Source organism: Rhinoderma darwinii, chromosome 4 (assembly GCF_050947455.1).
Source record: "Rhinoderma darwinii isolate aRhiDar2 chromosome 4, aRhiDar2.hap1, whole genome shotgun sequence".
In the NCBI taxonomy this organism is placed as follows: Eukaryota; Metazoa; Chordata; class Amphibia; order Anura; family Rhinodermatidae; genus Rhinoderma; species Rhinoderma darwinii.
This window is the reverse complement of record NC_134690.1, coordinates 362,543,959-362,688,137: the sequence shown is the minus strand read 5'-3', so window position 1 is coordinate 362,688,137 and position 144,179 is coordinate 362,543,959. Positions and strand designations below refer to the sequence as shown.

The 144,179-nt window shown below is 41.2% G+C and overlaps 1 protein-coding gene across 1 annotated transcript in view; it reads right to left on the bottom strand.

Annotated features, from left to right (window-relative positions):
- Positions 1-4,138, bottom strand: part of BMP2 (bone morphogenetic protein 2) — a 13,301-nt gene extending 9,163 nt beyond the window's left edge. Inside the window, exon 1 of the mRNA XM_075864529.1 lies at positions 3,787-4,138. Coding sequence (XP_075720644.1) covers positions 3,787-4,138 — 352 coding nt within the window. The remainder of the gene's footprint in view (positions 1-3,786) is intronic.
- Positions 4,139-144,179: the final 140,041 nt, after the last annotated feature.

Below are 144,179 nucleotides of genomic sequence, written 5' to 3'. Positions count from 1 at the left end.
GGTGCGCTTTTCTTTAAAAAACGTAGTCAGATAAAATTCACAAGTGGAAACGCAGGATAAATTTACATGCTGCGGATTTTAAAATACGCACCGCAGGTCGATTTACGCAGAGAAAAATCTGCACCGTGTAGTTGAGTTGTCTTGAACTCTCATTTACTTGGCTGATACGTTATTACGCTGCGGATTTGGTGCATAAAAAAAACATGCTGCGTTTCCGCACTTAGCATGCAACATGTGCATTCAGCCTTAGGCTACATGCGTATTTTGCAGCGGAAAATACGCAGCAAAATCGCAGGAAACCAGAAGAAATTCGTAGGAAGAAAATGCACCTGAGGGTGCGTTTTTTGATAAGTTAATCGCTGCGGTTTTTAAGTTTTGAGGTGTAAATCGCGGCTTTTCATGCTGCGTGTTTTTATGCGATTTTCCGCTGCACTAGGCAGACAGAATTTGCAAGTAGAAATGCAAGATAAATGGACATGCTGCAGATAATTTAAAATCTGCACCGCAGGTCAATTTAGGTGCGGGAAAATACTGCAGCGTGTACATGAATCCCTGGAATCTCATGGTCTATGCTGGTACTGTATTACACTGCGGTTTTGCCGTACGTAATACGCATCGTGTGCATTGACCCAAAGGCTGGGTTCACACAACCTATTTTCAGGCGTAAATGAGGCGTATTATGCCTCGATTTACGCCTGAAAATAGGGCTCCAATACGTCAACAAACATCTGCCCATTCATTTGAATGGGTTTGCCGACGTACTGTGCCGACAAACTCATTTTACGCGTCGCTGTCAAAAGACGACGCATAAAATGACTGCCTCGTCAAAGAAGCGCAGGACACTTCTTTGGACGTAATTTGAGCCGTTTTTCATTGAATAACAGCTCCAAATTACGGCCGTAAGCAATTACGTTTTCTCCTGAAAACAGCTCCGTAATTTCAGACGTAATGGTCGTTATCGTGTGCACATACCCTTAGGGTGCAGTCACACGCGGAAGATTTTGTTGCAGTAGTTTCTGTGGCTGAAAATCAGTATCATTCCTCTTAATGGGGTTGTATCTGCGGCAGGCGTATGGATTTCTGCAAGATCTATTCAGACGAATGGAACACTAAAACAGGCGCAAAAATCTGATGCATGTGACTGCACACTAGAGCTTCATTCACACAGGACAGATTTGCTGCAGATTTTGCATGGATTTTTTAAGCTAAAAAATAGAATAGGATTTAGGAGAGCAGACAGATCAGGCCTTCCTTTATAATTTTCTGTTCGGTTCCGTTCCTGGCTTGAAAAATACATGCAAAATCCGCGCAGTGTGAGCAAGGACTTGGTGCAAATGGGATTGTTTCTGCAGCATTCACATTGATATCAACAAGCCCCATTCAGTTCAATGGAACGGATTTTCAGTCGCAGACATTTCTGCAAGATCTGCTGCATGTGAATCCACCCTTACAACCTCCATGCACACCACTCTGTCATACACATGGCTGGGTTAACACAAAGCAACAGTCGTGCATTATTTATTTATTTTAACTGTTCATTTGTGTAGCATGTTTCCTCATTAATTTTATTGGAGTTTTTGGGGAGCGAGTACACAACTTTTTGGGGGCATTTGTTTCTGCCTTTTTTGTAAAGAAAATGTTTGTTCATTTTACAGAAAAAAAAAAAAAAAAGGAAAAAAACCCCCCAAAAAAATAGGTGTTCAAAATAAAAGTAAAAAACGCAACATGTGGACACAACCTTACATGCTGAAAAGATTTAGGCCATGTTTTTCTTGCGTCATACTGATGCAGTTCACAGCCTCACCACTATCAGCAGTGCAGGTACCCAGGCTCATATAGAAATGGCTGTGTATGCAATGTCCCGATATATAAAGTAACATTTAAGTGTGAGGAGCTACAAATACAGATTTTTATATAGTAATGAAATTAGTTAAGAATGAGTACAAGACTCTAGAGACAGAAATGAAAGCTCCCATCCAGTACATTGCATACACTATGTGTAGTATAAACAACTGATCTACAGCCAGCAGCTCACGGAGGATCATGACTTAAGCCAATGATTGCCATACTCTGTACAAGACCTTTAAGCAGGAAAATAAATATACAATTTTGGAGCTCTGTCAAGATTTACACAGTATATCCGTTGATATTGTTGCATCTGCTGATTACAGACCCTGCATACGTTCATCAATAACCCTCTGTTCACACAGGGCCTTCAAAAGGTAGTTCATAAAGTTGAGATGTTTAACTTTAAGGAAGTGCGCTTTTAAATATTAGACAAAAACGTAAAACAAAAAGTTCTGAAACTTTGTAAATCACAGAAAACATAGAAGTAATATTTGTCACTCATGGGTTGCAAGATTACAGAGAAGATTTACACCTAATAAAACGAAAGATTCTTGTGCATCTCTATACAATAATCATTTCATCTGTTTTCAGGGATGCACGAGAGCCAAGTAACCAGCTGTTGCAAGTCTATTATCAGCCTGTTTGGGGAGATTTGTCTTATATCCACAGTGAGACCATCCAAGACTTACCAGAAGACAAAAAGTCATTGTAAAAACAACACAATTACAACTTCTCCAGATATCTCACGAGGATTAGATAAGGATTAAAAATTTTACAAACAACCTCAGATCAACTGTAAATTAGAGGATTTGGGTTGTATTTAGCATTTAAAATGAAATCTATCTGTGGGAATTTTTCATTTGGACTCAATCTGAGGAACTCACAAGGGGAGATGGAGGGGATAAACTTCACGACACATAAATCAGCCATGAATCTGAGGTTACACTAATCAGTCTTGAGAGATGCGCAGGCTCAACACATGTAAAAATTTGTTTCGAAACAATTACGGATCACTCTTATAAGAGGCCTACACCGAAAAGCCTCCCCATAGCTCTGTCAGGGCACTTAGAATAAATATAGAAAGGCCTTGGTGCACGTCGTCTAAATGGCCGAGCTGTCAAGAGGGCATGAATTCCACACGTTACGTCATGGTGTTAGTTCCTACACATAGTAACAAAACTTAAATGCTCTGTTAACTTTACCATTAAGGACGTAAATAAATGGTCATGCAAGACTAGGGCTACGCAGACTTTTTGTAGGGATAAGTCTTGATATTTTTGAGATACAGCTGCAGTCCAAATGAGTGCATGGAGTTGCAAGCAATCTTGTGGCCTGCAGCTGTCACTCAATAGTTAAAATCAGTCAGTAGTACTATAAAAAGTCACAGCGTAGCCCTAACCCGAATGGTACACACACTAAAAACATACAGGTTAATGCCATGGTCTTAATCAGATCTCAAACCGCCGCAGGAATTCGTCATAATGTTAGTAATACCCAGGGAATCAGAATCTGAAGTACGGAAACTCACATAATTGGGCTTCACTCTGAAGAGTCAATGGTGTAAATTGTTTTTTGCTGCTAAGTTATGTCTTTGGTCACATTTACATTGGTTTATAGTTTTTTTCTATATTTTAGATCTTATGAATTTCTTCATAGGAGGGCGTGTGGTTAATCATATTGCACCCTATACTTTATGTATGAACTAAAATGTGTGTCTGCACCTACATACTATAATTAAACAGCCGCACATGTGCGCTAGGACTTAATATAGAACTAAGCATGGGCTAACTTACATAAGTCGTACACAGATACATGTGCCTTGTTGTGTCACGATAATGCCAATAGTTCTTAGTAATTTGGTATGCCCAGCCACAAAAATGGCTCCCTTCATTCAGAGGAGGGTTAAAGTACATTTTAATAAGTGAGCTAGTTTTTTACCTTCATGGTGGAAGCTCCTGACTGTATTTGCTCGGCTGGCTGCACGCTCTTTCTGATAATCCATGGGGGGCTTGTCTTGGTTGTCAGCCAGCTGGGCCGAGTGCAGATGGTACAATTCCAGCATGTAGTGAGGGATTACCACATTTTTGCCAGGGGTTGGACGCCTCTTCAAACCGAACATATTAAGTAAGCGAAGCTCAAACTGGTTGAGGATGCCCTGTGACTCCTCAGGAGATGCTCGGCCAGACTCTGTGTACTTCCTCCTGCCAACCTCTGGGATAAGGCCGGTGCAGCCACTCAACAGCACCTGATAAAGCAGCAGAAGGAGCAGAGAACGAATCCCAGCTACCATGGTCAACCTGAATGAGGCGAGAGATAGAGAGACAGACATAAGTAACCTATGGGAGCAGTTACAGGTAGTGTATATGGAGACCGTTTTACCTAAACAACATTCCTGTATTGGCTCCATACACTGAAAATTATCGTGATATTAAATGATGTGAATACATTTATCTCAGTAAAGATGTGAGAAAATAAATGCACCCTTTTAAATTAAATAGATCATATTATATTGATCTGTGCTGGTGCTTGGAGGGATTGAAAAAAACCAAAACAGTCTCCATAGTCCCAAGATGCCTAACAAGCATAGCTACTAAAATGCCCCACATTTCACTTTTCTAATTTGTTGTACAGCACGTACGGTAGATACATTAGGGCTGGGTCCACATTGAGCATTTTTGTTAAATTCTTAACATACTTTTTTGTTTGGTACATAAACTCCCATGTCTCTCAATAGAAGTCCGGAAATAAAAAAAATAAATAAATGCACAATGTGAACCCTGCCTAAAAGAATTACTAAAAGGCACAGCGAAATCCTTGATTAACCAAGCTTAACACCTAACTGCCCAGACATTCCAATCAAATATACTAAACGTTAAGCCCGCCAGTTAACTAAAGCAAACCAGGGCGTGATATTCAGAGTCAGCAGTGAGAAGGTTAATACAATGCACTAGTGTTAAGTTATAATAATACAGTGACCGCACTATGCTCCGGCTCCTATGAGGTGTTAACCATTTGTACTATGTTCCAGATCAGAGTTCTAAAGTTGGGTTCCCAAAACCAGGAACCTAAACAGAAGCAATATATAAAGAAAGGACTTAAAGGTCTCCTCTCCTGGATCCAATTCTGGTTTTGGCTAAAAAAAAACACAAAACAAACTCATGCAAAATCTTCTGTAAATCTGCACTGTGGGAACCCAGCCTTAGGGTGATGTGGGAGCGATCTTCACCTGTGTTCACAATCTTATTACCTGCTACTGAAAGGTGTTGTGTCTGCAAAGCCAAGCATTAGATCACAAGGACAGACAATGTTGCACTGCACAGGTGTTAGAATCCCAGTACAACAGAAGGTTCCTTAACTGGGCAAAGGAGAAAAAAAAAAAAATCAAAGAGAAGGAGGAAAAAGAAATATCAAACAACTTCAGCAGGAATGAAAGAAGTTTTTGATTTTTTTTTCCTGTCTGTGAGATGAGAAACAAAGAGTAGGAAGACCCTTTCTATTGACTATTTGTAAAGTTTTGCAAACAACATACAAACAAAGACAAAACAATAAAGAACATTAGATACATACAGTATATACAATGCAAGGGACAAGCAAGATCAGACTGGGCATAGACAGAGGATATGAAGGCATGGCATGCAGTGTACCTGTGTGCAGCAGACTTTAGATCTGGATGACAGTTTCCACATCACTTGCTGTTACACTGTGTCCTTCCTAGGGCTGCTGGGCAGAAATCTAGGGTTATCCTGAGCACAGGTCTCCTCTTTTTGAACATACTTTACATATGTAACTAATTTCGATCTTTAGGAATTGTGACAAGGCAAGTCCCAAGAATTCTTGTGCTTCTTCTGAAAAGCTGTTTCCTTGCAGGCTACAATGTGAACAGGGATCTCATGCAGCTGTGGATGTGAAGACTGCAATGAAGATGTAAAGTCATCTCAGCATATCCAGGGGTTGGTGTCTGATGACCTCCAATGTCTCCTTCTCTATCCCATGTGCAGCAGAAGCCACTCTCCATGGATCCCTCACCGGTGAGCTTGTTTCTTTCTCAACTTGCATTTGTTTTTTTTGGTCTTTTCCTGATGTCACAGGATTTCTGCCAATCACCAGTGAGGTGAAATCATTGCAGAGAGCCGCACACTCCACTCCATAGACCCCCCTCCCTGTTCTTAAAGTTTTCACTGGGTTTATGTCTTTATAGATGATATGCGCCACCTACTGGACTAATGCATGAACTGACCCTCCCTTAATATTATATTAGATACTGCATACATAGCAATTCCATAAACAACATTATTATTGGAAAAACTTTACAGAGTGGTTTGAGGATATTTAAGCTCCTATATTTGGGACTGTCTGCTTTTCATTAATATACTTCCATTATCAGAATAGCCCCTGCTGTAACTAGGAGTATAAGATATTACAGCCTTCGGAGTATTATAAAACATCCTTTATTTTTATTTGGTTTGCCTGCCTTAGTTTCTGGTAGCTCCTGCTTGCAGCAGAAGTGATTCCATAAGAAAACTGCATATATATCAATTCCCTAATATATTAGCATGTACCTAAGGGCTCATTCACATGGTAGAACCTCTGTGTGCTGCTGCCATACAGACTCCAGAATGTACTGTACATCCAGAGGTATTCTCCCCTAGGAGCAATACTTCTGGGGGAGAATACCTCCGTACATATGGAGTCCGATGGAGAATGGCACAAATTATTTTTTTGTCAGGATTGTTATGCAAATCGACAAGAAAATACCTCCGTATGAAATCGGACGCATACAGAGGTACACTAAGGGTATGTTCACACGACTAACAAAATACGTCTGAAAATACGGAGCTGTTTTCAAGGGAAAACAGTTCCTGATTTTCAGACGTTTTTTAAGCCACTCGCGATTTTTGCAGCGTTTTTCGCAGCGTTTATTACGGCCGTTTTTGGAGCTTTTTTCACTAGAGTCTATGGAAAACGGCTCAAAAAACGTCCCAAGAAGTGTCCTGCACTTCTTTTTCGTGGCCGTTTTTTTTACGCGTAAAAAAAACGCAGTGAAAAACTCTCCGTCGGAACAGAACGCCGTTTTCCCATTGAAATCAATGGGCAGATGTTTGGAGGCGTTTTGCTTCCGATTTTTCGGCCGTTTTTCCGGCGTTTATGGCCCGAAAATCGGACAAAAATAGGTCATGTGAACATACCCTAAGGCTGTGTTTACACAACCTATTTTCAGACGTAAACGAGGCGTATTATGCCTCGATTTACGCCTGAAAATACGGCTCCAATACGGGCAAACATCTGCCCATTCATTTGAATGGGTTTGCCGACGTACTGTGCCGACGACCTGTAATTTACGCGTCCTCGTTTGACAGCTGTCAAATGACGACGCGTAAAATGGGACTCCTAGCATCGTACATAACTATGATGCTAGGAGCCCGGCTCCCTGCACTGAGTTCGGTCCATTACGGACGTTAATGTGCTCGTGTGAACCCAGCCGAAGTGCAGGACACTTCTTTGGACGTTTTTGGAGCCGTTTTCTCATAGACTCCAATGAAAACAGCTCCAAAAACGGACGTAAAAAACGCAGCGAAAATGCCGCGAAAAATGCGAGTTGCTCAAAAAGTTCCCTTGAAAACAGCTCTGTATTTTCAGACGTTTTTTGTCACTACGTGTGCACATACCCTAAGGGTATGTTCACACACACTAATTACGGACGTAATTCGGGCGTTTTTGCCCCGAATTACGTCCGAAAAATGCGCCTCAATAGCGTTGACAAACATCTGCCCATTGAAAGAAATGGGCTGACGTTTGTCTGTTCACACGAGGCGTATATTTACGTGCCGCTGTCAAATGACGGCGCGTAAATAGACGCCCGCGTCAAAGAAGTGACCTGTCACTTCTTGGGGCGTAATTGGAGCCGTTATTCATTGACTCCAATGAAAAGCAGCGCCAGTTACGTCCGTAATGGACGCAGCGTTCAAGCGCCTGCACATGCGGTTACGGCTGAAATTACGGGGATGTTTTCTCCTGAAAAACATCCCCGTAATTTCAGCCGTTACGGACGCTGTCGTGTGAACATACCCTAAGGGTATGTGCACACGGTAGCAGGCTTTTACGTCTGAAAAGACAGACTGTTTTCAGGAGAAAACAGCTGCCTCGTTTCAGCCGTAATTGCTCCTCCTCGCATTTTGCGAGGCTTCTCTGACAGCCGTAAATTTTGAGCTGTGCTTCATTGAGTTCAATGAAGAACGGCTCAAATTACGTCTGAAAGAAGTGTCCTGCACTTCTTTTGACGAGGCTGTATTTTTACGCGTCGTCGTTTGACAGCTGTCAAACGACGACGCGTAAATGACAGGTTGTCTGCACAGTACGTCGGCAAACCCATTCAAATGAATGGGCAGATGTTTGCCGACGTATTGGAGCCCTATTTTCAGACGTAAAACGAGGCATAATAAGCCTCGTTTACGTCTGAAAATAGGTCGTGTGAACCCAGCCTTAGGGTATGTTCACACGACAGCGTCCGTAACGGCTGAAATTACGGGGATGTTTTCTGGAGAAAACATCCCCGTAATTTCAGCCGTAACAGCATGTGCAGGCGCTTGAACGCCGCGTCAATTACGGACGTAATTGGCGCTGCTTTTCATTGGAGTCAATGAATAACGGCTCCAATTACGCCCCAAGAAGTGACAGGTCACTTCTTTGACGCGGGCGTCTATTTACGCGCCGTCATTTGACAGCGGCGCGTAAATATACGCCTCGTGTGAACAGACAAACGTCAGCCCATTGCTTTCAATGGGCAGATGTTTGTCAACGCTTTCAAGCCGCATTTTTCGGACGTAATTCGGGACAAAAACGCCCGAATTACGTCCGTAATTATTGTGTGTGAACATACCCTAAGAGTCCATACAAATGTTGTTTGGGTGCCATATGCATGCGTTCTAAGGCTGGGTTCACACAAGATCTGTTTGTGTTTAAAACTGCATAAAAAAACTATGTATTTTTGAATATGTCAAAAATGTATTGAAGTATATGAAAAAAATGCCTGACTGCAAAAAAAAATAATAAAAAAAATAAATAAAACATGTGTGTAGAGATATGTCCATATAGACTAGGTAAACATCTGGCCCATTGGTGGATATACCCACGTAGCAGTCGTAAAGGCTGGTACGTGTCTCGCGCTCTTGGGGGGGGGGGGTGGCCCAGGCTGCCTGGCCTGGTACACAACGAACACATGTACATTTAGGTCTTGACGGTTGCGGTAACAGGCAATTTGACCGGGACCTGAGGGGAAAGGGGCCCTGCCTGCTTACTATGGTGGAGCAGAGAGCCTTTGGCACCCTGCCCCTCCGCTTACACTATTAAGCCACATGCTGTTTTAGGCTTGTGGTTTGCTAGAGGCTGGGAGAACACTGAGGATGTCCGCCTGATGTCCCGGCGTAGGCGGCGCAATGGTATCACTGCACCGTTCTGCTTGTACCAGGCAGCACACAGAAGATCTAGCAGCTCGTCGTGGGAAGAGAGTTATGTGAGTTCATCTTTTTTCTGTCCGTGCTAAGAGGAACTATTAATAGTGTGGGGTTAGTCTAATTATTGAATAGGGGGCCTAGCTACTATGTCTGTGTTAAATTCTGCAGAGACGTGGTCGGGAGAAGTCGTCATTGCGGTCTGAGTCGGATGAAGCAGAAAAACAACAGTAAATCCGAGAAAACATTGCTGGATGTAACTGTACTGTGTTCACTTATATGGTCTTCATAGCGGCTGTGTAAAACTGGTATCTACCACTATATGGTCACTGTATGATGGTTATATTGATCAATGTATGGTGGTGTTATATAGTAACTATATGGTGGTAATGTGGGGCCAAGATGTGGTGGTATTATTCAGTAACAGTATTGTGGTATTATTCAGTCACTATGTGATGGTAATATGTGATAATGGTGTTGCAGTATTATTTGTTACTTGTATAGTTGTATTATTGGTAATAGGGAAAAATAGAGATGATAACGTCCGGCACTCGATTCAGTATAAAAACAAAAATGTTTATTTCATCTGGTTATAATAAGTTGAAATAAAAAAAAATCTCCTAGGAAGAGTGCTTATGCGTTTCACACTAGACGTTCTTAGTCATAGCTGATTTCCATGCTCTACTCTTTTGATTGTTTTGACCAGATGAAATAAACATTTTTGTTCTTATACTGAATCGAGTGGCAGATATTATAGTATTTTTTCCTATTGATTTGCCTGTTACCGACGCTGACTCTTTGTCCAGAGCACCGAACTGGATTTCAAGCATAGGGTTTATGAAACAATAGGTGCATGGTGAGCGGATCAATATTTTTTCTATTTTATTATTGGTAATATTGGCCTCGGTATACTGAATTTTGTACAGTAACAGTATGGTGACGTATTCCTTGTATAGTTGTGGTATTATTTAGTTAATTTATGGCTGAGTTCACACGGGTCGGATACGCTGTGTAAAGCACGCAGCATATCCGCCCTGTGCACTGCAAGGAGTTCCGGGCGAAAATTCGCACCAAACTGTGGTGCAGTTTTTCTGCCGGAACGTCTGCTGTGGAATGACGCTTCATCCCTGGAAAACTAGAATGACATTTTATCCCAGAAGACCGCTGCCGTCTGTGATTGGCTAAGGTGGCGGTCACATGGGATGAAGTGTCATCCCAGGAGTCCAGCCCTCTGACGTCATCCAAGCTGGCCTCCTGGGATGATGTTTCATCCCATGTGACCGCCGCTACAGCCTGTGTAAAACGTCATCCCAGGAGATTGGCCTGCAGGAAGAAACACAGACTCCTGGGTAGATATAAGATTTTTTTCCTCAGAGATGCGTTTTTTGCGGCGGAATTGCTGCAAACCCGTCGCAAAAACGCAACAACTGCTATTTGTTGCGAGTTTGACCTCCCATTGTATTCAATGAGGAAAAGCCACAACAAATAAGCAGTGTTTACGAAAATACAATTGAGGTCCTGCGGCATAAAATTTCTCACCGCGGGTCAATTTATGGGCGTTTTTCCAGCTCAGTATTTACGCAGCGTGTGGATGAGATTTGTTTTATTTCATCCACTTTGCTGCTACTGTATTTGCTGCAGATATTCTGCAAAACAAATTCCATTGTGGAAAAACCGCAGTATTTGCACAACGTGTGAACTGACCCATAGACTGCATAATTTAGAGGTATATTATCATATATAGAAAATCATCTAATGGCAATGTTCTCTTTGAGACTAGCAATGCCACGGAGGCTTGCACATCCCAGCAGCAAACACAGGGAGGGAGGGGCAGGTGCAAAATTAGCCATGGGGTCCATAAGACTCCAGTTATGTCCCTGATATGGCTACTGTGTTTATAGCTTTGAAAAACACCCGATAAAAATGCACCTAAATGCTGTGTATAAATCCATCCTAAGAGAGGCAGGAAATCTCAAATTACACCACATATGCCCTGCAGAGCCATCAGTAGCACACATGCTACAATTCACAGAAGTATTTAGCAGTATTGAGGGTGTAGTGGAGCCAGGGAACTTTTTTTTGCGCTAGGGCATGGCAGGGCATTCTAAAAAGAGGCCCCCCTGTGCCCACAATGTGGTTTTAAGCTTTAACAAGTGCGTTCTCGGCACCTTTGGCCCTTCTCTACAGGCGTCAATCTATGCCTTGCTTTAGTTATAAATAACATGGGGCATAGCAATAGGGCTACACAAGAGGGCCATGGGCACGGACAAGCTAGTTTGTATCTATTTTGGGGTGTGAAATAATTTAGGGGTCTGGTCTGTGGTCCAAATTAATTAAGGGGCCTGGATAAAAGAAGCAGCAGTTTTGAGCAGTGAAACCAATGATTTTATTGGTTTTGATGGGCAGCACTGACACTTTTTATTAGAATAGTTTCCATGCATGAGGTTGTGCATTTTTCCAGGATCACCCAATTGCTGAGGCACGCTGCTAAAACATGACTCTGCATTGTGTGTACTAATCACTGTAAGCTCTGTTTACACTTTGAGTTTAACTACTTGCCGACACAAGACGAGAATATTCGTCCTGAGCGGCGGGTACTTCGCGCATTAGGACGAGGATTCTTGTCCTGAGTGACAGCCGTGTCCGCGTGTGATCAGGAGCGTGTCAATGGCTGTAATACACTGTCGCAGCCCCGCTCTAAAGGCGGAGAGAAGAGAGGAGGGGGGACTGCTCTTTGATCGAGTCACAGAAAATCCCTGTGACTTGATCAAAGCCTATAACTTGTATGGCCAGACAAAAAATGTCTCAGTCCCGAAGGGGTTAATGTCCCCTTTTATTTTTGAGTTGTACTTAAACATGACGAGTTGTGGTCAGGAGAAATCATTATGGTGGTCTTGACCGGATAGAGATGAGAAGAAAAGTACCAACTCCAATGCAAGAAGACGTCCCCTGTAAATCACTGGATGTAACTGCACTGTAGTCACTTATATATGATCTACAGAGCGCCTGTGTATAACTGGTATCTACCACTTTCTGGTCACTGTATGGTGGTAATATTGGTCTTTGTATAGTGGTTTTAATTCAGACACTGTCTAAATGTTTTTTGTTTTTTTTACGAATGCGCCGCATATAAATCATGAAATACCTTACCACAGTCTCTATTTGCATAACCACACCCTTTATTTCCATGAACACGCGCAAAAGTATGATGCTAACTGGTTAGCCCATGCCTCCGCTGCTAGCCCTGCCTCAGTTGCTAGCTCCGCCTACGCTGCCTCAAAAACTGGAGTCCTGGCTCTTTATTTTTAGGCCTTATGCACAGAGATGTCATCTAAAAAAAAAAAAGTGTCTGGACTATAATGTCCGAAGATGTAGTAAACATCAGAGTTGTCTAAATTGCACAATATTTGTGGGTGTACTCATGAAAATAAAGAGCGTAGTTATCCAAATAGGAACTGTGGTAAGTTAATGCATCATTTCTAGGTTGTACGTTCATGTAAAAAAGAAGTTTCAGAATTTGAGGTTCTGGTTACAAACAGGTTCTTATCAAATGAAACTATATTGCCATAAAAACATATTTAATGTTCCATCTATTCACCCCAGGACTGAGCAGGTACTCTGATTCAATAATTAGCAAATATTAATTGTGTGTTACTGGGGCGTTGATAGCGTCTTAAAAGATCAGGGGAACAAGCCCCAAGGCATAAGTCGTCACCCCCCCCCCCCCCCCAAAAAAAAAAGAAACAAAGATCCACCTCCAAATAATGTTCCTTGTTGTAAAAGCTTATCTATGTATAATAGTACACCTCTAAATAATAAAGTCGTACAGTTTTATATCTGTGATTACAGTATTTAGTATCTGTTGATACAGTATTTTGGATCTGTGTCACTGTCCACTTTTCCTCACACATTCATATGTGGCGTGGAGGCTTCATAAATATGGCCTTTGGCCCTAACACCATATTTTTATAACAGGAAGCTGATGGAAATACATGTAAATATATTTTTAAATCTACCTCACTTTGTTGTTGGTACAGGTAGCAGCAAAATAAACAGAGAAAAGGGGCATAATCAATGCAATCCATGCAAAATTCAGAGCAGCACAGGTCTGGATTACGCCTCATGCACACGACCGTGTGCGCCGTCCGAGTCCTGTCAGTGATCCGAGGAAATATAAGACGTTCTATCTTTCCTCGGATCAGAGACTTGGACCATTTTTCACGGACCCGATTCACCCGCTAAAGTGAATTCGTCCCTAAAGACTATCAGGCTCCACTCGGATGCTATCAAAAACGGCCCGAGTGGCACAACGGTCGTGTGCAAGAGGCATTAGACTACAGTGTTGGTGATGTGGGAACTTACTATGACTTCCTCCTTGGTTGGAATTTATTTTTGGGCATCCCTTGGACATGCACAAATAGGCACTATTACCATTCATTACTTTGCAGTTCCCATCTAAGGATTTGGTCTCTTGGGCACCCATTGAGTCAGGCGCAATGCTGGTGACGTCATTACTAACGTTCTATACAAGGGTTTTGCACTAATTAACAATTTTCCTGTGCACAACCTCCTCACAGTGAGCATCATCATCACTGCATCCCAACATCTCTGAATATGCCTCCTCGTCCCTAAAACCTGAATTCTAGGTTCCATCTAGCATTTTATCATCATCAATGTCTCCACCAACCTTTAGCTAACGTATACAATTTAGGGCATAACTCTATTCCATCCTTTGATCTTAAATGCTTTGCACCAACACCACTGATTATTCAGTTACCACCTTTACTTTCAACAACAACCTCTTCTGTAGTAGCTGCACTGACACATCCTCCTCCTCATCTCTTCCAAATTGTTGCTGGAAACCTATTTTATAGTCCTTTTCAACTGCTGAGTAAATGCTGGAAATGAGGGAAGTATTTGACCACTTCTCAAGGTTTCCGGTTTTGCAGTAAACGGCAAACTACATTAACCAATCAGAACTCTTATTTCAGGGCTACTTACCTGCAAACGCTGATGCTGCTGCAGAATCAACTGTAGCCTCTGGTGCCGATGTGGCCGTCACGATGCAGGACCTGTGAGTGACTTCACAGATCTGCACTGTCAGAAGCTGGGCGTTCTGAAGAGAAGAGGATGTTACTTCTCTTCAGAGCGCCCAGCTAGTAAAAGTAGTAAACACGCCCCGATGTACGCACATAATACACGCCCACTTGGACTTTTACTTTTAAACACACCCACTTGGACTTTTGTAAGCCTCATTTGCATAACTACAAAAATGGTCATAACTTGGCCAAAAATGCTTGTTTTTTAAAAATAAAAACGTTACTGTAATCTACATTGCAGCGCCTATCTGCTGCAATAGCAGATAGGGGTTGCAAAATCTGGTGACAGAGCCTCTTTAAGCTTGATAGATTAGGTCTTTACTTTACTATGTTACTAATATGCTACCACTCCAGGTGGCATGTACAGATGTAGCCGTCTTTATCTTGACTTTTAACACAGTGGAAAGATTCTTTATCTTGACCTTTTCAATGACTTTTCAATGGCTTTTGTTGTATGATATCACGCTGCAGCAAGTTATCAGAGTCAAGATAAAGATGGCTACATCCATACCTGGCAAGAAAAGTAGAAATCCTAAAATGTGGTGGTACAGAGCAGGGACACCTCTGTTTGTCAAGTAGTGGTGACTGAATTTGTTCTTAACCGGCTGAGTCTGATCCATTAATTTGCGGACGGCCTCGGTTTCCACTAGCTGAGATAAAAGGGACTGGGCCACCAAGAGCCTAGCCAGTTGAGCGTACTGCTGTTTGTGGGACATGAATTTTGGCCTAGATGCTTGGCGTGATCCTGGGCAAGCCGGAGGAGGAAGAGCAGTGGACCTCTACCTTGCACCAGCACAAATACTGGAATGCAAGGATGAAAAGAACGAAGGGCTTCCCCAAAAAATTTAGGAACCAAAGGTGACCTGATGTTGTTGTATTGGAGAAAAGACAGATGCCCGAATTCACGAATTCATTTGAGCATAGGCAAAACAAAGTTTCACTTCTCTCTAAACGTAACAATGATCGTTATATTTTATTTCTTTCCGAGGAATTATTAGTCTAAATAGATACCAATAGATGAATGATGAACAATAACAAATGTTGTTTTATTATATTTTTATTATTGGTAAATGTTGTTCATGTGTATATGGATCTTAGAAGTCATCTGGCCTATTGGGATTTTGTTTGTATCCCCTTCCTCTAGGCAAGAGGCAATGACAAATTTTACTACAAGTGATGGCTTTGCAGAGGAAAGACTTACTCTCATATGTGAAGATGGGATAAGAAGGGATGAGGAGCTGCTTGGCTATGAATGCTGGGTACAAGTGACACTCAGGTGAGTCAGTATTTGAAAACCTTTCTATTTGTGAGTGTTCCAGAACGGCAACTCATTCCATGAGTATTGTAGCCATTGACAAGTATAGCCCACTGTGGCCAACTCTGCTACTGCTTTAATTTCTTTTTGTAACAATATTTTTGAGTGGGCTAATGATTGGTAGAGAAGATTTGTCTTGTCAACCAGATCTAATATCTTTTGCAATGCTATGACTATTTCCCAGTTATAAAAATAAGGTTGATAGTTATCTGTAATTTTGGTTTTCCGGGAAGACTCATGACTATGCTTGAGATAGATGGACAAGTCATGGAAAAGGAAATTTGTTACTATGTTTTTAAATTACCGATAAGTACTAATTTTTATTTGCCCAGTTCACTTTGTCATGTCTGAGAGCTATCAAAGATAAACCCAATGGAGGGACGACAGTAGAACTTATCTGAAGGGTATTGATGATCTGTGGGTATCCTGGAAACTAGCTGGTCTCTCTGAAGTTTTGTAGCAGACTAGTTACATTTTAACAAAATCTTGTTCATTCCAGCTGCTAAGTTTCATTGAGAGGTCTTCTGTTATGACCTTCCACTGCTGAGTAAATAAAAAAGATAAGTGAACATTTTTGATAGTTTTTAATCTTAAAGAGGCTCTGTCACCAGATTTTGCAACCCCTATCTGCTATTGCAGCAGATAGGCGCTGCAATGTAGATTACAGTAACATTTTTATTTTTAAAAAACGAGCATTTTTGGCCAAGTTATGACCATTTTTGTAGTTATGCAAATGAGGCTTGCAAAAGTCCAAGTGGGTGTGTTTAAAAGTAAAAGTCCAAGTGGGCGTGTATTGTGTGCGTACATCGGGGCGTTTTTAATACTTTTACTACCGTAGCTGGGCGCTCTGAAGAGAAGTAACATCCTCTTCTCTTCAGAACGCCCAGCTTCTGACAGTGCAGACCTGTGACGTCACTCACAGGTCCTGCATCGTGACGGCCACATCGGCACCAGAGGCTACAGTTGATTCTGCAGCAGCATCAGCGTTTGCAGGTAAGATCGACTTACCTGCAAACGCTGATGCTGCTGCAGAATCAACTGTAGCCTCTGGTGCCGATGTGGCCGTCACGATGCAGGACCTGTGAGTGACGTCACAGATCTGCACTGTCAGAAGCTGGGCGTTCTGAAGAGAAGAGGATGTTACTTCTCTTCAGAGCGTCCAGCTAGTAAAAGTATTAAAAACGCCCCGATGTACGCACATAATACACGCCCACTTGGACTTTTACTTTTAAACACACCCACTTGGACTTTTGCAAGCCTCATTTGCATAACTACAAAAATGGTCATAACTTGGCCAAAAATGCTCGTTTTTTAAAAATAAAAACGTTACTGTAATCTACATTGCAGCGCCTATCTGCTGCAATAGCAGATAGGGGTTGCAAAATCTGGTGACAGAGCCTCTTTAAGAATTCATTTTCACTGGGTGTAAAAGACTATGGCTGAGTTAAAAATAAATCCATTTATAATCAGATCATTCTGACCATAATTTTTTTGTCATATTTTAGAGAAATAATCCTTAAACAATCTCTGTGGACCATACTAAGATCAAAACTTTCCAGAATCTGATTCTTAAACAGATTCTTTCCCAGGAAAACTCAGCTGACAAATAACATAACTGGAACAGCAAGTCTGCTTGCTTACAGTAATAAAAAGGGTCCTCACACAGTTTCCTTTCTGCTCTTCTAAAACATGAAAGAAATAGATTTGTTCGCAATGAAATCCTTAACTGCTATTCAGAATTAATTCTGAAGGAAGCTCCAATTGACAGATGAAGTGGACTACTAGCTAAAAAAGACTATTCGTTATTAGGGTCTTAACCAGCAATGTGCCCTTATGTCTAGTGGAATACTAAACGTGTAGGGACTACATTCAACTCATTGAAGGTTATTATGGGAGCTAGCAGAAACCTGATGTTTGGGTTCTTCTCCCTAGCAGAGCTTGTTTTGTCTCCCTTTTCTGTTACTGTAACATACAGGGCTAAGAGGACTTGCTACTTTTCCATAGATGAGGATTATTAAACCATAGTAGCATGTGACCTGGATCTGTAGGTATACACTGTTCAGCTATCACTTTAAAACATTGATTATCTCATTACAATGGCATCTGTCAAGGGCTGGGCTTTATTAGACAGCAAGTCAACAGTCCGTTCTTGAAGTTGATGTGTTGGAAGCAGAAAAAATGGGAAAGCATAAAGATTTGAACGACTTTGACAAGGGACAAATTGTGATGGCTTGATGACTGGGTCAAAGCATCTCCAAAACGGCAGTTTTTGTGAGGTGTTCCCAGTATGCAGCGGTTAGGACCTACCAAAAGTGGTCCAAGGAATGGCAACCAGTGAACCGGCAGCAGAATTATTGATGCGCATGTGGAGCGAAGCCTAGCCCATCTAGTCTGATATTACAGAAAACCAATACCACAGAAGAGCTACTGTAGGACAAATTGCTGGAAAAAGTTACTGCTGGATATGAAAGAAAGGTGTCAGAACACATAATGCATCACAGCTTGCTGATTTCGGGACTGCATAACTGCAGCTGACCCATGTCTACCGTTGAAGCTCCTACAATGTGTACGTGGGCATCATAACTGAACCATGAAGCAATAGCATAAAATGGCCTGGCCTGATGAATCACCTGTTCTTTTACATCATGTGGATGGCTGGGTGCGTGTGCATTGCTTACCTGGGGAAGAGATGGCCCCAAAATGCAATATGGGAAACAGACAAGCCTGCGGAAGTAATGTGATCCTCTGAGCTGACATGTACCGCCTACCTAAACATTGTTGCAGACCAAGTACACCACTTCATGGTAACGGTATTTCATAATGGCAGTGCCATCTTTTAGCAGAATAATGCGAGCTGCCACACTGCAAAAATTGTTCAAGAATGGTTTAAGGATTCAACGTCCTGTTTCTTTCTAATTTACTACTTAAAATGTCAGTGCATCTATGTTTTGTTACAAACAGTATGTTTGTCTTTTCCAAAACCTAATAAAAAGACAATTAAAAAGAATTAAATGGTTTGAGGAACATGACAAAGAGTTCAAGGTGGGATGTGCTGGAAAAACAAGTTCAATCCATGGGGCCCCACCTTGCAATTTATGGGACTTAAAGGAACTGATGCGAACGTCTTGGGGCCAGATATCACAGAACACCTTCAGAGGTCTTGTGGAGTCCATGCCTTGATGGGTCAGGGCATTTTTGTGACATGACGGGCAAATATAAAATATTAGGTAGGTGGTATAAATGTTATGGTTCCACGGTGTATATTCAAGGCCTGAATACAGTAACCGTTAGAACTGAATGCCACAGGCCTAAAAGTGTTGTGCAGATGGAATATTATTGATAAAAAAAATGTTATTATATGATGTAGGACATCCTTTAATCAGATAAGAAATAGAAGGTATACAACTTTAAGGGAAACTCTGGGAAAATCTTAATTATTAGTAAAATGGACCTAGTTGTAGGGTCCGTTAACATACCAGGGCCATTGATTCTATCATTCTGGTCCCTTAAATGCAAGTATCCAAGTTACTTTGTACATTATAGAGACTTAACACCACAGGCCATAACAAAATGGCTGCATGTTATAAAACGATGCAACCTCTCTGACATTACTCAGTGCTCTGCAGCTATTGGCTAAATATTCACCACACCGATGTTCAGGTCTGCAGCGAATGGCTGCATTTACTCTGCACATAACACTGATAATTCTGAGAGATCTTTTTTCTTTTCAGATATTTGTCTCTACTTTGCAGCTTTAACCAATAGATGCAGAGCAGGAAGTGATGTCAGAGAAGGAGGTGTCATTTTTGCAATTTCTCCTTTACAACCCAATAAAACTGTAACATCCATGGCCGAGGACCGTCGTGACTACTCACCCCCCGACTGCCTCAGCCATGGACTTGTGAGCGCTGGTCCGCATCTCCTCCCCAGGAGACACCAGCGCTCACTTCTGCTCCACTCTGCTGTGTGCCGAAGGGTGCGCCCACACGCTCGCGCCCGGCCTGAAAAGGGCAAGTGCGTGCACATGTTTTACATCGCTAATTAGCCCATGATCACCCTGGACTTAAGTAGGGCCCTGCCCTTTTGCTCATTGCCTGAGCATTGTTCGTATTCCTCTGTTAGTCTTGCAAATGGTACCTTAGTGTTATCCTTTTCCCGTTGTTCCCGTGCCCTGCTACCTTTATCCTGTACCCCGTGTTGTAATTGTTCCTGTGCCCGCTATAGTGTTGGAGTAGAGCTCTGCCATCTGCCACGTCTGTTGTGTTACACCATGTCTGGTGTCATCTGTCTCATCAAGATCCCATCTGTGCATAGCCGTTGCTACTGTCTGGACTATCACAGGTACCCTTGTGCTTGGACTATATATATTAACTTGGTACGCTGTATTGTTTGGCCAGCTGCCATTCCGCTACTGCGGTGCGGCCCAGTGGGTCCACACACCCACAGATCGTGTCAAAAATAACCATTTTGTTATTTCTTGTGGTGTACAAGGCAGTTTGAAAACCTGAATTTAAGAGACCAGAGTGAAAGGAATTAACAGTCCTGTTATGTTAAATGACCTTAGTAGTTAGACCTTCCGCAGGAGCCCCTATGTAAAAACCTGCTGGAAAGCAAGTCGTTTTTTCCTGAACTCCACTATATTTAATCTTTAAAAATTCATTCTACTGCATATATACTATATGGACAAAGTATTCGGACATCTACACATTACACCTATAGGAGCTTTAATGATATCCCATTCTAAGTCCATAGGCATTAATACAGCGTTGCCCCCCCCCCCCCCCCATTGCAGCTAAAACAGTTTCCAATCTTCTGAAAAGGCTTGCTACAAGATTTTGGAGTGTGTCTGTGGGAGTTTTTGCCTATTCATCCTGAAGAGCATTTGGGAGGTCCGACAGAGGGCCTGACTAACCATCTCCATTCTAGTTCATTCGAAAGCTGTTAGATGGAGTTGAGGTCAGAGCTCTGTGAAGGCCAGTCAAGTTCTTCCACGCCAAACACACTCAACAATGTCTTTATGGTCTTTGATTTGTGCACTGGGGCACAGTCATTCCGGAAAAAGAAAAAGTTCCCACAAAGTTGGAAGTATGCAATTACCCAAAATGTCTTGGTATGCTGAAGTTTTAAGAATTTCCTCCACTGGAACTAAGGGGTCTAGGCCAACCCTTTAAATTCAACCCCAAAACATTAATCTTTCTCCACCAAGCTTTACAGTTTTGCCAGGTAACAGTCAGGCAGATAACATTCTCCTAGCATTCGCCAAACTCGGACTCCTCCAACAGAATCCAGTGTCCAGTGGTGATGTGCTTTACACCATTCCACGCTTGGCATTGTGCTTGGTGATGTAAGACTTGCATGCAGCTGCTCGGCCATGGAAGCCCATGCCGTGAAGCTCCCGGCACAGAGTTTTTGTGCAGATGTTAATACCAGAGGAGGTTTGGAACTCTGCAGTTATTGAGTCAGCAGAGCTTTGGCGACTTTTATGCACTATGTGCTTGAGCACTCGGCGACCCCACTCTATAACTTTACGTGGTCTGCCACTTAATAGCTGAGTTGCTGTGGTACCTTAACGATTCCTTTTTGCAATAATACCACTCACAGTTGAACGTGGAATATCTAAGCGGGAAGACATTTTACGAACTGACTCGTTGCAATAGTGGCATTTTTTATTTTTTACAGTACCACAAATACAGTGAGATGTTTAGAACCATCGATGCTTTCACAAATGTTTGTAAAGGCAGACTGCATAGCTAAGTTTTTGATTTTGTACACATATGGCATTGGGGCAGAATGAAACACCTGAATTTAATGATTAAGAGGTGTGTCCTACTACCTTTGTCCATATAGTGTATTATGAAGTTACATAGCGCTGAATTTTACACCTGTTTAGATTAAATAATATTGATGGCCTGTTCTAAGGATCAATGTTACATTGAGAGAATCATTTTAAAGCATATCTGTCATACATGTTTTAGCAATTTTCCCATCTGTAAGCTCTATCTGTAGGCGCTTCTTAGATAGTGGGTGGAGCCTAACTGCTTTAAAGTCTCCAATACATTTCACATATAGGGAAAAGAACATGCTGCTTCGCAATCTCAGCAAAGCACACCTTTAGAACCAAAAGCAGCATGGAGGACATTGATCAGCAGAACGTAGCAGTATTGCTGTGAATCCAGCACTGGGATGAAATACTTACTAGAAGCTGCAGCACGTCTGTGTGTCTCTCTGCCTTTCTCTCACTCTGCTCCTGCTCTCTCCTCCCTCTTCCCTCTTTGTAGACTTCTGTGGGCAGCATGTAACCTGATTCCTCAGTGAGCTCTTAAGGAGACGGATTTAGCAGTAAATTCAGAGTGAGTGAACAGTTTGGAAAGAGGGGAGAAAGGAATTTTCCTCTAATAGGATACGTTACAAAGTATCTTATATTCAGTTATACTATTGATTTATGCAAAGTTTGTTGAAACAACAGAGCCTTTTTTAATTTTCTGCACCACAAATTTAGACAAAGTAAGGACAATGTGTCCAATGTGTTTCCACAAATGTAGGGCAATGAAAATGTTTTCCGGATTTTGGCCTGTGACCATGTTGACCAGTTACGTAGGTTGAGGAGAAAACCAGTTGTGTAGTAATGGTATAGGTGAGACTGGAAGAACCTTGTGCCAAATGTGTGCCTACTTGGCCCTTGCTTATCTGCCATTTGTAAAATTTGCAGATAAGCAAAGCCGTTTCATCCAGTGAAATAAAAACACAGTGGGGGGAATTTATTAATCTTTCTATGCATTTGGCCTTTTTACCACGCCCTTGCCACTTTTGTGAAAGGAGGCGCGACTTCCCAAAAGGGGGCGAAGCCACAGAGGCGCAACAAATGTATTATAATTTACACCAGATTGAGGACGTAAATTAAAAAAAATACATTGAAAACTCTTTTGATATCACGAGTCAAAATTGCATTGAAAATGGTATAGAGGGGTAAATCTAGCAAAGAGGAGGCAAATATACATAGAGTATGGTAGAGAAAATCTGGTCTACATAAATCTTCGGTGTTCTGAAAGAGGTGGTCTTTTAGAGAGATTTCACTATGTCCTATGCTTTTCTCTCCTATCTATGTCTCTCATTTTTTTTATCAATTAAAATGCAAAGTGAATGAACGAAAATCTAAATAAATCAATATTTCTTGTGACCACCCTTTGCTTTCAAAACGGCACCGATTCTTCTAGGTACACTTGCACACAGTTTTTGAAGGAACTTGTCAGGGAAGTTGTTCCAAACATTTCTGAGAACTAACCACAGATCTTCTGTGGATGTAGGCTTCCTCAAATCCTTCTGTCTCTTCATGTAATCCCAGACAGTCTCGATGATGTTGAGAACATGGCTCTGTGGGGGCCATAGCATTACTTCCATAGATCCTTGTTCTTCTTAACGCTGAAGATAGTTCTTAATGACATTAGCTGTATGTTTGGGATTGTTGTCCTGCTGCAGAATAAATTTGCAGCCAATCAAACGCCGCCCTGATGGTATTGCATGATGGATAATTATCTGCCTGTATTACTCAGCATTGAGGACACCATTAAGCCTGACCAAATCCCCAACTTCATTTGCTGAAATGCAGTCCCAAACTTTCAAGTATGCTCAACAATGCTTCACTGTTGCCTGTAGACACTCATTATTGTACCGCTCTCCAGTCCTTCGGCGAACAAACTGCCTTCTGATACAGCCAAATATTTCACATTTTAAATCATCAGTCCAGAGCACTTGCTGACATTTTTCAGCACCCCAGTTCCCATGTTTTCGAGCATTGTTGAGTCGCTTCGTCTTGTTTCTATGTTGAAGGTATTGCTTTTTGGCTGTAAGGGTATTTTCACACAGAAAATGAAAAACGACTGTAAAATACCAAGCTGTTTTCTTGCGGCCACGCAAAGAAAAACGCCCCGTCAGAACGAAACGCCATTTTTTCCATTGAAATCAAAGAGCAGATGTTTGGAGGCATTCAGCGTCCGTTTTTTCAGCCATTTTTCGGGGCGTTTATGGCCCGAAAAACATCTGAAAATAAGCTGTGTGAACATACCCTAATACTTTCATGAAGACCACTTCTGGCCAGATTACTCAGAACAGTAGATGGGTGTACCTGGACCCCACTGGTTTCTGCCAGTTCTGAGCTGATGGCACTGCTGGACATCTTCCAATTTCGAAGGAAAATAAGCATGATGGGTCTTTGATCTGCTGCACTAAGTGTCCTTGGCCGACCACTGCATCTACGGTCCTCAATGTTGCCCATTTCTTTGTGCTTCTTCAAAAGAACTTGAACAGCACATCTTGAAACCTCAGTTTGCTTTAAAATCTTTGCCTGGGAGATACCTTTCCTGATGCAGTATAACTACCGTGTGTCTTGTTGGTGTGCTCAGTCTTGCCATGGTGGACATGTGACATGAAACTGTCTTCCACAACCTCACTGTAATGATGGGGGTAGGGAAACAGACAAGTGAGCCCTAATCTACCCGCCACTCAGTCCCTGCCTATTTGCAACGACCCGCCCTAGGCGACGGGGTACAACTGGCCGACGGTCCCTACGCTCAGTAAGTGCACGACAGACAAACAGACAAGGGTACACAGAAGCAAAGGGAAATGGGGCAGTTGCCCACGGCAACACCGTGAACAACAAGAGTGGTGAACGAGCCGAGTCAAACCAGGAGTGTACGAGGTACAAAACGCAGAGCAGGAGAGTAGTGAACAATCCGAGTCAAACCAGGAGTGTACGAGGTACCAAACGCAGAGCGGGAGAGTAGTCAGTAAGCCAGGGTCATATGAAGCAGGGTCAAATAGTACAGAAGCTGCAGCAGGGCTAGGAAACCAAACAGAAGAATCACAAGCAAGGAGGAACAGGAAAGGCAGGTATAAATAGACAGAGGGCGGGAGCTAGCTCCGTCTGGCCAGGCTGCGATAGGCTCTCCCACTCCTAAGCCTGCCATCCTGAGTGGTGCAAGATGGAGTCAGTCTCACAGACATAGAAGCAGGTGCAGACTGATTACCTATGGGTGTATACACAGAAGCTGTGCCTGGTAGATCCTTAACACTCACCTTGTTTTAAGCCTTCTACACAGCTGTTTCTGTTACACTTCTGATGAGTTTCAACCTACATATGAAAATGATGATCATTATCACCTGTTTAGTATAATTGGTTAATCATACACCTGACTATAACCCTCCAAAATCCATAACTTTGTGCAAGTGAAGCTAGAAGAATTGATGTTGTTTTGGAGGCAAAGGGTGATCACACCAAATATTGATTTGATTTGTCTTCTGTTCATTCACGTTGTATTTTGTTAATTGATAAAAAAAACTATTAACACTTATCACAGTACTGTGTGTGTGTGTGTGTGTGTGTGTGTGTGTGTGTGTGTGTATATATATATATATATATATATATATATATATATATATACATACATATTTTGTAACAGTCAAAAATGTGGACACACTTATTTATTCCATGGCTTTTTTTTTTTTTACATTGTAGAATCACATTGAAAACTTAATAACTATGAAGGAACACATGTGGAGTTAAGTAGTAAACAAAAAAAAGTGTTAAACCAGAATATGTTATATATTTTAGATTCTTGAAAGTAACCCCCTTTTGCTTTGATGACCGCTTTGCACACCTGGAATTGTTTGCCCACTGTCTTGAAGGAGTTCCCAGAGATGCTGAGCACTTGTTGGCTTCTTTTTCTTCACTCTGCGGTCCAACTCATCCCAAACCATCTCAATTGGGTTTAGGTCAGGTGGTTGTGGAGGCCATGTCATCTGATGCAGCACTCCATCACTCTCCTTGGTCAAATAGTCCTTACATAGCCTGGAGGTGTGTTTGGGGTCATTGTTCTGTTGAAAAACAAATGATAGTTCCACTAAGCACAAACCAGATGGGATGGCATGTGTTTGCAGAATGCTATGGTAGCCAAGCTGGTTAAGTGTTCCTTTAATTTTGAATAAATCACCAACAGTGTCAACAGCAAAGCACCATCACACCTCCTCCTCCATGCTTCACGGTGGGAGCCATGCATGTAGAAACCATCCGCTCACCTTTTCTGCATCTCACAAAAACACTGCGTTTAGAAACCAAAAATCTCACATTTTAACTCCTCAGACCAAAGTACAGATTTCCACTGGTCTAATGTCCATTCCTTGTGTTTCTTGGCTCAAGCAATACTCTACTTCAGTCTTTTTGTTCCTTAGTAGTGGCTTCTTTGCGTCAATTTGACCATAAAGTCCTGATTCTTGCAGTCTCCTCTGGTACTTGATCTCTGTGAAGCATTTATGTGGGTTTTTATCTGATGTGCTGCTAGTTAGCGATTTCTAAGGCTGGTAACTCTAATAAACGTATCCCCTGCAGCAGAGGTAACGCTTGGTCTTCCTTTCCTGGGACAGCCCTCACAAGTGCCAGTTTCATCATAGCATTTGATGGTGTTCATGACTGCACTTGATACCTTCAAAGTTCATGAAGTTTTCTCGATTGACTGACCTTCATGTCTTAAGGTAATGAGGGACTGTCGTTTCTCTTTACTTAGTTAAGTGGTTCTTGCCATAATGGGGATTAGAACAGTAGTTTAATAGTACTAAATACTGTATGGAAGTGTGTACCAATCCTACCTCAGCACAACCCGACTGATGGTCTCAAACACATTATGAAGGCAAGAAATTTAACACATTAACTCTTGACAGAGCATACCTGTTAATTGAAATCCACTCCAGGTGACTGCTTCATAAAGCTGATTGAGAGAATGCCAAGATCGTGCAAAACTGTCATCAAAGCAAAATGGGGCTACTTTGAAGAATCTAAAATAAAAACCAAATTCTGGTTTGATTAACACTGTTTTCCATTTAGTCCCATATGTGTTCCTTCCAAGCTTTCATGTCTTCAATATGAATCTATAATGTAGAAAAAAAAAAGGAATGAAAAGATGTGTCCAAACTTTTGACTGGTACTGTATATACAGCCATTTTAAATTGTCTGTGGTTGCAACTGCAGCTGTTGCATTGCATCTTGGGACAGTAATTCTGTAAATATGGCATAAGTCCAATGACAGCCATAGTGGTAGTATAATTATAAAAATACATTATTGCCCACATAAAATTATCTGTTAAGGTGTCCAAATATAAATACCAGACATATTCATGCCCATAGAGCCAGTCAATGTGCCTGTGCCAATATAGTTCTACTAGAAATAGGGTATGCAATATATAATATTGCAGCCATAGAAAAAATAATAGTATCAGTCTCATGTAATAGTGATTGGAGCCAGCCACAGTGTTTATATTATAGCACCAGACATAGTCCATCATGCACATATTAAGTATTTCAGACCAGACATGGGGGCAATCTGTTAAACACGTTGTAGAAAAGTTTAAATTTGCACAAAAAATCTTTGTGACTTTTAACGCCAACTCAACCACTTAAAAAAAGTGGCCAGGAATTATAGGAAGGATGCGTTGCCACGTTGGCCTGGTAAATGAACTATAATTGGCATCATTTATAGTGCTAATCTAACTATAGCGCAGATTTGACTTTCTGGTGCATGGGTGGCCATTGGTGCGCCTAATTTATTATGTGGCATGCGCCTCTTACTCCAATGTTTTTTAGATTAAATCTGGCGTATGAAACCCCAGTCTTAATATATTCCACACATTGACTATAAATAATAGCACCAGTCGTATTGCCACACATTGGTTGATACATGTGTGAATACGTTTTCTGAGAATTTGATTTGAGCAGAATGCTTGCTGATGCATTTTTTTTAACCTCTTCTTGCCTCGGACAGTTTTTTCCCCCACCTTCCAAGAGCCATAACTTTTATTTTATATATTTTTTTGTCGACATAGCCGTATCTGGGCTTGTTTTTAGCGGGATCATTTTTAATTATTATTAGCAACATTTTATGTAGCATATAATGCACTGAAAAACTGTTAAAAGTTGTTTTGTGGGTTGGAATGATAAAAAAAACAGCAATTCCTCCATAGCTTTTTGGTGTTGATATCAAGGCGTTCACCACACGGTATAAATGACATGTCAACTTTATTCTGCAGGTCAGTGCGACAATGGCAATATCAAAGTTATATCATTTTTTTATGTTTTTACTACTTTTACAAAATAAAAAAACTTTGTTAAAAAGTTGACCTGTGTCAGTAGAGTGGCTTACATGTATAATTATGGTCCTATGACAATATTGCTTTCTTCTCACTGCATGTACTGTAATAGGGATGATTATATTTTATTGCAATATTCTAACATCATTTATATTTGTCACCAGGGCCAGCGTCCACACATCCCGGCCCATAGCTGCTCTCTGCACTGCATCCCGTATTGTTTTTCTTAGCCCCTGTTCACATCTGCGCCGGATACACCATGAAAGAACCCATTAAAGTCAATGGGTTTTTCCAGGTGACGCTGGTTTCCATTTTTCCGTTGTTCCGCTTCTATGATGAGCAGAATAATGGAAAACCCTGATGCAGATGTAAACAGAGCCTTACTCAAGAAAATAGGATAAACTACACAGGATGCTGCAATGTCCTTTTACCTCCCATATAGATTCTCCTCCGACAATGGACTTGGGGTAGGGGCCCATACGTCCGTTACAACCAGTACAATACAGTGAACACATTATTAAAGGTGTTGATTAAATTTCTTAAATAAAAATGGTGCAAATGCTTTTTTAATGCTCTAAACTGTAATAAAAGCTAATATTAATGAAATGTTTCCTTTTGTATATGGCAAAAAGGTGCCTAATAAAAGTACAGCTCGTCTTGCAGACCTCATACAGTTATGTTGATGTAAAAATAAAAACGTAATATCTGTTATGGCTATGAATGTGGGAAAAAGAAAACAAAATCATTCTCCTGACTATCTGAACAAGTTTAACAGCCATATTTCCATCAGTACTGTAAGGATTAAATTACAAACTTTGCGGCATACAGCTGCCTTTCTCCTTGTCAGGGTATGTTTACACGTGGTAGATTCTATGTTTTTCTTTGGTAAAAATGTCAGCAATATATATTTGTCATTTTTATAAGAATATACACACCCAAAAAGGATGCAAAAACTGTGATCAAAATGTCACTGGCGACATTATTGGCGTAAAGTATACTGGGTGGATGACATAAGTTGAGCACCTATTAAAATGGTATTTCAGCCACCTGTAGAGTCTTTCACTTTCCAAGTATACCTCAACATATAACAAAAAATATATACCAGGAGCAGCCGCACATGTATTTTATTACTAGTCATTACTTCCAGTACATTTGTTTCTGCAAGTAATTAAGAAGAATCATTTGTTTGCAATTTATGTCTAGAGGAGAATTATATTATATTCAACTTCTCAAATTAAATCAAAACATTGTCACTTATACTTGAACGCCAAATAAAAACTGTCCTACATTTTTCTCATCTGTAAAGCCTGTGAAACCTTCTACAAAATGTGCTAGCAGTGCCGAAATGAAGAATTCACCTGTGGGCATTTCCATATTCACTAAACACTCATGTCTTTTCCACAAGATTTTTCAAATAGGACTTTATCCTGCTGGTAGATGTGATCTGACAAGGCTAGGATTCACATTTGGCATGACAACTGGAAAAATTCTACCTTCATTCTCCTGAAAGCAGCTATTTTCCCATATTTCATTATATATATGTAATTAAACTTTCCAATCATTAAAGTTCTCTTTTTATTAGATTGAGGCATATGCATCTGGCTACTGTCTGCAGCTTAATTCTATAGATGTTTTGAAAGTTTTAAACTAAACTACTTATGTTTTCTATCACATTTTTTTCATAACAAAATGCAAGTTTTAATTCTTCGACTTAGATTTTTTAGTTCTTAGTTCAGATGTACCATTTCAGAAATCGATAGAGAATAATAACCATACATGTTCCCAACAATTGATGTATTGTACTGCATGCAGTGATACACCTATACATATACACAAATGATAATAATGACATTTATTTAATTTGTTTGATTTTCAATAAACCTCTTATTTGGTTTTTAAGGTTAAATATTACGGTAAGTGTCTAATTTTTAAGACTATTTCACAATTAATATATATCTGAAAAAGGGAATAAAATATTAAAAAAGAAGTAACATTGTGGTGATTGTTATGTGACGGAGGTTCAGACAGCACTAGGTATTTTTTCGCATAGGTAGGGGCCCAACCCGCTGTAGACTGTGAAAAAGTACTACGCACACCAGTAAAAGTAGTTTCAAAGAAAATAATTTTATTTTCATGCCAGTGTGGCACACTGGCATTAAAATTAAAAATATTCTCTTTGAAACTACTCCTACTGGTGTGCGTAGTACTTTTTCACATTGTCGTAATTGTTGCCACACATTACCTCCATTTTAATAATAAATTTTTATTGACAGATTTAAAATGAACATTTTCTCAAATACTTTTTTACTTGACTAAGGTTTAAAAAGTTTATACTTAATGATAGAAAACATTTCTGTCATATAGTGCCAAAAGTTAAAAACTAAACAAAAAATGTCATTTTTTTATTTTATAAACTAGCAATTTTTTTATTTGATAACTTATTCAAACAAGGTGTGTTTAAACTAGATTGCCCTAGAAATTATTTTCCTGAATTTAATTTTGTGCTCTTAAAATTCAGCTAGCTATCTTACCCATTTTCTTTTGAAATATTTCTTATAATCTTCAATGAAATTTAACGTTTCTAGTGATTAAACATGCAAATATCTATTTACCTTCTAAACCGATGTGACAGATGAGATGTTCCACCTCAGACTCTCCTGGTATTAGGCTTCTTTATTTGTCCTTTTATTCCTTTCTCTTTTTCCATATATACCTTATTTGAAATGGATGACTTCACAAGAAGTCAAGCTACAAGTTTGTGTCAAGTAATTTTTATCGAAATATCAAACAACTTAAGAATCCATCACAGAAACAGTGATTCATAGCAGGTGTTATAATGTCACTTCTGCCCAAAGGATTCTGACCTACTCTAAAAGTATACAGCAGGTCAACTGAAATATATTGGAAAGTATTAATAGTTCAAAAAAATTCTTATAAAAAGTAGTGTGTTTTACACAATTTACCCATTTACTGCCATGAATGTAATTATTATATTAAAATTTAAATTATTATTAATATGATTTAACATATACAATTCAGTTTGTTTTTTTTTAATGCAGATTTTGGTGCAGTTTTTACCTAAAGCCAAGAGTTGAAATTAAATTGCCAATAATTGCTTCTTAAACAAAGCATTCATGCTTCCAATGGTCTTAAAATGGCAAGTTTTCTAAATAATCCATAAGTAATTAAAAAAATTCACAAAATGAGATTCCTCTATAGATATTTATGTAATTGGCTGTATGAACAACTAATTTATTACATGTCATTGAAGCATCATAGATTTAAAATTCTGGACTCGCAATTTGTAGCTCATAATAACTCATCCAGTTAGTTGTTCTTAATTACTTGAAGTCACTAATGCTGTTAGAACGGTGCTTCTTTTTTAAAAAAAAATGTATTTTTTTATTGTTTGGTTTAGAAAACTCATGAAACTTCAAATACCATATTAAGAAATTCTGAGTTTATCTAGGGGATCCCGCATTCACGACTATCAGACAGAACAGAGAATGGCTGCAAAGATCATCTCTCCTTTTGAAGGCCTCAGTATGTCCAAGCATTACACAGACAGTCCATGGGGACTGTGTAATGCTTTAATTCCCCTGAAATGGTGCTATAGGAAAATTTGACACTTGCTGCCAGTTTACGCACATATTCAAGTTGATCGATGGGGAACCCTGCAGCGGGACATCCTGTGATCAGTTTATTGTCAGGGAACCCTTCTAACAAAAATATATTGTCCAAAGCAGATAATTCTTTTGAAATCACAAAACATCAAAAAAATTTCCCGCTGTAAAAGATGAAGAAGAATAATCCCAATAAGAATTAAACATGTCTGTCGATAATTCAAAGATCTCATGCACACGGCATCCCTAGGGTTCTGTACTAAAGAGCAATAGATACTATATATGTCGCTGTGTGGCACCGTATTATGAAGGTATTCTCCCTCAATGCAATGCTTGTAGGAGATAAAATCTCCATTATACGCCATCTAATGGACCATAACATGGTATTCTTCATATAGATCTGAATGAAAAAAACCTCCATATGCACGCATAAAAAACACAAAGGCATATGGAGGTTCAGTATTAGCCCCTAGACTTCTATTGGTGCTTGGAACATGTACAGAGCCATAATACAGTTTCCGTGCATTAGGCCTCATTCACACGGCAGGGTTTCCCGGCCGGGTGCCGGCCGTTCATAAATCGGCCGGCACCCGGCTGCATTAGGAATAATAGACCCCTAATGGGGCTATTCACACGACCGATTTTTTGACGGCCGGGAAAACCGTCCGTCAAAAAATAGGACATGCTCTATCTTCGCCCGGGTAGCCGGCCGCCCGGCTCCCATAGAAGTCTATGGGGCCGGGTATTACACGGCCATCACCGGAATGTGTTTCCGAGTGATGGCCGGGTTTTCCGGCGCTTGCGCTCTATCTCCTCCTCCTCACAGCGCAGAGTGCATGTGAGGAGGAGGAGTTGATGCCATTCTGACGAATAGCATCGCTGTACACTGTGTGGCAGGGCCGGGGTGTAGAGCAGGTGGAAGGGAGCGCTGCGCTGGCTCCCTTCCCCTGCTTGAAAAGCACCCTGGCCCGGCGACACCTTCGATGGCGCCGCTAGCAGCTGCAGCTGCTGCGGCTGCGGCTGCTGCGGCTGCTACTACTGTAGCGACGCCACTATAGCAGAGCGGGGAGGCATCTCCCCGCTCTGCTATGTGCTAGCCGCACATTAGCTCCTTGAAGGAGCGTAATCCCCGTGTTTTCGGGGATTCCGCTCCTGGACAGAGCGCTTGATGTCTCTGTCCATATCTGGGCAGTGACATCAGGGGAAACTCCTGAAGCGGAATCCCCGAACACATGGGGATTCCCCTTCAGGAGTTGCCGCTGATGTCACTGTCCGGATCTGCCCGGCCCGGCACGGATGCAAAACTTAATGCAAACCGGCCGGGCAAAATGGCCCGGTCGTGTGAATCCCGCCTAAGGCCTAAAAAAATTGAAGTCCAACTGTACCATTTCACCACATTCCATCTCTAACTGGTCTCTTTATACCACATGTGATAAAGCGATTTGCTTGTTTAACTATGGACTTCAGATCTTCTTGTAAAGAAGCTGTGAACACTTCTTGTGCTCACCCTGTTAATAGAAAGTTATTCGTGTAGGATTCTTTAAAGGGAACCTTTCATGTAAAAAATCAGTCCAATCAGCTTGTTATAGAATAGGGAAAGCTGAACAGATTGATATATAATTTTGTAGCAAAAGATTCAGTATAACTTGTGATTTATTCAATTAAATCTCTGCTCATTCTGGGATTAGGAGTCCAGTGGGCGTTCCTACTCAATGATTGACAGCCTTTCCTGTATGAGTGTGAATACAAAGTCAGCATGCCACATGTAAGCTGTCAATCAGTGATTAGGACCGCATACCGGACTCCTAAATTTAGAATTAGCAGAAATGTAAATGAATAAATAAAGAGTTATACTAAATATTTTCTCACAAAACTATATATCAATCTTCTCAGTTCCCACTTCTCAGTAACATGCTGCCCGAAGATTGGACTGCATTTTCAACGTGACAGGTTCCCTTTAATGATCAAGTTACCAGAATTTCTATAGTAGGAATAGTTTCTTGTTAAATAAATCTTTTTCGTTTACTATAATCCTTAATGACCTAAAACCGCATTCTACATTATGAAATGTTTCTTGAATTTTAAAAGCAATATCAAACAAAATAACAAAATGTAAGGTTCGGGTTTATGGGAACCCTGCATAAATTTTCAGGTATGGAACTAAGTTATGAAAGAATATTCAGGGTCGTATGATCAATGCAGTTATGCCCAAAAATAGTCTTAATTTTCCTTCCTAATTTCCAAAAATATTTGCTTTCAAAAGATGTGGAATAATAGGAGGACACGAGGTAAATGCTTTATTGACAGGTTTTCAGAAGAACCTTGTCTTTCATTTATTCATTTCTCTTCTTAGAAATCTTAAAATTGTAGGATTTAAGATTTAGAAGGGTGACTAATTCATATTCGTCCTGGAAAATAATATATAAACCTTTCCAGGAGACATCAGAGAGGAAACCCTGGCAATAATCAAAATCTGTAATATATACAGGGTGGGCCATTTATATGGATACACCTAAATAAAATGGGAATGGTTAGTGATATTAACTTCCTGTTTGTGGCACATTAGTATATGGGGGGGGGGAAACTTTTCAAGCTGGGTGTTGACCATGGCGGCCATTTTGTATCCAACTTTAGTGTTTTCAATGGGAAGAGGGTCATGTGACACATCAAACTTATCGAGAATTTCACAAGAAAAACAATGGTGTGCTTGGTTTTAACGTTACTTTATTCTTTCATGAGTTATTTACAAGTTTCTGACCACTTATAAAATGTGTTCAAAGTGCTGCCCATTGTGTTGGATTGTCAATGCAACCCTCTTCTCCCACTCTTCACACACTAATAGCAACACCGCAGAAGAAATTCTAGCACAGGCTTCCAGTATACGTAGTTTCAGTTGCTGCACATCTTGTATCTTCACAGAATAGACAATTGCCTTCAGATGACCCCAAAGATAAAAGTCTAAGGGGGTCAGATCGGGAGGAATTTCTTCTGCGGTGTTGCTATCAGTGTGTGAAGAGTGGGAGAAGAGGGTTGCATTGACAATCCAACACAATGGGCAGCACTTTGAACACATTTTATAAGTGGTCAGAAACTTGTAAATAACTCATGAAAGAATAAAGTAACGTTAAAACCAAGCACACCATTGTTTTTCTTGTGAAATTCTCGATAAGTTTGAAGCGTCACATGACCCTCTTCCCATTGAAAAAACTAAAGTTGGATACAAAATGGCCGACTTCAAAATGGCCGCCATGGTCAACACCCAGCTTGAAAAGTTTCCCCCCTCCTATATACTAACGTGCCACAAACAGGAAGTTAATATCACCAACCATTCCCATTTTATTTAGGTGTAGCCATATAAATGGCCCACCCTGTATATATTTTTTTAATGAATGCCGGGTTCACATATTTTAGCATCTATATTACGGACAGAACAGCCAGACTCCCCGCAGTTAGAAGCCCAACGTAAGTTAAGTTATGGCCAATCAAACCGCAAAGTGTCCAAGTGTTATTTATAATATAGAGGCTTAAATGTGGCTGTTGCGACCATGTTAGAGCGGCCTAATTCTGTGTGTAAATTTTTACACCAAGGCACTAGTATTATATTAAGACATTCTTTTATAGAACAAACAGGTATTTTATTGTTTTTCATCTGTTTTTGTGTTCCTTGATAAAAAAAAAAAAAAAAAGAAGTAATTATTATATCAATGGGCAGATTTACTACTGTGTCTGTTTCAAAAAATGGCCCAAATTTTGTCGCAATTTGGCGCATTTCATCTTAGGCTAAATTAGGAACACTTTTAAAAAGTGTCCAGAAAAGAGGGCTTGGCTTAATGGGGAAGGGGAGTGACTTAAAATGTGCCAAAGTGCACCAAAAAAAACCTAAGCCAACCAAGGGTTGGTATAAGAAAAAGTATCTAGCATGTCTATCAAGATGCGCCAAATTTATCATACAGCATCCAACACTGTAATAAATGTTGTATATCTTCAACCTGGTCTAAGTTTTTGCTTTCTAAATCTTAGCTTTGTTAATCTGCACCAATGTGTGCAAAGACATGGGCATGGTACCGTACCATATAGGCTTCGTTCACACCGGGGTCCTAACTTCTACTTTTACAGGAGCCATGACCGATACAATGGATTCATATTGATCCCATAGTTTTTATATTATTATCCAATTTACTGTAAACTGAAATCCTTCTATGCAAATTGAACTTTGCTATTTACCCGAGTGCAGAATAGAGAACATCTACAGCCACCACCACCATAGCTACTACCACAGAAATACCTGTTTTTTGTTATTAATCCCTCAGGATTTGGGTTTATTTTCATCTATTTGGCTTAAGAGATAAACTCTGATATGTTTCTTCCTTAGAGTTGTAACAGAGCCATACCCAACGAGACATATTTTGAAGACACATCAAAATAGACACGAAAACTACTCCAACAACTCATCTTAAAGTGGGATACGTCATCTCCCATTATGTAGTGTTAATCCTCAGCTCCGCTGGAATGTCATGATTTGTAAACCTCAGACTTTTTCATCCTCGCTTAAGTACTCTATGTATTTACTGTATTTGGAAAATTATTAAAGGAAAATATATTTGCATTAGAAGAGCATATGGTTCATCTGTATTTGTTTGAAATGGGTAACTATAACATTATGGTAGCTATTAATATTATATGCGTATTATTTACACAGCTGTGAAGACACTTTGGATTGCCCTAAAACATCGCTTCTTTCAATACTATAGATGGTTTTACTGATCCTTCTGAATAAACATGGATTCTGAAATTTAAAATAAAATTTCAATCCTAATCATTTCATTAGAATGTGCCTGTCGGAGGTACGATTTTATTAAATTCATGGAATGTTAAAGAGGCTCTGTCACCAGATTTTGCAACCCCTATCTGCTATTGCAGCAGATAGGCGCTGCAATGTAGATTACAGTAACGTTTTTATTTTAAAAAAACGAGCATTTTTGGCCAAGTTATGACCATTTTTGTAGTTATGCAAATGAGGCTTGCAAAAGTCCAAGTGGGTGTGTTTAAAAGTACAAGTCCAAGTGGGTGTGTATTATGTGCGTACATCGGGGCGTTTTTAATACTTTCACTAGCTGGGCGCTCTGATGAGAAGTAACATCCTCTTCTCTTCAGAACGCCCAGCTTGTGACAGTGCAGATCTGTGACGTCACTCACAGGTCCTGCATCGTGACGGCCACATCGGCACCAGAGGCTACAGTTGATTCTGCAGCAGCATCAATCAACTGTAGCCTCTGCTGCCGATGTGGCCGTCACGATGCAGGACCTGTGAGTGACGTCACAGATCTGCACTGTCACAAGCTGGGCGTTCTGAAGAGAAGAGGATGTTACTTCTCATCAGAGCGCCCAGCTAGTGAAAGTATTAAAAACGCCCCGATGTACGCACATAATACACACCCACTTGGACTTGTACTTTTAAACACACCCACTTGGACTTTTGCAAGCCTCATTTGCATAATTACAAAAATGGTCATAACTTGGCCAAAAATGCTCGTTTTTTAAAAATAAAAACGTTACTGTAATCTACATTGCAGCGCCTATCTGCTGCAATAGCAGATAGGGGTTGCAAAATCTGGTGACAGAGCCTCTTTAAGTCACTTTACCTTTTCAGTTGAAATATTTTAATAGCCCCAATCATCTTCCCACTCTCTACATCTCAAGTGGAGGAGTTGCCCATGCCAACCGATTAGGTTGCTGCTGTTATTTAATAAAGGGCTAATAACAAGAGCTGGGATTGGTTATTATAGGCCACTGATATCCTTTAGTTTTGCACCAGTTTTGATATATCACCATTGTGTTATGCTTGTTTGAAATAATAACAATTGAAATACATCAAAAAGTAGTCTGTTTGTATGCTATATTAACCCCTTGCCGCTGCAGCTATTTTTCATTTTTTCATCTTCGATTTTCCTCCCCACCTTCCAAAAGCCGTAACCGTTTTTATATTTTTCATCAACATAGCCGTATGAAGGCTTTTTTTTCTTCTGCTGGACGAATTGTAGTTTTTAATGGCACTATTTATTGTATCATATAATGTACTGGAAAACGTTGAAAAATTATTTTGTGGGGATGAACAGCAATTCTTCCATTATTTTTTGGGGGGTTTCATTTTGTACGACGTTCACCAAGCAGTAAAAATTACATGCTGACTTTATTCTGCGGGTCAATACGAATACAGTGATACCAAACATATATTTTTTCTATCCTTTACTACATTTTCAAAATAACAACAATTTCTAAAAAAAACAACTTGTTTTGTGTCGCCATATTGTGAGACCCATGTTTTTTGCAGGGCGAGGTGTCGTTTTAAAACCAAATTGGGGTACATGCAGCCAACTATATCTTGACTCTTAACGCATTAAATATACAGTGACAAGAAACTTGACTTTTTCAATGACTTTTCAATGGCTTTTGTTGTGTGCTATCACACTGCAGCAAGTTATCAGAGTCAAGATAAACTTGGCTACATCTGCTCAACTTTTTGATTACTTTTTATTAAACTTTTTTGGGAGGTAAAGTGACCAAAAAACAACAATTCTGGTGGTTTTAATATTTTACGGTGTTCATCTTGCGGGTTAAATAATGTTATATTATAATTCCTCCAAAAGAGGACTCAAAAACCACCAATAAATGATCCCACCTGAATAGCAAATCAAATACTCTTATTACAAAATACAGGCAGGATAACAAGTTTAATGCAAAATATAACATCTTTATTAGATACAAGATAAAATACAGAATATAAAATGGAACGACAAACCCATGATACAAGGATCCCCACACGTAAATACTAAAAACCTCCTATAGAAAAAAAATACATCAATAAATACAGCAAAGTGCAAGTGCCTGAACAATAAATGCAGCAGCCCTATACTGACAAGTGTCAAGTTAGGGAAAACAAACTAGACAAGCACAAAAAGAAGGAGAGAATACAGACCAAAAGAGGGGGACCCTGATCCCCCACACGTGTTTCGCCACCTGCTTCGTCCGAGGGTCTTACGGATGCGGCAAGTTATATGGCGGGGATCGGCTCTGTATGGTACCGTGTTATGGAGATACTCTCTCCTAGAAGCATAGCTGAGTACATCTTCAATATGTTATGTGATGTAACATGGCACACTCTTTTTCTGTCTGATTTATACGGAATCCAACAGAAAAGACCTGTGTATACTTGCATATGAAATCTGAGGCATATGGAGATACAGTAGCTCCTGTAATGACGGGGTAGGGAGAAGACAGGTGATCCCTAATCCACCCGCCACTTAGTCCCTGCCTACTTGCACGACCCATCCTAGGCGACGGCGTATAACTGGGCGACGGTCCCTACGCTTAATACGTGCACGACAGACAAACAGACAAGGGTACACAGAAGCTAAGGGAAATGGGGCAGTTGCCCACGGCAACACCGTGAGCAACAAGAGTAGTGAACGAGCCGAGTCAAACCAGGAGTGTACGAGGTACCAAACGCAGAGCAGGAGAATAGTCAGTAAAGCCAGCGTCAAAATGAAGCAGAGGTCAATAGTAAAAGCTGGAACAGCAGAGCCAGGAAACAAGATAGAATCACAGGCAAAGACAAGAAGCAAATGAAGGTATACATAGACCGAGGGCGGGAGCTAGAACCAGTGGCGGATTATCATATGGGCGTTTCGGGCGGCCGCCCGGGGCCCGAGGCTTCCAGGGGGCCCATGGCAGCCCGAAACACACATTATCTCGTAAATCTATTCAGCGCGCTAGCGCTGCTAACGGCCGAAGATGGGGAGGAGCAGGGAATTCGCCGGGATCCAGGGGTAGGACACGCCTCCCTGACAGTGCGGGCCGCCGCCATTGAGTAACAGAACAGCGACGGACGGCTGTTCTGTTACTCCAAAGCAGCAAGAGAAGAGCCGGCGGGCGGTCACCGGCGCTGAGGTCAGTACAGGATTATCCTCCTGCCCAACTGGTTCCCGACCGCTGGCTGTATTTTTACGGCCAGCGGTCAGGGACGGGTGCTTAAAACCCGAGCCATAGACTTTCTACGGCTCGGGTTTTAACTTGCTGCCCGCGCGATCGGGCAGCTGAATGTCGGGTCTCCGGCTGTCAGTGACTGCCGGGGACCCTGAGGAGAAGACAGAAGCAGCTTTCGCTGCTTCTGTCTTCTCCGATGTCTTCTTACACAGCGTTCAATGAACGCTGTGTACAGGAATAGAGACAGCAGCAGCGGCGCTGTCTCTATTCCTCCCGGTGATCATGTGACAGGTCACATGATCGCCGGGTGCCGTTAGTGGCAGACTGTTGCTGGGTCTTACTAGACCCAGCACAGCCCTATTAGTGACAATCGTCACTGTGAGAGGGCTGATTTCCCCTGTAACTGGGGCTGCTGTGCAGCTCCAGTTACAGTGGAAAAACATGGTGTAAAACAAAGAGAAAGTAGATATAAGGTTCCCCAAAGGTCTTTTTTGACCTTTGAGGATCAGAACATAGTAATAAAAAATAGTAAAGTGCAAAAAAAAAAAATAATAATAAATACACATAAAATACCCACCCCAAAAAAAACGTTCCCCCCCCGCCAATCATTGTTGTAACGCTAGCGCTGACCCAATTACCCTAATATAGACATGTAATATATTAAAATTTACGGTAGACAATGACGATCACAGATAAAAGGTCTATTTTAGGGTAAAACAATGTTATTACCAAAAAAAAATAGCTGAAACGTAAAAAAGCTTCTTTTTTTACTATTATTTTCAAACTTTATGAATAAAAATTCTAAAATGGCAAAAAATGTGTGCATAAAAACGATAAAAAAACGAAACCTGCATTGTCTACGGAAAAAACGTCGCAAAAATAACGTCGGTTTTATTTTTTTTTAATAAAAATGTGTGTTTGGTGCAACTTTGTAATTACGTTTTATTAAAAAATATTTTCACTTTTTGAGATACAGCTGCTTTGTATCCTGTATCCGTCAGGTCAGCAGGACTGACGGGATCAGTGAAACGGGCCCTGCGCTAAATTATAATCTTAGATGTGATAGATTTGAGGTGGATCCTGCGTGTCACTGATCCCGTCAGTCCTGCTGACCTGACGGATACAGGATACAAAGCAGCCGTATCTCAAAAAGTAAAAATATTTTTTAATAAAATCAATCAATCACACTGATACACAGACATACTATATATATATATATAATTATAATATAAAGTTTTTAAATGTGTACATAACCTTGTGGCACTATATACAAGGGGGAGCGCTGTGTGGCACTATATACAAGGGGGAGCTCTGTGTGGCACTATATACAAGGGGGAGCGCTGTGTGACACTATATACAAGGGGGAGCGCTGTGAGGCACTATATACAAGGGGGAGCGCTGTGAGGCACTATATACAAGGGTGAGCGCTGTGAGGCACTATATACAAGGGGGAGCGCTGTGAGGCACTATATACAAGGGGGAGCGCTGTGAGGCACTATATACAAGGGGGAGCGCTGTGAGGCACTATATACAAGGGGGAGCGCTGTGAGGCACTATATACAAGGGGGAGCGCTGTGAGGCACTATATACAAGGGGGAGCGCTGTGAGGCAAGGGGGGGCTGTGTAGTGCTATCCACCGTGGTATGTGTGTGGCGCTCTTTATAGGGGGGGCTTTTTGGTGCTATTTACAAGAGGGGGAGGGCTGTGTGGCGCTCTCTACAGGGGGCTGTATGGCACTATCTATAGGGGGCTGTGTGTAACGCTCTCTACGAGGGGGATGTGTGATATATAGAGGGGGCTGTGTATGGCGATATCTATGGGGGTGTGTAATATCTACAGGGGCTGTGTGTGGCACTATGTACAGGGGGCTGTGTGTATGGTGTTTTACAGTGTGTGGTATTATATTCAGGCGCGCAGTGTTTGGTGCTATTATATTTAGGGGTACACTATGTGGCACCATGATAACTTTATTTTCGTTTATAGGTGTGGAAATGTTGGAAAAGTGAGGAGACGTCTAAGTGGCAAATTCTGCAGAAATGAGTCATGGCCGGGAGAAGTCGTCATGAGCGCTGGACCGGATGGAGAAGAAAAGAGGAAAAAAACTACTAGAATCTGAGACGTCGTCACCTGTGAGTCACTAGATTTATAGAGAATCTGTCACCTCTCCTGACATGTTTATTATAGGAAATCCTTGTATTTCACAAAAAGTCTTTCTGCGGTCCAGGACTGATAGACAATTCCCCTTGTCAGAAGGTTGTGTCCCTGCACAGTGTGATCCTGTCAGTATGTAGGGACACCGCGCTGTGACAAGGGGAATCGTAACACTGTTAATGCTTGCCCAAAAAGGTAGTGTTAAAAATAGTTACGGTGAGGAAGGGGGGCCCAAGTTTGGGTAACAGCCCAGGGCCCATGGTCTACTTAATCCGCCACTGGCTAGAACTGTCTGGCCAGGCTGTGATAGGGTCTCCCACTCCTCAGCCTACCAGGCTGAGTGGTAGCAGATCGAGTCACTCTATCAGACCTAGGAGCAGATGCAGACTGATTAACCACGGGCATCGACACAGAAGCTGTCTGGCAGATCCTTTACAGCTCCACATAGATTTGTATTGACATTCAAATTGTTTGTTAGTAATTCCTTTTGTTGTATAATATCCTTTGGCAGTTCCAATGAGATTTCTATAATTGGATAAGTTCTAGTTAGGCTTTGTTAACACCACATTTCTGGCCTACATCAGATATATACGTCTGTATATCAGAAAATGCATAGATAAATATACAGTTATGTAGCTTTTATTGTGCAGATACTGTAAATGCAAAAGTGTATCCTTTTTTTTTTTTATCATTGAACACCTTTTCTAGGGTACTTAATAACAAAAAATGTCTACGTTAAAACATGTTTTTTATTTGTTTATTTTTTTACATTTGGAAGTCAATAGATCTATCTATCTATCTATCTATCTATCTATCTATCTATCTATCTATCTATCTATCTATCTATCTATCTATCTATGAGGTTATTAATGGTTGTCTGAGGAATGTTGTGCCACGCTGAATGCACTTGGGCACGCAAATCCTCAATATTGGCTCCTGGCAGCTCCCTTTGCATTTGCCGACCAATGATGTCCCTGATGTGCTCGATGGGAGACAAGTCCGGAGACGCTGCAGGCTATGGTAGCACGTTTAGGCCATGCAGGCTGCTCACGGTAGCACAAGCAACATGCAGCTTGGCGTTGTCCTGTTAAAAAACTGCTTCTGGGACACTTTGAAGAAATGTCCGTACCACTTTAACCACGACCAAATCAATGTAACGCCAAGCTGTTAGTGTACCTGAAATGAAGACTAGAGGGTTCCGGCTACCGTACATTATACCACCCCACACCATAATGCCAGGAGTAGGACCGGTGTAACGTTCCCTTGTAAAGACCCCTTCATGGTGTTGCCCACGTGGTCTCCAGACCAATCTCCGGCTATCATTGCATCTGAGACAAAAGCAGGACTCATCACTGAAGAGGATAGAGCTCCATTGCAGCCTCCATTGCCATCTTGATGTGCATCATAATAGCCTTTGAGAGCGGTGGCGTGTGGTCAATGGAACACCTGTAACTGAACGTCTGGCTTGTAGCCCAACGTCGTGCAAACGCCTTCTGATGGTTTGTGTCGACACTGGTTGCCGCTCTAGGCTTGGAATGTGAGGTCCAATTTCACTTGCAGTACAGAATGGATCACTACGCGGCATTCTTCCAATCAGATGATCCGTCCGTGCAGAGGTTCGCCTCTGCGCACATCTTGCTGTCATTGCCTTGAACAGTGCTGACATCTCAGCCTAGGTGCGTAGGTATCTGCCGAAGTGATTCTGCCATGAATAAGAACACTGTCCGTGTTCAGAACGCGTAGGCTCGGGCACCCGCCCGCATAAAACCACCTTGACACTGCGTATCCTTGCAGTTTTTAATCATTTTGTATGTCAATAAAAGTGGGAATATTGTATCCCTTTTAATTATCAAAACGCACTGGATCAATCTCTTTTCTTTCACTGATAAACTAAGGTCTCTTAGTTTAAGGATTCTGTCCACCTCGGTTTGCGACAATTGGCGATAACTGACACGTCGATAAACAGGAGGCATCGCACAATCATCCCACACCACTTGATCTTTTAAGGTTTTATGTGGCTAAAAGACTTTGCTTTCGATCTGGCGTTTTATGCCCCCTTCCACATGCCACAGATTGGTGCTAGGCGTTTGAAAATTTGATCATTTGCAGTTCTTGGCGACACCTGCTACTTCCCCGATTTGAATAACCTTACGGCTTGCCCTTCTTGGTGTTGCAATTACAATGTTGAGGAGTGTATATTGATCTGTTAGAACAAATAAAACTATACAAAAAAATTATCCCTCAAACCAATGTTGACTGTATCTAGCTGTATTCATAGCCCCTGGAAGAAGCAACATACGAAACGTGTTGGGGATTCTCTCGCAACATTGGATTGTTTGGTCTGTATACCCTGGCCTACTATGGTTTGGACCTCCTCATGTGTGCATAGTGTTGATACTATGTCTATATGTATATAACTAACAGTAAGGTAGCTATTCTTTGCACTGCTAGCACTTTATTACTATATACTATATAGCTATGGTGGGATTGTTCAGTATAGGATCCTGAACATACAGGACGCAGATACAATTACATGCATAAGCAATGAATGAACGTTCCGTGCCCCGCCATTCAGCTCCTTCGAATGACGTAAGTGGCGCGCCGCTTGCGTCGTTGAATCGAAGGGCACGACACACTGGACCGGATGGAGAAGAAAGGAGAAAAAGAACAACTCTAATCTGATGTCACCTGTGAGTCACTTATTGTAAATGTTTATTCTACCTCTAATCAGCACTGTAGCCACTGTATGTTTTGCAACGATATGATGTGTGGTATGATTTTTTTTTTCGGCGGAGCAGCAACTCCCAGTATATCGTTACCATTGTTCAGGCCATGCTGGGAGCTGTAGTTTTACGGCGTACAAACCTATACTGCAGGTGTTTTGCTAAATTGAGCTGTATTTGTGCTAGTGCTTTATATATGTACTGAGCTTGGTTGTGGTGCTGTAAATATGTACTGAGCTTTGTTCTGGTGATGTATATATCTGCTGAGCTTGGTTCTGGTGATATATTTATGTACTGAGCTTGGTTCTGGTGCTATATTTATGTACTGAGCTTGTTTCTGGTACTGTATATATGAACTGAGCTTGGTTCTGGAGCTATAATTATATAGGATATATTTATAACAACAAAATTGCAGGGCAGATGGAATTGTTTTAAATTCATTGTCCATTTAATATGAACCTGTCAGGTAGTTTTAACCCCTTGAACTGCCACCATGCGGTAATACATGACCTGATGATATTTCCAAACATTCCCTTGTATGTTTTTTTCAGATGCAGCAAAATCAAATGCATTTATAAAACCAACTTTTAAACGGTGCTTACTATATGCTAATTACTCATTAAAGGGTCATGGGACGGTGCCGTCATCCTGAAGAGTTACACAGTCCTGCCTCCAAACCCACTTTTCCATGCTTGATTGACATCTCCCTGGCTGTTATACATCACTACCATTCTCCTACAACTTTCTCGGATGCACCATTGCCTTGTACTCCATAGGCACGCACCGTGCAACGAGGTGTACTCTGCCCGGCTTCATCGCTGGGCCGTGCATGCCAGTAGAGTACAAGACAACGGCGCATCCGCAAGAGTTGGAGGAGGCTGGTAGTGATGTAGACCAGCCAGGGGGATGTCAGTCAAAATCTGGGGGGCGCCATTTCAATTTTCGCCTCAGGCAGCAGAAAAGCTGGATTCGGCTCTGACTCATTGGTAATGTATGCACGATGATATTTTATTTTTACTAATAGTTGTTTTAGCATATGCGTTTATGGACATTATTAAAATATATATTTATTGATTACATTTCTGAACATTAGTTTTTTTTGTTTCGTACATCCAGCTGTATAGCAATGTATATTTTTTGTAGGCATATGTTACCGGAAAAGTCTAGAACTAAAGTATTATATAGAATGAGAACACATTGCTGGTAACACATACAATTTATAAAATGTGGTGTGTACATAGGGTTAACTATGGCAAGCGGTTTCTTTATTGATAGCATTTTAGAGTTAAAAAAGTAGTAGCGTTATTCCACTAACAAAAGTTTGCATGCCATATGCATTTTAATTAATTTCTTCTTGAGTGCTATGTACCTGTTCTATGAACCTTTCTGATTATTGGCAGGAATCTGCACAATCCTCATTACAAGAAAAAAAAGCTATTCGGGCAGAGCCATAAATCTCCTAAACGGCTGTGGAGGAGGTCAGTGACATATTTACCAGGATAGGAAGTCTGGATGGTGGAATTGTTAATATTCAATTGTGGAAAGACTAAATTCGTTTTAGTTTGAGAGACTGACATTTCCAAGAAGATTGAGCTATTAGTCGAAATTATGAATTTCTAAGATTTGCTGCTAAACAAATTCACAATTGTGAATATTAACTTTGATTCTAGAGTGCTCTGATAAATGTAAGGTCCGAGCTCCTGTGGGTATATATTTGTTTATAAAAGCTTTTTTTGGCATTTTCTTCTATTAGGCCTCATGCCACTAAATGGTTTTAATGAAGAATACAAGCATAATACAGTATCCGATAGAAGATCCCACAATTTCTTTTTTTCACAGATTCATACTGAGGAATTTATGAAAACTTTGGTGACATGTGACCTTGGTATGTCTCTGTTTGAAATCACAGACAAACAGAATTACAGTAAAGGCACATAGATTTCTATAGTATGTGTGCTGTGTTACAGATCTGTATGTACGACACAGATCTGTAATATAGCTGTGTGCATGAGGTCTAAGGGCTATTCACATGAATTACACAGTTTTGAAAATCTGAATCAATCACATTTTCTAGAAATGTTCTTGGAAGTTGCTAGAAGGCAGATTGTCATTTGACATCAGCATAATAAATTTCTTTTATATAGTGTGTGAGCTCAAAGATGGAGCCTGGTGTTAAACCACTTCATGACACGTGGTTAAATAGAGCTATATACAGTCAACATTGGCTTGATGGATTCATTTATTTGTGAAGTGGTATTTGTTCAAATGGATCAATATAAATACTTTGCAAATGGTTGCAAATATGTTCGAAAAAAACAATTGACTTCCATTATAAAAAAAACAACATATTTCAACATAGACATTTTTTGTCATTAAAGGAAACCTCCAGTGGAAACACAACTTTCCATGTCTACATTCCCCACCTGACTGTATGCCACACTCTACACTCATTTTATGTATGTTGTACTTACTTATTGAGCTGCTGCCTTGTCTGTGCTTTAAAAAAGCCTCCATCTTGATTCTTAGATTTCCCCAGCTTTCTCTTCCTCTCTGCTTTGCTATCAATCCCATGATGCTTCAGCACAGCATCACATGACCGTGCCTGATTCACTGTTGCTAAGCAGCCATCCCAGTCTGATATATGGTGATAGAAACAGCAAGAAAAATAACAGGTGAGAGACTGACACATGGTATACCATAATGGTACACATGGGAAAGTTTAGTTTTGGCCAGTGTCCCTTTAAGTAACTGCAAGTAAGGGGAAACGAAGAAAAAGTTCATGCAGTCTCTCGGTAACAGCGCCAGGCTAGTAAGTACAATTGAAATGTGTATAATGAAATTCTTTCTTTATTCGTGCACACTACGCATTTCTGGACCATTTATGGCACTGTGTTTGCGGGTAAACAGTGGTCATGCATGTGCGATCACCCGTGGGGGCATCTGTGATTGCCAGGCGCCACCCAGAAGCAATGGCCAGTATCAGAGAGAACTCAAATCCCAGCCGTTTAACCCTTGTACTGCTGTGATTAATAGTGATCCCAGCATCACCATTGGAGTCACCAATGGACTCTGGCGTAGTGGAAATATGTACTGTATAGTGATCAAATATGCTTCATCATCTGGTAAACTAACACATCTGAATTTGTTGGATTCAAGGAGAATACTTTCTGCCGAAATATGTAGTGTCAAAAATAAATTTTGTGTGAAATTTGGTCCTAATATTTTTATTAGTCTGCTAGTTCTTGTACAAAAAAAAATCTTAATGCCCAATTACATTCTAAAAACTTTGTGGCCACAGTTTGGAGAAGACCCATAACGATTTTGGAGAAGGCCCATAATGATTTCTCTTGGATGAAGTGAAAAGGCACAGTGCAGTATAGATGTATTACCATCAAATTTGAAGTAGATACAGTGTGCAATTATTTTACTATGGTATAGCATCCATATTTTACACAATGCATTAGGGCATGGGAAGGTATCCTGCAAACTGGAGAATTACTGTTGTAATTTAGGAGGGTCTTGAGATCTACTTGGAAACGAGTTGTGATGAAACTCTAAAGGGAATGGAATGTAAATGATCAGGGGCGTTGTTAGGGCCTTAGTAGACACTGTCCCTGGATAGATAGTACTTTTTAAAATAAAATTTAGCGCAATAAAATATACAGGAGAATACACCACTGACCAGATGCAGACACGGGCAAAATTCACATCAATTACATCTAGCCACAAAATAATTGCTGCAGAGTTTGCTGCCCAGACATCTTTGCGCAGTCCCGCCAAATCCATTACTGCAGGGATACTGACATAACTGTAGCTACCCCAAAAATATTATTGCCAGATAGTGCCCCAAAAATAATAGTGGCAGTCACATAGTTCCCCCTAAAATATTTTTGAACAGACAGTGCCACTGACTGTTATTACTGCCACAAATAGCGCCCCAGAAAATGATTGAGTATAGATAGTGCCCTTAGTGCCATGCACAGTGCCCCCAGAAATGGTGCCAAGCAGATAGTGCCCGACAGTTAGGGTATGTGCACACGGTAGCAGGCTTTTACGTCTGAAAAGACAGACTGTTTTCAGGAGAAAACAGCTGCCTCGTTTCAGCTGTAATTGCTCCTCCTCGCATTTTGCGAGGCTTCTCTGACAGCCGTAAATTTTGAGCTGTGCTTCATTGAGTTCAATGAAGAACGGCTCAAATTACGTCTGAAAGAAGTGTCCTGCACTTTTTACGCGTCGTCGTTTGACAGCTGTCAAACGACGACGCGTAAATGACAGCTTGTCTGCACAGTACGTAGGCAAACCCATTCAAATGAATGGGCAGATGTTTGCCGACGTATTGTAGCCTTATTTTCAGACGTAAAACGAGGCATAATACGCCTCGTTTACGTCTGAAAATAGGTCGTGTGAACCCAGTCTAATGGTAACTACAATAATTGTAGTCCGTAACCGTATCCACAAGATAATTGTATAAATCAGAGTGCCTAGAAGGATGCCCCCAACAATAACAGGGTATTCCGGTCACAAGAAATGATTTATTATCCACTGAATAGAGGTACATAGGAGCCCCGTTATGGCAATCGGTGGGGGTCCCAGTGTTTCGAACCCCACCGATCTAAGAGTTATTAACTCCTATCCAGTGTATAGGAGATAACTCCCTGTCTCCTCTGGCCTGTAGCCTGAGCGGTCTGCAGGACGACGCATGCAGGTGTGTTGTCATCATCGTGCCTGCCTACGTTGGAGACCTGCTGACTTGTAGGCCACAGGCCTAAAGGGGTCTAGCTCCCGAGTTCTGCCTCTATATTCAACTTCAATTATTAATGTGCCATGACTAAGGACAGGCGATCTGTCTGAAACGTGTAGGTTTATTGCTGAGGCAACCACCCCCATACGTATTGGATTTTATTATTATCTGAAATAAAGTTGAAATACTATTTCCTTTTAAACATATCAGCGCTGGATTGCATCCTTTCTACTTGTTCCGATTATACCGTGTGCCACCACGTGGATCTGTACGCAGTCTGAACCTGGACATACAAACCTTGTGAGCTGGAGAATTCCTCTATCATTTAATTACATATGTAGTTCGCTCTGCAAAAAAAAAAGTTTTACACAGCTCCAGCGATGGACAGATTAAAAAGTTGTGGGTTTCAGAATAACTTTTTATTTTGTAAAATTGGTAAAACTCAAAAAAATATATATAAATTTGGTATTACCCTAATAATATTTACCTACAGAATCAAGTAGACATGTCATTTTTACCACATGGTGAATTCTGTAAAAATGAAACCCAAAAAACAATGGAGGAATTGCTGTTTATTTTTTTTCCATTCCACCTCATAAAAGTATTTTGAAGGCTCTAAGTAGATTATATGGCACATTAGATGTCGTAATTAAAAATTTGTTTTGTAAACCAGACAAGTCCTTTAACCCTTTACAGCACATCAAATATATATATATATATATATATATATATATATATATATAGTAATTTTCCAAATGTTTTTTCACGTTCACACAGCTTATTTTCAGGCGTATTTCCGATCGTAATACGATTGTATTACACTCTGAAATACACGTAAAATATGCCTGTAAACCACTTCCCATTGATTTTAATGGGAAGTACTTTGTGCAGTTCATATGAGGCGTTTATATATGCTGCTAAAGAGCGCCTCGTAAAAATATACGCTTTGTAAAAAAGAAGTGACTGATCATTAGCAAAAATCGAAAACGCTTTAAAAATCAGCTCCAAAAACGTCTGGATTCAGAGGCTGTGATCTCTTGGAATCAGCCTCCTATGCTGTGTGAACATGGCTTTAGAGTCACATAGGTGTTCAGTATTAATGAATACAATTACTTCCCAGTTTGTCTTTCTACTTTTGGAAAAAAAAAAGTTGTCAAATTGTAGATCCTTCAGACAGTTGACATCTGTTTGTGACAATTGCCTGGTAATAATGGAGGTATTCTAGAAGATATATTACTAACCCTGTAACCGTGTCTGGGATTTCATAGTACAGGGTGCATAATTAGGAACCAAAATACCACCTGGTGTTTACGTTTTATGTGGTTTCAAATTCTTAATGAATCAAAAGACTACAATTCCCAGAAAACCAATGTGAGGCTGTAAAGAAGGTTAATAGGTTAAATAAGGATTCATTTAGTTAGAAGTATTTTGTTCAGGCCAGCAAGAAGGCAAAAGAGGGGAAATTCACACAGGATAGTAGACGTTGAGGCTTTTACAAGTCTGTTGCTGCTCGGATGCGGTGAATAACGACGTATGGTCGTGGGTTAGTGGTGCAGTACTTAGCACTGCTGTTTGCCCTTACAAGTACATTGCAATTTGGTGTGTTTTATTTTCTGTCATGCACAATTGACTGCAGTGAATAAACAGACTTTTTCTCATTACCCTAGACTGAGCAAAGAGCTTTAAAAGTCACTGGACGGACAAAGAGGCACTTTCATACGTGATCCATTCTCAAGCTACTAATACAAATATTTGACAAATGACCTCTAGGCAAGAGATTCTCATAGAGTAGGTCTCCAGAATATAGTTACAGGCCAGACATCATATTTGTATACATTATATGTAACCCCTTTAGAGACACAGACCATTTTCTTTTTTTGTTTTTTTGTTTTTCTATCGGTTTATTCCAAGAGCCATTAACTTTTTGTTTTACCGTTGACATAGCCATATGAGGGCTTGTTTTTTTGCGGGACGGGTTGTAATTTAATGGCACCATTTATTATACCATATAATGTACTAGGAAACTGAAAAACAATTCTTTGTCGGGTGGAAATAGCAAGGAAACAGCAATTCCTCCATTTTTTTATTTTGGTTTCAACGGCTTACGCTAGGCGCTAAAAACAACATGATACCTTTATTCATTGCTGCGATACCAAATGATTATAGTTCTTTTTTTGTTTTACTACGTTTACAAAGAAAAAACTATTTGTTAAAAAAAAATTGTGTTGCCATGTTCTGAGAGCTGGAACGTTTTTATTTTGACATTTGATTAAGTGATATGAGGGCTTGTTTTTTGCAGTTCGAGATGTAGTTTTTATAGGTACCATTTTGGGGTGCATGCAAATTTTAGATCACTTTTTATTCTCTTTTATTTGGGCAGCGGGTTAAATAACATGATGATATTGCAGCAATACCAATTGTGTATACTTTTTTTTACTTTTTTGTATTGCTTACATATTTTTTTACTGCAAATGTTTATTGTTACTTTTTAGTTATTTTTACATTTTAAAACTGTATGAAGCATTTTTTGAATTTTAGATTTAGTTCCTCTAGGAGTGGAGACAACAGAAAGAGAATGCATCTGTGTTTTCTTCATACCTTTACTTCCTTTTAGATCCACTTCTGGCTTTGGCCTAAAAAGCTGAGAAAAACGTGTGTGTGTGTGTGTGTGTGTGTGCATGCGTGCGTGCGTGCGTTTGTTTTCCTGGCATTCCAGAGGTTGTGAAACAGCCATTTTATCTACAGTAGTTGCACAGGTGTATGGAGAGAGGACTGTATCTCTACATAAATAGGCAGATTGGACATTCTAAGCTCTGGAAACACTCCCAGTGGGAGCCATATTAATAGTCACTCTGCATTCATTGCCACAAATAATACAAAAAAATCGGAAAATTGAGGTTTACTGGTGGAAAATAATAATTCTACAAATGGGACCGTTGAAGCTTGTGATTGGCTGCAGCAGTCACATGGGATGACAAGTCATACTAGAAGGCTGGCCTGGAAGAAGAACAGAAGAAAGAGTTGTTACGAGAATGCCCGGGTGGTAAGTATAAGCTTTTTGTTTTCTGAGTTGCAATTTTTGCGGTGGAACCACAGCGATTCCGCTGCAAAAGTCGCAAACACTTGGCTATTTGTTGCAGGTTTTATATCCCCATTGAATGAAATGGGGAAAACCTGCAACAGAAAAGCAAGGAAAACGTGGCATTAAATTGTCATGCTGCGGATTTTAAATTTGCCCTGCAGATCAATTTATGAATATTTTAGTTGTGTCGGCATGAGATTTTCTAAATCTCATTCACTTTGCTGCTACTGTAAATTTCTGCACAGAATTCCCTTGCGGAAATTCCACAGCATTTACGCTACTAGGGAACCAAGCTTAGGGGTGTATTCACATGGTTTTGCTGCATCTATTTGTGGCGCAAAACGCAGCATGTGAATACACCCTAACTGTTTCTACTATAATGTGCAGAAAGCTGCGTGTAAAGTATTTCTTGTGGTTTTCATTGCGGTTGCGTTTTTTCCTATACAATCCTGAGATCTTGGTGTCTAGTAATAGGCAAAGTCTGAATCAATAATTATTATTATTGTTACTGTGTTCTTGTTTTAAACATACATTTTTTAATATAATGATAATATTTTAATAAAGGCAATAATAATAATACCAATAATTGCAATACATAAATATTTATTCTAAATGTTGAGTTTCCTCACAAAGGGGCTATACAATTCTATGTGTTAGATAAGAGCTGAAAAAATCCCTGAAAGCTTGTCATTTTTAAATAGCTTATTATAAATATATTAATTTACCCTTATAAAAAAAAAAGGCTCTATGAATTCCTTACATTTGAGTTTGTCTTCACTAGAGATGCTTGAGACGTAACCATTGGACCCCACAGCAAAACTTGGAATAGGGCCCAATCTACTATAATTGCCTTCAGCAGGAAGTGGGTTCATGGTATGTAAATCTTATTAATTTTGTGGTCTACTATGTCTCCTGTGTCTCTTCCTCCTTTCCTTGTCTCCCAGCAATCTGCATAAAATATTTCACTATTCATTTATTTCCTTTCCATTATGCACAGTGATCACAAACTGCACTTTAATTCTATGTGGAGTTGGACCTTTTGGCTGCTGGACCCCATAGTAGCTGCAATGCCTACAACACTGGTGGTTATGCCCATGTCTGAGACAAGATTTAAAGTGTAGCTAAACGTTCGACAAACTTCTGACATGTCATAGTGACATGTCAGAAGTTTGCATTGGTGGGGGTCCGAGCACGGAGACCCCCACCAATCTCTAGAACAAAGCAACTGAAGTGCTCATGTGAGTGCTCAGCTGCTTCGTGTCTGTTCGGCTATTTCCGGAAATAAATGTATCAGTGTACAGACTCAATAGAAATTCTATGAACCCGTACTCCGATATATCGGCTTTCCGTAAAAAAGACGAACAGAAACTAAGCAGCTGAGCGCTAACACTAGCACTTCAGCTGCTTCGTTCTAGCGATTTGTGGGGGTCTCCATGCTCGGACCCCCACCAATCCAAACTTCTGACATGTCTCTATGACATGTCAGAAGTTTGTCGAACGACGTTTAGCTACACTTTAAGATTAAGGCCTCTCAATATAAAAGGAGTAGGATTGCTTATACGCTATGCTACTACAATGCCCCACATTTGCTTATGCAGCATGTCAAGGGTGTCCATACCATAAAGGCAGACCACGCAGCCTCTACGGGGTCTTTGTATAGAGGAGGCCCAGCAATTGTTGGTCTTTTCCGCTTTGCTACTGTGTGGTGGGAACCTATACAGGACTCCCCTCTCCAGATGAACTGCATTGTTAGCAGATAAAGGGGTGGGAAAATAGCCCAAGTGACATGGAAAGGGTTTTCAGGGTGAAACAAACACCAATCCCTTTTGCCCTGGATGGCAAAACCTAGCCCTAAGATGGGGGGCTCATTTTTATGTTTGCAATGTGACCCACTCTCTTCTCTGTACGCCACTGTAACTTAGCTAGTATTTTCCTGCAGTAAGCAATACATTGTTGTATTAGTTTACATTAGCTGTAGCATCACCTGTCATCGAAAACACAATAAAGGTTGAGATTTATTTAACTACACTTTAATGCTACTATATAAAGTTGTCCTCTCCATTTATATTAAATTCAAAATGGCAATATAGGAAATTACTTTCCTTTGAAAAATATTTGACTTCACAAACTTTTTTATGAGCTGTCTGCTTTGAGGTCTCCAACAGGGATATTGGCAATATTAACCATTTACTGTATAGTTGAGTCACTGTGTGTGTGACATTTAGCTACTTTTATATTTTCATATTGGAAACTAGAGTCATTGGGGAGGAAGAATTTGCCTGTGTGAGTCACATTGTCTGACATTTCGACATAAGTTGTCCAAGAATTGGTGAAGTTTTTGAACAAATAAATGTATTATTTGTTTTATTACTGGAGATGAAATATTTGCACATGACAGTTTTGATTCCAGATTCTATAGATATGCTACCTGTTGTCTCTTTTAAAAGAATATGTGGATTATCATACATTTAGAATAAAAACATTTGTATTTACATTTCTTTTCTAAGCAACTTGATTTAATGAAGACCATTCACTGAACAAATAAAAAGTGAGAGAGAAAAACTTGAATTGGTAAATTTGAGTAATGAGTGAGAACACAAAGTGCTAAACCTTAACAGGGTTGTCCAGTTTCAGCACATTATTGTTATTTGTATATAAATAAAAGTTCTACAATTTTCCATTATACTTTCTGTATTAATTCCTCATGGTTTTTAAGATTTCTGCTTAATGTTATTCAGTAGGAACATTCATTGTTTACTTCCAGTGGATACAATTCTGTCCATGGTCAGGTGATGGACACAGGTGCTGGGATGGTTACATGGTCATGTGATGGACAGACAGGTGCTGGGATCATTAGATGACACAGCTCTGATACACATACTGTAACGAGCTGTGCACCTGTGTGTCCATCACATGACCATGTAACAATCCCAGCACCTGTGTGTCCATCACATGACCATGGACAGAATTTTATCCCCTGGAAGTAAACAATGAATGTTCTTACTGAATAACAACAAGTAGAGATCTTGAAAACTGTAAGGAATTAATACAGAAATTATATTGGAAAATTGTTTAACTTTTAATTATACAAAAAGTAAGATTCAATTGCTGAAACTGGCCCATTTTTTAAGAATTTAAGAGGAGCCTAAATTTTCTGCATCTTTGCTCACAGTTCTTTTTGTAAAACGTTAATGCATAATACGTCCAAAATCTTTTAAACCAAACTTTCCAGGGATACAAACACTTGTGAGTGCTAATATGAGTTGCAAATAAACAACAGCCAATGTGTCATGTTCCATTCATGTGACTCATCAGGGGTGGACTGTAATACAAAATATACAAGTTGTTAAAGAGCTAGTCTCATCTTATAATGTTATGGCCTATCAACAGCATATGCCATCACATTATAATTGGTGGGAGTCCTACCCCTAGGACCCCAAACAATCCTAAGAATGAAGGGACGGAAGTCACATAGTTAAATAGTTTGAGTACATTTAGTAGAATTCAGTTAAGAAATATGTCCATCAAGTTCACCCAGGGAAGGGCGCCAACTTCTTTTTTCAAGACAATTTATTCGAAAATCACAGATCGCATAAAGTCATAACATTTTTTTATGGACAAATTAGAAAACCATAATGAATCCTAACAATTATTAGTAAGATATATCCATAGCTTTGATACTGCAGGCAGACTGCTTTCAATTATTACTGTACTGTCACAAGGCCCTCTGTATAATAAACTATTAAAACTCTATAGAAGTAACTGAGATCTTAAATACACTCACCCCAAACACTTGAATCCCAAGAAAACACGAGACATGTGAAATTGGGGTGATGTTAAGTCGGCAACCGCATTTATTTGAAAGCTTATTTATAAAAAAGTTGGAATATTCTTGTACACCACATTGCCCCATTAAGATGATATTAAAACTTTTAAAGGGATCCTTACCGCTATGCCAAGTTACCTGTTAAGGGTGAGCATGTCCCACCGGACAAGAATACCCCGAACGAGAGGTTTGTAGATGTACACAATAATCCGGCCCCCAGCTAACAAAGACAGGGCCCTTTCAATCCTATCCCATCAGGCTGCGATTCATTGGCTTCCTTGGCATTGGCAAAGCAATATTAACACTACGCCTGCCCTCCCTCTGGTGGCCATTAGCAGTGGTGCGGCCGTGACTTGTACACCTTTTGCAGTGCCTGCCATAGGTTGGATGTGGCCTGTGCAAGACTCAAAAAAAAAAAAAAACGTTTATTATTTACAAAGTTATAATCATTTTTAGATTTATGCACATTTTTTCAAAATGACCAACTGTGCGTTTTTTTGTTTTTTTTTGTTTCACCATGTGGGTGTTGTATAGAAAAGTGTATGACGCTGACCAATCAGCATCATACACTTCTCTGCAGCTCAGCCCAGCTTGATTCACAACCCAGTGTGATCTCAGCTAGAATCGCGAGATTACGCTGTGACGTCACTTACACGTCACTTACACCAAACACGAGAAACAAGGGAATTTATTCACCCCACAATGCAATGCAATGTTTCAGTGAAACTGGACCTTTCTCAAGCTGCTGCTCATGAAGATAATCGTCCTGGCACCGCTGGGGGCGATGTCTGTCCGTCTTCGGACGCTCCGGTGAAGGACCTGCGGGAGTAAGTGACATCACAGCATAATCTCGCGATTCTAGCGGAGATCACGCTGGGCTGTGAATCAAGCTGGGCTGGAATGAAGAGCAGTGTGTAACGCTGATTGGTCAGCGCCATACACTTTCCATACAACGCTGGTTCGTCATTTAGAAAAAATTTGCATAAATCTAAATATGATCATAACTTTGTAAATTATAAAAGTTTAAAAGAAAAAACACAACACAGTAGTTATCTACATCAAAGCACCTATTAGATTAGGTAGGAGATAGGGCAATTATATTGCTTGAGAAAGGCCCCATGGAGTAGGGCTGAAACGTCGCAAGTGGTGATTAAAGTGATCCTATTTTTTCACTGAATTTGGAGTGCTGTCTTGTATTCTTGGAGTTTGCTGGCTATTTGGGACATTGGTCGTGTGTCCAAACAGGAACTTTGCACCCTGTACTTACTGAACGGTGCTGTTTTTTTTCAATTTTTATATATATATATAGATACATAGATATCTACACTGCAGATATATATATACGGTGTGTATATGTGTGTGTATGTATACATATATATATATATATATATATATATATATATATATATATATATATATATATATAGAGAGAGAGAGAGAGAGAACGCCTTGTTGTGGCAGGTGGGCTCACACAATTTGATCAAAATGTGTACTAAGAACCTTACTATTTGTAAGTAGATTCAATAGCAATGCATATTTATTTATCTGTAGTGCTTAGGTAGCATTAGTGTTTGAAGAGTGCTGTCGTTTTTTTTGTGTGCTTTTTAAATTTGCAGTCACAGGCGTTCTTGCACCTGTATACATGTTTTGTTTCATTTTGTTGGAATGTGCTGTTCAAACTTTTGTGTTTTTTTCATGTGATTCATATATGTGGGGTTAGTGACTGCCTCCATTTTTTGATCTTGCACTTCTCCCATTCTGCCATGGGTGATTTTAATTAGTTTAATGCTGGTTCCTACCATCCCCAGATATATGTAGGCTTAGTCCCAGTTCTGTGTGTATGTGCAGCGTAGGTTCCCACCTTATAGAGGACACCTTGTTGTGGCAGATGGGCTCACACAATTTGATCAAAATGTGCGCTAAGAACCCCACATTTGTAAGTGGATTCAGCAGTAATGCATATTTATTTATCTGTAGTGCTTAGGTGGCATTAGTGTTCGCAGAGTGCTGTCGCCATTTTCTTGTATGCTATATATACAGTGTGTGTGTGTGTGTGTGTGTGTGTGTGTGTGTATATGTGTGTATATATATATATATATATATATATATATACATTACACACAGATACACACACACACACACACACACACACACACACATACATATATATATATATATATTAGTCCTTCTCAATAAATTTGAAGATCATCAAAAAGTTAATTTATTTCAGTAATTCAATTCAAAAAGTGAAACTCTTATAATATATAGATTTGTTACACACAGAATAATCTATGTCCCACATTTTTTTTTGTTTTAATGTTGATGATTATGGCTAACCGTTAATGAAAACCCAAAATTTAGTCTCTCCGAAAATTTGAATATTGGGTAAAAATTCAAGATTGTAGACTCATGGTGTCACACTCTAATCAGTTAATCAACACAAAACACCTGCAAAGGTTTCCTAAGCCTTTAAATGGTCCAAGAGTCTGGTTTAGTAGACTACGCAATCATGGGGAAGACTGCAGACTTGACAGTTGTCCAGAAAAGACAGTCATTGACACCCCCCTCCACAAGGAGGGTAAGCCACAGAAGGACATGGCTAAAGAAGCTGCCTGTTCACAGAGTGCTGTATCCAAGCATAATAATGGAAAGTTGAGAGAAAGGAAAAAGTGTGGTAGAAAAAAGTGCACAAGCAACAGGGATAACCGCAGCCTTGAAAGGATTGTCAAGAAAACACCATTCAAGAATCTGGAGGAAATTCACAAGGAGTGGGCTGCGGCTGGAGTCAGTGCTTTAAGAGCCACCACACACAGACTTATTCAGGACATGGGCTACAACTGTCACATTCCTTGAGACAACGTCAGGAGCGTCTTACCTGGGCTAAGGAGAAAAAGGACTGGTCTGTTGCTCAGTGGTCCAAAGTCCTGATTTCAGATGAAAGTAAATATTGCATTTCATTTGGAAATCAAGGTCCCAGAGTCTGTAGGAAGAGTGGAGAGGCATCAATCCAAGTAGCTCGTGGTCCAGTGTGAAGTTCCCACAGTCAGTGATGGTTTGGGGAGCCATGTCATCTGCTGGTGTTGGTCCACTGTGTGATATCAAGTCCAGAGTCAATGCAGCCCCGTCTACCAGGAAATTTTAGAGCACTCCATGCTTCCCTCTGCTGACAAGCTTTATGGAGATGCTCATTTCATTTTCCAGCAGGACTTGGCACCTGCCCACACTGCCAAAAGTACCAATACCTGGTTTATTAACCACAGTATCACTGTGCTCAATTTGGGCACAGTCTGTGCACCCACTTACGCAAATCTTTTTTTAGGGTGGTGGGAAGACACTATCGTTTTTTCAGATAATTTTCCTCATTTCACTTCACATATTTCCTTTTGGGGAAGATACATCGATGACATTCTCATCCTCTGGGATGGGGATGTCAACACTTTTCGTGACTTCATGTCTATGCTCAATGCCAATTCCATTGGCATGAAATTTACTTTTGAAATTCATGACCACACTATCAATTTTCTTGATCTCAAGATCTCTCTGGATCCTGGTGGTGGTGTCCAAACGGACATTTATCGTAAGGCAACCGCTACCAATAGCCTTTTACATTGGGACAGTCACCATCCCCCTGCCCTTAAGAAAGGGATACCCATAGGCCAGTACTTGAGGGCTAAACGCAATTGCTCTAACGAATCATCCTTTCAAGCCGAGTGCGATGGCCTTTTCAATAAGTTCAGAGCACGTGGCTATCCAAAAAAATGGTTACATCGAGCCTATGCTAGGGCAAGGGCCTCTGAGAGAAGTGATTTACTTTCAAACAGGGGAAATAAATCCATTAAAACAGGATCATCGAGTGCCATTCGATGCATAGGCACATATGATGCCTGCTCCCCTCAGGTCACCCAAATCTTACAAAAGCATTGGGCTATTCTCACTGCTGACCCCGATCTGAAGGATGCCGTTACAACTAACCCAAGTATTACGTATCGTAGGGGAAGGAACTTACGGGATTTTTTAGTTCATAGTCATTACTCGAGACAATCAAATACACCACCCACCTGGCTTAGATCACCAGTTAAGGGATTCCATCCATGTGGCAGATGTTCTTTCTGCCCTTTGATGCCGACTGTTAGGAACTTTGTCAACCCTACCGATGGCAAACGGTACCCAATTGAACAATTTCTGAATTGCCAGAGCAGTGGGGTCATCTACATCGCCAAATGTCCCTGCCCTAAACTTTATGTGGGTAAAACCATTCAGGAGTTGAGGAGACGTGTGTCGAGACATTTGAGTACTGTAAACTGTAATGAAGATACTACTCTCTCAAGACATATCCTTAAATGTCATGGGGGTAACCCCAAGCTGCTCCAGTTTTGGGGTATCACTCAAATTAAAATGGGTCCGAGAGCGGGAAATCTAGACCGCAAACTCTTGCAAGAAGAGGCGCGGTGGATTCACCGACTCAATACTATGTCCCCCATAGGCCTGAATGAGGGATTTACCTTCAGTGCCTTTCTCTAAACCTATAGAAATTACTTACAACCTTCCGCACTGTTTGGAAGATGTGCATTTGAAAGCATTACCATGTATTCTCATACCTGTATGTACCGATCAATTTATGTATACGTTATGATTCCAAGAAATAATGACCACGTATAAATACAATATGGTCCAGACACCTGTTCCGAATGTAGCATATGACTGAGACCACATAGTGGTAGCGGTCCACTGTCACAGACTTTACACATATGTTTGTCTGTCAGACGTTTTACTGGTTTTATCTGGATGTGTGGCATCTGGTGTTGCGATGCTGTATGCATTGGGTTGTCCACATAATTGGATAACTTGCAATCCAATACTTACCTTATTTAGATACAGGAAGCGGCTTCCTTTATATTTATATTTATTTATATTTTTATTATTTCCATTTTATTTTAATTGACTTGGTGTTTAGTGTACCCTCCCCTAGGCCATCTTTCTACCATCCAGTGTTGTTACTTATGTTCTGAAAGTTCAGACCTGGCCTGATATGGTCAATATTGCCCTTAGTGCCGTAATGGTATTCGTGCACCCATTATCTTGAACAGGAATGGGCATATTGGGTTTTTCCCTAATGAATCTTTCCTTCACTATATGTCACTATCTTGTATATCCTCACTATCTAATGTTATAGCACTGTCACCTGTTCATTTGTCCTGGCTATATACTTTATTAATAGATTTCTGTCTCTATGTCCCGGCGACATGTGTGTGCTCGGCACCTGTTGGATCGGTACTGTAGGACACTGTACTCTCAATTTATTAGTCTAATTCCTGATCTGTGGAGTGTATTCACTGGTACCGAGTGGGAATCGTCCTTTGCGCACGTGCCGATGAGCTCACCGGGTATATCACGGCCTGGGAAGCGGTCTCTGCACCAAGTTCTCTGTTTATTATTATACGCATGCGCCGCTCTCTGTCTCTCATTGATGCACCTTATCTTCACTATCATTCGCCGGCTCCTTACAGCTGGCGCGCCGATGCGTCTCCAGTGCTACTATTGGTTGTGTGCTCTCACACACCTCCGGAAACGTCATGTGACATGTCCATATCAGGATCTCTTTCCTGCCGCGCCGCCATTAGCCCCGTGTACCCCTGAGGACGCTACGTTGTAGCGAAACATGTCGGGGGGGCTGTTAGGATTTTAATACCTACCGTAGACCGGACCCACTATTCCTGACTAGCTAATTTAACAATATAACTGGCTAGGGAACTGGCTAGGGAACTACACTTATTCCTAGGTCAATCACTATTTCTGCCTGTTAATATACAGGTAACTGATAATTTAGTCCGGTGTTTCAGGTAGTGACAATTTTAACTCTATATCTATGTGGTCTGTCTGGCTATACGTAGCCTAATAAAGGTTATATTTATTATTTTTCATTCTTACTGTCAATTGGTAGTTGGGAAATTGGGCTTGGCTGCTTGCAGGCAACCTTCCTTTTTGCAATTGTTAATGTGCCCGCCAACTACCAGGGGTCCAATCCATTCCCTGTATTCCAATTGGACAGCAAACTCGCCTGACCTAAACCCCATAGATAATCTATGGGGTATTGTCAAGAGTAGAGATGAGCGAACTTATGAAAAGTTTGGTTCGGCTAGTTCGCCGAATTTCACGAAAAAGTTCGATTCGGACCGAACCTGTAATTTCCGTGCGCCGAGCATGGTACTGTCCAGGGTGCTGATAGAGTTAATGGGCTGCACTAACTCTTTCAGCAACCTTGACAGTACATGCTCGGCGCGCGGAAAATAAAATTTTAATGTAATAAAAAAAATAAAAAAAATACGTTCATACTAACATTCCTCCTGTCCGGGCTCCAGCGATGACGTTTCATCCATGGTTTTGTTCAGATAGCACCAGTATCCTAGGGTGCTCGAGGTAGGGTCCCAACCCGGATGTAGGTTAAGAATTGTAGTCGGCACACCTTGCTTGTATTTAAAAAATTATATTTATTTAGATTCTCAGAATAGATGTCAGAGGCTATGTGTGTGACGTCGACGTTTTGGTCGTAGGACGAAGGTCACAGGCTGTAGTGGCGGTCACGCTCGTCAGGATGACGTCAGAAGGCCGGACTCCAGGGATGACGCTTCATCCCACGTGACCGCCTCTGCAGCCTATCACAGGCTGCAGCGGCCTCTGCAGCCAATCACACGCTCCTCTCCTGAAATACTCTGTGCTGCCATAAACTCTGTGGACAGGTCAGGATCCTGCTTCTTTTAAATGCTGCTGGGGAACCCGCTCGATCCACTATATAAGGCTGCGCTACAGTGCAGCATTTAAAAGAAATAGGATCCTGACCTGTCCACAGAGTTTAAGGCAGCACAGAGTATTTCAGGAGATGAGCGTGCGGATCTTGTGCGGGGTGGTGACTTGCCAATCATGAAGGTGTTATTGAGGACAGTAGTGGAGGAGAGGTAACAGACTGAGAGCTACGTAATGGTAAGAGCAGAGTTCACAGCAGCACTGAATCTGCACGCTCCTCTCCTGAAATACTCTGTGCTGCTGTGAACTCTGCTCTTACCATTACGTAGCTCAGTCTGTTACCTCTCCTCCACTCCTATTCTCAATAACACCTTCAAATGATTGGCAAGTCACCACCCCGCACAAGATCCGCACGCTCATCTCCTGAAATACTCTGTGCTGCTGTGAACTCTGCTCTTACCATTACGTGGTGACTTGCCAATCATGAAGGTGTTATTGAGGACAGTAGTGGAGGAGAGGTAACAGACTGAGAGCTACGTAATGGTAAGAGCAGAGTTGACAGCAGCACTGAATCTGCACGCTCATCTCCTGAAATACTCTGTGCTGCCTTAAACTCTGTGGACAGGTCAGAATCTTGTTTCTTTTAAATGCTGCACTGTAGCGCAGCCTTATATAGTGGATCGAGCGGGTTCCCTAGCAGCATTTAAAAGAAACAGGATCCTGACCTGTCCACAGAGTTTAAGGCAGCACAGAGTATTTCAGGAGATGAGCACGGCCGGCCACGGGCAGCCGGTCGTTTTTCCGAGCCGTACTCCCATTATAAAGTATAGGAGCACGGCCCGTAAAATAAAAAAATAGAACATGTTCTATCTTTTTAACGGCACGGGCACCTTCCCATGAGAAAACGTGAAGGTACCCGTGGCTAATTGAAGTCTATGGGCCCGCTATTTCGGGTTGTAATTACGACCCGTAATAACGGGTGTTTCTACGGTCGTGTGCATGAGGCCCCGTAATGAAGGGTGGCTACATGTGTGCACCCGTCATTACGGCAGCGTTGCTAGGCGATGTCAGTAAATAGTCACTGTCCAGGGTGCTGAAAGAGTTAACTGATCGGCAGTAACTGTTTCAGCACCCTGGACAGTGAATTCCGATCACAATATAGAGTAACCTGTAAAAAAAAAAGACATTCATACTTACCGAGAACTTTCTGCTTCCTACAGTCCGGTCTCCTGGCCGTTGCCTTGGTGACGCGTCCCTCTCGACATCCGGCCCGACATTCCTGGATGGCGATACAGCCCATGTGACCGCTGCAGCCAATCACAGGCTGCAGAGGCCTCTGCAGCCAATCACAGGCTGCAGAGGCCTCTGCAGCCAATCACAAGCTGCCGCGTCAGAAAAGAAGGTCGGACTGGAGGAAGAAGAGGGACTCGTCACCAAGACAATGACCGGGTACGTATGAAATGCTTTTTATTTTATTTTTAATCAGCAGCCTCTTTTCTCTATCAGTGATTGATAGAGACAAGTGGCTGCCGATTTGTATAATATTTTTGACCAGGTTCGGTCAAAACGGGTTCGGCCGAACCCGGTGAAGTTCGGATTCGCTGCGAACCGAACTTTTCCGAAAGTTCAGACCGAAACCGGGTTCGGTTGTCCCGGTTCGCTCATCTCTAGTCAAGAGGAAGATGAGAGACACCAGACCCAACAATGCAGATGAGCTGAAGGCCGCTATCAAACCAACCTGGTCTTCCATAACACCTCAGCAGTGCCACAGGCTGATCCCCTCCATGCCTCGCCGCATTGATGCAGTAATTCATGCAAAAGGAGCCCCGACCAAGTATTGAGTGCATATACTGTACATACTTTTCAGTAGGCCAACATTTCGGTATTAAAAATCATTTTTGAAATTGGGCTTATATAATACTCTAATTTTCGGAGAGACTAAATTTGGGGTTTTTATTAACTGTTAGCCGTAATCATGAACATTAAAAGAAAAAAATTTTGGAAACTGATCAGTCTCTGTGTAATGAATCTAAATAATATAAGGTTCACTTTTTGAATTAAATTACTGAAATAAATTAACTTTTTGATGATATTCCAATTCATTGAGAAGGACTAGTATATGAATATATACATATATATATATATATATATATATACACACTTTATGGACAAAAGTATTGGTACACAGCCCCTTCCCGCCACAGACATTTTTCGGATTTCATAAAAAAAAAAAATCCTCCCGCCTTACAAAAGCCAAACCTATTTCATTTTTCTGTCGTTTTTCATGGCACCGTTTATTGTACCATATAATGTCCTAGGAGACGGGAAAAATAATTCTTTGTGGGGTGGAAAATGAAAAAAAAAAACAGCTATTCCGGCATTGTACTTTGGGCTTTGTTTTTATGGTGTTCACCGTGCAATTAAAACGACATGTTAAGTTTATTCCGCGGATCAATATAATTACGGCGATTCCAAATTTCTATTGTTTTTTTCTTTATTTTACTACTTTTACATGGAAAAAACTAATTGTAAAAAATTTAATTGATATTGTGACGCCAAATTATGAGAGCGAATCTATTGATTGAGCGGTATGAGGGCTTATTTTTTGTTGGACGAGCTGTAGTTTTTATTTGTACCATTTTGGGGTACATGCAAGTTTTTGATCACTTTTTATTCCATTTTTTTGTGGAAGATAAGGTGACCAAAAAACAGAAATTCTGGCGTTTCACTTTTTTTTTTACAGCGTTCTCAAGCGTTCTCATTGCGTGTCAAATAATCTTATATTGTAACCGTTCAGACTTCTACGGATGCGGCGTTACCAATTATGTTTATCTTATTTTTTTTTACAATGCTTTAGAGGGAAAATGAGAACAAGGTAAATTTTTTTTTACTTTTAATATTTTTTTGTACATAAAAAAACCCTTAATTTAACTGATATTTATAAGTTTTTTTTTACTAGTCCCTAGGGTATTTAAACCAGGGATCGATGGATCACCTGCCCTGTATATTGCAATACTAATGTATTGCACGATATTGTGTTACTCCCGGAGGCAGGGCTTATTAGGATTACAAGGATTGCAGACCTGGGGGCCTTCATTAGCCCCCTGACTGCCATGCCAACCATCGGTACCCTGCGATCATTGTCAGAAGGCGGTGCATTGGCAATTCGATTCCATCCCATTGCCGCAAGTGTATAAAGTCAAGCACCTAGTCATGCAGTCTGCCTAAAAATGGGTGATTCTAAAGAGCTCACTGAATTCCAGTGTGGTACTGTAATAGGATGCCACCATTGCAACAAGTCAGATCATGAAATTTCTTCCCTCCTAGATATTCACGATGGACTGTGAGTGGTATTATTTCACAGGCCAAGCATTTAGGAACCACAGCAACTCAGTGACGAAGTGGAAGACCACGCAAAGTTACAGAGCGGGTTCGCAGAGTGCTGAGGCGCATTTTGCATAAAAGTTGCCAATGCTCTGCTGACCCAATAACTGCAGAGTGCCTATGGCTTTAACATCAGCGCAAAAACTGTGCGCTGTGAGCTTCATGGCATGGGTTTCCATGGCCAAACACTTGCATGCAAGTATTACATCACCAAGTCCATTGGCAAGTGTCGGATCTAGTGGTGTAAAGCACGCCACCACTGGAATCTGGAGCAGTGGAAACATGTTCTGTAGAGTGATGAATCTGACAGTCTGATGGACGAGTCTGGGTGACAAATGCCAGGAGAACGTTGCCTGCCTGACTGCATTGTGCCAACTGTAATATTTGGTGGAGGAGGTGTTTTTCAGGGGTTGCCTAGGCCAAGTTCCAGGAGAAGGAAATCTTAATGCTTCAGCATACCAAGACATTTTGGACAATTGTTTGCTTCCAACTTTGTGGGAACAGTTTGGGGTTCAGTCCTTTTCTGTTCCAGCATGACTGTGCTCCAGTGCGCAAAGCAAGGTTCATAAAGGCATGGTTGGGTGAGTTTGTTGTGGCGGATCTTGACAGAACTAGAACAGAAATTGCGAGCCAGGCCCTCTCATCTAACATCACTGTCTGACCCCATAAATGCTTTTCTGGATAAATTGGCAAAAATTCCCACAGACACACTCCAAAATCTTGTAGAAAGGCCAACTCCATATTAAAGGGGATTTCCCATGAGACATTTATTACATATCCTTCTCTGAAAAAGTGGAGGATTCACTCTGGAGTTTTACTTGTCAACTTGCAGGGAGCAAGAAGGGAAGAGATTTAAAGCATAGCATTGACAGCATCGGACCCGCACCTCTGTCTAGAATGGGGCCCCCTAAGCCCCGTTCTAGCTTTTTGTGCTCACGCTGCCTCCCAGCCACTTCTTGATTACATGGTCGGGAGTTACGGTAACAGCATAACTCGCTGAGCTACGCTGTTTCCGTAACGCCCATAGAACTGAATAGTAGTTACGGAAACAGCGTAGCTCGTAAGCTAAGTTGCTTCCATAACTGCCATTGACTACTATGGGAGTTACAGAAACAGCGTAACTCAGCGATACATATAAATACTAAAGTAAGTACAAAGTATAATAAATAGAGCAAGTACCATTTTGTGTACTCTGTGCTATGTATATTATGTTTGATAAGTGCACAAGCATAAACTAAGCTGAAGAAAAGTAATTTTCAGACTGAACAATTGTAAGCTTCATAGATTAAAAAAAAAAAGCCATGAAAGCCAGAGTAAGCCTTTACCGTATCTAAGATTTAAGCTTCAAAGCTCTTGGAATATACTGAACATGAAGAGATACATGAAACAAGGGGAGTGGTTTTCCCAAGCTGCTATTTTTTCCACTTACTTTGTGAGCCAGTGTCAATCCGAGTAATACTATGTCACCTACTGCGTACACATATCAGAGACTTGCTGTAGCACTTAATCGAGTAATGGGATTTAGAGCGTCATTTAAAAAAATCCCCCAAAAAATGGTTAACCTTAGGAAAATTTTTGGACATTTCTGTAAGGCAGCCATCGCTTTTCCAGCACAAATATTTTAGGGTAAAAGCAGAATTATCTCTTAGATGTGAATTCTTTATATGATTTTAATTAAACTGCAGGTATTCCATATCTAGACTCTACATGGAGTTTGCATGTTACTTGTTTGTATAGTTTCCTTACAAGTATTTCAGTTTCACATCATGTTTAACAATTTAAAGGGCTAGTCCCATAACCGTATACAGCTGTGGCAATGTGAAGAGAAAAATTCAGAGGGTACCATCCAGGTGCTGTGCAGGTGCTGCAACTGAATGGAGCTTAGATGCAGTTCTCTTCACATTGCCTTGACGGGATTGGCGCTGGGCAGAGAAAATTCCTTAAAGGGCCTAAGCCTCTTAATTCTAGCAATATTGTGGGTCTTAGAGGCCAGACTCCACCGATCAGCAAGAAAATGTATATCCTTGCTATAGGTTGTGGTTTGCTATTACAAGGAAACTTTAATTAACAGGTTAGCTTAACATACTATAAATATTCTGTATGTATGTGTGTTTTCCTGTATTAGGGAAAATAGAATAGGCTTGGCATACCCGGCAACTACAGGTAAAAGACTACTGTGTTATGACCACAATGGGTTCCTATGGCAAAATAATTTCTCACTACAAGTGACACGTTCAAATTTTTAGTAACTGTTGCAAGGCCGTTTGTAGCCAGAGCCTGATGTATTTCCCCTAACATAGTTACACACTCACATGTGGGCATGAATGTCTACAGTACTATGTTGCTGTTCTATAATTAAACTTGTCTGACTGCAGATATAAGAATATATAGTGAAATATATATTTTTATTACAGAAACCTCCTTTAAAGTTAAAGCTAGTCTTTCAGCTCCTTTTTCGGCTACTGAATCAATAACAGTGCCAGGTGCTGTTATTGGTTTAGTAGCCAAAAAAGAGCTGACAGACTTCCTTTAAAACAACATCACTATTGGTGTTTGAAAATTCTCGACAAATTTCTTTTATAGATTATATGCATTCAAAATTTACAAATTGCAAATTTGTGTAAGCGCTTTATATGCATTATTTAAAAAATTAGAAAAAGGAAGAGTGGAGAAGAGGAGATAAAATAACATCTCCCTTGGTGTCTAAAAGCAACGCATCCCTGCTGGCTTCCTGAGATTACGTTGTTTTGTCCCATGTGACTAGTGCTGCGACTTGTCCCTGGCGGCCTTCTGAGATTATGTAGTTTTGCTCCATCTAACCACAGTAGCCATTCACAGACTGCAGAAGTCACATGGGACAAAACTATGTAATCTCAGGAGGCCGCCAGGTACACGACACACAAGCGGTTACATGGGACAAAATGACGTCATCTCGTTAGGTAAGCAGGGACGCGTCGCTACTGTAGACCCGGGGACATGAGTATGGTATTTTTATTTTAGGGGTAGAACAGCAAATGCTATACTTGGAAACAGTCATAGAAGACTTCAGATAGTCAGACAAGGGCAATCGGCTACTTGCGATTCACGTCACATTTATTAGGACCAATTGAATTGGACAGCTGATCTAATAGGATCGGCCCTGAAACGAATTTTGGGAAGTTCGCGCATCTCTACTCCACAACATTATGTTACGCAGGCACAGTTTTCTATATGCATAAAAAATATATATTTCAGAGATAGAGTGGACTTGGTGAAATTATCACATCAATCATTTCACCTGGTACATGATAGGGATACATTATTTTTGGGGATTCTCATTTGCTCTACTTCTCTACCATGGAGATATCTCTGTCTGCTTGCCATCCATTTGCCTCTAATGTTCTATACTTTGTAGCCTCCAACTTCCCATCATTGAGGTTCCAAATTATACACTGGTCGGGCAACACGAACCCCCCCCCCCCCCCCAGAATGTTGTTTTTGCCATTATCTTGGCCCTTTGACCACTCAGACACCACCATAAACCAACCTCTGCATTGCTCCTCCACCTTACTGTACTTTTTTATTTTCATGAATCTGCAGTATGTTTACTGCTTTATGCTACAGTACCTTCCGGATATCTGCAATGTGTTATATTTGCTAATTATGCAGCAAAAAGTCAATAAAAGTAGAATGGAAAGAATCCAGCAGGATAGCACTGGGAAATAACACATAGATTAAAGCAGGGTGTACTTTCTTGTTATACAAGTTTTTAATTCACAGGATCTACAAGATTTCTGTATAGAGGCAACATAGACATAAAGTCTATTAGATAAGCATATAGCCCCTTTTTTTTTTTTTTTTTTTTTAATAATGTCATAGTATCTGCCATTACTACCTCTTAGGGTAGGGCATTCCATGGTTTGACTACTCTAAGTGTAAAGAACCCTTTCCTATAATGATGTCTGAAACGCCTTTCCTCCACATGCAATGAATATGCCCTGGTACTTTGTAGAGTCCTTAGAAAGAAGAGATTCTATGCTAGTTCTCTGTATTGACAACACATATATTTATACATGTAAATGAGATAACCTCTAAAGCATCTTTTTTCAAAGCTGAACAAACCCACCTTTGAACTTCCATATTTTTTTTAAAATGTGGAGCCCAAAACTGAATTCCATATTCAAGATGTGGTTTTACAAGGGATTTAAAAAGGGGTAATATTACATTGGCATCACAGGTTTTTGTATCTCTTTTTACACACCTTATAATTTGATTTGCTTTTGCAGCTGCTGCTTGACATTGAGTACTACTGCTTAGCTTACTTGTAACCAGAATACCCATGTCTGTTCCCAGGTAGGGTCCATGGCAGGGTAGATAGGGTACAGGTACAGAGTAGTTGGGCTAAATGAACCCAGAGTTTAGAGTCATGATTATGAAAGAAGTCGAGGACACGAGCATGAGTCGACGCCATATAATAAAGACGACAGTCCGGCAGACCAACACCACCCGCGTCACTGGAGCGAGTAAGAATTGTCCTACTCTTGGTCTGTTATCCCCAGTTTTATTCCATTTAGGCCGGATTCACACGAGCGTGTGCGTTTTGAGCACGCAAAAAATGCGGCGTTTTGTGTGCACAAAAGGCACTTTGCAACTCCGTGTGTAATCACCATATGATGCGCGGCTGCGTGATTTTCGCGCAGCCGCCATCATTATGACACTCCGTTTGGATGTTTGTAAACAGAAAAGTACGTGGTGCTTTTCTGTTTTCATTCATCCTTTTCACTGCTGTTTTGCGAATCACGCGCGTCCCACGGAAGTGCTTCTGTGTGGTGCGCGTGATTTTCACGCACCCTTTGACTTCAATGGGTGCGTGATGCGCGAAATACGCAGAAAGAACAGACATGTCGTGAGTTTTTCGCAGCGGACTCACGCTGTGTAAAAATCACGCACCTGTCTGCACGGCCCCATAGACTAATATAGGTCCGTGCGACGCGCGGGAAAATCACACTCATTGCACTGACGTATATCCCGTTCATCTGAATAAGCCCTCAATGTATATGCAGTAATACTTTTACTGTAACCTAGGTGCATTACCTTACATTTGACGACATATGAGCATATGAGCAAAACAAACCCCCTTTAATCCACTGACCCTTCTCAAGACATGTTTGAGAACAGTGACTGGCTACAAATAGGGTAGCATGCATCTATAATTTACACTGCATTCTTTTTAAGATTTGATAAGGTTACAGAGACCAACTACCAATTAGGGTATGTTCACACGATGAGAGGCATTTACGTGTGAAAAGACAGACTGTTTACAGCTGCCTCGTTTCACACGTAAATGCTCCTCCTCGTAATTTACGAGGCATCTGAGACGCTCGTAAATCTTGAGCTGTGCTTCATTGAGTTCAATGAAGAACAGCTCAAATTACGTGGCAAAGAAGTGCCCTGCACTTCTTTGCCGAGGCAGTCCAATTACGCGTCGTTCTTTGACAGCTGTCAAACGACGACGCGTAAATTACAGGTTGTCTGCACAGTACGTCGGCAAACCCATTCAAATGAATGGGCAGATGTTTGCCGACGTATTGCAGCCCTATTTGCAGACGTAAAACGAGGCATAATACGCCTCGTTTACGTCTGAAAATAGGTTGTGTGAACCCAGCCTAAAGGATAAACACAACTTGTGAAATAGAGTGCCAAGATAAAAAAAAAATGCAAGGTATCACAATGTCAACAACTAGTTATCACCAGTACTAGGATGAAGCTGTGAAATAGAGTGCCAAGATAATAAAAAAAATGCAAGGTATCACAATGTCAACAACTAGTTATCACCAGTACTAGGACGAATATAACTAGATTTATGTGTTTCAAACTCCAGTACCTGGAAATATATTTAATTAGATTAATGACATATTAAATACCTGGCATGGAGGGAAGAGGCCTGTCCTGTGTGACCGCAGCTAATTGTTCCTAAGCGTGGAAAACTGTGTTCTCATATGTAGACTGACCAGACATGCACCAGTCTGAAATCATGCGCTTTCGCAAAAGGAAAAACTGGGCAGACTTAATCATGAAAGGCATGAATCTAGTAATAATAAAATGTTTGAATAAGCCATAAATGACCACCCCACAGAGCATGAGAGGGACGAGTCTTTTATTTTCAATTAAATTTTTTTTATTGGTTTCTATACAAACAAGTACAAAAAAATTTGGAGAAGGTGTGTCCCCATAATAAAAAAGAACATGACAAATAAGGGCACAGCCCAAACAGGAGGATGAGCATCACAACCTATGAAGAGCCCATAGTACGACAGCCATCTGAGCAACCATAATGGGAAGGAGAATTATGTAAAAGAAAAGGGAAAGAAACATACAATAATTCAGCTTCCTATACATCCTAAAATGCAATGGCAATAATAAGTGAGTGCAATCACAGGAAGCAAATGACCCCTCAAAATAGACACAAGAAAGGAAGGGAGAGATAGAATAAGAAACAAACAAGGGCAATGGAAAGACAGGGGAAGTTCACGGCGAACCTGGACTCCAGTTCCGGATAATCATGGGTAAAGAAGAAAAAGCAGCTATGCACCTGATAAAAACCTGGGTTGAGCAAGCAAACCCCTACACAGCCGTATACAGTCCCCTCACAGATGGAGTCTCACGGGTAAGGATGGGTACTGAGTCTCAAGCCACTACAGTACGGTAGGTGGGAGAAGAGAGAAACAGAAGCCATTGAGACCAAGTGTCCATGTATCGTGTAAAGGCAGCCGGGGAATGAGCCAGGAGGTGTTCCATACGCTGCATCAAGGCAACCTCCGGAAACCATTCATCCAACAGAGGAGGAACTTCCGTTTTCCACTTGTGGGGTATAACCGATTTGGCAGCCTGAAGAAGATGCCTAATTAGGGAGCGTTTGTAAATGGGTAGTGGCATAGGGAACATAAATAAAAGGGCCGCCTCAGGAGAATTAGGAACCGAGACCCCAGTAACTGCCAATATAAATTTAAGAACCGCCTCCCAAAAACTCCGCAAGGAGGAGCAGCTCCACCAAATATGAGACATGATCCCGCCATCGCCCGGCAGCATCAACACGTGTCAGGTACAGACGGGTATCATTTATGGAGGGCAGTAGGGACCCAATACCACCTAGAGATCATTTTGTAGCTAGTTTCCTGGGCTTGTATGGCTATTGAGGCTTTCTGGGAAAGGAAGAAACATCATCTCCATTGTGCGTCAGTGAATGTCATGTTCAATTCTGTCTCCCAAGCCTTGCAGAAGGATGGGAGATGAGGGGATCGCTGGAAGAGGAGTAATTTATAGAGTGTGGAGATGGCATGTGTAGGGGACAGGGTGGAAACACATAAGCGTTCGAAGTCAGTAAGCGGCCGGTGAAGGTGAGCCTGTCCCTTAGTAACACTATAGAAATGTTTTAACTGGGAATATTCAAATATGTGACGTGGCGAAGGCATTGCAGCTGGGCAGATAGTGGCTAATGGGAGCAGAGAGGAATCGGATAGGACCTGAGTGAAGTACATGAGGCTGATGGAAGACCTTCCCCCCAGGAAGGAGAGACGCGCCAGGACCAGGGACCATAGTGAGGAAAAGAAGGAGTAAAGTACAATACACTGGGGCATCATCAGACCATAATATGTTGCCAATGGACGTGGAAACAGCCCAGGGGAGGGCATGATGTTGGAGGAGGATGTAGTCCAAGCGACTGTGGGTGCCATGCGGATTAGAGTAAAAGTTATAGTCTTTATCAGAAGGGTGTTGAAGGCGCCAAACATCACATAGTTGAAGCTGTGAAAGTGCACGACGCACCCGTTTGATAGCCCCATAGGCAACACTGGAGCGACCAGTAGAATTATCTAGAGTCGGGTCTAAAGTAAGATTAAAGTCTCCGCATAACATCACAGTACCCCGCACCACCGGAAGGGCAGTGTCTATGAGATGAAGAAGGAAAGGGACCTGACCAGTATTAGGGGCATAGGCATTGATCACAGTGAACTCACGCCCACCAATGTTCAAGACTAGGATTACATATCTAGCCTCCGTGTCAGAGACAACATTGACGACCCGATGAGTGAGGGATTTATGAAGAGCTATAGTAACTCCACAGGATCTGGAGGGGGAATTGTTACTAAAATGCCAGTGTGTGAAAAATTTGTGTCTAATAGCAGGGGCGTGACCCTCCTTAAAGTGTGTTTCCTGGAAACATGCAATATGTACCTTGCTCTTATGAAGGTGGTGCAGGACTTGCGCTCTCTTTTCAGGCATATTCAAGCCCTTCACATTGAAGGAGGCTACAGTGAGGTCAGCCATGGACATAGGCAGATGTCAACCAAAAACATCAACAAAAAAGGCAGCAACACAGAGACTGCCACAGAAGCTAAGCACAAAAATATGAATGACCAAGAAGTGCCAACTGCGCTCTGGATTGGTCCTGTACCTACAGGGGAAGGTGACAGCTAGGCATGAGAGCAACCCGCTCTCCCCAGCATATAATAACATAAATATAAATATAAACCGCTATTATGATAGACATATTGAAAATAGAGGGGAAGGCATGTGATAGCAGCAGTGAATACAATATTTAAGGCAGAAAACAAACTAGACATCTCACAGTAAGCAAAAACAAAAGAGGACTTCCAAGAACTTAAAGAGTTACGTAAGGCAAATTAAGTCCTTGTGTAGACAAACAGGGCTCCAAGCAGCGCAAGTCCTCAAGCTGAACGGGCAGGTTCCCGTTCACGCCCGCATCCAGACCGTCTTCTGGGACCTCTCGGGAGCCGATCTCCAATAAAATCCGGGTGTAAAGAAGGAGGGCGTGCTATTTGGGATCCTCTGCCAGCAGAAGACAACAACGAGGGCCACTCTTGTAGTGAAATCAGGCAAGTCATTGGGAGATCTCAGAGTATAGGTGTGACCATCGCATCTGACCATTAAGGCAGAGGGGAAGCCCCATCTATAGATGATGTCTCGATTCCGAAGTACCTCCAGAAGGGGTTTGAGAGCTGATCTTTGTGCCAGGGTGTGCCTAGACAGATCGGGTAGTATACGTATCTGCGTCCCTTGATGAAAAATGGTGGGCTGTTGTGTTTTTTTGCAGAATAGCGTCTTTTATGGTGTAAAAATTTATCTGGCAAATGACATCTCTAGGCCACTGGTCATCAAGGCTCAGTGGACGTAGGGCTCTATGAGCGCGATCAAGTTCAAAAATGGGTATTTGGTGGACGACCCAATAAATTATTGAAGATGGTGGACAATGTGGAGAAAAGATTGGATGCAGCAATAGATTCAGGCAGGCCCAGAATACGTATGTTGTTCCTACGATTACGATTCTCAATGTTGTCAAGATGTTGTTGCAGAGTGAATAATTGAGCAGAATGTCGTTGCAGGGTGGATTGCATAGTGGCAAGTGTTGCATTGTCAGTGACACGGTCATGAGCAAGGGTATCCACCCTCGTAGAAAGTGAGGACAGTTCAGCTCGAAACTGGGAAAACGCCAATTTACATTCTTCCACAATCTGTTTGGCAAAGGAAGTCATATCAACCCTAGTGGGTAGCATTTGGAACATCTGACGAATGTCCAAAAGAGTTGCCGGTCTATATTCACAAACCGGTACAGATGAGGAGTCTGTATGACTTAATCTGAAAACAACCGGAATATCATCCGGGTTGCGAGCAGAGTCCAGAATATGGTGGCTGGAATTGAGGATGGCGGAACCCTGGCTGTGGGCATGGGAGAGAAGTAAGGGCTGATGATGCGAGGGAGACCCCTAGTGCATCGAGGATGGAGAAGTCGGCTGGACATGAGGGGAGCTACCCCAAGAGGAGCCAGAGGACCATGCGGGGGAAACCCCCAGTTGTCTAGGGTCTTGGTGAGGTTGGAGAAGCACGTGGGCCTGAGCAGCGGATATGGGAACATCAGGTTCGTGACCCCGTACTCACAGTTTAGACCCATCAGTGGAGAGGATGCATATTGCGGAAGAATGGCCTGAGGGCAAGGCAGATCCAGAGGCTCAGAGACAGCGGGCCATGTATCCTCCAGGTGTTCTTGGGCCATGTGTAGCCATCCTGCACATATCAGGGGCTGGAAGAGGGACCACAGGCCTGAGAGGCGATGTCGGGAGGGATGCTGCCTTGACTGATGATCGAGCACTCACTTCCAGTCTCCGCATCTCTGGTGGTAAGTGCCGGCGGCCATTTTGGAGGACCACGTGTGTGGCATGGAGAAGAGCGTCGGCCTCGGCGGTAACCCCGGAGGCATCAGCGGAGTGCAGAGGGATCCCTGAAGATAAGACCTCCCCAGCAGGGGAGGCCAGCCGGGACAAAGTAGCGGCACGTGCAAGGCCAGGATCTGCCATGAAAAGGTCGCAGCGGCCATCTTGGAAGGCATCTGCTCGTGGAATCCAGCTCACTCAGCGCCCCCAGCACGGAGCGAGGAGTCAAGGGTCCCCTGCAGAGGTACCCGAGAAGGTAGGGAGACGTCTGTGGGTAGTTGGACAGTGTCCCCGGAGCACTGGGGCAGCCCAGGTGTCAGGGCCAGGCAGCCATCTTGTCCTTAGGCTGGAGCGGGTCCCACAGCTGCATGGGGTCTGCTTCCCGAAATATGAACCAATATCACTCTGATGAGATGATGGACGTGTAGATGATGCAGTCTTGCCTTTTTTATTTGCCTTCCCCATATTAAAAGCTGGATGACAGCTGATGTTGGTGAAGCTGGTGGAGGAGATCAGGGAAGCACATCCTCACTCTCCCATAGCTGGCCACGCCCCAAGGACGGGTCTTTTGATGACATTGGAAATAGCGAAAGAGAATTGGAGATACACATCAATAAAGGGGTTTTCCAGTCCACAAAAATTGATGGCTATCCTCAGGATAGGCCATCAATAGCTGATCGGTTGGGGTCTAGCTTCCAGGACCCCCGCCAATCAGCTGTTTTTAAGGGAGAGCAGCGCTCACACAAGCGCTGCTTCCCCTTCATTTAACATGTAGCGGCGATTCACAGTATTGCAGCCTTTTCCCATTAATGTACGAGCGCTGCACCCCCTTCAAAACAGCTGATCGGCAGGGCTCCCAGGAGTCGGACCCCGACCGATAAGCTATTGACGGCCTATCCTGAGGAAAGGCCATCAATTTTTAGGCACTGGAAAACCCCTCTAAATCCAGCACCAAGAACAAGCTTGTAAAATTAAAATTTGACTTTTATTCATTGATATTTCAAATCCACGGCTAAATAGCAGAAGATAAGCTTTAAAAGGAAGATAGGGTTTAAAAGGAATAGACAGATGCAGTTTTCCTGCAGGGTCCAGGGCGTATACGCTGTGTACTTTTACGCAGCAAATCCGCCCTTTGTGAACATAGCCATATTCTCCAAAAGTTTTATTTTTCCTTCTTTTTATAGGCATAATACAGGCATACTGATGATAATTGTTTGCTTTATTAGGGATCGTATTGCTAATGTGCCAACATCGACATGTAAGCTGTCAATGTCTATTTTATCATATATGCAATTTTTCAAATTGTGTTTTTGCTTTTTCTTCTAAGGCTGGGTTCACACCTGTGTTGGTGTTCCGTTGTTCTGCACCGTCAGAGGAGCAGAACAAGGGAATGACAGAACCAACGGTTCCGTTGCACATTGACTTTAATAGGTTCCGTCGGCTTCCCCTTGGGGTGTACGTGATTTCACCGGACACAATAGCGCAGCATGCTGCGCCATTGTCTCCGGTAAACTCCGGCAAGACCTGCCGGATCTGTGACGGAGGCCCCTGAGGGAGCCTCTGACGCAGATGTGAACATAGCCTAATAAATGTAAACAACTAAAATGCCTTTGTGAAAACGGAAAAGAAAAAAAAACACATAACACATAATAAGTATAACATTTCTTTTGGTTAAGAACTTGCTGCGCACAAGTTGCTCATAAATGTAGTCCATGTCGGAAAAATACGTTCTTTTATGTCGCCATATTTAAATTATATGCATTTATACTTATACTTTTCTTATACTTAGTACATATACTTTTCTGTTGGAAACATTTAGAGAATATTACATTATTACTCATTCTTGGCACATCTTGTCAAACTATGAATCCCTGTCCTTTGTCTTTATTTGCTAACTTTCTAATTTTATTAGTTAATATCCAAATCTGCGTAATAGAAATGTTTTCCCTTATACTTACAGGCACATTTTTTGGGGATTAATATAAAGTGGTGTGAAATTCAAAATGTAATTTTATGATTAGCAGTTTATTTCTAAGTTGGTATAAAAGCAAGACAAAAATCAACAAGTTATCACTTTTGACACTTTTATTTGTAAGGAAAACAGACAAATGTTATATATTTACGTTAATTTGCAAAGAAAAAATTGTGTATTAAGTAATAATATTATATATGTTAATTTAAAAAAACAAAACAAAAGGCCATACTTACTAAATGGGTTGGTAGACATCAGTTCCCAACAGGACGCAGAGAAGTAAAAAAATGCTACGCAGGGAGAGCTCAGGTACATGAAATAATTTAATAATTGAATTATTTAATGCACCTGAGCTCTCTCCCTGTGTAGCATTTTTGACTTGTCTGTGTCCTGTTGGGTACTGGTATCTACCAACCCATTTACTAAGTATGGCCTTTTTTAATGTTTTTTGAGTATATCTATGTGACCCTTTTTTCTGTGCATTGCCTAGATATTTTAATAGTTGTACCTATCCCACCATAACCTTAAGTAGACATTGGGGGGGGGGGGGTTCTTTTTGAGGAAATTGTGCAAGGATATTTATATAGTTAGTAAATGATAAAATATTGTTTTAACCCCTTTAGGACACAGCCTGTTTTGGCCTTGTGGACACAGATGATTTTTTTCAAATCTGACGTGTCACTTTATGTGGTAATAACTTTGGAATGTTTTAACCTATCCAAGCGATTCTGAGATTGTTTTCTCGTGACATATTGTACTTTCAATATTTGTGTGTGAAAAACTTCACATTTAAAGAGGCTCTGTCACCAGAATAAAAATGCTCTATCTCCTACATCAGTTTATCGGCGCTGGAATGTAGTTACTAGCAATGTGTTTTTATTTTAAAAACGATGTTTTTTAACAAAGTTATGGCGTTTAGAACATTTATGCAAATGAGGTCCTTAATGCCCAACTGGGCGTTTTTTAATTTTCAACCAAGTGGGCGTATGACAAAGAGGTGTATGACGCTGGCCAATCCGCATCATACACCTCTCTGTCTTATACCCAAGCTAGATTCACTGAGCAGCGTGATCTCGCGAGACCGCGCTGTGACGTCACTTCCGCCCACAGGTCCTTCATCCCTGTGTCTGAAGACAACATCTTTCACCTCCCTCCAGGCCGATGAGAAGTCCCAGTCGTCGGATCGGTAGTAGCAGCAGCAGCCTGGAGGGAGACGAAAGATGTTGTCTTCAGACGCAGGGATGAAGGACCTGTGGGCGGAAGTGACGTCACAGCGCGGTCTCGCGAGATCACGCTGCTCAGTGAATCTAGCTTGGGTGTAAGACAGAGAGGTGTATGATGCGGATTGGCCAGCGTCATACACCTCTTTGTCATACGCCCACTTGGTTGAAACTTAAAAAACGCCCAGTTGGGCATTAAGGACCTCGTTTGCATAAATGTTCTAAACGCCATAACTTTGTTAAAAAACATTGTTTTTAAAATAAAAACACATTGCTAGTAACTACATTCCAGCGCCGATAAAGTGATGTAGAAGATAGAGCATTTTTATTCTGGTGACAGAGCCTCTTTAAGAGAAAATTAGCAAAAATTTGTATTTTTCTAAATTTAAATGTATCTACTTGTAAAACAAATAGTAATACCACACAAAATAGTTACTACAGTAGTTAACATTTCCCATATGTTTACCTTATGTTTGCATTGTTCTTTTGAACGTCCTTTTATTTTTCTAGGACGTTACAAGGCCTAGAACTTTAGCAGCAAATTCTCACATTTTCAAAAAAAATTCAAAATGCTATTTTTTCAGGGACCAATTCAGTTGTCAAGTGACTTTTAGGGCCTTATATATTAGAAAGTCCCCATAAATCACCCCATTTTGAAAACTGCACCCCAAAGTATTCAAAAGAGCATTCAGAAAGCATTTTAACCCTTTAGGTGTTTCACAGGAATTAAAGCAAAGTAGAGGTCAAGTTACATTTTTTTTGCCGAAATTCATTTGTAATACTTTTTTTTCGTAACACTGAAGGTTTTACCAGAGAAATGCAACTCAATATTTATTGGCCAGATTCTGAAGTTTTTAGAAATATCCCACATGTGGCCCTAATGTGGTAATAGACTGAAGCACCGACCTCAGAAGCAAAGGAGCACCCAGTGGATTTTGGGGCCTCCTTTATTAGGAATATATTTTAGGCACCGTGTCAGGTTTGAAGAGGTCTTGTGGTGCCTAAACAGTCGAAACCCCCCAAAAGTGTCCCCATTTTGGAAACTACACCCCTGAAGGCATTTTTCTAGTGGTATAGTTAGCATTTTGACCCCACAGTTTTTTTGCAGAATTTAGTGGAATTCGTCTGTGAAGATGAAAATCTACTTTTTTTTCTGCTAAAACATAGATTTTTTTCGTTTTTACAAGGAATAAAGGAGAAAAAGCACCCCAACATTTGTAAAGCAAAACCCCATATGTGGTCATAAACTGATTTTTGGACCCACGGCAGTGCTCAGAAGGGAAGGAGCGCCTTTTGGATTTTGGAGCGCAGATTTTGCTGGAATGGTTTTCGGTGCCATGTCTTTTTTGCAACGCCCTGGAGGGACCAAAACAGTGGACCCAATTTTGGAAACTCCACCCCTCAAGGAATTTTTCTAGGGGTATAGTCAGCATTTTGACCCCACAGGTTTTTTTGTATAATTTAGTGGAATTAGGCTGTAAAAATTAATATCAACATTTTTGTCCATTAAAATTTTTAATTCTTTAATTTTCACAAGGGATAAAAGAGAAAAAGCACCCCAGCATTTGTAAAGCAATTTCTCCCGAGTACATAAATGTTTTTTTATTAAAAATTAATTAACCCTTTCAGGACTGATCCTTTTTTGCTTTTTTGTTTTTCACTCCCCGTCTTCAAAGGGACGTTTTTATTTTTCCGTCAATAGAGCGGTGTGAGGGCTTATTTTTTGTGGGAGGAATTGTAGTTTCTATTGACACATTTAAAGTACCATATAATGTACTGGGAAACTCAAACTAATTCTATGCGGGCTGAAATTGGAAAAAACTGTTATTCCTCCATTGTTTTTTGGGTTTTGTTTTTACGTCTTTCATCGTGCGGTAAAAACGACAACTTAACTTTATTCTGTGTCTCAATAAAATTACGGTGATACCAAATTTATATAGTTTTTTTTAATATATTTTACTACTTTTACAAAGAAAAAACTATTTGTTAAAAAAAATTATTTGTTTTGTATGACCACATTCTGAGAGCCATAACTTTTTTATTTTTTGGTCGATTGAGCAGTGTGAGGACTTATGTTAGCGGGACGAGCTCTACTTCTTATTGGTTCCATTTTATGGTACATACAACTTCTTGATCAGTTTTTATTAAATAATTTTTTTTAGAGCTAATGTGACCAAAAAAACTGCGATTTTGCTGTTTTAATTTCTTTATTTCTTACGGCGTTGACAGTGCGCAATAAATAAAGTTTTACTTTATTCTGCAAGTTGGTACAATTATGGCAATACCACATGTATATAGTTTTTTATGTTTTGCAGTGTTTGCACAGTAAAATCTAATTTTTATAAAATTATTTATTTTATGTGTTGCCATATTCTGGGAGTCATAACTTTTTTATTTTTCAGTAAAAAAAAAGCTGTGTATGGATTTGTTTTTTTTGCGTGACGGGTGTAAAGAGAGAGATGAAGCTGGGGGAGGGGGTGATGTGAGAAGGGAGATGACAATGGGTGAAGTTGATGTAAAGAGGTAGACGAAGCTGGGGGGGTGATGTAAGGAAGGAGATGAAACTGGGTGAAGTTGATGTAAAGAGGGAGACAGGAGAAAGATGAATGCAGGAAACCAGCGCATGTGCAGATAGAGACCACGGAGTCCAGCCACATTCAGGCATGGTCGAGAGACTAGTCACATGCTCCTCCATGTCACGCGCTGGGATGGACGAGAGCGGCGAAGCAGAGGGGAGATAGGTTTCTCTTCACCAGGGGGGCGTGGCTAACAATGGGATGAAAAAACAGCAGAACTGGTAATGAAGGTATATGAGTAAGTGTCATATTTTCCCGCCTGCCACACATTAGGAATAAGTCCAGATAAAGTGGCCAACCCCTTTAATGTTATTGACCTGGAGAGCCCCTTTCAGTTATGCATTATTAAGGGTTAATAAAGTTTTATACCAACTGTAAAATTTAGGAATAGATTATCCCTTTCTTCTTTCATCTTTAAATTAAAGAGCATCCTTATGTTATTTTCCAGTGGGTTGCTATGGCAGTCAGATGAGGCAAAAATGTAAATGATATTACGGTCACTAGTTATTTTTTCATGCCAAGACTGGTACATCGTCTGTCAACGCTGTCAATATTTATCACTCACTTTTACTTTTACTGACAGTTTTCAGACTAAAACCTTTTGCGATCAGACATGACATAAACGGTAGTAGCTTTGGCTCTGTCTTCTCCATTAAATGTACCTACTCCTAATTATTTATTGGCATGACAACCAGGGAGTTTCACTTCTTAAAAGTGATGGCACAAGTTCCTCATAGCCATTATAAATATATCGTTATGATTTTTGTTCACCTAGTAAATACACGGATTAGAAGTGGAAACTTTGTTTCTATTGCAGAAAATAAAAATGCATCTTCTAAATCTCACGTCATTAACTTCTGCTGACGCTTTTATTTAGTCCTTTATTTAATGTAATAATTAATAAAATAATAATTTAGATTTAAATCTATAGAAGCCTTTTTTTTATTTTATTTTTTATAACCTGTTTTCATTTTCTGATTGGATATTTCTTTATTTTAATTTTCCTTCCATGATTATGGGGGCAGCCATTTTCACGTAATAATGCAACAGCAACTGCAGAGATTTTCTTTACAGCAGGCACATGGACATGTAAAAATTAAAATAGAAAATTATTTATTGACTCCTATAGAAGAGGGTTGTTTGCATGCCCTTTGTCATGTGCAGAAGTCACTGTGCAGTGCGGAGGAGGACAGTGGAGGAGCCGCCCCCATCATCTACTGTCAATTTTGCGACTGTATTACTGATGTGTCCTTCCTTACCTTTCCTCTTATGATAACATATCCTTAGATGTGTGGCACAGGATGACCTGCTTTAAAAAAACAACATGGTTTTGTGTCATATTCTGTCACGAGATGTCTATGCTATATATGTTTATGAGTGGCCACCCAGTGGATGTGGTGGGATTTGCAGCTTCTCAAGGGTTTTGCTAGAATTTCACGATATTGTATTGAATTGGTTTTATGAAAAATTGGAGTCCTTAATCTAATTCAAACAAAGATAAGGTTGGAAACATATGTATCTGCCTCAATATTTCAAATACAGGTGTTACCTTTCATTGTAACCCTGCCCTCTAATGATAATGAGATAACTTCTGACTGGGGTTTCAGTCTATTGTAAGGGTTCAGTCACATGGTAATTGAAATAAAAAAACACCACCAAAATGTTATTGTTAAGTATGTTTTACTTAAAAACTTTTAACAAGAGGTAATTTTCAGATGATAAATTCTTTTTAAACTGCTATATACCAGGGCAGTACCTCACAGTAACATTACACAATTTACAAAATGAAAAAAAACAAAACAAAGTACGACAAATATTCTAATATAATGAATTCTTATTATATATATAGAAATATATGTACTGTATGACTCAAGTTCAAAATCACCCTCTATTTGGTTTTAGGAAGTTGAGACATGGGGAATGCTTTTTTAAAAATTTTACAAAGTTTATAAAAAAGATGAGTTGTCAAAACACTGCACTAACAGATTATATACCTATAACCTGTATAACAAAGTAGGTATGAAGAATAAGGTACTGTTCACACAGAGTTTTTTTGACACTTTTTTGCAGCGGAAACAGCGGGAAAAAAACAACAAAATTTCCTCCTATTCTTTTCAATGGGAGGTGGAGGCGTTTTTTCCCTACGAGCAGAAAAAAATGCTTGTTGGAAAAACAAGCGAGATGCCCTATCCTGATGTGTTTTCCACCTCAAGAACCCCATTGAAATCAATGGGAGACGGAACAAATGTCTAAATCAATTCCTCATGGCTTTTAATATCTCTGCTTGCAGTCATTCATTAGAGACCTCCATCATTTACTTTTTTTATACAAAATATGTCCTGGTCATGTGATGGGCACACAGGTGCAGTGCTAATTACAGTTACATACTTACTCATACAAGGGCAGGTACAAACACCAGTTCCCAAAGGGATGCAGACAGACCACAATTCTATATAAAGGGAGATTGCACAGGTGCAAAATACTGAGGAACATTCACTCCCACACCTACTTTTCATGAGGGGGGTGGCTGCTTAGTATTATCATTGCACACAGATATGGCTTCTATAAGTGTGCCAGTCACACAGTTACATGTAGTGCACCATGCTGGCATACAGCATATTAGTTATGCACATACTATTAGATCAGGCTTGCTTTTCGAGCACCCTCTAAGTGCACCACACCAAGTTCTGACACACTATACTCTCCGAACATTACAAGGCCTGGCTGCATCCTGAAAACATATCCATGATAAATGATGAATATCCATGATAAACATGACTGGCACACTTAAAGAATCCATATCTGTGTGCAATGATAATACTAGGCAACCACCCCCCTCATGAATAGTAGGCATGAGAGTGGCTGTTCATCATCATTTTGCACATAAGCAATCTCTCTCTATGTAGCATTGTGACTTATCTGCATCCTGTTGGGAACTGGTGTTTGCACCTGCCCTTGTATGCGTAAGTATGGCCTTTGTTAGTGATTTTAAATAAATATAGTTATTTTTTCGGTGATTTGTTTGTAATATTAGTATAGGGCCTCGCAATATGATGAGGACCCTTAACACGGGTTGCGAGTTTCCGTATTTTGGGAAAAATATCAACTAATACCTCATGTTTATCATGGACATTCATCATTTATCATGGATTTGTTTTCAGGATGCAGATAGGCCTTGTGATAGTGTGTCATTGCTTGGTGTGGTACACTTAGAGAGTGCTGGGCTGCTCATCTGATCTAACAGTATGGGCAAATCTAATAGGCTGTATGCCAACATGGTGCACTACGCGAAACCATTTGACTGGCACACTTTTATAGACGCCAAATCTGTGCGCAATGATAATACTAAGCAACCTAACACAGTATAGTCAAGAAAAGAAAGTCCCCAGTGAACAAAGGATCCACGAGCACACTAGTTTGAGGATCCTACCAAATAAATCCCTATTTCTCCTTACCTAGATCCTTGTGGGTGTGGTTTGAAACCAGTACAAAAGCATACTTTAGAAACAATACTAAGTTTGCTAGTAATTGTCATTGTGTAAAGGCAACTTTATATTCTGTAAAGTTTTTAAAATTACTTGTAATATATGGTATTGTCTGTAATTATTATAAAGTAACCTTACCCAAAATATATGCTATAATGCCCTATTGGTAACTAGAGGGAATATATAATTTTAATAAAAAGAAAACCTATTGTTTAAATCAAGTTTTTAATGTTAAGCATATATTTTTAAAATTATTTTAAAATCTTTTTCATTTTTTTTTTCCATGTCACTTTTTATACAAAAAAAATAATAACAATCCTGAAATCTTGCATTTTTAAATCAACCACTGAACATTCACAATAGATTGACATTTCCTGTTCTGTAGAGATTGCTTTTTATAAGTCATCTTAGTATAATCGCAGGCAGTTACAATGAATGCTAATACCTCTGTTTTAAAGCTGGAGACATATAACACAGGATCACAACATTGAGAATAGGCGATGAAAACAGCCTCCCCCCCCCCATCCCATCCTGCAGAGTGACTACTGCACATGACACAGAGCATGCACACAACATTCACCCATAGATGTCAACAGGTCGTTTTCTGCCTTTTTTTTTATATATCCAGTTGCCTATAAAGCAAGGAAAGAGGGCAGCCCCTTTAATCATGTAAACAAATTGGGAAAAAAGATAGTTAGTTAAAATTTTAATAAGAAATAGTAACAATAAGAATAATAACCAATCTCCTGCTACAGAGACAAACTGTATGCCATACAATTTACATTCACGGGCCCCTAATGACTTCTTTTTCTATATACTATTTGTAAAAATCATGGGTTGGGTTGGCACATTTGAGTAACAGGCTTGGCCACACATACGGTGAAATTTGCCATTGTATTGGCTAAACGAAGAATTGGAGCTGTGCTGTACTCCAGCATTCAAGAGGGAATTCCACAGAGATTAAAGAGCACAACTCCTTTAAAGTCTTGCATTAATAAGTTGCTTCTTCATACATTTCTGTTAGATCATGCAAATCAACAATTTTTAAGTGAAATTTTGTTTTAAAAAAAATGCTTCTTTATTGGGAGCGTTGTTTGTAGAAAGATGGCCATGAGAAACTAAAGCTTTATCTCAACATTTTCTCAGGTTCCCTGCCAACTCCTGCCAGCAACTAGACACTGGTCCCATGCCTGGAATCTCTCTCCTGTACATGAGCGGACAGAAGATGCAGAAGGATTCAGTGAATAAACCAACACAGTGCACTTTTGCTTCTGACAGGGAGAGCTCCAAAGCTAGAGCCGGCTCCTCTCAGCCTCCCGCTGATCGCACCTGTAGCCAAGACTCATCGACAGTGAAGGCCCTGCTGACACCATTAAACTTAGGGACTTCTCCTCCACAGAAAGCCGTGCAACAGACCTCTCTCAATTTTAAAATACAGACTAGCTGGCAGTCAGACCTTTCTCCTCCAGGGGATAGAATGGTGGCTTTCCCAGAGTACCTGGAAGATGAAGGCTACATGTCTGCATTAAAGTTCCCTTTTTAAGCAGAGGCTCAAGATCCTTTACTTCTTTCCCTTCAGTCAGTCTTATCAAACGGAGCCCAAAGATCCAAGATGAAGTCAATATAGAAGCGGTGAACTTTAACATCTACCCAACTTTGCCAGCTTCTGACCCCCCTGACATAGTTACCAGATTCCAGACGTCTGAGAAAGCTGTGTCTGATAACACTTTGAAAGACATGTTATTTGCTATTAGAAGCTCTTTCCATAGAGACTTTACTAAAATGTTCCTATCCTTACAGGCCTCTCTTACTGAGATTAGAGATATAGTCTCTCATGTGGAAAACTAAAGGACCAATTTTGCAACCGCTCATAACGAGCTAGTGGATTCTCACAACTATTTGGAAGAAAAAGTACCCATCTTACCAGCTAAAGTGATAGACTCTGAAGACAAAGATCGGAGGAATAACGTTAAGTTCAGAGACATCCCTGAGAATTTTCTGAGCTCAGATCTGAAGCCCTATATACCATATCCCCAACAGGGATTTTTAAAAATGTTTGCAAGTTGGTGAATTTCTTAACACTAAACAATTCAATATACTTTCCATTCATTCTACCATCCTTCATCATTTTGACAAACTAATAACAAATACCGGAGGAATATCCCTTTTTTTTCAGAAACTTTGGGTCTCAAAACTACGATAATAAGACTCCTGCCATGGATCTACCAGGGCCGGAGTTAGGGGGGCAAACTGGGCAATTGCCCAGGGCCCCTATCCTTTTAGGGCCCCCTGACCACTAAGGCAGCCATAGCGGCTGCTACAGTCTCGAGGCCTAACATTTATGGGCCCGGGCGGCAAAGGCCCCCTTATGCCCGGTGGCGTCACTAGCACCCCTCCGGTGCTAGCGACAGCCACATTGAATTGAATACTATAGGCTGCAGGCCAGGTTAGGCCTGCAGGTAATAAGGTGCTGGGAAGAATCCCTGTGCAGGCTGGCGTGATGACATCACTGCATCACGCTGGCTTGCACAGGGGTCCGGCCAGAGGCTGTGATGCAGCTCTGTCTGTCGCGGGCAAGGTGAGTCCAATTTTGTTTTTGGGCTGCGTTGCACTATATACAAGGAGGGAGGTTTCGGTGTGGCACTATATACAGGGGGGGGGGTTGCTGTGTGGCAATATATTGGGGGGTTGCTGTGTGACTATATACAGGAGGGGTTAGTAACACTATATACAAAGAGGGGGGTTACTGTGTGGTACTATATACAGGGGGGTTGCTGTGTGGCACTATATACAGGGAGGGTTAGTGGCACTATATACAAGGAGGGGCTTCCTGTGTGGTACTATATAGTAAAAGCTCTCTTCTCACAGCTACCGGAGGTAGCTGAGTGCTGGGAGCAGACCTGCTCGAGTGGGCAGGGCTCGAAATTAAAATCGATCCTGCCCATGTAACCCATCAGATGCGGCAGGCAATAGCGACCACCACATCTGAGCGGTTTTGGTGGGAGGGGGCTCCCTGTCTCACCCCACCGGAACACCCGCAATGCGATTTCAGGGTGCCAATGGTTTCTATGGCAGCTGGGGGCCTAACAAAGGCTCCCAGGTCTGCCTCTAGTAAATGCTTGTTAGACCATACCAGAGGCAATAATCCACTTCAATACAGTATAAGTATTGCAGTGTATTATAAAAGCGATCAAATGATCACATAGTGAAGTCCCCTGGTGGGACTAAAAACAAAAGTTAAAAAAAGTTTAAGAAAGTTAATAATAAATAAATAAAAATCCCAAGTAAATAAAAATTAAAACCCCACTTTTTCCCCATATTTGGTATCGCCACATCAGTAACGACCCCAACTATAAAGCTATTACATTATTTAATCCGCATGGTGAACGCCATCAAAAATAAAATAATAAAAAACAATGCCAGAATTGCTGTTTTCTGTTAATACTGCCTTCAAAATTTTTTTATCAAAAATGATCAAAAAGTTGAATGTACTCCAAAATGGTAACAATAAAAACTACAAGTCATCCCACAAAAAAAAAGCCCTCATAAAGCTGCATCGGCGAAAAATAAAAAAGTTGTGGCTCTTATAATATCGCAAAGCACAAAAACAAATAATTTTGAAAAAAAAGTGTTTTTACCGTGTAAAAGAGGTAAAACAAAAGAAAACTATATACATTTGGTATTGTTGCAATTGTAACGACCCACTGAATAAAGTTATTATGTTATTTATACCACATGGTAAACTACGTAAACTTAGGATGAAAAAAGAGAGGCAAAATTGCTGTTTTTTTTCTATTCCCCCAAAAAATTTTTTATAAAAGTTCATCAATAAATTATATTTACCCCAAAAATGGTGCTATTAAAAAATACAACTTGTCCCGCAAAAAAACAAGACCTTATACAGCTATGTCGATGCAAAAATAAATACGTTATAGCTCTTTGATTGCGACGATTGAAAAACTTAAAAAATAGCTTGGTCATTAGGGCATCAAATAGTCTGGTCACTAAGGGGTTGAAGAAGTTATCCACTTAGAATTCTGCTGCTGCAGCAATCAGTGGGGGAATCTGCAAACAAATGTTAAATTTTTCTGCAGCGCCACCTCAGGGGAAATAAGGCATTACATGGTGTCATTGAAATTAATGGGTTGTCTGTATAATGCACAAACATGCTGGGTCCTCCAAAGAGGGAGAGAGAGAAGCTCTTTGTAGATGATCGAAGTCTCAAATGAAGAATCCCTCTCTTAATTTAGAATGCCCTACAAGGATTTTTGAAAATAGTTTTAATAAACCAGACAGTCCCATTTAATGTTACTAATGCTGCAGCACACAGTCTATTAGTTTAACAAGCAGCAATATATTGCTGAGTAAATTGGCTACAGTAATAAAAAGGAAGTACAATGAAATTAGTTCTTGTAGTAGCTTTGCTTTCACAGAACTGAAAATACTGGCATTAAAGAGAAAAGATAGCCCTGCCAAAACAATTAAAGTACAATAAATTATATCTAGTTGGATGAACTCTTATTATCATTCACAACAAACATGTGTTTTGTCTTGGGCTCTTAAACACTATTTATAATTCCAAAATGTCAGGATCACTTTGTAATTAAATATTTAAGGATTTACTAAGTCTCTTCCTCTTGTACTAGAGAGTTATAAAATCTCCTGTGTTCCCAATATCCCAATTATACATTTTCATGAGACTTTTCAATACACAAATTACCAGTCATATATTTTCTTTTGTTTCAAAGCCAGAACTTTCATTAGAGTTTTTATTAGAAGATGACAGGTGCTTTACAGAGATTTCAATCTCATGCTTCTATGAAACTTCTTTCATGCTTACATCCTAGAAATTTGCCAACTGTAATTTTAACATGAGTAAGTTTTGATACATATTTAACCCTCTAAAGGGGCTGTACCACCATTAAATATTAATATTTTAAAAAATAATCCAGTGAAGAGTTATGCCATTTACTTACATAGTATGGCCCCACCTGGTGTTCGAAGTGTATAGCAATGTGCACGACCACCTAATAAGCTGAGTGCTGCTGGACACGCAATCTCATTCACCTTCTCCACAGCTAGTTCTCTGCATAGTGATCCTCTGTTCACTGCAAAGCAGTCAATAGAAATAACTTTCTTCCTTGCTTGTCAGGGAAGGAGCAGAGCCTCTGCAGAAGCATTGCAGTATAGCTGAGGAGGACTTGAAGGGACTGCCAAAGGGGAAAGGAAATTGATTCTGCTCAAAACTCACCCACATCAGCACAGATTAGCAGCAGCATTAAGGTGGTCACAGGGAAGCAAAAAAAGATGAGAAAAATATTTTAAAATTTTAGGAACACTGCAAATTACTTTAAAACAGCTATTAACAGCATTTATAGGCTTTTATTAAGAAAATTAATCTTGTGATAACCCCTTAAACAACGGTATATTTTGGGCCTTCAGTACCAACCGATTTATTTTTTTTCGTGTATTACTCCAGGATCCATAACGTATGTATTTTTTTTCCTTAAATATGCTGTATGATCGCTTGCTTTTTGTTCAGTTGTAGTATTTATTGCCCGCATTTTGGAATAAAAATAGACTTTTTTTCCCTGAAAAATTTTTTTATTAGATTTTTTTGGCAGAGGCTTTTTTATTTTATTAATGTTTTTTGAACATAATTTAGATTTTTTTTCCCCATTAGGGGACTAAAAGCTAAGATCATTTGATCGTTGGTATAATGCTTTGGAATACTAAGTATTTCAAAGCATTGTTGTCTGTTAGTATTACTATGACATGGCCTTAACCTATGACGGACCTGGTGGCCTGTGTAAGTCTCCCGGCTGCCATGGCCACCCATTGACACTCAGCAGGGCACCAATGGACTGACAAAGGGAGCCCCCTCTCTCTGTCTAACTCTTAGATGCCACGTTCCATAAAGGCAGTGGCATCTAAGGGTTAAGATGGCCTGTTTCAAAGAGAACTCCAATCACAGACATTGCAGCATGATGTCGGCTGTGCATTACATCCCAATATGTTCTATTGCGGTAAGAACATCACAATTAGGACATAATAACACATCCTTTTTCGATAAGGGGTGAAGTTGGGTGGATTTAAAAAAAAAAAAAAAAAACGAAATACAGTTGTAGATGATAAAAAAGGATTATAAAAAATGACTTGCGCTTTTTTCAAGAAACAGCGCCACGTCTGCCCATGGGCTGTGTCTGGCATTGCAGTTCAGCTTCATTCATTGAATAGGAATGAGATACAATACCAGGCACAGCTCACAGACAGACAGTAAGAAATTATTTGTCTTATGTCAGATAGTATGATTGCAATAATTTTCCTGTGTGATGCCACCTTCTGCTGTCTGTGCTTGTCAATAAAATTGCATCACTTTCAGTCTCGATGACCATGGAGTCTAGTTTCCAGACAGAGCTAGCACTTGTGGTGACAGAGAATAATACCAATAGGGCCATTAAATGATACCATTTTTGCTAAGGGCAGCTGCCACTAAGATGAGCTTACTAAACCGGATGAGCACTGTGCCGGTTCGTTTAAGATCAACATACCTCGGAAAGCCAAGAAAGTGGTGTAGCGGCTCAATACAAAGTCTATGAGCCCATACACCGCTCGCTTGACTTTCCGAGGAAAGGCGATCAGAAACGAAGCGACACAGCGGCCACCCGAGCACTTCTGGTGCTTCGTCGTATCGATCGTTGTGGGTCTTAGTGCTCGGACCCCCACCGATCTAAACTTCTCTCATGTCACTGTGACATGTCAAAAGTTTTTTAAAAGTTTAGTTACCCTTTGACTACAGCATATGCTAATTACTCTGCAATCTGGCCTGATTGACCAAGAGGCATCACATGGTCACGGCTATGGTAATTGTATGCCAAAAGGAGTCACAGTCGGGGACAATATGGTGCCTTTCTGCAAATTAAACATAATTAGCATAGGATACACTCTTTTGAATTGCAGATATTCAATACTGTGATTTACCTTATAGATATTCTTTATTGAAGGGTTGAAGGGTCTAATAAAATAAAAAACTTGCAAGATTTTCCTTAATTAACCAAATCTTCCAAAAAACTCTAAAATGGGTGAACTAAATGGACATACTAGCTCTTATGTGCCATCAAATTCCATTATTCAATGTGTCTACGTTCAAATACAAATTTGTTCTAAAATGTGTTTTGCATCATTCATGAGTTTCTTATCAAAATATTAGGAATGTGTGTTCTAGATACTAACATAATATCTTTTAGAAAAGATAATTTTTAATTTTATTGTAAGATGCTGTAGTCCTTGTATATTTTTAGATTTTGATGTTACATAGTTTTATAAACTGTACTTGTAAGCATGACTACTGAGCTTCTAATAATATGCCAAAGTAAATCTAGGTTATAATGTATGACTGATTAAAGTGATGAACGGCGGGCCTGTTTTTTTTTCTTTTCAGGTTGGGTGTGTCATTTTTATGACGACAAATTTAACCTTTAAAATAGATTATTTATTATTCACGTTAAGTATTTCTATAGCAATGAATAATTCAAATAACCCCTTGAGAGTCTGGTAAAGGAACACTGCTACTTTATAAATCAAAAATAAAAAGTAAAATATGATACACATGTGGAGGGAAATAAGAAATGGAAAATGTATCATTACTTTCCATATACTTATGTGAATATTTTCTTTCAAATAATTACATGAATGGCAAGCTTATGAAGAACACTTTTTTGCTCAAAACATCTGTCTTGAGAGGATTGCAAGATTTGGAATATACACCCTCTGGTGGATGGCCCTAGAAAAAAATATGAAGAATATATATTAAGGAAACATGACAAGGAAAATATATTTATTTTATAGAAGTGCACCAAATATTACTATTTCATGTAATTTATTTAATAGATATTTGATGGACACAGATGAATCTATAGGTAATGGAAATATGACATATCTATCTATCTATCTATCTATCTATCTATCTATCTATCTATCTATCTATCTATCTATCTATCTATCTATCTATCTATCTATCTATCTGTCAATAAATAAGTCCACCGTCCAGCAGCACCAGTGAGAGCTATGGATGGGTGCACGCCCCAATTTAATTCATTTGTATACAAGAATAGGCAGCACTCCAATTGAAAGTGAAAAAGTTTTTTTCTTTATACGCCCTGGTGCGATGTTTCGGCTCTAATACTGGCTTGAGAAAGGCTCTAGTATTAGAGCCGAAATGTCGCACCAGGGCGAATAAAGAAAACAACTTTTTCACTTTCAATTGGAGTACTGCCTGCCTATTCTTGTATATCTATCTATCTATCTATCTATCTATCTATCTATCTATCTATCTATCTATCTATCTATCTATCTATCTATCTATCTATCTATCTATCTATCTATCTATCTATCTAACCTATCTATCTATCTATCTAACCTATCTATCTATCTATCTATCTATCTATCTATCTATCTATCTATCTATCTATCTATCTATCTATCTATCTATCTAGTTCCACTTTCCCGAAACTTGAACAGCTCCAATCTGGAGTGTTACGGTCTTGTACCAGTGATGTGTATTCTTGAAGTCGCAATCCATTTGGTACTGGCTAACCTTGTTGTGCGGAGTCTAAAGGATCCCCTGGTTTTCACCTTAGACCCCCACAAAGGGGTTTAGACTTCGATGCAGGAAAATCGAAAATCCCCATTTCGCGGTTCCCAAAAAAAGTCATGAATTGGTGGCCGTAGTGCTAATGCAGGAGTAGCGCAGTCAGGAGGCTTCACCAGGATAGCAGTCAGAAAGCGAAGGAACAGGGGACAAGACGATAGCATAGTCCGGAACGTAGCCACGGGTCAGAACCAGTAGACAAACCGGTACCAGGCAGATAATCCAAAGGATGAGGCAGGAGCGAGGTCTATTACAGGGTCTGGGTCAGAATCAGGACCAAGCAGTAGTCAATAGCAACACATAGGAAAATAATCCGGGAAAGGTATGTACCGTCACAACCAGGCAATTTATGGTAGGATGAGGTCCCTTTAAACAGACTGGTTTCATCTTCTGGCACCGATTGTGCTACACAGTGGCATCCTGTTTCCAAAGCAATCAGGAGGTATATAGCAGCACTGCAGCAGAAGCTGGAAGTGGGGAAGGCAAGACAAGAAGCTTCCAGTTGCTTAGCAACCGGACGTAACCATTGGGAGGAACTGTGGGTGCTCGTTGGGACATCGTGCCGGATCCAGATGAGTTGAGTAACATGGGGATCAGCACACAACTTAATTGACACATTTATGCCGACCCTTTATTGTAGCAATAAAGTCAATTAAAAATTTCACTTTACGGTGTTTTTTGTTTTTTTATCTATCATACATGGTGCAGAACAAAAATTGTCACAATTCCCCATTGTGTCTGTTACTTGCAAAGTTGGAATGGTCCACCAAACCTTCCAGTGTGCCAAGGCTTTGATACAATAATGGAATACTACTGCAACTACTGCTACTACTACTACTACTACTACTACTACTACTAATACTGCTACTACTACAACTACTAGGACTACTGCTGCTACTACTACTACTACAACTACTAGGACTACTGCTGCTGCTACTACTACTACTACTACTACTACTACTACTACTGCTACTACTACAACTACTAGGACTACTGCTACTACTACTACTGCTACTACTACTACTAATACTGCTACTACTTTTGCTATGACTACTGCTACTACTACTGTAATGACGGGGTAGGGAGACAGACAGGTGAGCCCTAATCTACCTGCCACTCAGTCCCTGCCTACTTGCACGACCCGTCCTAGGCGACGGCGTACAACTTGTGCGACGGTCCCTACGCTCAATACGTGCACAACAGACAAACAGAAAAGGGTACACAGAAGCTAAGGGAAAAGGGGCATTTGCCCACGGCAACACCGTGAGCAACAAGAGTAGTGAACGAGCCGAGTCAAACCAGGAGTGTACGAGGTACCAAACGAGAGCAGGAGCGTAGTCAGTAAAGCCAGGGTAAATTTGAAGCAGAGGTCAATAGTACTAGCAGGACAGCAGAGCCAGGAAATTAAGGAATAAATAGACCGAGGGCGGGAGCTAACTCCGTCTGGCCAGTCTGTGATAGGTTCTCCCACTCCTCAACCTACCAGCCTGAGTGGTAGCAGATCGAGTCACTCTATCAGACCTGGGAACAGATGCAGACTGATTAACCACGGGCGTCGACACAGAAGCTGTGTCTGGCAAATCCTTTACTACTACTACTACTACTACTACTACTACTACTACTACTACTACTACTGCAGCTACTACTACAACTACTACTAGTACTACTGCTATCTGCAGAGAAAGTAATAGAGGGAGATGATATATTATTTTTTTTTTTTACCTTGGCTAGATTAAAGATGAAAAAGTACAAATGTTTTTTTTTTGTACATTTCGGAGATTCGTGACAATAAATTAATGAACTAAAAAATAAGGTGGTCTATGCCAATAACACAGGGTACCTGGTTCCTCCAACAATCCCAAAATATAGTGATCAGTCAACTGGTATTTTAAAAATGTAGCTGTACTGTATGAGTTTCTCAGTTAGGGGAATTAGGTTGTAGTGATTTTGGGTAATAAATGTTAAACAGAGCAAATCTGTTTGCCTTCAGTGGTGAGGCCTAGTAACATGTTGATGCCAATCACTGGTTCATGCTGTAGCTACAGTATGGTTTTCAGTAGTGGGGGAATTAAGGACCATATAATTATAGAATGACATACGTAATTTATGCTATATAAGACCTCATGTACACAGTGAAGCCATGCGCACAGAGCCTGTATGATGGCACAGGAAGTCCCTACAGTTACATATTATAGAGCCATATGGACACCGTCTGCTACCGTATGGTGCTTCAATGTGGCACTGTATTCCCCCTGAAAGCAATGCTTGTAATTGAGAATACCTTCGTAACACTGCAGGTTTTTTTTATCATGGATTCCTACAGAAAAAATTCTGTGTAAAATAAGCGGCGGACAGGAGTACAAGATGGGCTTATAGCAGTCTATGGTTGGTTATGGATCCTTACAACACAGCCTTTAATGTATTAAAAAGTAGAACAGAACCAAGTCATGAACCACAGAGGTCAGGGATAGACAGCAACCTGTTACACAATCTTACATCCTGAGTTATTCATGTGGGTTTCATTGTAAGAGGATTTAACATTTTCACGCAATTCGTAATTCCTCACCTACATATCTGTAATTATTTTTTTTACTGCTGCGTGAAGACGTCTTATGACACATTCATTCAGACATATAGTACGTGAGAGGGATCAGAGAAGTGCGTAATTTGTAAGATATCAGCATGTTACACAATAGAAGCTATTGCAATTAAGCCAGTTGAAATACTTTAATCTAAAATCCTCTTTCTGCTTTGAGAACCTCGTCCTAGTTTTCCAAAAAGTGAAACTGTTGCCACATTCCTTCTTAGCTTTCAAAGAGCTTGAGATATTTGTTAATCTGCATTCCTTGTCTGATCATTCTCAATAGGCCAATATGCATTCAAATGCTATTCTCCTTTATTCTGTAGATATGAAATCACACTGAAGTATTTATCTGTTTATTTCCCATTGAGAAAGTATTCTGCACCACTGTACAGAGATTATAATAATTGAGTTCTGTTGTACCCTGCAAAATAAAAGGTTCTTCCTAGCACATGGGGCTCTGTAATCTTATTTATGCAGGTTTTCTTTTTGCAACTCTTATTGAACTAAATATCCAATGAATAACATTTTAAGCCCATGGTGATCGCAAAGTGTTTGGTGTGTTTGTGATTGAGAGCTGCTACGCCACTGCAACGGCCGGGATCTGAGAAAACTCAGATCTTGGCAATTTAACTCTTTTGATACCACAATCAATCGAGATGATGGCATAACAAGAGAGGGGGGATGTACCTTGTAGCTGATCGGCAGATGACGGGGATGACGGGCCCCCAGGGCTGTCCTGTGTAATCCCCTATTGCACAGGCAATATATACATTATATATTAGATCAATTTAAAACATAATAATTTTGGGTGTTCAGAGAACTACAGAAAAAAACACATTAAAATATATATATGAAATACTTACTTGAATTCAACAAACAAAAATAAAATACACCCTGAAACGCAAAAAAATAAGATTGAACACAGCAACATTAGTGTAAAAAATAAAAAAGTTATGGCTCTCGGAATGCAGTGAGGCAAAATCGAAAAAATCTCTTGGGTCCTCAAGGTGAAAATGAGCTGCGTCCTTAAAAGGGTTAATATTATCAGAGTATTCAGTGCTTCACTCCAATTAAAAATAGCTTATTTGCAATATATTTTTAAATGAAAATAGTTAAGTGTTTGTCTCAACAAGACAAATCCTTTCAAAAAGGAAGCCGCCCCAGGCAACCACAGTAGTTCTGTCTTCTGAAACCGCTGGTGATTGACTGTAAGGCTGGGTTCACACGACCTATTTTCAGACGTAAACGAGGCGTAATATGCCTCGTTTTACGTCTGAAAATACGGCTACAATACGTCGGCAAACATCTGCCCATTCATTTGAATGGGTTTGCCGACGTACTGTGCCGACGACCTGTCATTTACGCGTCGTCGTTTGACAGCTGTCAAACGACGACGCGTAATTTGACTGCCTCGGCAAAGTAGTGCAGGGCACTTCTTTGCAATGTAATTTGAGCCGTTCTTCATTGAAGTCAATGAAGAGCAGCTCAAGATTACGAGCTTCAAAGACGCCTCGCATAATACGAGGAGGAGCTTTTACTCCTGAAAACAGTCTGTCTTTTCAGACGTAAAAGACAGTTCACGTGTGCACATACCCTTATTGTTCCAACCGGCCATATGTTTCTCCGACTGCGGCCACTTGATGGGGAATGTAGTATTACACAATGTCCATTTAAATGATATCATGGTCGTACCAAGTTCATACGAGCGGTAGGTACACACTGCTTCTTTAAATGCAGTTCATACATTAAATAATTAAAACTTGACCATAAATTTTAAGTAATTTTCTTAGCAGAATTACAGCTGTTTTCCAGGACCTAACAGAAATATTTAACGTTTTCCCAGTTGGATTTTGAAGATAAATGCCATTAAATCTTAAACACAGTAAGCCTCATGTATTAAGTTTGCTATGACTCAAAAATGAAAACAAAAATACATCAGAAAATATGACCGGTAGTTTGTACATCATATTTACAAACACATTACTCCATTTATTTTACTTTAGATACTAAGAGCCTTAACAGTTTTTAAACAGAGAGCATGGCTAAGACTCTGTTCACATCTGCGTCGGAGGCTCTATTTGGAGCCTCCGTCACAGATCCCGTCATTTTTGCTGGACAAAATAGTGCAGCATGCATCGCTATTTTGTCTAGCAAATAACAGAAACCTGATAGGACCCATTGAATTCGCTGTTAAGGTGCTATTGGTTTTCATCATGCAATGGATCTGCCGATTCCGTTTTTTCTAGTTTCAACAAAAAACAGAACGCAGATGTGAACATAGCCTAAGCAGTTGCTGTACATGTATGGATGTTTTTTGTTTGTGTTCATGTGAGACTTGCTAGAGTTGTGAACAAATGTATTTAGTCTTATGACATGTTCATTAATAACTAGCAGGTTCATGGGCGCTGGTATAAATATAAATGCGTCGTACAAAAAACACGGTTGAAACATGATCCCTTGTATATGATGTTTCTCACACCCTTAGGTCTCAATCTCCTGAAACTGCAAGTGATGTAAGGACTATTTAGTATTAGACTGCCATTGAAAAACTTATCGCAGATGCTGGAATAAGAGCGCAACGCTATAGGACCCCTATAGTTTTTATAACAGTTGCACAGTCTGCATTCAAGCACAGTAGAGCACAGAATTGGAAATTTTCCACAATAAAATGAGTTTACAAGTATTCACTTTGACCTAGCTATGAACTAAATAAAATAATTATAATCATCATCATAATTATTGTTACTATAATTATTGTTATTAATATTATTATTAATTGTCATCATCATGTGCACATGACACATACCTACAGAGTCATCTAATTCTTCTGACTCACCCTATCTATAAGTATGGAGACATATGTGAGGGCAATCTGCACACTCACTGATATAGGCACATCTGGATGTAGGAGAACCCGTTCAGTCTCCTGTCTATAAAGATAAAACTGTATGATAACTCATCATTATGCCATAAATGACATTGGTCCCTTTGGGTTGACACACTGACTCAAACCCATAAATAACCTCAGTATCACTGGGTATTAAAATGATGTACAAAAAGTGGCCATGCATCCAGATAAGTACTTAATAAATGAACACTGGTAATGTTTAGTGGATATATGTACAATATATGCACCTTGGAACTAGCCTCGGACTGGGGTTCCTTGGGCCTACCAGAGGAGAAGATTCTGAGGGCTCATCCTCCATCTATAAAGAACATGTACATGTCCACTTTTCATTTCATCATAGTCCTTGTTGTTATCATTGTACACACAGGATATATAATAAGTGAGGTCCCTTAGGTAATTTGTGAATCATCTCATAAGAAATAGACCCTAGTGGCAAGTCATTGGATCCAAAGAGCTCCAAATGAAGTTGCCTTCTGCTGGACATTTAAGGCCCATTATTGTGATGGAGTTGGGTCCACCGGAGGATCCTCTGGTTCCTTGGTGGGCCAGTCTGACCCTGTTTGGAACCCATGCACTTAAGCCTTTCTTTTTAAAGGGTTTTTTCCACATTAGACATTTATGGCAAAACCACAAAAACCTGTTCTGCCAGGTGCCCTCGTTCTGCCAGGGGAATCAGCCGTTGTCTGCCACATTTAACTTGCGAGTAAATGGAGTGGTGGCTGTGCCTGAGCACATTTATCTCCATTCAAGTCTAGGGCCCCATTCACACGGCGTGTATTTGACATGATTTAAGCTCCCCATAGACATCAATGAGAAAACGCACCATTAGTGCATACAACGGGTTTTCTTTAGACGCGCGTGTTTAATAAAAGGCGTTGCGTAAAAAAAAAGCGTATGGGCAATTGTTTGGCGGGTATAATGCACCGAAAACGCACCTGATTCTCATAGTCAATGGGAGTCCTAATTACGCAACAAAAAAAGTGCTGAAAGCGCGCACAAAACACAACGAAAACGTGTCAAAAACGGCTGTATTTTGAAAAGCGCTTTACAAAAATGGTAGCGTTTTTGACACGTTTATATGTCATGTTTTTTTAGCGCTGTGTGAACAAGGCCTTGGGGAGTTAAGAAAACTCAGTGCTCAGCACTCAATGTTCATCTTTTTAGTGAGTAAACTAATATTATATTATAAATTATTTGCTGTTGCCTATATAACGGCAGCATATTGTGCAGTGCTGTACAGAGATTGTCACTATTCACATCAGTCCCTGTCCACAAAAGAGCTCACAATCCAATTTTCCTATTAGATACACACACCGTTGTGCCAATCTCGGTGGCACTAGGAAAAATCCACGCAAATACAGGTCAGACAAACTCTCTGCAGATGCTGTCCTTTGTTGAAATTGAACCCAGGACCCCAGTGACGTAGGGCACTGAGCCACCGTGCTGCCCTTAAACTATGAAACTATGTGTCATTTGGTGTTAATGATGTTAATAATGAAGAAGCCAGTACATTTCTTAGATTTGGGGTTCCTTTGGAACCTGGTCAGGGGTTCCCCAGAAGGCAGCAGCAGCAAGAGATGGCAAATCTGTAATAGGGAGGTGAGACCTATTGCAGCCGACTCATAAATCATAGAGATACAGTCAGCACTCAAGTATGGTGGAGATAAAAGGATGTGTTTATTTACTCATGTAGCGACGTTTCAGCTCGCTCACTGGGGCTTTATTCAAGCGTGCTCAAATGTTTGGCAAGAGGACAAGCAAAACAGTCTAAACATCAGGGCCAGAATATATCATTATAAGATGCTTTACCCACCTTTACGCCAGCTTTCTTAGAGGTAAGAATAGGAGAAGGCGTTCCCTGGGAGTGAACATAAACTATATGGTCAAAAGTATTGGGACAGACCTCTTAAAGATACTCTGTCATCTGTTTACAACTGCCCTATCTCCTACATAATGTAATAGGCGCTTTGGTGTAGATAACTACTGTTTTTTGTTTTGTTTTTAAAACGTTTATTTTTTGCAAAGTTATGAAGATTTTAAGACTTTTGCAAATTTGTTCTTAATGCCCAAATGGGCGTTTTTTAAAAACATTTGAGACCAAGTGTAAAGAAAAGTGTATGACGCTCACCAATCAGCGTCATACACTTCTCTTCATTCATGTCCAGCTGTACTCACAGCACAGGTGATCTCCCGAGATCACGCTGTGCCGTCACTTACTCCGACAGTAACTTCACCAGAGCGTCGGGAGAATGACCAGACATCACTTCCTGGCAACAGTGAGTGGTATTTTTGTAAAGTGGAAGCGTTTAGAAACCACAGCAACTCGTAAATTAAAGAGCGGGTTCGCAGAGTGCTGAGGCGCATAGTTCATAAAAGTCGCCAAGCTCTGCTGACTCAATAACTGCAGAGTTCCGAATCTCCTCTGACATTAACATCCGTACAAAAACCGTGCGCCGGCAGCTTTATGGCATGGGTTTCCATAGCTGAGCAGCTGCATGCAAGCCTTATATCACCTAGCACAATGCCAAGTGTCGGATAAACTGGTGTAAAGCACGTCCCCACTGGACTCTGGAGCAATAGAAACACGTTATGTGCAGGGACGAATCACTGTCAGCTTGATGGAGGAGTCTGGGTTTGGCAAATGCCAGGAGAACGTTACCTGCCTGTCTACATTGTGCCAACTGTAAAGTTTGGTGGAGGAAAATTAATGCTATGGGGTTGTTTTTGGGGTTGGCCTAGGTCTCTTAGTCCAGTGAAGGGAACTCTTAATACTTCAGCATACCAAGATATTTTGGACAATTGAATGCTTCCAACATTGTGGGGACAGTTTGGCGAAGGCCCTTTTCTGTTCCAGCATGACTGTTCCCCAGTGCACAAGGTCCATAAAGGCAAGGTTGGGTTAGTTTCGTGTGGAAGAACTTGACTGGTCCACACAGAGCCCTGACCTCAACCCTATCGAACACCTTTAGGATGAACTAGAACGGAGATTGCGAGCCAGACCCTCTCGTCCAACATCAGTATCTGACATCACAAATGTTCTTCTGGATGAATGGGCAACAATTCCCACAGACACTCCAAAATCTCGTAGAAAGCCTTCCCAGAAAAGTGGAAGCTGTTTTAGCTGCAAGGGAGGGGTCATCTTCATATTAATGCCTATGGATTTATAATGGGATGTCATAAAAGCTCTTGTATGTGTAATATGTAGGGGTCCCAATACTTTTCTCCATATAGCTGCTTTAGACGACTGGAGAATCTTTTCATCTAAACTGTTAGTGAAATGTAGCACAGCACAAGTGCCTTTCCCCTTCCATACAACAAGTGGCATTACCTTAATGTCACCAGATTATAAAACCTCACCATGTTCCTGGCATAGACAGATGGCACTAGATACTACCTGCATGTTAATGCTAGATAAATAAAGAAAACAATAATAATAGAGACACATTTTTTCATCATCTTGGTTTCATTTCTAAGTAATCCTAAACATACACAAATAACAAACCACACCAATAAGGGTATGTTCACACGGCGGGGGTCCGTAACGGCTGAAATTACGGGGATGTTTCAGCCTGAAAACATCCCCGTAATTTCAGCCGTAGCGGCCTGTGCAGGCGCTTGAACGCCGCGTCAATTACGGCCGTAATTAGCGCTGCTATTCATTGGAGTCAATGAATAGCGGCTCCAATTACGGCCAAAGAAGTGACAGGTCACTTCTTCTACGCGGGCGTCTATTTACGCGCCGTCATTTGACAGCGGCGCGTAAATATACGCCTCGTGGGAACAGACAAACGTCTGCCCATTGCTTTCAATGGGCAGATGTTTGTCAGCGCTATTGAGGCGCTATTTTCAGACGTAATTCGGGGCAAAAACGCCCGAATTACGTCCGTAAATAGGCCGTGTGAACATACCCTAAAAGTAAAACATTTTTGTATACAAAAAAAAAACTGGCTTCATAGAGACAAAAAAAAGTAAATGAATACAGTAAAAGTCCATGATACAATCAGTTCATGTTCCTGGTCTTAATTTGGGCAGGCAAGAGGCGGTTTGGAAATTTACACTGGAAATGTTGATTAAGATCTCTAGTAAATGTCACTTATCAGTCAGGGAAGATTTCACTTTCCACTATTAACAAGTACATTCTGCCTACATCACTGATAATCATTAGTAAAAGATAGTCCTGATACAGCAGATCTGGTTCATACTGATAATGCAACAGCCATTTACTGGTGGAAGCACCAGAGGCTACGAACGCTCATGTAAACAGATGTCAATCACAGATGTCCAAAGGAGTATTCTGCTAATCGTTCATTATTTTGTCTCCATCTGTCATCGTCTGGAAGGTAAAGCTTAAACTATGTAACAATAATTACATTTCTGAAAAGTGAAAAAACATAAAGGGGAATCCTCATTGTCCTTTGTTCATACCGTCTAGAAGAAAACAAACTTAAAACATGAAAGAAAGTTGTTTCCTATATTTGAGACAGTTAAAGAGAGCAGGTAATTTTGTATGTAATTCATACTGAAACACCTGCAGGAAATTTGTGCATTTTAATCACGTGCTACATACATACAGAACATATTATCCAACGCTTCTATAAATGACTTATCTTCACTTGTGTCTAGCAGTAATGTTCTCCTTAATCCTTTGATAAATGCATCTAATTTCGCCCCTATGCTTTGCAACAACCTTGAAAACTATAGAAGGGTTGCTAATGAGATTCTCTTAAGGCTCCAATAGACATCAGAAGAAGGCTGTCTAAGGGTATGTTCACACGGCTTAATTTCGGCCATTTTTCGGACCGTAAAATGGCTGACAAATCAGAAGCAGAACGCCTCCAAACATCTGCCCAGTGATTTCAATGGGAAAACCGGCGTTCTGTTCTGACGGGCCTTTTTTTACGCGGCCGTTTTGAAAAACGGCCACGTAAAAAAACATCTGCGAAAAAGAAGTGCATGTCACTTCTTGAGACTTTTTTGGAGCCGTTTTTCATTGACTCTATAGAAAAACTACTCCAAAAACGGCCGCTAAAAACGCAGTGAAAAACGCGACTTTGAATAAAAAACGTCTGAAAATCAGAATCTGTTTCCCTTGAAAACAGCTCAGTTTTTTCTGATTTTTTTTTAGTAAGCGTGTGAACATACCCTTACTCCACATGGTAACAGCTTTGTGCTCACTGTTGTCACTATTATAGTATGGTGTCTCCATGTATGATATCTTCATTTACCATACGAGGGAATGTGCCAGCAGTATGTTAATAACCTTTCCCTATAGGTGTTGGCAGGTACACACTGCTATGTCACTACTTAGCTACTCCCAGGGAAAAAAAGATTTAAAAAAATGTAAGTCCGAAATGATGCATCAAATAAAAAAAATAAAAAGATTTATACCATAATATTCCATGTTACTTTTTTCAAGCACCATCATAACTAATGTCTCAGAACAGTTTCAAAACGATTCAATCTTCATAGGCGAAAAGGCTTCTTTACTGTGGTAATCATATTTGTTGCATGTGTTATGTGCGGATATTGTTGCGGATTCTGCTACAGATTCACTGCAGATTTAACAGCTTTTGCATTGATAAGCGTGATGTCCACAGTAAACATTTGAAAATTGACAGCATGATCTGATTTCCATGCAGAAGATGTTGAGCAGTATGTGGATGAGATTTTTTAAAATTTCATCTACTTGTCTGCAACAGTCTTCCGCTGCAGATTTTCTCCCTGCAAATCCGGACAGAAAATCTGCAATAAATCCGCTATGTGCACACGGGATGGAAATGCTGCAAATTTTCTGTGCGGAAATGCTGCAGATACAAAATCCTCACCGTAGGTCAATTTCCGCACTTGTTTTCAAATTTTTTTTTTCAAATCTCATCTAATTTGCTGCTACTGTAATTCCGGACGGAAAGTTTACCGCATTTCCACCCCGTGTGCAGGAAATGGTTTTAGCAGAATAAGTTGATCACTTCAAGAAAGGCTTTTAAATGATGATTTCTTGAAAGAATGTGTTGATCCAAACTGAACTCCATGTGGGGTCCTAAAATATTTTTGGGGGGGCAGATTGGCTAATCCCTTATGGGAGCTTTCGTCCTCCTCTGGATCAAATTTACACCCTTCCTTCCTTCCATCCACCTGGTCTCCCATGCCTTGGTTGAACTTCAAGGACCTATATCTTTTTAGATACGTAAAAGAGGAAATTAAGACATTTGGAGGGTCTTGGTGATTTTTTCTTTTCAAGCCCAGGACTCCAAATAAATAAAGTGCTGTAACATGTAAAGTTAGTCCATTATTCATAAACTAAATGGGCTTCAAATATATGTAAAAATACAACAGTATAATATATTAGAAGCAGAAATTGTAATTTCTCCAAAGAATGCACAAAATAACTGAAGCTGATAGAAATAAGTCAATCTTTACAAATTTTCTCCTTTTTTTAACTAATAGGAGTTGAAGTTGCTGAGAATCTTAAACCTGACAAATGCTCGGACTAAGAAAGGAAGACTGATACCATGATTTTAATAAAACTAATCCAAGCAAATGTCATACCCATTCATGAGTGAACCTATAAATGGTTAATTGTAAGATAGAGAAAAATACTTTTTTAGTCTTCAGTTCAGTTTGGCATGGAGCTCTAGAAAAACACAACACTGATAACATTGCTTTATTGTTCCTGTAGGTCCTAACCTCTACATGCTGCATCTGTATCTTCTGTCTTAAGAACCAGCTTTCTTTTCATCAAACACATTCCTGAAGTCAGCAGTAAAAGCACTGACAAGACAGAGCAGATTGATCCATTAACTCTCACTCACCGCTAACAGTTCTTTGGCTGAACCCAGAGTTTGCATTCCAGCAGTAAAGATTTGGTGTGGTGACTAAGACTTAGAGCTAGGAATACTTGGGAAATCCAAACTGGCTGGGGCAGGCTTTTATGCTATAAAGCCTCTCTTTTCAGACCAGGTTGCACTAATAAATTGGATAAAAACACTCTGATTAGGATCCAGGCCAATACTTCACTTATATAACAAATCATGATTTGTACGTATAATAACAAAAGATACACTGATTGACGTACCATTAATAACACCAATACAAAGTAATACCATAGGAATACAAGATATAACAACATTAAACACAACATAAAGGACTTGCAGCTTCTGATACATTTTAATGCAGTTTTTTTTTTACTTCCACTAGAATGAAGACGAATAAAGGGGTTCTACCATTTTGAATGAATATTATTAATCTACTAGAGCACGTGTAGCATCTAACTTCAGAAAACTAACACACTGTTATAATCAAGCTCATCCAGAGGATAGTGGCTCATACATTGCTATTTATTTATGTATTCTGTCCATGTGGTTGTAGAAAAACTCCAGCAGACAAATTAAATTGTTTCCAATACTATTTTCCCGTATCCCACCTATAGCTTGCTGTTTAGAATACAATAATCCAGCTTCTCTTCGCGTCTTGATTATAGTTCCATTGATGTCTCATTGCCAAGGTATCACATAGGCAGGTGTGGTCAGATCACATATGTCAAAAGCTATAGTTATAAAGATCTTTCCAAATTGTGAGCCGAATGCTGTAGAGACACAGGCAGAGATCTAAGGCACACGAGAGGCTGCAGACTGTTCATGGTGCAGCAGCATGCATGACATGTGATTACAGTTGAAAATTAACATAGGAAAGTATGGTTTTCACTGGAGTGTCCCTTTAAAATATGTGAGAGGAGTTCTGCTCTTGGGGACCGAAATATAACAGTAAGAATATATTGCAAAGTGCTACAGAAAATTACAGCGCTACAGAACACATTGGGACTCAGTGTGAAACAACGATATGAGATGTCAGTAAGAACATGACAAAAGACCCAGAGCCACAATCTAGGGAACATTTAGGTGACTTCTATTGTAGTTTTAGCTCAGGACAGGGTTTTCTTATTCTTTCAAAGATGTTTCTAATAGAATCTTTAAGAAGTAGAATCAAGTATAATTTAGCCTGTGCAAAAGATGAGAAACTCAGCTGAGCCTCTAAAATCCTATATGTGTTGCTACTTCCATCCCTTCACAAGCATTTCCCTTACTGTACAAAAGTGTGTTATTATTAAGGGAAATGTGTATTTTACATGTAATAATTTAATTCAGATCATTTTTCTGTGTATTATCATGTGAATCCATTAAAAATATATAATTGCCAGCAAATACTACATGATGGGATAAAAAATAAGTATGTTTCATTAAATGTTAGACAATTCAGATTATGGTGGTTCTTTTTGACCTTCTACGGGTGATTATATGACATTTTTGTATTCTCTACATTGACAGTTACTTCAAAGGGAGTTACAATTCATATGTTAAAGATTTATATTTGTAATGACAAAGATGGAGAATGAAAAATATCTATGTTTTATTAGGATATGTGGGTCAATTCACAGACAACCAACTTTTGCTAAGTATAATACTTTTTCTTCACGGTAATTAATATGAGGTATTTCACAGGCTGCCTGTAATCCTCTCATACCCGACTGGAAGTCAAAACGTGAGAAAAAGAAAATGAATGTATGTTTTTTCTAGGTATAAGTTTCAAGATGTCCAATAATTTTTTTTTATGTGTTTAAGAGAATAGAACACGTATAATGTTAATTCTCACATTTTACCTGGTATGGTTGTCAAAAGAAGATGGTTACCAAGTGTAACTAGAAACATGCTGTGGTAGAACTTTTACCAAGTGAATAGTCAAAATCTCTTATTAGACGTGATTTGTTTTGCCCCAAAATTCCTCACCACCATGGCTGGCTACAGGTATTTATGGGTCCTTAGGCTATAGTCAAAGTGGGCGCACTGTCTACCCCACTTTTGGCTTAACAAGTGTAGAGAAATTTTATCCAGATTGCTATGAGCCCGCCAAGCCAAATAGGACCTGGCATTTGCTCAGATTTGCCAGGTGCTGACGCCAGCCCTGCCCACAAATATTTTAAAATTTGTTTAAAGCTTTGTTTGAACTTTGTCACTTCAACAATCTTTGCCAAGATCAAGTGCTAAACCCTTTCTTGCTAGCCCCCTGTAAAGTAACGAACTGACAGCCTGACCCTGTACTGTGACAGGGGCCTGAAGTAATCAGTTCACTGTCACTAAGAAACTTTAAACACAGCTCATATTGATATCAGGCGGTTGTTCGGGAACCCCATGACATCTTAAATGGGATATCCTGTGTAGAGGGCGCTCGGAGGCATACAGAGTAGCTGCTCTCCATGTCTGTGTATGCAGATCACTGGTAACAGTTATCTAAGGCTACTAAAGCTCTTTTACATGGGCAGATGATTGGCTGAACAAGCGCTTGGACGAGCGCTCTATCCAGAGCATTACACAGGGGAGTCATTTTGCTTGTTTGTCGGCTGATCGCATCTGTTATGCTGCCAATCGTTTGTCGACAGCATACCTCCCCACGTAAACAGGATATGCTGCCATCGATATGAAAACTGTGTGGGGACGAATGATTGTATTAACGATCGTTAGCCCCCGTATACGCACGATCATGTAAGTGGAGCAAACGAGAGCCGATTGACAAGCTGTTATTAACATTTGATTCTCGATAATGAGCACAAAATCTTCCCATGTAAAACCAACCTTACAATTAGATTACTGTTATAAAGTGATCTGTATATGGGGACAGAGGGTTCCTTGCGTTCCTTGATAACCTGTGCCCCCATAGTAAAAAATAAATACATTAATAAACAAATTTATAAATATAGTATATTGTAAAAATGAAATAAAATTAAATAAAATGAGAAAAAATAATAAGACAATGAAAAAAGTTAAAAAAATTAAAAAGCCCCTCTCCCCCTAAAAAAGTGCACCTCTCCAAAACCCACATCCAATATTTTACATTCTACATAACACTTATACTATAATACTTTACTACAACAAGCCATACAATAATTACCCCCGGCCATACATTTTTGGTTATTAGAACCCCGCCCTATCTGCTTTAGTGCCGTCACCAAAAACAATTCTGTGCTTAGATGATGATCATCCATGTAAAGAGGCTACCTATAAAGTAAAGAATGGGACACTTATTTGGCATCGCTATGCATAGAAAAATTAAAGGATACATTTTTGGGGTAAATATTATTTATTGAACAAACTACCTTAAAGAGGCTCTGTCACCACATTGCTTTATGCTAATTACTTTCTTAATGCCCAAGTGGGCGTGTTTTTACTTTAGACCAACTGGGTGTTGTACAGAGGAGTGTGCGACGCTGACCAATCAGCATCATGCACTTCTCTCCATTCATTTAGTCAGAGCATAGTGACAATGCGTTGTTTGCTATGTGCTGTCTTATACTGACATATTAACGTTACTGAAGTGTTTAGACAGTGAATAGACATTCCTTACAGCCAGGACGGGATGTCTGTTCACAATCCCTGCACTTCGTTAACGTTTGTTTGGTACTTACAACAGAGCAAAGTGTAATCTCGCTGTAACCTGTCATTTACAGCGAGATCTCGCGAGATTACACTTGCTCTGCTGTAAGTACCAAACAAACGTTAACGAAGTGCAGGGATTGTGAATAGACATCCCATCCTGGCTGGGAGGAATGTCTATTCACTGTCTAAACACTTCAGTAACATTAATATGTCAGTATAAGACAGCACATCGTGAACAACCCAGTGTCACTATGTACTGACTAAATGAATAGAGAGAAGTGCATGACGGTCATACACTCCTCTGTACAATGCCCACTTGGTCTAAGGTAAAAACATGCCCACTTGGGCATTAAGAAACTAATTAGCATAAAGCTAAAATCACTCCTAATGTGGTAAAAATAGATAGTTTTTCTAAATAAAAAGCACTGCTGTCGCCTACATTATAGCGCCCATCTACTTATGTAGGAGATAGGGCACTTATCATGTAGTGACAGAGTCTCTTTAAAACAGAACTTGAAAAAATCAGGACATTATTTTTTTCCTGTTTCTGACTAAATAAGACCTACAAAATTAATTGGTTTCAGCTCCAATTTTAAGTATTGAGAAAGCCCTATGTGTCTCGCAAAATGATAATTATAGCAAAGTCTTTCACTTATATTTTCTGATTTTACATATATGCACGAAAACGACACACAGTACACGGTATATTGTAAATAGTATTTGCAATATGCAATAAAATGGAAGCAGATACTGCAGTCACACATATAAAAAGACTTCACTAATATAAATTGTGCATGAAGAAATACTTTACTACAGTATATTAATAAAGCCTACATGCACTTTTGCGACATATTTTTATTAATTTAATATACCTAAAAAAATGTAAGCAACTTTGCAAATAGTCTTGTTAAAAAAAAGGGTGCTTTCATGTTGTGTCTACAGCTTCTATAAAGACCTACTGTCACAGCGCGGGGTGTGGACCCACTGGGCCGTACTGCGTAGCGGGATGGCAGCTGGCCAACTAGGTACAAAACAATGTCTATAGTCCAGAACGGGTACCGTAGGCAATGTAGACAGTAGTGGAGACACAACTTGAATTTCACTGTAGATGGCACAGTAGATGCAGCGGAAGATACGACTTGACTCTTACTGTAGATACGATAGCACGGGATACAGGGTACAGGCAGCAGGAACGGGTAACACTGGGAACTGGAAAACACTGGGAGACCATTTGCAAGACAAATTTTAGTTATACAACAACGCTCAGGCAAGGATCAAGTGGGCAGAGCCCTTTTTATAGTTCAGCAGCATTCTGGGCTAATTATTGAATAATGACAGCTGGACGTGTACTGGCCCTTTAAAGCCGTGCACGCGCGGGCACGCGCGCCCTGCAGGAAACAGTCCCAGAACCCGGAAGTGAGTGCCGGCGTCACCCTGGAGGGAGATGTCGCCGAGAACACAGATGTCCATGGCCGGGGCAGTCAGAGGGTAAGTCTGAATTATGTTACAGTATCCCCCCTCTTCTTGGGACCAGAGCGGGAGAGAAATCTCTTCACGAGGACAGGGGCATCAATGTTCTCCTCTGGCTCCCACGACCTCTCCTCTGGACCAAATCCCCTCCAATCCACCAAATAAAACGTCCTTCCTCCCACTTTCTTGGTGGCCAGGATATCCCTCACTTCGAAAGAGTCAGACGACGGGCTTCAGCAAGGAGACATGGAAGGAGTTAGGGATCTTGAGGGTAGGAGGCAGCCGAAGCTTGTACGACACAGGATTGATCTGTAGCAGAATCTCGAACGGTCCGACGAACCTGGGAGCAAATTTGCAAGACGGCACCCTCAGCCGGATATTCCTGGAAGACAGCCAGACCTTCGTACCTGGAAGAAACCCGAGAGGTTCTCGTCTTCTAGTGTCTGCCTTTCTCATCATGCGGCCCCCCGCCAGCAAAATAGAAGATCGTGTCTGTTGCCATATCTGCAGAAAGTCCCTGAACGTAGAGTCAGCTGCAGGCACCTGGGACATAGTAAAGACAGGAAGAGGTATACGAGGATGTTGGCCGTAGACGATGAAGAACGGACTAGAGGTGGTGCACTCACTAGTATGGTTATTATAGGAGGGAGATGTCGCCGAGAACACAGATGTCCATGGCCGGGGCCGTCAAAGGGTAAGTCTGAATGATGGCCCTTGGCCATAGACGTTACACCTACGTGTCTCCATGGTTACAGACTACAAACAACCAAGACTGCACAGGAATTGTAGTCTGTAAGGATGGAAACATATAGGTCTACATAGGTGCTGTAGGCACAAAATCATAAGATTTTTTTTGATCAAGACTATTTGCTAAATCTCAAAATTTTATTTTAGATTCAATGGAGGAATCAAAATTGGTTGCAAAAGTGTACAAACCATTTAAGGTATATAATCACTTCAAACCTGCTAAATACCTAAGAATATATTTGAGAATTGAATAAGCATAGTATTTTCTCTTTTAAACTGATCACCTCTTGGACTCCAACTTCATTTAGAAAAACAGAGTTCCCCTAATGGCTTTTTGGCAATCCTATCCAGCCAGGAGGTGGAGATACAGGCGTGTGGCTCTCTTGATTTCTAAGGAAGTCATTGTCTATCTACATATCTCCACTAGATTTCAGTGTAGAGGGTCTTTTGCATAAGCGACCACCTTTCCCATATGTGATTTCTATAAGAGGTTAGGTGGGATGGGGGCCCTTAACAATTTTTTTTGCTCAGGGGCCTCCACTAACCTTAATCTAGCCCTGGAAAACAGAGTAGCTATTGAGTTGTTCAGGACACCCAATGTAATGTATAAGAGCACTCATACCCAATCATTATCCTGGGGAAGGCAGCTGCGTTATGTGAATTTTCCATCCTTTTGGCTCCATATGTAGCTCCTGAGCGTCAATTGAGTATCATGGGTGTAGAGGAAGCTCTTTATTTTAAGAGTACTGGACAAGGAAAGAAAAACTAATAAATATTTATCAGAGACATTTTTAGTAAAACAAACATGTGAAATTGAAAATATGTAACTGAAGCTGAAGGGAAGGATCTCCAAGTTTGCATTCCCAGGAATACTGTCTGTGCCATGCACATCACAGGAAAGACAGCGGGAGCTCAGGGAGTTAAATGCATGGCTTAAGTCTTGGTGTAGAGGAGAAGGCTTTGGGTTCCTGGACCACTGGGCTGAGTTTTCATTGGGGTACAAACTGTATTCTGCAGATGGTTTGCACCTAAATGGAAGGGGGTCCGCTGTGCTGGGGGAGAGAATTCTAGCTGGGGTGGCAGAGGGGTAGTTAGAGAGGGGTGAGACTATTGGTGGGGGGAGAAATAGACTGTTGAGGGGAGGATTGGACAACACAGCAATAAAAATAAAAATGCCCAAATAATGTCAAATAATCTCATCTCTGATACTGAAAGTTAAAAATTGAAAGGCAAGTTAAAGTGTATGTTCACAAATGCCAGAAGTTTAGCAAGCAAAATGGGGGAGCTGGAGGCCTTGGTACTGGAGGAACATATAGATATAGTTGGTGTTGCTGAAACATGGCTGGACTCTTCACACGACTGGGCTGTACATCTACAGGGCTTTACACTGTTTCGGAAAGACAGGACAAATAGGAAAGGCGGTGGTGCATGTCAGTATGTGAGAAGTGATATGAAGGCGAATGTGAAAGAGACAATAGTGGGTGAAGTTTGTGAGGAGGTTGAAACATGGTGGGGGGAATTACAAAGGGAGGTAAACACTTGAAAAAATAACTTTTGGTGTAATCAATAGACCCCCCAATATATCTGAGGAGATGGAAGGTCAGATATATAAACAGATGGAGCAGGCTGCACATGCGGGTATTGTAGTGATAATGGGAGATTTTAATTACCGGCATATTAATTGGTGTCATGGTTTGGCTCCAACTGCAAAGGGGAGACATTTCCTCAACCTGTTGCAGGAAAATTTTATGGCCCAGTTTGTGGAAGACCCGAGCAGAAGTAAAGCTCTTTTGGATGTGGTCATTTCTAATAATGCAGAGTTTGCTGGGAATGTCAATGTCCGTGAAGACGTCGGTAACAGTGATCATAATATAGTTACATTTTACCTGTACCGTAAAAAACAAACGCAGACTGGGAGGGAAAAAACACTTAATTTTAAGAAGGCTAATTTCCCCAGAATGAGGACTGCAATTCAGGATATAGACTAGGAAGAACTAATGTAAAATAATGGTACAAATGATAAATGGGAGATTTTAAAATCTACTTTGGGTAATTATAGTGCAAAATGTATTCCTATAGGTAACAAGTATAAACGACTAAAATTAAACTCCACATGGCATACACCTTCTGTAAAAAGGGCAATATATGCCACAAATAGGGCATTTGAAAAATACTAATCTGTGGCTACAGCTGTAGCCTTTGTAAATTATAAAGAGCTTAATAAAATCTGTAAAAAGGTAATAAAATCAGCAAAAATACAAAATAAATGGCAGGTGGCCAATGATAGTAAAACAAATTCCCAAAAATTCTTCAAGTATGTAAATAGTGGTAATGGGGAGTTGGTCACAGAGGATCAAAAGAAGGCAGAGTTACTAAATGGGTTCTTTAGCTCTGTATATACATATATCTAGTGACTGGTATAGTGCCAAGGGACTGGCGCAGGGCAAATGTGGTGCCTATTTTCAAAAAGGGCTCTAGGTCTTCCCCGAGTAATTATAGACCAGTAAGATTAACATCCATTGTGGGGAAAATGTTTGAGGGGCTATTGAGGGACAATATACAGGATTATGTGACAAAAAATAGTATTATAAGTGACAGCCAGCACGGTTTTACTAAGGACAGAAGTTGTCAAACCAACATGATTTGTTTTTAAGAAGAGTTGAGCAGAAGACTAGACACAGGGGCCGCTGTGGATATACTGTTTTTGGACTTTGCAAAGGCATTTGACACTGTCACTCATAGACGTCTAATGGGTAAATTAAGGACTATAGGTTTAGAAAGAATAGTTTGTAATTGTATTGAGAATTGGCTCAAGGACCGTATCCAGAGAGTTGTGGTCAATGATTCCTGCTCTGAATGGTCCCCGGTTATAAGTGATGTACCCCAGAGTTCCGTGCTGGGACCACTATTATTCAACTTATTTATTAATGATATAGAGGATGGGATTAATAGGACTATTTCTATTTTTTGCAGATGACACCAAGCTATGTAGTATTGTTCAGACTATGGAAGATGTTCATAAATTGCAAGCGGATTTGAACACACTATGTGTTTGGGCATCCACTTGGCAAATTAAGTTTAATGTAGATAAATGTAAAGTTATGCATACGGGTACTAACAATCTGCATGCATCATATGTCCTAGGGGGAGCTAAACTGGGGGAGTCACTTGTTGAGAAGGATCTAGGTGTACTTGTAGAACATAAACTAAATAACAGCATGCAATGTCAATCAGCTGCTTCAAAGGCCAGCAAGATATTGTCGTGTATTAAAAGAGGCATGGACTCGCGGGACAGGGATATAATATTACCACTTTACAAAGCATTAGTGAGGCCTCATCTAGAATATGCAGTTCAGTTCTGGGCTGCAGTTCATAGAAAGGATGCCCTGGAGTTGGAAAAAATACAAAGAAGAGCAACGAAGCTAATAAGGGGCATGGAGAATCTACGTTATGAGGAAAGATTAAAAGAATTAAACCTATTTAGCCTTGAAAAGTAACGTCTAAGGGAGGCCATGATTAACTTATATAAATATATGAATGGCACATACAAAAAATATGGTGAAATCCTTTTCAATGTAAAACCCCTCAAAAAACAAGGGGGCACTCCGTCCGTCTGGAGAAAAAATGATTCAAACTGCAGAGGCGACAAGCCTTCTTTACTGTGAGAACTGTGAATCTATGGAATAGTCTACCGCAGGCGCTGGTCACAGCAGGGACAGTAGATGGCTTTAAAAAAGACTTAGATAAATTCCTAGAACGAAAAAATATTAGCTCCTATGTGTAGAAATGTTTCCCTTCCCTTTTCCCATCCCTTGGTTGAACTTGATGGACGTGTCTTTTTTCAACCGTACTAAATATGTAACTATGTAAGTATGAATGAAAGAAAACAAACCTCAGAGTAAAAAAAGAATCTATTATATTATTTCTAAATGAAATATTCATATATATATATAATCCAAAAATCGAATAACCGCTAAATAACAAAATGCCCAAAAAGACTAGAAAGAGAGGAACTTCACTATTATAAATAATAGAGAATACAAAACTATTTAAGGCACAACAAATATACTTTGTATATTTTATACATATATATATATATATATATATATATATATATATATATATATATATATATATATATATGTATTTATATATATATATATATATATATACAGGGTGGGCGATTTATATGGATACACCTAAATAAAATGGGATTGGTTGGTGATATTAACTTCCTGTTTGTGGCACATTAGTATATGGGAGGGGGGAAACTTTTCAAGCTGGGTGTTGACCATGGTGGCCATTTTGAAGTCGGCCATTTTGTATCCAACTTTAGTTTTTTCAATGGGAAGAGGGTCATGTGACACATCAAACTTATCGAGAATTTCACAAGAAAAACATTAGTGTGCTTCTTTTTAACGTTACTTTATTCTTTCATGAGTTATTTACAAGTTTCTGACCACTTATAAAATGTGTTCAAAGTGCTCCCCATTGTGTTGGATTGTCAATGCAACCCTCTTCTCCCACTCTTCACACACTGATAGCAACACCGCAGAAGAAATGCTAGCACAGGCTTCCAGTATCCGTAGTTTCAGTTGCTGCACATTTCGTATCTTCACAGCATAGACAATTGCCTTCAGATGACCCCAAAGATAAAAGTCTAAGGGGTCAGATCGGGAGACCTAGGGGGCCATTCAACTGGCCCACGACGACCAATCCACTTTCCAGGAAACTGTTCATCTAGGAATGCTCGGACCTGACACCCATAATGTGGTGGTGCACCATCTTGCTGGAAAAACTCAGGGAACGTGCCAGCTTCAGTGCATAAAGAGGGAAACACATCATCAGGTAGCAATTTCAGATATCCCGTGGCCTTGAGGTTTTCATTGATGAAGAATGGCCCCACTATCTTTATCAGAAACTTGTAAATGACTCATGAAAGAATAAAGTAATTTTAAAACCAAGCACACCATTGTTTTTCTTGTGAAATTCTCGATAAGTTGTATGTGTCACATGACCATCTTCCCATTAAAAAAACTAAAGTTGGATACAAAATGGCTGACTTCAAAATGGCCGCCATGGTCAACACCCAGCTTGAAAAGTTTCCCCCCTCCCATATACTAATTTGCCACAAACAGGAAGTTAATATCACCAACCATTCCCATTTTATTTAGGTGTATCCATATAAATGGCCCACCCTGTATATAAAATTTAGTGTAAAGGACAAAATGAAAACTGAGTTGCAGGCCTCAAAGATATAATCTTTTATTTTTTATTTATTTTTTTGCTGGATATGCAAAATTAATTCAGCTTCTGAGTTAAATCTGTTCATTTCATTTTGGTCAGATGTGGGGATTTTGGGAATTTAATCTTCTTAGTCCCTTTTGTTTTAGAAAATGCCAAATACAAAGATCTACCTTACAGAAAGATTCAGCACACAGGGTCTGCTGATTCACTACTGCGTCACTGTGACTCATACCTGATATTCTCATGAATGGAACTTCATCACTCCTTACAATTGCAGATTTATTTGGATAATTCTGTCATGCACTCAGTGATGTAAGAAAAAAAGTCAGCTGATGTTTTAAGGAGAAAAAACTTGGCTACTAAAACCAAATCAGATTTGCGGTGTCTCTGACTCAAATCAAGTGCTACAATTATCCATCCACTTTTACAATATAAATTCTATGGAAGCTAGTAAGAGGGATAATGAATCTAATTTAAAGAGGCTCTGTCACCAGTTTTTCAAACCCCTATCTCGTATTGCAGCAGATCGGCGCTGCAATGTAAATTACAGTAACGTTTGTTTTTTTTTCAAAAACGAGCATATTTGGCCAAGTTATGAGCATTTTAACATTTATACAAATGAGCCTTTCTTAAGTACAACTGGGCGTGTATTGTGTGTGTACATCTGGGCGTTTTTACTTGTTTTACTAGCTGGGCGTTGTGAATGGAAGTGTATGATGCTGACGAATCAGCATCATCCACTTCTCTTCGTTAACACCCAGCTTCTGGCAGTGCACAGACACACAGCGTGTTCTCGAGAGATCACGCAGTGACGTCACTTCCTGCCCCAGGTCCTGCATCGTGTCGGACGAGCGAGGACACATCGGCACCAGGCGACAGAGGCTACAGTTGATTCTGCAGCAGCATCAGCGTTTGCAGGTAAGCACACCATTGTTTTTCTTGTGAAACTCTCGATAAGTTTGATCTGTCACATGACCCTCTTCCCATTGAAAAAACTAAAGTTGGATACAAAATGTCTGACTTCAAAATGGCCGCCATGGTCAACACAAAGCTTGAAAAGTTTCCCCCCTCCCATATACTAATGTGCCACAAACAGGAAGTTAATATCACCAACCATTCCCATTTTATTTAGGTGTATCCATATAAATGGCCCACCCTGTAGATTACATTATCTTAGGTTTTTTTTTAGCATTTTTCTAGCATTTAAAGTCAAAATGTTGTACTGATTTATAATGTATTTTTATGAAAAAGTTATGGCTGCTGAAAGGCAAAGAGGCAAAAACAGAAAAATTTAGCTGGTCATTAAGGCCTTTTCAGGCCCAGCCATTAAAGTGTAGCTAAACGTTTGACAAACTTCTGACATGCCATAGTGACATGTCAGAAGTTTGGATTGGTGGGGTCCGAGCACTGAGACCCCCACCAATCGCTAGAACGAAGCAGCTGATGCACTCGTGTGAGCGCTCAGTCACTTCGTGTCTATTCGGCTTTTTCCGGAAAGCCAATGTATCGAAGTACAGGCTCATAGACTTTCTGTTGAGTCCGTACACCGATACATTTATATCCGGAAAAAGCAGAACAGACCACACTAAGCGGCCGAACGCTCACACGGGCGCTTCAGATGCTTCGTTAGAGCGATTGGTGGGGGTCTCAGTGCTCGGACCCCCACCAATCCAAACTTCTGACCTGTCACTATGACAAGTCAGAAGTTTGTCAAACGTTTAGCTACACTTTAAGAGGTTAAGAAGAGAAGGAGTTTAAATCTCTGTATTAGAAAAATGTTTTTTGCTTTTCTATATTTATTTTTTTAACCTTGTGTCATCGTGTGCACCCTTTTTTTCTTTTTTTTTCTTGTGGCCTATGTCTGTCTGTGCCTCCCTACCCTATACTAGAGCACTACCCTGGACTACTATTGTAATCATTTGTTGTAAGGAATTTTGGCATACATTTTCTTTTTAACCAGTTTTTTCCTGCACTAACAATTGTTTGCCATAAAAAGGGAGTTGGTAATATATTTTTTATTTTATTATCCATTTTAATCTTTCCCTACTTGCAGTAAATAGTCACCCCTCCACTGAAATGATAGCATAGGGATGAATGCAACCATTTATAACTCTGGGGTCAATGTCATTATGCTATGACATCACAATGTCAAAATAGTAGGATGGAATTGCAGTAAATACAGAAATTATATTGTAACGTCTATGGCCGGGGGTCGTCGTTTAGATTTCCCCTTTTGACGATCCCGGCCATGGACATCTCTCTTCACGGCGTCAGCTCACTCCAGGGAGACGCCGACACTGTCTTCAGGGGCCTCGGACTGATTCCAGCTGTCACCCATCAGTTATCAGCCCAAATGGCTGCTATAAGGGGCTCTGCCCTGTGGTTCCTTGCCTGAGCGTTTTTGTATGCCTAAGTTTGTCTTGCAAATGGTCTCCCAGTGTTTTCCAGTTCCCAGTGTTACCCGTTCCTGCTGCCTGTATCCCGTGCTATCGTATCTACAAGTGAAAGTCAAGTCGTGCCTCCCGCTGAATCCACGGTGCCACATGCTGTGAAAGTCAAGTCGTGTCTTCCCGCTGCATCTGCGGTGTCACGTGCTGTGAAAGTGAATTCGTGCAACCGCTACTGTCTATATTGCCTCAGGTACCCATTCTGAACTATAGACGTTGTTTTGTACCTTGTTGGCCAGCTGCTACACCGCTACGTGGTACGGCCCAGTGGGTCCACACCCCGCGCCGTGACATATATACTCCGGCTATAGAAAACATATCTCATTTCTATTACTGTTATTGCCCAAACAGACTATAGCATTACAGAAATTATAGGCTATATGTGCAATAAAGTAGTAAGGTTGTTACAGTCTCTGCTGGTCCTCAACATTCTGTTATAAAATCACTACATGCTAACACCCATTGTAAAATCATATGCAATTTACACAATAATCATATTGCAAGCTGATCTTCACATAATCCTAGTGTGTAAAAACAGAATTGTACCATTTAATTATACACCCTTCAGCCATAACATTAAAATCACTTGGACTCCACAAGATCTCTGTGGTATCTGCAGTGGCGGATTAAGTAGACCATGGGCCCTGGGCTGTTACCCAAACTTGGGCCCCCTTCCGCACCGCCGCCCTGCTGCGCCGTAACTATTTTTAAAACTACCCTTTTGGGCAAGCATTAACAAATGGGTGTTAAGATTTTTGCGACATTTTTTCCGTAGACAATGCAGGTTTCTCTTTTTATCATTTTTATACACACCTTTTTTGCTATTTTAGAATTTTTATTCATAAAGTTTGAAAATAATAGTAGATAAATAAGCTTTTTTACGTTTCAGCTATTTTTTTTGGGTAATAACATAGTTTTACCCTAAAATAGACCTTTTATTTGTAATCGTCATTGTTTACCGTAAATTTTAATATATTACATGTCTATATTAGGGTAATTGGGTCAGCGCTAGCGTTACAACAATGATTGGCGGGGGGAACGTTTTTTTTTGGGGTGGGTATTTTATGTGTATTTATTATTGAATTTTTTTTGCACTTTACTTTACTATTTTTTTATTACTATGGTCTGTCCCTCAAAGGTCAAAAAAGACCTTTGGGGAACTTTATATATGTTTTTTCTTTCTTTTACACCATGTTTTTCCACTGTAACTGGGGCTGCACAGCAACCCCAGTTACAGGGGAAATCAGCCCTCTCATAGTGACGATTGTCACTAATGGGGCTGTGCTGGGTCTAGTAAGACCCAGCAGCAGTCTGTCACTAACGGCACCCGGCGATCATGTGACCAGTCACATGATCACCGGGAGGAATAGAGACAGCGCCGCTGCGGCTGTCTCTATTCCTATACACAGCGTTCATTGAGCGCTGTGTAAAAAGACATAGGAGAAGAGAGAAGCAGCGAAAGCTGCTCCTATCTTCTCCTCAGGGTCCCTGGCAGTCACTGACAGACGGAGACCCAACATTCAGCTGCCCGATCATGCGGGCAGCAAGTTAAAACCTGAGCTGTAAAAAGTCTATGGCTCGGGTTTTAAGGACCCTGACCGCTGGCCGTAAAAATACAGCCAGCGGTCGGGAACCAGTTAATGTTGGTTGGGCAAGAGGATAAACCGGCAGCCTGTACTAAACTCAGCGATGGTGACCGCCCGCCCGGCTTCCAGCTTCTCTTCCAGCTTTGGAGTAACAGAACAGCCGTCCGTTGCTGTTCTGTTACTCAATGGCGGCATCCGCAGTGTTAGAGAGGGGTGTCCTAAGCACTAGCAGACGTGCTTAATGCCCGCTACCTACCCCTATCCCGGCCAATTCCCTGCTCCTTCTCCCCATCTCCGTAGCGACAGTTAGCAGTGCTAGCGCGCTGAATAGTTTTATAAGACTATGTGCGGTTCGGGCTGCCATGGGCCCCCTGGGAGCCTCGGGCCCCGGGCGGCCGCCCGAACCGCCAATATGATAATCCGCCACTGGGTATCTGGCACCAAGATGTTAGCAGCAGATCCTTCAAGTCCAGTAAGTTGCAAGGTGGGGACTCCATAGATCAGACTTGTTTTCCAGAACATCCCACAGATTCTCGATCAGATTGAGATCTGGGGAATTCGAAGCCCAAGTCAACATCTTGAAGTCTTTGTCATGTTTCTTAAACCTTTTTTGAACAAGTTTTGCAGTGTGGCTTGGCACATTATCCTGCTAAATGAGGCCACTGTCATTAGGGAATATCGTTGCCACCGCTGCCTTGCCTTCTTCCCATAGTGCATCATGGTTCCCTCTCTTCCCAAGGTGCGCGAAAAATGCACACGCACCCAGTCAGCCACATGATGTAAAAGAGAAGGTAATTCATCAGACCGGGCTACCTTCTTAATTGCTCCATGGTCCAATTCCGATGTCCATCTGCCCATTTTAGGCACTTAAGGTGGTAGACAGGGGTTAGTAGGGGCGCTTTGACCAGTCTTCGGCTAAGATGCACTGCACTGTGTGTACCGACATCTTTCTATCATAGCCAGGATTAACTTTTTCAGCAATTTGTGCTACAGTAGGTCTTCTGTAGGATCGGACCAGACAGGATGACTTTCGCTCCCAAAACGTATCAATGAGCCTTGGGCATCCATGACCCTGATTGCCCGTTCTTGGACCACTTTGATAGGTCCTAACCACTGCATACCGGGAACAGCCCACAAAAACGGCTGTTTCGCAGATCCTCTGACCCAGTCATATAGTCTGTAGAATTTGGACATTGTCAAAGTCGCTCAGATCTTTACACTTGCCCATTTTTCCTGCTTCCAACACATCAACTTCAAGAACGAACTGTTCACTTGCTGCCTAATATATCCCAACCCTTGACAGGTGCTATTGTAATGATATAATAAATGTTACCTGTTAGGGTATGTTCACACGGCCAAATTTCAGACGTATACGAGGCGTAATATGCCTCGTTTTACGTCTGAAAATATGGCTACAATACGTCGGCAAACATCTGCCCATTCATTTGAATGGGTTTGCCGACGTACTGTGCAGACGACCTGTTATTTACGCGTCGTCGTTTGACAGCTGTCAAACGACGACTCGTAAAAATACAGCCTCGTCAAAAGAAGTGCAGGACACTTCTTTCAGACGTTTATGGAGCTGTTTTCTCATAGACTCCAATGAAAACAGCTCCAAAAACGAGTTGGTAAAAAAATGAGTTGGTAAAAATGCGAGTTGGTAAAAAACGTCAGAAAAGCAGGGTCTGTTTTCCCTTGAAAACAGCTCTGGATTTTCAGACGTTTTGGTTGACTACGTGTGAACATACCCTTAGTGGTTGTTATGTTATGGCTGAACGTTGTTGGTCTATGCAGGGAATTAGGTGCTCAATATCAGACAAATGCAACTCTGATGGCTATAAAGCCATATCAAGAAATTAATCAGCACAGAATTTTGGAGGTCATTCACTTTTAAGTACACTGCAATATTGTCTATTGCAATAATGTCAAGCAATAGTGCATGCCATATAAACAGTGAATTTAGAAAAAAAATATAGTCAGTGATGCAGTTGTAGCCTTTGCTATGTGTGTGATTCATAAATATAATCGAGTGAAGGAGAGATATTTCAAAACATGAAGATGATCCATGTAATTTGGCCATGTAACGAATTAGTAATGATGTACTCTTATTAGGAAAAATGTGAAAAATTTTGTTTCAATAAATATTAAATAATCTGACAATGATATATGAAGTGAGTTTACTTTCTTAAACCACAAATATGTGTAGATTAGACCTGCAGCGGGATGAAAGGTTACATGAGTAATTATATATTGGGGTGATAATATATTGAGTCTGTCTCCACCATCAGGGCTTACAATGTACTGCAGTTCTGTACTGAATTTTAAGTCTAGTTTTAAACTTGAAAAAAAACATCACATTCATTGTAATACTCTTGAAAGTCTAAGAATCGTATACTAATGAAGGTTTTATTGTCCCAAGTGTCCCCTCAAATATTTTCCACCCAATAACATTTATCAGCTATCCACTTTCAAAATCCTGTATATAACCTGTGATTTTAAAGGCTTTGTCCCAGGCTATGAGCTCTGTGGACCTCTTGAAATATTGTAATACTAAATATCTACATATTGCCCTGCCAGGGCCTTTCTCCTCAAAAACACCATCATAGAGGTACATTCCCCAGCCCTCTTTTGTGTGCAAACATAGGCAGCGGTGCTACGAAAGGGGGTGCAGAGTTAGCAGCTATACCCATGCCTCTCTGACACATAAGAAGGCACCAGCATTATAAATATCACATGGGAGTTGGGAGGAGGGTCCTGTCACATATTTTGTATTGAAGTTCAGGAACTTCAAGTTACCACGCTGAGCATGGCACTGTATGCACTTTGCTTGTCTTTCTTTGTACATGTCTTGCTGTACCCACCAAGAAGTAAAAAGGGCAGTATGAAAAAGGTAGACTGCATGTATACCATAACCATTAAATAACATAGCTAGGGATAGCCTAATAGTAAATTGACACAGGGCAACATGAACGTTCCTTTAACGTGGGTTGACTCGGGGTCGGCCACAGCTTTTATTATAAATATAACAAAAATAATGTAACATTTTTTTAAGGTAAACACCCGTATGCCGGCCTACCAACATAGGTGGGCATGTAGGTAATTCACCTTACCAAATCGCCAGCTGCGACAAAACAACATTTCACCCATGAACAGAACATAAATTAGTAAAACACAAGAAAAGTGCAAAATACCACACAAATACAATTGTAGAAAAAAAAAACACTCGGAAGGCAGTGCCATCTGCCACTGCAACCTTGAAGTATTGCTAACCGCAAGGCAAACCAGCTACCCTGACCCTACGAATACCTGTGATGGTACAATTTATTTTTATTTTTTTTATAAAACACCTAACATTAATTTTCAAAAGGGAGGGAGGGAGATTGCAATGTAACGGCCAAAAGAGGCCAAGACCCGAGAGACAGCTCCTTAAATCCACCAGGAAGGAGGGAGCAAGGAGAAGGACCATATCCCCTACCCCGGGACGAAGGGGGCTAAGAGAAGCAGCCAGAGGTAAGAAACGTATTAACCCCTACCCTTGCTGGGCACACAACAAATAGCTGAATCCCTAGCTGGGGCCCTATTAGTTTTTTACCCACGTTACCTGCAGTCAAAGTCCCAGCTGTTAGACACCTATGGGTCTACTAGGGCACTTACAAAGACTGACAGAGACATTAGCGGAGAGAGGATGGAGCTCTGGGAACATGCCAATGTACATAATTGATGTTAACACCCAGACTTGTGAGAAAGAAGACCTGGTGCCATGGTTGCAGCCCCATGAGATTACCATATTTTATCCACACACTTTCTGGTCTTAAATGAAGAGACATTGGCTCTTACGAACATATTTGAGCCTTTATTATTTGTGCAGTTTACTCCAAAATAGTGTCTAAATTGTAGTGTGACATTTATTAACCATTTGCGCCAGATTTTTGAGCCATTTGTGCCTTGCACATCAGCTTGTAAAAGTAGAGTGAAAATTGGGGATGGCTTACTACTTGGTCAGGATTTTATTTGTTATATGTATTCTATCGGGGTCTATGGGGGGTTGGCGTGACTGCGCTATGATGAACAATTTCTCCAAAGGAAAGCAGTTAGGCCATCTTTACAGGGGTATCACAAAGATATTAATTTGTGGATGCGGGTTATGTCCACTCCACAAGTCAGATCTCAGTCCTTTCCTCGCGCAACTAACAGTTCCTCAACAGCGGGCAGCCAGCTGGAGCCAGAAATGGTTGCTGTTGGCAATTCAATGAAGGGTTCTGTAGGTTCACCACTGATTGTAGGTACAAGCACGTGTGTTCCGGATGTGGGGAATGTTGCGGCCTGTCACTGTGCTTCAGGAAAGGAAAAGGGGCAGGGGACGGAGGCAAAACAGAAGAGGAGTGACACCATTGAGAACCATTTAGTACCTTCCTCGAATGGGTGGTGAAGCAGCAGGCTGGGTGATCTCTTGTTTTTCGCTACCTTGATTAATTTTTGTTTATTGGTCTTGCTAGTTCCCAAGTATGCATGATTTTGCTGCACACTATGGAACATGTGGCTAGTAGATTGGGTGTTCCTTTGGCCCCAGAGAAGAGAAGGCCCCTGCACAGGTGTGAAGTTCTTGGGAATCATCATTGATTCCAATCTTATGGATGTCAGTTATCCCAAGATAAATTGGACAATCTGCATGTGGTAGTTCGGAGTGTTTGCAGATCTAACAAGGTGCAGTTGGGAGCGGTTCAATCCCTGTTGAGTAAGTTTTATTTCGCCTGCAGGAACATGTCCATGGAGCGGGTTTTCTGCAGGAGTAATAATATTTAATAATATATTATATTACAGCCCCTTCAAGGACACAGTATTTTGTCCTCTAATTGTGCCCACAGTATTATGCCCCCTGTAGTACCCCTACACAGTATAATGTCCGCTTAGTGGCCCCACACAGAATTGTGCCCCCAGTAGATTTTGCCATACAGCCTCCCTGTAGACAGTGCCATAATCCCCCACCTCCTCCTTGTAGATCGTGCCATACAGCCCCTCCCCTACCCCCTCTTGTAGACAGTGCCCCCAAACAAAAACAAAAATTTTACTCACCTAGGCCCCATTCTCCTGATGAACTGAGCTGATCCACGACGGGATCCTTGCATAGGCCGGAGTGATCTTGTAGCCTAGTACAGCGTTTCCCTACCTTTTCGTACTCGAGGCACCACTGGAAGAATAATTTACTCAGGGCACCCCTACCAAAAATTGTTTAGAGAAAGACAGAAAACGGCTAAAAACAAGCACTACAGCCACGGGCTGAGGTAATTCGGTAAGATACAGAGTAAAGCTGCTCCGTGACCGACAAGAACTCTGGCAGGCGTCTGTGGTCTTAGCTTGCTTTTCCTCCGCATGTGAGCAGGATTTAGTGCAATCAGAAGCTGGCATATGGGCTCAGGGCCCGCTGGGGATCAGGAGCTCTCACAAAGCACATGCGTGCAGCGCCATAGCGAGGCCACTTTCCATTAAATTCATTTTTTGGGGCACAAAACTCAATGGCTGATTCTTTATCTTGCTTCTAGAGGGACAAGTTCCTAGAGCTGGCGCCGGCTGTTAAGCGTGGCCTTTGGGTGCCGCATCGCTGATTTGGAGGTCTGTGTGCAAGGGTAAATGGTCAGCTTAAACAAAGGTGTGGCTGCTTTGGGAACGCTCTCCATGTAAAATAGGAAGGGTGATTTTTGGGGTTTAGATGTTGTATTTTCTCGGTTTATCATATAACAGTTGAGTGTCTGTTTCTAGTGTGACCAAGCAGGTGGCAGCTGTTGCTCTATTGTGTGTATTGCAGAGGGTGTCTGATATCACTAAGAATTTTTCGGTAAAGCAGGCGTTGAAGTGTTATAGGCGTGGTAGTCTCTGTCCTGATGGTCGGCATCCTCTATCTTTATTGGGGACATTGTGTGTGAGACTGAAGAATGTATGTAATAATGCATATGATGTACAGATATTTAGAGTTGTATTTAGATTTGCCTTTTTGGGGCGTTCCAAAGTTCTAAATTGGTGGCTGTCTGTAAAAGCTGTTGGAGGTTTGTTTGGTGTTGAGGTTTCCTTATTTCCTGGGAGTGAAATGTAAGTTGTGTAGGTCTATGAACCAATTGTGTGGGGAAAGGAAACATGGATTACTTAGTACTGTCTGCCTGGGTCGTTGATGTTTCCATTGGAATGTGTGCAAGAGTTTTTGGATGTGGGGTCCATGGGGTGAAACAATTGTTGGTGCATGTACATGGTCCTTTTTTTGTCGCAATATTAATTTGGGGCTGTTTTCTTTAAGTGTTTGTTGGCCGAAGGTTATTCACCAGTTACTGTTCCCACTCCATTTGGGTAGGGGCCGCAACAGAGGCAGCCCGTTAGGGGCTGGTTGAAGCTGTGATTAAGAAGATAGAGCACTGGGAATTATCACAGTATCAGTTATAGATTTAGGCCTAATTCCCACGAGCGTGTTCGGTCCGTGATATACGGTCCGTGTGCCGGGCTCCTAGCATCATAGTTATCTATAACGCTAGGTGTCACTGCCTCGCTGCAGGAAAACTGTCCCGTACGGTAATCATGTTTTCAATACGCGACAGTATTTCCACAGAGAGGCAGTGACACCTAGCATCATAGATAACTATGATGCTAGGAATCCTGCTCCCTGCAGTGTGTTCGGTCTGGGAAATGCGGCCGAAATACGTTCCGTCCTTTACGGACCGAACATGCTCGCGTGAATTAGGCCTTAGTCTCATTTACTTAGAAATAAAAGTAACCATAAGGGAAGGATGGGGTCGTTTTTGTGATGTTTTGCTTTGAGGAGTGGGGCCATGATTGTTCGTGTTTTTTATTTGTGCTTGTTTTGCCATTGTTTTTTTTGTCTTGCATGGGATATTTTTGCTTCGCCCATTTGTCTCAGCATCCATTAACTCCATCATTAGCATTTGGAACTAAGCTGTCTTTTGATACCTGGTCACTATATTGATTTCTTTATTATATTCCCATGTATGACGTTTGTTTTAATTGACTGCAGTATTTTATATTTGAACTAGTGTAATAATCTGACCCGGTTTACTGTTCATTTTATATTGTGACTATCTAGTTATACATTTGTATGTTTCCATGTCATTGTAAAAAATGTCTGATATGTCATAGACACATATCACAAGTTATGTTCAGTATGGGTCCGGGTGCTGGGTAGCCCCTCCCCATAATTGCTAGAACAAAGGCACTTTTTTTTTATATCTGAGCGCTTTGTCCCTTTCTCTCATATTGCCATATGTTTAGACTTTTTATATACAATGCACAGCTCTACCTCTGGTGAGTGCTTCTGCCCCTTCATTTTAGTAATTGTGGGAGTCTAAGCACCCAAACACACAAAGATCAAAACTTATGTTATGTCAATATCAAGTGTTCCAGTTTTTTACTTTCATCTTGAAAAAACTTTTACCAATACCAAGTTGAGAAATTGATGCAGACTAAATCACAGTGGTTACTATGTGTGTAACAAGTCATTTTGCTATAATATTATCTATACCAGGCCAGTAACCTGTACACTGTGCATGGAATTTGTGAGGCAAACTGGTATACACCCTATGAGTTAAACAAGGCAAGTCTTACTAGTAATTCTTAGCCCACAAACATTATCTTCATAATATGTCTCCCACAGGTCCTTACAATATTGGCCAAGAAAAAGAAATGATTACGTATAGAATATGACGTTTACAGAGCATAGGCTCAAATAGTTTGTATACCAGATCGTTGTTTTTAGTTACTGGAGATAAAAGCTTGCTTAAAGGAGAAATACCATAAAACACTATTAAAAAGCCCTCTGCACAACTAAGCTGTGGAAAAAAAAATGCATTAGATGCTTTAAGCCTACAACACCTCAGTCCTTATAACTATCCTTCTAGTCCTGTGCTCTAAAAGTTTACACTTATCATAGGGATCTTTTGTGAATCCAGATCACCATTGACACCAGTCAGTTCCCAGACTGACACTGGACTGCATTCACTGCACCCCTAAATAACCCAGTGAGAACACCTGTACTGATTTTGGCTAGGGAAAACCATGTACTTGAGCAGGGAGGAAATGGCAAGTCATTCTACCAATAAGTATTCAGACACTTTGCTATGACACTTGAAATTTAGCTCTAGGGGCCTCCCATTTCTCTGGATCATCTTTTAAAAGTGTCTACACCTTGATTGGAGTCCACCTGTGCTTAATTCATTTGAGTGGACATGATTTGGAAAGTCACATCCTTGTCTATATTAGGTCTCACAGCTGACAAAGCATATCAGAGCAAAATTCAAGCCATGAGGAGGAAAGAACTGCCTGTAGAGCTCAGAGACAGGATTGTGTGGAGGCGCAGATCGGGAGAGGGGTAAATTCTGCTGCACTAAAAGACCACAGTGGCCTCCATAATTCTTAAATGGAAGAAGTTTGGAACAACTAGGACTCTTCCAAGAGCTGGTCGCCCCACCAAACTAAGTCATCGGGGGAGAAGGGCCTTGGTAAGAGAGGTTACCAAGAACCCAATGATCGCTCTGGCTGAGTTCCAAAGATCCTGTGTGCAGATGGGAGAAACTTCCAGAAAGTCAACCATCACTGCAGCACTCCACCAACCTGGGCTTTATGGCAGAGTGGACAAAAAGAAGCCTCTCCTCAGCAAAAGACACATGAAAGTCCGACTGGAGTTTGCAAAAAAAAAACACCTAAAGGACTCTCAGACTGTGAGAGACAAGATTCTGTGGTCTGATGAAACCAAGATAGAACTTTTTGGCCTCAATTCTAAGCGTCAAGTCTGGAGGAAACCAGGCACTGCTCATGACCTGCCCAATATCATCCCTACAGTGAAGCATGGTGGTGGCAGCATCATGTTGTGGGGGTGTTTTTCAGCGACTGAGACAGAGAGACTGGCCATGGTTGAGGGAAAGATGAATGGAGCAAAGTACAGAGATATTCTTAATGAAAACCTGATCCAGAGTGCTCTGGACTTCAGACTGGGCCGAAGGTTCACCTCCCAACAAGAAAATGACCACAAGCACACACGCCAAGACAACACAGGAGTGGCTTAAGCACAACTCTGTGAATGTTCTATGGAATGGTAGATGACACTGGACGTGGCAGATGACACTAGACATGGCAGATGACACTGGATGTAGCAGATGACACTGGATGTAGTAGATGACGCTAGACATGGCAGATGACAATACGACTCCAACACTAGATACAGCTCATGAACAAGCACAGTTATGGGGTACAGGATACAGGAAGTAGGATATGGGAACACTGGGAAAAGGATAACAACTAAGGAACCATTTGTTTAGACTAAAATGTGAATACGACAACAATGCTCTGGCAAGGAAAGGAAGGGCAGAGCCCTTAATATAGTCCAGGATGTAAGGGAATAGGTTAGGGACCAGTGCGCGAGCGCACCCTAGAGGCAGGACAGTGCAGCCACATGTGTTAGCATCTCCTGGGAGGGAGACGCAGACAAGTCTTCAGTGTAAGTATAGCGTGCCAGCGGTCAGCGACCGCGGACACAACAGAACCCACATCTCTGGAGAGACCTGAAAATGGCTGTCCACCGACAGTCCTCATTCAAACTGACAGAGCTTGAGGAGATCTGAAGTGAAGAATGGCAGAAAGTCCCCAAATCCATGTGTGCAAAACTTAGGGCATCATACCCAAGAAGACTGGAGGTTGTTATCGCTGCCAACGGTGCTTCAACTAAATACTGAATAAAGGGTCTGAATACGTATGTCACTGTAATATTTTCCTTTTTCCTTTTCAATAAATGAGCAAAGATTAATAACATTCTGTTTTCACTTTGTCATTATGGGGTATTGAACGCAGAATGATGGGGAAAAACTTGAATTTATTTTCTTTTAGCTCAAGGCCTTAACATAACAAAATGTGAAAAAATGTAAAGGGTCTGAAGACTTTCCGAATGCATTGTATGTGTGTATATATATAACATTCTTGCACACCAAGTACACCCCTTCATGACAATGGTTTTTCTTAATGGCAGTGTCCTCTTTCAGAAGGATGATGTGCCCTGCCACACTGGAAACATTGTTAAAGTATGGTTTGAGGTACATGATAAACAGTTTAAGGTGTTGTCTTGGCTTCCAAATTCTCCAGATCTCAATCCAATTGAGCATCTGTGGGATGTGGGAAGTCCGATTCATGGAGGCCCCACCTCACAACTTATAGGACTAAAAATAAATTGGTGCCAAATACCACAGGACACCTTCAGAGATTTAATGGGTCAAAGCTGGTTTGGCAACAGGAGGGGGACCTGTACAATATTAGGCATGTGTTTTTTATGTGATGGCTGATCGGTGTATACATCGTATTTCTAAGAAAAATAAGCTATAGTGTATTTAGTTTAAGAGGCATATTACCTTTCAAGACTACAGGCAGATAATCTGGTATTGAGCAAGTTTAGATAAATTACATTGAAGACTAAAGTTAATTTTAATGCACTTTGATGCAAATGAATAGATAATGATAGGGAGCACAGGATTATTTTCATTCAATATTGTCACCCATAGCTTGTAAATAATCCACGTAATTATTGTTATTATTCAGAATTTTAATTTAAAACCTTGTAACTGATATCACCAAAATGCAATCTGAAACCAATCGTTGACTTAGCTTCACTTGGAGGTTTAGGCATAAATGAGGTAGTTATTCAAAAGAGATAAAGTCCTGATTTTACAGAATTATTAGACATACAGTATATATAGATCTATATATCTCTCGGTTCACGTTTCATCTTTCTCAACTTGAGAAAGATTCAGTTGTGAACCGCAATGTCATTCACTTTGTGGTGAATAAACCAACACCTCTCCTTTGAAATCTGAAGTCCTGGTGCTGTTACTTGGCACTTACACATTAGATACATGCCACACACCACACACATTAGACACATGCTCCACACATGACAATCCTACATTCGATACATGCCACTCACAATTTATATCCATCCCACACACACATGCCCATCACACTGTAGACTCATGCCACACAAAGGTCACTCACACTTTAGATACATGCCGCATACACGCCACTCTAGCAAAGTGCATAATTCACTAGGACACTGGACAGATGTTACCAACAGTACACACATATCACGCAAACGACAAATGTTATTGTTAAGGATCTGCCAGGCACAGCTTCTGTATCCACGCCCATAGGTAATCAGTCTTCACCTGCTTCTATGTCTGTGAGACTGACTCCATCTTCCACCACTCAGGATGGCAGGCTTAGGAGTGGGAGAGCCTATCACAGCCTGGCCAGACGGAGCTAGCTCCCGCCCTCTGTCTATTTATACCTGCCTTTCCTGTTCCTCCTTGCTTGTGATTCTTCTCTGTTGGTTTCCTGGCCCTGCTGCAGCTTCTTGAACTACTTGTCCCTGCTTCGTATTGACCCTGGCTTACTGACTACTCTTCTGCTCTGCGTTTGGTACCTCGTACACTCCTGGTTTGACTCGGCTTGTTCACTACTCTCCTGCTCTACGTTTGGCACCTCGTACACTCCTGGTTTGACTCGGCTCGTTTACTACTCTTGTTGCTCACGGTGTTGCCGTGGGAAACTGCCCCGTTTCCCTTGTTCTGTGTTTCCTTGTCTGTTGTCTGTCGTGCACTTATTGAGTGTAGAGCCCATCGCCCAGTTGTACTACGTCGCCTAGGGCGGGTCGTTGCAAGTAGGCAGGGACTGAGTGGCGGGTAGATTAGGGCTCACTTGTCTGTTTCCCTATCCCTGTCATTACATAATCACAAGCCCATATACCTACTCTACCCTGGTCTCTCACACCACTATGGACCCCCTTGAGACCCTGCTTCAGCAAATGCAGGGTCTCTCCCTACAGGTCCAGGCCCTGGCTCAGAGGGTCAACCAGCCTGATGCTACCATGGTAGTACCCCTCACCTCACCTCTTGAACCCCACATCAAGTTGCCTGACCGGTTCTCAGGGGACCGGAAGACTTTTCTCTCCTTTCGGGAGAGTTTTAGGCTCTATTTTCGTTTAAAGCCCCACTCCTCAGGTTCTGAGAGCCAGCGGGTGGGTATAATTATGTCCCGGCTCCAGGAAGGGCCCCAAGAATGGGCCTTCTCCTTGGTTCCTGACGCCCCTGAACTTTCCTCCGTTGATCTTTTCTTTTCTGCTGTCGGACTCATTTATGACGAGACTGACAGGACTGCCTTTGCCGAGAGTCAGCTGGTGACCTTACGTCAGGGTAAGAGACCTGTTGAGGACTATTGCTCTGACTTTAGGAAGTGGTGCGTAGCTTCTCGGTGGAATGACCCTGCCTTAAGGTGCCAGTTTAGGTTGGGTCTGTCGAACGCCCTGAAAGACCTGCTAGTTAGCTATCCCTCTTCTGACTCCCTAGACCAGGTTATAGCTTTAGTGGTACGACTTGACCGACGTCTCAGGGAACGACAACGTGAAGGTTTATGTGTTTTCTCTGCTGACTCCCCCATGATGCCTCCCGAGGTTCCGTTGCTTCGTTCTTCCACGGAAGACTCGGAGGTACCTATGCAACTCGGGGCCTCCGTGTCCCCCCGACAGCGTAGAGAGTTCCGCAGGAAGAATGGTCTCTGCTTCTATTGTGGGGATGACAAGCATCAAGTGAACACCTGTCCTAGGCGTAAGAATAAGCAGCCGGAAAACTTCCGCGCCTAAGTGATCATCGGGGAGGTCACTTGGGCGCACAGGTATTTCCCGTAAATATGAAACGTAATAAAATCTTGCTTCTCTTTCAGGTCTCTTTTGGTGGTAGGTCTGCTACCGGCAGTGCCTTCGTGGATTCAGGGTCATCTGCTAATATCATGTCTGTGGAATTTGCTATGTCTCTAGCTATGCCTTTGATTGATTTGCCTAAACCTGTCCCGGTAGTGGGTATCGACTCCACTCCTCTTGCTAATGGTTATTTTACACAACATACCCCTGTTTTTGAACTCCTTGTTGGCTCCATGCATTTGGAGCAGTGCTCTGTACTGTTGATGCAGGGTTTATCGTCCGATTTGGTTTTAGGCCTTCCCTGGTTGCAGTTGAATAATCCCACGTTTGACTGGAATACTGGGGATCTTACCAAATGGGGTAATGAATGCTTGACGTCATGTTTTTCTGTTAATTCTGTTTCTCCCCCTGAGGAGGTGAACACGCTACCTGAGTTTGTTCAGGACTTCGCTGATGTTTTCTCTAAGGAGGCCTCCGAAGTGTTACCTCCTCATAGAGAATACGATTGCGCTATCGATTTGGTACCAGGAGCTAAGCTCCCTAAGGGTAGGATATTTAATCTCTCTTGTCCCGAAAGTGAAGCCATGAGAGAGTATATCCAGGAATGCCTGGCCAAGGGTTACATTCGCCCCTCTACTTCTCCGGTAGGTGCTGGCTTCTTCTTCGTAGGGAAGAAGGATGGTGGTCTTAGGCCATGCATTGACTACCGTAAATTGAATAAGGTCACTGTAAGGAACCAGTATCCCCTTCCTTTGATTCCTGATCTCTTTAATCAGGTTCAGGGGCCCAATGGTTCTCTAAGTTTGATCTACGGGGGGCGTATAACCTTATCCGCATCAAAGAGGGGGATGAGTGGAAGACTGCGTTTAACACGCCCGAAGGTCATTTCGAATACCTCGTCATGCCCTTTGGGTTGTGTAATGCTCCCGCGGTCTTCCAGAATTTCATAAATGAGATTTTAAGAGATTACCTGGGGATATTTCTTGTAGTGTACCTTGATGACATACTTGTGTTTTCCAAGGACTGGTCCTCCCACATTGAACATGTCAGGAAGGTGCTCCGGGTAATTCGGGAAAACAAACTGTTTGCGAAGACCGAAAAATGTGTGTTTGGGGTGCAGGAGATACCATTTTTGGGTCAAATCCTCACTCCTCATGAATTCCGCATGGACCCCGCCAAGGTCCAGGCTGTGGCGGAATGGGTCCAACCTGCCTCCCTGAAGGCGTTACAGTGCTTCTTGGGGTTCGCTAATTATTACAGGAGATTTATTGCTAACTTCTCGGTCATCGCTAAGCCTCTTACGGACCTCACTCGCAAGGGTGCTGATCTCCTCCGCTGGCCTCCTGGGGCTGTCCAGGCTTTTGAGGTCCTTAAGAAGTGCTTTATCTCGGCCCCGTTTTTGGTTCAGCCCAACCAAATGGAGCCATTTATCGTGGAGGTTGACGCGTCCGAGGTGGGAGTGGGGGCTGTCTTGTCCCAGGGTACCAGGTCCCTCACCCATCTCCGTCCCTGTGCCTACTTCTCCAGGAAGTTTTCGCCCACTGAGAGTAACTATGATATTGGCAACCGCGAATTCTTAGCCATTAAATGGGCATTTGAAGAGTGGCGCCACTTCCTGGAGGGGGCTAGGCACCAGGTAACGGTCCTTACCGACCACAAGAATCTGGTTTTCCTAGAATCGGCCCGGAGGCTAAACCCCGAGACAAGCTCGATGGGCGTTATTTTTTACCAGATTCAATTTTTTGGTTACCTATAGGGCTGGGTCTAAAAATATTAAGGCTGATGCACTGTCGCGTAGCTTCATGGCCAGCCCTCCTTCGGAGGAAGATCCTGCTTGTATTTTGCCTAGAGGTATAATCATTTCCTCTATTGAGTCTGATTTAGTCTCTGAAATTGCTGCTGATCAAGGTTCAGCTCCCGGAAACCTTCCTGAGAACAAGCTGTTTGTTCCCCTGCAATTCCGGCTAAGGCTACTTAGGGAAAATCATGACTCTGCACTATCTGGTCATCCAGGCATCCTGGGTACCAAGCACCTCATTGCCAGAAACTATTGGTGGCCTGGGTTGCCTAAAGACGTTAAGGCCTACGTCACCGCTTGTGAGGTTTGTGCTATGTCCAAGACTCCCAGGTCCCGACCAGCGGGCTTACTACGTTCTTTGCCCATTCCCCAGAGACCTTGGACCCATATATCCATGGATTTTATCACCGATTTGCCTCCATCTCACGGCAAGTCGGTGGTGTGGGTTGTAGTAGACCGCTTCAGTAAGATGTGCCACTTTGTGCCCCTCAAAAAACGACCCAATGCCAAGATGTTAGCTACCTTGTTTGTCAAACACATCCTGCGTCTCCATGGGGTCCCTCTCAATATTGTTTCTGATAGAGGGGTACAATTTGTTTCTTTGTTTTGGAGAGCCTTCTGTAAAAAGTTGGAGATTGATCTGTCCTTTTCCTCCGCCTTCCATCCTGAAACTAATGGCCAAACCGAGAGGACTAATCAGTCTCTAGAACAATATTTAAGGTGTTTTATCTCTGACTGTCAATATGATTGGGACTCATTCATTCCCCTCGCCGAATTTTCCCTCAATAACCGGGTCAGTAACTCGTCAGGGGTCTCCCCCTTTTTCTGTAATTTTGGGTTTAATCCACGGTTCTCCTCCGTTTCACCTGGTAGTTCCAACAATCCCGAGGTAGAGGTCGTTCATCAGGAACTGTGCACAGTCTGGGCCCAGGTTCAGAAGAACCTAGAGGTGTCCCAGAGCATACAAAAAACTCAGGCAGATAGAAGACGTTCTGCTAACCCCTTGTTTATGGTCGGGGATCTGGTGTGGCTATCGTCAAAGAACTTGCGCCTTAAGGTCCCGTCCAAGAAGTTTGCTCCCCGGTTTATAGGGCCGTACAAGGTCATTGAAGTCCTAAATCCTGTCTCCTTCCGACTGGAGTTGCCCCCATCTTTTCGAGTACACGACGTGTTTCATGCCTCCCTCCTTAAACACTGCTCCCCGTCCTTGGCTCCCTCGAGGAAACCTCCTGTCCCCGTTCTCACCCCTGAGGGGGTAGAATTAGAGGTGGCCAAGATTGTGGACAGCAAGATGGTCCAAGGCTCCCTCCAGTACCTGGTCCATTGGAGAGGATACGGGCGTGAGGAGAGGACTTGGGTACCCGCCCGGGATGTTCACGCTGGGGTATTGGTCAGGAGGTTCCACCTTCATTTCCCCAATAAACTAGGTCCATCTAGAAAGGGTCCGGTGGCACCTCATAAAAGGGGGGGTACTGTTAAGGATCTGCCAGGCACAGCTTCTGTATCCACGCCCATAGGTAATCAGTCTGCACCTGCTTCTATGTCTGTGAGACTGACTCCATCTTCCACCACTCAGGATGGCAGGCTTAGGAGTGGGAGAGCCTATCACAGCCTGGCCAGACGGAGCTAGCTCCCGCCCTCTGTCTATTTATACCTGCCTTTCCTGTTCCTCCTTGCTTGTGATTCTTCTCTGTTGGTTTCCTGGCCCTGCTGCAGCTTCTTGAACTACTTGTCCCTGCTTCGTATTGACCCTGGCTTACTGACTACTCTTCTGCTCTGCGTTTGGTACCTCGTACACTCCTGGTTTGACTCGGCTTGTTCACTACTCTCCTGCTCTACGTTTGGCACCTCGTACTCTCCTGGTTTGACTCGGCTCGTTTACTACTCTTGTTGCTCACGGTGTTGCCGTGGGCAACTGCCCCGTTTCCCTTGTTCTGTGTTTCCTTGTCTGTTGTCTGTCGTGCACTTATTGAGTGTAGGGACCGTCGCCCAGTTGTACCCCGTCGTCTAGGGCGGGTCGTTGCAAGTAGGCAGGGACTGAGTGGCGGGTAGATTAGGGCTCACTTGTCTGTTTCCCTATCCCTGTCATTACAGTTATCCAAACAATTCAATCACATTTCAATACTCAACGTTTCCTTTTGCTGGTAAGATACTGGCATACCTGCATCTGGGTAAGCCCCACCCACATATGCTAAAGCCACGCCCCATTGTGATACTTCTTCATGACCCCAATTGACTTAGAAGAAAAACTATTAGCAAATCCCTGAAGCCTCACTTACTAGCTTAGCAGCGCTGTCTAGGACCATTGTAATCAGTTTCTGCTTTCTGGCAGGGATGAGCCCAGATGTACACGCAATGTGTCCGCCCCTAGGTTACATAGCAATTTTTTTGAAAGGGATTGTCTCAACTCAACAGCCCCTTTCCATTTACCCTATTAGGATGTTATATTTACCATATGGATGACATAGCGGACAATTTATAGAGATTCTCGCTCTACCGGACCCAGTCTGTTTCTGTATCTAATTCCACAATGTTCCTGTAGAAATTTCCTCTGCAGAAAAAAATTAGCCCATAGCAAAATTAGCTGTTTACTGTCATAAATTATTTGTTAACTGTATTGTACATATGAGGTGACCAAATATGCATTTGTTATTTACTTATATTTTGTAATTTTTATTTTATGACATATTTAATTTAGGATTCTTTTTTGTTATGTTCAATTTATTTATTAACTATATGTCAGTACATTTATGAATCACATTATTTGTGGATTTTTAGAGACATCAGTGTCCCTCACTGTTTTGTCTGCTTCTAGGGCTACCTACAGTGAAGGAAATAAGTATTTGATCCCTTGCTGATTTTGTAAGTTTGCCCACTGTCAAAGTCATGAACAGTCTAGAATTTTTAGGCTAGGTTAATTTTACCAGTGAGAGATAGATTATATAAAAAAAAAAAAAGAAAATCACATTGTCAAAATTATATATATTTATTTGCATTGTGCACAGAGAAATAAGTATTTGATCCCCTACCAACCATTAAGAGTTCAGCCTCCTCCAGACCAGTTACACGCTCCACGTCAACTTGGTGCCTGCATTAAAGACAGCTGTCTTAAATGGTCACCTGTATAAAAGACTCCTGTCCACAGACTCAATTAATCAGTCTGACTTTAACCTCTACAACATGGGCAAGACCAAAGAGCTTTCTAAGGATGTCAGGGACAAGATCATAGACCTGCACAAGGCTGGAATGGGCTACAAAACCATAAGTAAGACGCTGGGTGAGAAGGAGACAACTGTTGGTGCAATAGTAAGAAAATGGAAGACATACAAAATGACTGTCAATCGACATCAATCTGGGGCTCCATGCAAAATCTCACCTCATGGGGTATCCTTTATCCTGAGGAAGGTGAGAGCTCAGCCAAAAACTACACGGGGGGAACTTGTTAATGATCTCAAGGCAGCTGGGACCACAGTCACCAAGAAAACCATTGGTAACACATTACGCCGTAATGGATTAAAATCCTGCAGTGCCCGCAAGGTCCCCCTGCTCAAGAAGGCACATGTACAGGCCCGTCTGAAGTTTGCAAATGAACATCTGGATGATTCTGAGAGTGATTGGGAGAAGGTGCTGTGGTCAGATGAGACTAAAATTGAGCTCTTTGGCATTAACTCAACTCGCCGTGTTTGGAGGAAGAGAAATGCTGCCTATGACCCAAAGAACACCGTCCCCACTGTCAAGCATGGAGGTGGAAACATTATGTTTTGGGGGTGTTTCTCTGCTAAGGGCACAGGACTACTTTACCGCATCAATGGGAGAATGGATGGAGCCATGTACCGTCAAATCCTGAGTGACAACCTCCTTCCCTCCACCAGGACATTAAAAATGTCTCGTGGCTGGGTCTTCCAGCACGACAATGGCCCGAAACATACAGCCAAGGCAACAAAGGAGTGGCTCAAAAAGAAGCACATTAAGGTCATGGAGTGGCCTAGCCAGTCTCCAGACCTTAATCCCATCGAAAACTTATGGAGGGAGCTGAAGATCCGAGTTGCCAAGTGACAGCCTCGAAATCATAATGATTTACAGATGATCTGCAAAGAGGAGTGGGCCAAAATTCCATCTAACATGTGTGCAAACCTCATCGTCAACTACAAAAAATGTCAGACTGCTGTGCTTGCCAACAAGGGTTTTGCCACCAAGTATTAAGTCTTGTTTGCCAAAGGGATCAAATACTTATTTCTCTGTGCACAATGCAAATAAATGTATATAATTTTGACAATGTGATTTTCTTTTTTTTTTTTTATATAATCTATCTCTCACTGGTAAAATTAACCTAGCCTAAAAATTCTAGACTGTTCATGTCTTTGACAGTGGGCAAACTTACAAAATCAGCAAGGGATCAAATACTTATTTCCTTCACTGTATGTACAAAAGTGTACCTTATTGATCATGATGCATGTTCTACAGTAAAGCAACTATCTACTACAGCCATTGCTACAAGAGTACATTGAGTACATCTAGCTGTGGGAAGTGCTAGCGACTGTGACATACACTATATGTGCCCTAGAGCGAGAAATGGACATAAAGACAAAAATTGGTACAGTTGCCCAATGTTTCTGAATTAAGAATCAGGTCCTCTTTAAGTAATCAGTCTAAAATATATAACTATAAAATCAGTACCTATGTTCTTTACTTTGTATCTAATCTCAGTTCATTTTATAATAGGAACAAGTCTAGAATTGTGCGCTCTTTCAAATGACACATCTGGAATTAATGATCTGGGACCTATTTTAAAACAATGCTTGGGATAAAATTTCACTATGCATACGCACAGGTTTTATTGTTTTTATGTTAGATTTTGAAAAGAATTCTTACGGTACTATTAGGATGTCAGGTTATTTATTGTTTAGTATAATAAACAAAAGATTTTCTGCAGGTTTATTCTAAAGAAACACTTCCCATTTACAGGAAATGTCTAAAATTTCTGACGTTAAATAAATATTATCTTTCATTCTTCCTTGACTTGTGGTATTCTATTATTGTATTTTCTATTGTAAAAAATGCTTTAGTTAACCACAATCTCTAAAGTAGAGCATTTAAAAAGTGTATTTAACTCATTCGTTAAACTTTAAAGATAACTTTAGGACAAAGAATGGTTCTCAGGTCCCAGAAATAATTGTAGAATAAGTCGTATGCAAGAAAAAAGGATTAGAGACAGATCTGCAGCGTCAGCGCTGGATCGCCAGGGGAAAGGATAGGTGAGTACTGCTTGTTTTCCTAATTCATGTCATTTTCAGGCATAAGGAAAACATTTTAAAAACCCAGAAAACACCTTTTTTTTCAATCAGATCCTTTTTTTTCATTAATGGTTTTCCAACTTACATCCCTGGATAACCCCTTTAAAACTGCTACATAGAAATAGTTAAAGAAGAAATAAAAAAACACAAAAAGAAACATGGGCCAAGAGCAGGAGTGGACGAAGAGTAGTCTGGGCTCCCAGGCAATGGTCATACGATCTTACCAAATCAACATTGTTATAATATACTTGAGCTGGATTAACACAATGACTTTGAACAGCATCTACATAATGGTTCTCTTGTTTCTATTTTCTTTCTATTTTTTTTAAACCCTGTACCTAAACTTGAATGCATCTCACTGTGGTGCTGTTGGCCCTTCTTAGGCATAGGCCATAAAGAATTACACAGGCCAATCAGCCGGGCAATCAAAGGACTCATTATGCCAGAAATAGGATTCGTCACCACTGAGCCCTCTGATTGGCTGCAGTGGTCACATGCTACCTGCATATAAACAATCACCGGGAGTGCCAGCAGGGTGTCAGCCCTGGATCGCCAGGGGAAAGGATAGATGATTACTGATCATTTTGTTAATTCATGAAATTTGCAGTCATGAGGAAAAATTTTAGGAACCATGATTACCCCTTTAAAACTGCAACATAGAAAAAGTAAAAATAGGCAAAATAACTCAAAAAGAAACATGGAACAAGAGCAGGTGTGGAGCCAGAGTGGTCTAGGCTCCCAGGCAGGGCCGGACTGCCCATCTGGCAATTCTGGCAAATGCCAGTTGGACCGGTGTACGCTGTGGGCCGCTTCCGTCTCACTTCTTCCTCTCACTGAGAAGCACTGGAACTTGAAGTTTTTTTTTCAGGCTCCACACCGTCATCATGTCGCTCTGCTGTGTGGCACACTGGCAGCTGCACTAAGCAAGCAGCCTGCTGCCAAGCTAGTGTTGCTAGCTGTCATAACTTTACTTTTCACGGCCGTGTCCTGGCCCCCTCCCATCCCCTCTCCTGTCCATCCCCTCCCCTCACCCTCCCCTCCCCTCAATCACTGACATGGCTCCTCAGTTCTCGGCCCTGTCTCTGTTCTAAGCCCCGCCTCGTTAATCCCAGCCCCGCCTCCTCCGTAATTGTCCCCCCTCCTCAGTACTCTAACCCTATCATGGTACAGCTTCTTGCTGCTCTGTGTGAGCATGTATTCCCAGCCTCTTGTCCACAGTGCAGCAGCGGGTTTACTGCTCACACAGAGCTGAGCTGACAAATGAGTCAGACTCAGTCTAGCATCTTCATGGAAAAGTGTGTCCATCCTCAGTCCTTTCCAGTCTTCACAAGTAGGTAAATAAAGAAAATAAATATGCCAAAAAATTACTGTGTTATCCCCTTCCCCTTCATGGGGAACTATAACTCCCAGCATGCCCTGACACCAGTAGACCTTTAGGACCTGCTGGGAGTTGAGGTATCCCCCCCACACTATATACAGTGGGGGATTGCTGTGTAGCTCTATATACAATGGGGGTACTTTGTGGCACTAGATACAAGGGAGTGGGGCTGTGTGGCAATATACAGAGGGGCAATTGTTGTGTAACACTATATACAATGGGAAGGGGGCTGTGTGGTACTATATACAAGGGGAGGGGGGCTGTGTGGCATTATATACAAGGGGAGGGGGGCTGTGTGGTACTATATTCAAGGGGAGGGGGGCTGTGTGGCACTATATACAAGGGGAAGGGGTCTATGTGGCACTATATACAAGGGAGGGGGGCTGTGTGGCAATATACAGGGGGTGATTGTTGTGTAACACTATATACAATGGGAAGGTGGCTGTGTGGTACTATATACAAGGGGAGGGGGGCTGTGTGGCATTATATACAAGGGGAGGGGGCTGTGTGGTACTATATTCAAAGGGAGGGGGGCTGTGTGGCACTATATACAAGGGGAAGGGGGTCTATGTGGCACTATATACAAGGGAGGGGGGCTGTGTGGCAATATACAGGGGGTGATTGTTGTGTAACACTATATACAAGGGCAAGGGGGCTGTGTGGTGCTATATACAAGGGGACGGGGGCGGTGTGGCACCAGATACAAGGGGAAGGGGGCTGTCTGGCACTATGTATAAGGGAGGGGGCTGTGTGGCAATATACAGGGGGATTGCTGTGTAGCACTATATACAAGGAGTGGCACTATATAGAAGGGGCTGAATGGCACTACATACAAGGGGAGGGCTGTGTGGCACTATACACAATGGAGGGGGGGCTGTGTGGCACTATATACAAGGGGGGGCTGTGTGGCACTATATACAAGAGAGGATGTGTGGCACTATCTACTAAGGGGGGCTGTGTGGCACTATCTACTAAGGGGGGGATGTGTGGCATTATATATAAGGGGGGAGGACTGTACTATATACAAGGGAGGGGGCAGTGTGCAATATACAGGGGGGATTGCTGTGTAGCACTATATACAAGATGTGGCACTATATACCAGGGGGCTGAATCGCACTATATACAAGGGAGCGGGGCTGTGTGGCACTATATATAAGAGGGGCTGTGTGGCACTATCTACAAAGGGGGGCTGTGTAGCACTATCTACTAAGGGGAGTTGTGTGGCATTATATATAAGGGGGAGGACTGTGACGCCATCTACAGGGGGCTGTGTGTGGCGCTATCTACAGGGGGCATTGTTGCTCTGGGGGCACAAAGGGGGCATGGTTACTGCCGGGGCACTTTTATTGTGTCGCCAACTGA